The 118,183-nt window shown below is 39.4% G+C and overlaps 1 protein-coding gene and 1 non-coding gene across 2 annotated transcripts; both read left to right on the top strand.

Annotated features, from left to right (window-relative positions):
* The first annotated feature begins 40,637 nt into the window (after nt 1-40,637).
* On the top strand, nt 40,638-83,010 carry EIF4E3 (eukaryotic translation initiation factor 4E family member 3). The gene is given in 9 exon segments (XM_028518057.2): nt 40,638-40,831; nt 54,790-54,862; nt 65,764-65,818; nt 65,821-65,860; nt 67,619-67,679; nt 70,340-70,406; nt 73,750-73,841; nt 73,843-73,906; nt 77,970-83,010. Coding segments are annotated over 9 exon segments (621 nt in total). The 5' UTR covers nt 40,638-40,709; the 3' UTR covers nt 78,017-83,010.
* On the top strand, nt 50,025-50,132 carry LOC114502157. The gene has a single exon (XR_003685012.1). It is a non-coding gene; the product is annotated as a U6 spliceosomal RNA (small nuclear RNA).
* Nucleotides 83,011-118,183: the final 35,173 nt, after the last annotated feature.

Below are 118,183 nucleotides of genomic sequence, written 5' to 3'. Positions count from 1 at the left end.
TGTTCTGGGAGTTTTATCAGCGTCGACTTGCTCAATGTTCATCGTAACTACAAAGTTAGTTCTAATCTTAACCCCACTTTGTACGGAGGAAGCAGAAGCTTGGAGGTCAAGGGAGTCGAGAACCAGTGAGCGCCGGAGCTAGGATTAATTCATTAGATCTCATTTCCAGGGCTGGACTCACAATGACTGCAGTAGGCCAAGATTTCTGCCTCACCTGTGGTCCCAGTGAAGACGTAAGTCAGGGGGAAAAATTCAGCCTTTTCTCCTGACTTGGAAAGTGAACCTCATGACAACTTCCACCCAAAGTATGTTTTCTGGGTAAGCCTGAAAGGGCAGCCCTTATTCTGGGCCTCAGACAAACCAAGTGCTCTTAAGTCTCTGCAGGTGTGGCTCCCTCTGCCTGGTCCAGCCCCAGAGCTCCCATCCTATGGGCTATTCTGACCAGAATGTAGCATTGCCCGTTCATTTTCTTCATAGCATTTATAATTTATCATGACACATTTTTATTTCTTTTAAAACTTATTCTTTCATCTAGTCTCTAGGCTCCATGAAGGCAAGGGACCATGTCTTTTTTTTTTTTTTTTTTTTTTGTACCATTATATCCCAAATTCCTAGCATAGTAAAGCCAGAATTAAGGACTAGAACATGATTTGTTGTCTGCCTACTTTCCAGAGGGCAGCACTTTGATGGGCATTTCCAGGACAACACTAGATCATAGAAGGCCTGGGTCATCAGTCTTAAGGAATCTAAACTTTAGGCTGTAAATAGGAGCCCTGAATGTTTTTTGAGGAGAGTGATGTGACTAGCATTGTGCTACAGTAAGATCATCTTGGGAGTACTCTTCAAGAAGAATGACAGCAGAGTCTGAAAGTGTAGCCTAGAGCTGCCAGCTTCAAAGTGCACAGAAATCACTACCTGGAAATGCAGATTCTGGTTCCGTAGCTGTGGAATGGGGACAGAGATTTCAGCATTTCTAACAAGTTCCTCAGTGACACTAATGTTGCTGATCCACAGGACATACTTTGAATAGCAAGAACCTCAAGGGCAGAGTGGACATTTTGCAGAAATGTAGGTGACAGCTAATAGCAATCTGACTTAGCACCCCTAAGTGACTAGGGGCAGTAGTCACTGATCAGGCAGATCTGTAAATATTTATTGACAGAAAAGAGAAATCCATTTGGGGAGTATTTTAGTTAGGATAGCACTTGGATAATAGTAGCTAAAAAATGTACATCAGTTTATTTTCTCATTAAATAGAAATCTGGAGGTCAGTGATTGCTGGCTTTGAACTGTTGGATCAAGGACCGAGTCTCTGAAAATCTGTAGCTCTTCCCACATGATAAGTAGACTGCTGGCACCCCAGCCATTGCTTCTGTATTCCAGGCAGAAAGAAGGAAAAGAAGGGAAGAGCAAAAGTGTTCCTGCCATCCACATAGGCATCCTCTGGAGAGCTTTTGAGAAGTCTTACATTATAATAAACACTTACATGACATTGGCTACCACTCAGAAAGGGAGGTTGGGAAATGGTTTGTTTCTTTTTTAAAAGGAAAGACACATAGTCATAGAGTATGAGATTCTGCCTTGATGTGGACCTTAGCACTTGGGTTGCTCCTGCCCAAAGGAAGGGATACCTTCTTATAATCCACACAAAGACACTGACTCTGGTTCCTTTATGATAATATTAATGGCAGTCTCCATTTACTGAGCACTTCTTATGTGCTATGCACTGTGCTGAATCCTTGACATGTGTTATTTCATTTAATCACTGTAAGGGCATGTGTAGTGGGTAGGTACAATCTCCATTTTGCAGATGAGGCAATTAGGTTAAGTACTTTATTCAGACTTTCACCACAAGTAAATGAGAACTGGGATTACAAGGCAGACATCTGGCCTCAGAGCTCACATTCATAACTCCCTATATGTTGCTTCTTTATCATAACTGAAAGAAAGTTATTAAGTGTCGAAAAACAAACAAAAACTACTAATCTCCATGTTCACAGCATTATAGTCCCTTCAGATAGGGAAGGATTTTCAAAAACCACCTAACACTTCCATTTTATAAACAGAGTGACTCATTAATGACTGAGTGGAAAGTATAAGCTAGTTCTTGTCACTCCTAGGTCAGTACCTTTCCTATGTAGTTGAAATAATATTATTTCTTCTAGTGAACACATGACAACAAACAAGTCACTTAACTTCTTGGAATCTCATTTGCAAAATGGGACATTGGACTAACTTATTTCCTCAGCTCTGAAGTCCAGTTTGTATATGGGGAAATGCAGGTTAAATGGTTGTCTCGGATCCCAGCTCCTGGGGTCCACGGGATTATGGATGAGACAAGACAAATTCACATGGACTATCGAGTTCTGAGGAGGAAAAAGGACAGTGTGGCTTCTCTCTCAAGAGGAGAGCACCCGGAGCCTTGCCTTGAGAAGCTTTTATTGGGTTCAATTTGCATAGGAATACAAGGTGTAAAGCTCATCAGCCATTGTCAGGCAGAAATGATTGAACAATAGATAACATTCAGAGAACTCTGAGGGCTCATTCTGAATCAGGGTCAGATAGTTAAATGGCCATAAAACTTTGGGGAACAAACTCACTTCCTCCTTGAACCCTTATCATTTAAATTGAGGATATTAGCAAAGTAGGTTTCAGAGGATTTTATGTATTCTTTCTTAGGCCTGATTGCCCTGGGGAACCTGCCCTTTCCAGTACAGGACTACACCCACCTCCAGCATTGTTTCAGGCTTAAGTCAGGCAGGGGAAGTAAGGCAGCCAGGAGATTAGGAGACTTCTTGCAGACGGAATGAGGACTCAGGCTATGTCACTGCCGAGGTATGAGGGTCCATTATTCCCTTTTTCTGTAGCCCCTCAAGTCCTTCCCTGAGGGCCCCTTGTCAACCATGCCTGTCTTGGGTCGTCCCTCTTTTGAGGAATGTTACCCATCATTGGCTAACCAGTCATCCACCTGGGGCCAAGCAGGGTGAAGAGAAAGGGGGCAGAGGTGGTGCCCCTACAAGGAAGATAAGCTGTTTCCTAAGTGGCTTATGGTCCCAAGGTCCTTTACTCAGCCTTAACCACGAGGGAATTACAGCTTCTGAAACCAGGCAAGGCAGTTGCCAACAAATGGTTATACAATCCCAAATGAGAGATTTATTTCTTAGACAAGGATACAAAAGAATAGACAGTAGTATGTTAGGCTTCTCTGTGCTTTTTACTTCTGTCTGTGGTTCAGTATGTTTCTTTTTGAGATTTGAGATTTGGTTTAGTCATTTATCCAGGGTCAAATAGCAGAAGCAGCAGTAAAAAAATGCATAAATTATGACTCTCACAACATCTATGTGCCTGTTCTTTCATGCTCAACATTTGTTCGGTAGATTAATACTTAAGGAAGAACTATTAATATTTTATTGCCAGAATCAAATTATTTTCCTTTTGTTGTATCTAGGAAGCTTCAGATAAGAATTTTAACTAGTTGCTTAGGTGCCCAGTTAAGTGCCTGCACCTGAAAGCAAAACAACTTAATAAGATTTTTTTCCCTATAAGAGAAATTTCCATTTTGCATATATAACCAGATTTTTCCTTTGGCACATAAATAGAAAAGTTGAGATCTTTTCCCCAAGCCAGATATGACACTTCTTTGTTGGACATAAAGATGATGTGAATGGTAATAAAAATTCCGGCTGTTCAGAGGAACTAGTTGACATACCTTGATAGAGAAAGACCATGAGCCCCAACATCGTGGTAGCCAATTTGGCCAATGTCTCCTGCTCAGCCTCAACTTCCTGTCCAGTCATCTGCCAATGGATGCATTGTATACCAACTTAGAGAAGATTGGTTTGACTTAAGCCCATCCCAACTCAGAAAAATGAATCAAAGTCTAGGTCCAGTGGATTCTGGGTTACCAAAGGATAGCACTCAAATTGGCCTCTCCATGGAAGGGAGTCATTACTTCAGGAATGAAAATGGGCTTGGAGCTAGGTATACCTTGGTGCATATCTGAGTCCTACCAATTACTAGTGTGCATCCTTAGCCAAGTCCCTTGCCTTCTCTGAGTGTCAGAGGCCTGTTGAAAAAAAGATCCATTAAATGTGAACCAGAGGGTAGCATAAGCTGTGTAATCAAATGGTGTGTGTTTCATGGCAGCTACCATCATTCACATTTGCTCTCATCAGACTGTAAATACCTTGGCTAATCATGACTGTTATATTTCCCACTCCAAATTAGCCTGGCAGGATGTCCTGTACATAGTGGGCTCTTAATATTTGTGTGGCAGGTATGAATGTCAGTCCGTAAATCAAGCATGCAAAAAGTATAACTGCTCCTTAGAAACCTAATTTCTCATTCTGAGATGACATTTCATCTTTCTGGTGGGGAAAAAAATACAGCCTTAGTGGTTCTTTGGTTTCATCATGGCCCCTTGCTTCTTTAGAATATGACATAAATCCAGGGTAGTGCCTAAACTACATAATACACAGATATTTGGGATATGCCATTGTAGAGGTAGGAGAAGGGATCCCATCTGATGTTTTGTCAGTTGTTACTTGTATTGTTCCTGTCCTTATAAGCTATTATGGTTTAGTGAGTCTTAGCTGCCTCATACCAGACTTAGGGTTGGGAATCTGGGCCGAGGTGCCTATGCTTAGCTATACCCAGAGCCTTTCCTCTCAGCAGTATATCTGGGAAATTGGGTGCAGATCCCCTCTTTCTCAGGACATTTTTTTCTGTCTCCCACTACCTCCATTTCTGGGGGCTCCATATCTATTCTGGGAGAGAGGAAACCACTTCTTCCTTGTTTTTCTGGACAATATAATTGGCCAATTCCTCTGAGAATCTGTGGTCCTATAATTTAGGTGTTTGAGAAAACTAAAATCAGGAATCTCCCTTGCCATAAACTTCCCCTAGGCAAGGAAGACCGGTGCCTGCTATGTGCTTGAATGTTGGGAAGGAAAGGGGGAAATAGAGACAGAAAAATTCTCAGTTCATATCTCAGAATATTGTTTTTCCTGCATATATTTGTTGAATGACTACTTTATGTATGTATGCATGTCATATTGTAACTAGTGAAAATTCTTTCAACAGTTGATTTTCTCCATATGCAAAAGAATGAAGATGGACCCCTCCTACATACCATATACACAAATTAACTGAAAATGAATCATAGACTGAAGAGTAAGAACTAAAAACTATAGAACTCTTAAACGAAAACATAGGAGTAAATCTTCATGACTTGAGATTAGGCAGTGGTTTCTTAAGTATAACACCAAAAGAACAAGTAACAAAAGAAAAATAGATAAATTGGACTTTATTAAAAATTTAAAAAGTTTGAGCTTCATATAATTTTATTAACCAATGTCATTCCAATAAATTCAATTAAAATTATGTTAAAAGTTTGTATTTCAAAGAACACCTTCAAGAAAGTGAAAATACAGTCTACAGAATGGGTGAAATATTTTCAGGTTATAGATCTGATGAGGAATTTCTATCCAGGATATATAAAGATGTAACAATGTAAAGACAAATAACCCAATTAAATATGGGCTAAGAATTTGAATAGGCATTTCTCTGAAAAGAGTTACAAATGGCCAATAAACTCAAAGATGCTTAACATCATTGGTCATTAGGAAAATGTGAATCAAAACTAAATTGAGATACCACTTTACACCTACCAGGATGGTTGTTATCTAAAAGACAGACAATAACAAATATTGGTGATTTTGTGGAAAAATTGGAACCTTCATACAATGCAATGTTTTGCAAAATAGTTTGGCAGTTCCTCAAAAAGTTAAATATAAAGTTACTTTATCACCCTGCAGTTTCCACTCCTAGATATATACCCAAGAGAAATGAAAACATGTCCACATAAAAATTTGAACACAAATGTTCATAGCATCATTTTTCATAATAGCCAAAAGGAGGAAACAATACAAATGTCCATCAATGGATGAATGGATAAACAAAACGTGATATAATAATGCAATGGAATATTACTCAAAAAAAGGCATGAAGTACTGGTACATGCTACAACGTGGATGAACCTTTAAAACATGCTAAGTGAAAGCGCCTAACCACAAAAAGCCACGTATTATATGATCCCTTTGTATTAAATGCCCAGAAGTGGTGAATCCATACAGACAAAAATATTAGTAGTTGCTAGGGGCTCAAGGGTAGAGAAGATTGGAGAGCAACTGCCAATGGGTACTAGATTTGTTTTGCAGGTGATGAAAATGGTCTAAAATTGGGTAATGGTGATAGTTGTTCACCTCTGTGACTTTTGAATAATATCCTTATTAAAAGATGAATAGGGGCCTGGAAAGTAATGTGGACTCCTTGCTATTGCTTTCTAAGTGAATTCTTGTGCCCTTCCCTAAGGCTGGCTGCAGAAATAAGTCATGACTTGCCATTTGGTTATGTGTTTTCCCTTTGATTTGCTTCAATATTTGCATGCTGTGATGTTGAAATAAACTTGGGAGAAAGAGTTTAAAAATTCGTAGTCTGTAGCTTTATACATGTATTGCAATGTCTATCTGCTAGGAAAGCTATTTTTTATTTTTAGGTCCAGTAGTGTACCAAGTTGTTTTGCATCCATGACCTAACTTACTCCTTCAGAATCCTGTACTCCCATTCAACAGATGAGGAACTTAGAGTCTCATATTTATTAGAACAGTGATATTACACAGTCTGTGGTCACACAGCACAAAGTGGCAAAGCAAAGTTAAAAATCTAGTCTGTCTGACCTGAAAATCTGGATTCTTCGTAAGCACATACAAGGCTGGGTTGTGTTGACCAATATGTAATTGAGAGAAAACTATCAATGAGTTGTATCACCTGATACAGAATGGAGAAAACAATTATGTTCTAGGCAATTTTTTAATCACCTGAAAATGAACACTTACAATATTGAAAAGAAACAAAAATCATCACTAGCATGTATTACCATTTACAATCTCATTTTTATATAATAGATTTTAACTGCAGTAAGTGTTTTCAAGAAGTTATAGCCATGGCTCTAAGTGCGGAGGTAGGGAAACCTTGTTTTAGGTGACACCTCTCTTTTCCATTATATTTAATAGCTGTTTCAAGTGCCTCTAGTGGTTAAGTCCTGTTGTGATTCTAAATTTTGCATTTAAAGATTGAATGCTACCACTGGGATAAGGGTGCTACCATGCATTAGAAGATAATAGGATCATACCTGTTCCTTACAAGTTCTCTTCCTATGGGTGGAAAAACGGTGTGTGTGTTACATGTCAAATCTTATACTGCTATAATCCTCTTTTCACCTCTCTTACTCAGGTTATACTGTGCATTGACTATAGTTACTTTCTATTCTAGAGAATTACAGAGGCTATATTTTCTAATATATAGCTTTTTCAGGCATGCTCTAAGCTGTGAAACTGAGGCCCAAAAGACACATCTTTAGATATGTACCTACTATTTCTTGACTCTCTATGCTACCGATTATCCAATGACCTTTTTGTAATGAAAAATGAAAGTTTAATTCTAAAATACCCATCCTCTATATACCTACATGCCACACACACATAAATTCTTCCTCTCCCCCAACCACCAAACTTTGCATTGGGTTTTGATTTAAATGAGGTAGAGACTCTTTCATTGGGCATAATTTATTACCATTGTCAGGGAGAGTATCTGCAAAAATAAAATGTATTATCTTAGAGAGAAGCCAGACAGATGTTTAAGGTGAAACAAGTCACATAAAAGGCACAACCATGGCAATTTCTTTGTAGACTTCCATGTTACCTTGAGGCAGTCCAAATATGGTGTCATGAACATTGTGGTGAAACAGCTTTATTTCTGACACACCCTGCTGCCACCCTTCATCACTTCTTAAAGGGCAGAGACCTAGTTTAATGAGTTCAAGTTTAGAGTCTGCTCAGCATCAGTTGGTCGTGGAATTGTAAAATTCCATACCGTATAGTGTAGTTCACAGCTGAATCATTTATTACAAATACATTTTGTAAATCACACTTTTTTATTTTCCTTAGAAATAATGATTCTTTTCTTCCCTTAAAATGACGTGTCTATAACTCACTTGACTTCATTTTGGCAGAACCATAAAATTTCACTAAATAGAGCCAAATTCATCATCTATTCTACTGGTTGTGTTTTTGTCCTTGGAAATGTTTTTCCTGGAACCTTTAGCCTCTTACTTCAATCTGATTTGCACAGCTGCTGCCCTGGCACTTTCCTTCACCATCATATTGGTCTCGTCTCTCTTTCAATGTCAGATCTCTTGTGTCCTGAAGCACATTTTTCTTTTTCTTGGCATATTTTTTTATCTTATCTGCAGGTGATGTACTTGTATCGGTAGCTTCATGAGAAAAGCACATCGGAGCTAAATGTTTTTCAAGATTTTACATAGCTGGCAATGCCCTTATTTTACCTTCATATTTAATTGATAGTTTGGGAATGGAATTTCTACTATGTTGGGAATAAAGACTAGTGATGTTGAGTATCTTTTCATGTGCTTATTTTCCATATCTTTTGCCATATTTGCTGATGCAAATCTGTTCAAATTTTTGTCCATATTTTTTCATTAGGTCATTTATTTTCTTACTGACTTTTAGGAGTTCTTTATACTTTTAAGAGTTCATATATTCTGGAAACCAGATCTTTTTCAGATCTATGAGTTGAAAATATTTTCTCCTAGTTTGTAGCATGTCTTTATTTTTTTTAATAGTGTCTTTTTGAAGAGCAGAACATTGTAATTTTGCAGTCTGGTTTATCAATTTGGATAATTTCATGAATGATGTCACATCTAAAAAGTCTTTACCTAAACCTATGTTTTCTTCTAAAAGTTTTATTGTTTTAGGTCTTACATACAGTTTTGTATTACATGTTGAGTTTATTCTTACAAATGATGTGAAGTGTAGATTGAGTACATACTTGTGTGACTTGAATGCTGTTAAACATGACACTTGCTGTATGGGCCAGAATATGGTGTGTGCTGCTAAATGTTCCATGTGCGCTTCAGAACGCTGTGTTAGTTTCATTGTTGGGTAAAATGTTTAACAAATGTCAGTCAGGTCAAGTTGATTGATAGTGGTGTTATTTTATAGTCTTACTGATTTTCTGTCTACATGTTCTATCATTTAGTGAGACAAGAGTGTTGAAATCTCAGACTATAATTATGGATTTGTTTATTTCTCCTTGTACTTCTAATAGTTACGTTACCAGGAGCAAAAATGATTACAATTGTTATATCCTCTTGATGAATTTATATTATTAATTAACCGTCTTCATTCGTGGTAATATTCTTTGCTTTGAAATTTACTTAGTGTGATATCATTGTAGCCAATTGAGCTTTCTTTTCATTAGGAGAAGCACAGTTTATATCTTTTTCTACTTTTTTATATTTAAAAGTTATTTTATGGTAATATATGCTTATAAATTATAATCGAGGTAAGGATCAATATAAATGGAAATTTTGCTCACAACCTAAACTTTGGATTTCACGTGTGTGTGTGAATATATATTTGCACATGTACACCAGTATGTGGTTTTGAATGAATTCTCACAATTCTTTTGTTCTCTTAACAGTTTTTCTCACATATTCCTGGTTCATAGTAATGTGCTCAGTAAATATTTGCTAAGTTAAAACTTTTTGTATACTACCTGCAGAAAGACAAGCAGACATTCTATCCTTTTCCTTTTAACATATTTCTGCTTTATATTTAAAGTGTATTTCTGGTAGGCAGCAATATTGTTGGATCTTGCTATTTTATCCAGTCTGATAAGTCCTCTAACTTTTTGTGTGTTTCTTTTAGTATTTATTATTTTTTAAAGTTTTCAATTAACAGTTGTCATTCAATATCATTTATATTAGACTTAGTGTACAGTGCAGTGGTTAGACAGTCATATACTTTACAAAGTGATCCTCAGTATTTCTTGTACCCACCTTGTACTGTAAACAATTATTACAATATTATTGACTATATTCCCTATGCTATACTTTACATACTCATGACTATTTTGTAACTACCAATTTGTACTTCTTAATTACTTCACCATCTTCACCCAATCCCCAAACCCCCTCCCCTCTGATTACCATCAGTCTGTTCTCTGTATCTGTGAATCTGTTTCTGTTTTGTTTATGTTGTTCCTTAGATTTTGCATATAAGTGAAATCATATGGTGTTTGTCTTTCTCTGTCTGACTTATTTCACTTAACATAATACCCTCTAGGATGATTCATGCTGTTGCAAATGGTAAGATTTCCTTCTTTCTAAGGCCATTGTATATATGAACCACAGCTTTTTATCCACTTATCTATCTACTGATGGTCACTTGGCTGTTTCCAGATATTGGCTATTGTAAATAGCGCTGCTATGAACATTGGGGTGTATAAGTTCTTTTAAATTGGTGTTTTGTGATTCTTAAGGTATATTTTCAGAAGTGGGAATGCTGAGTCGAAAGGCAGTTCCATTTTTTGTTTTTTAAGGAAACTCCATGCTGTTTTCCACAGTGGTTGCACCAGTCTGCATTCCCACCAGCAGTGCACTCGAGTTCCCTTTTCTCGGCATCCTTGCCAACACTTACTGTTTGTTAATTTATTGGCGATAGCCATTCTGGCAGTTATGAGGTGATATCTCATTGTGGTTTTGATTTTCAACTCTCTGATGATTAGTGACATTGAGCATTTTTTCAGATGTCTATTGGCTATCTGTATGTCATCTTTGGAGAAATGTCTATTTATGTCCTCAGCCCATTTTTTAGTTAGATTGTTGGGGGTTTTGTTTTTTGGGTTGGTTTGTGTGTGTGTTGAGTTGTATGAGTTTGTTTTAATAAATTTTGGATATTAACCCCTTATTGGATGTATCATTAGTAAATATCTTCTTTTGTTCAGTGGGTTGTCAGTTGTTTTTTCATTTTGTTGATGGTTTCCTTTGCTTTAAAGGACTTACTAATTTGATGTAGTTCCATTCTCTTATTTTTCTTTCCTTTCCCTTGTCCTGGGACATATATCAGAAAAAGACATCACTAACAGAAATGTTACAGACTTTACTGCCTGTTTTCTTCTAGGAGCTTTATGGTTTCAAGTCTTACATTTAAGTTTTTTGTCCATTTTGAGTTTATTCTTGTTTATGATGTAAGACGGGGGTCTGGTTTCATTTTTTTTTTTTTTGCAAGTATCTAATTTTCCCAGCCCCATTTATTGAATAGACTTTCTTTACCCAGTTGTATGTTCCTTCCTCCTTTGTCATATACTAATTGGCCTGATAGGCATGGGCTTATTTCTGGGTTCTCTAGTCTGTTCCATTGATCTGTGCGTCTGTTTTTATGCCAGTACCATTCTTTTTTGATTACTGTAGCCTTGTAGTATAGTTTGATATTAGATAATGTGATGCCTCCAACTTTGTTCTTCTTTCTCAAGATTGTTCTGTCTATTCAGGGTCTTTTGTGTTCCATATAAAGTTTTGGATTACTGGTTCTAATTCTGTGAAAAATGCCATTGGTATTTTGATAGGGACTGAGTTGAATATATAGAATAATTTGGGTAATACGGACATTTTAACAATGTTCTTCCCATCCATGATCACAGTATATGTTTCCATTTATTTGTATCTTCTTTAGATTTTCTCTTCAATGTCTTATAATTTTCCAAGTACAGGTCTTCATCTCCTTGGTTAAATTTATTTCTAGGTATTTTATTTTTTGATGCAGCTGTAAACGAGATTGTTTTCTTAGTTTCTCTTTCTGATAGTTTACATTATTGGTGTATAGCAGTGCAGGAATTTGTGAATATCTGTGTCCTGCTACTTTGCTGAATTCATTTGCCAGTTCTAGTAGTTTTTTGATGGAATATTTAGGGTTCTCTCTATATAGGATCATGCCATCTGCAAATAATGACAGTTTTACCTCTTCCTTTACAATTTAGATTTCTCTTATTTCTTCTTGTTTGATTGCCATGGCTAGGACTTCCAATATTATGTTGAATAACAGTGGTGAAAGTGGCCATCCCTGTCTTGTTCATAATCTTAAGAAAAGTACTTTTAGTTTTTCCCTATTGAGTATGATGTTAGCTGTGGTTTTGTCACATATGGTCTTTATTATCTTGGGTTATGTTTCCTCTATTCCCATTTTAATGAAAGATTTTATCATAAGTAGGCAATGGATTTTGTCAAATGTTTTCCCTCCATTCATTTGTATCATCATATGATTCTTATCTTTCATTTTGTTTATGTGGTGTATCACATTAATTGATTTGTGAATATTGAATCAACCTTGCATCCCAAGAATAAACGTCACTTGATCATGGTGTATGATCTTTTTTAATGTATTGCTGAATTCCGTTTGCTAACTAATATATTGTTGAGGATGTTTGGATCTATGTTCATCAGGAATATTGACCTATAATTTTCTTTCTTTGCAGTGTTTTTATCTTGGAATCAGAACAATGCTGGCCTCATAAAATGAACTTAGGAGACGACTTTTCTTGAATTTTTTGGAATAGTTTGAGAAGGTAGGTGTTATTTCTTCAAATGTTTGGTAAAATTCACCTGTGAAGCCATCTAGTTCAGGACTTTTTACTGGGAGTTTTTTTATTACTTAACCAATTTTATTGGTTGTAACTGGTCTGTTTAGACTTTCCCTAACTTCTTGATTCAGTCTTGGACTTTGTATGTTTCTTGGAATAAATTCACTTCTTTTTATATTGTCCAATTCGCTGTATATAATTGTTCAAGGTATTTTCTTACAGTCCCTTGTATTTCTGTAGTGTCAGTTATCACTTTTCTTTAATTTCTAATTTCTTTTTACTTGGGTCTTTTCTTTTTTTTTTTCATGAGATTGGTTAAAGGTTTATCAATCTTGTTTATAGTTTCAAGACTAGCTTTTAGTTTCATTAACCTTTTATATTTTTAGGCTCTATTTCATTTATTCCCACTATGATCTTTATTATTTCCTTTCTTCTGTTCACTTCAGGCTTTATTTATTGTTCTTTTTCTAGTTCCTTTAGGTGAAAGTTTAGATTATGTATTTAAGGCTTTCTTGTTTCTTGAAATAGGCCTGTATTGCTATGAAGTTTCCTCTTAGGGCTGCTTTTGCTGTGTCCTATAGATTTTGGGTTGTTTTGTTTTCATTTTCATTTTTCTCAGTATCTTTTAATTTCTTCCTTGATCTTGTTCTTAACCCAGTCATTGTTTTGTAATATGTTATTTAGCCTCCATGTGTTTGTGTGTCCTTCATTTTTTTTCTCATAATTAATTTCTAGTTTCATACTATAGTGGTTAGAGAAAATGCTTGTTGTGATTCCACTTTCTTAAATTTATTGAGACTTGTTTTGTAGCATACCATGTGGTCTATCCTGAAAAATGGGTTCATGTGCAGTTGAAAAGAATGTATATACTGGAGTATCCAAGAAGGCTGCAGAGTAGCTGGAAGCTCTGTCACTTGTTCCCAGGCCCAGACCAGTCTTGCAGCCCTACCATAGAGCAATCAATTTGAAAATCCAGTGGAGAATGAGTGAAAGCGTGTGTGAATGAGTATGTACACAGATGAGAGTTGAGCAGTGTGTGAGATTGGACAAGAGACTGCGCTGCCTGCAGGGCACTTGTGAGTGGATGGCCCAGCCTCTCCTAGCAGACTAACTGCAGAGCTGCATTGCCCAACCCAGTACTCTGGCTGCACAGATTTGGAGCAGCTGCAGATTGGCTCAAAAGTCATGAGCTCCAGGGGCAGAGAGATGGTCAAAGAGGCGCTGGCTGCAGAAACAGTATGGCAGGAGCAGGCCCCTCAAGGCTGAGAATCACTGAGGGAGCAGGGAGAGCACCCTGCCACTACCCCGTGTTATAGTATTGCTGCAGGACTCTTCCTAGAGCCATCCAGGAGAGATGCAGAGAGAAACTTTATCTAAAACTACTGGGGGCTCTAGCAGGCTGTGGCCAGCCCTGACCAAGAGAGACTTTGTGATTTGTGGAGCGGGGGAGTATGTGGAAAACAGGTCCCCCAGAGCTTAGTACTGCAGTGTGGGGGCCACACAGAAACCATTAAAAGAGAAGCTGGGGCGAGACTCGAGACTTGGCAGGGACCTGGCCCAGTCCTTCCATGTACGTGTACACAGCAGTTCTGACAACAAAGAACTCAGAAGGATAGAATCATGCTGATGGGACTGTGGGACCTAACCCAGCATGGCTGGTATGCAGGGGACTGTACAGAGGGGAGGATTCAGGCCCGAGTCTCCTGCAAGATTGTGACAGGCTGGGGATGGGATGGCCAGGAGCTGAACACCTGAGATTCACTGCAGCCAGGAAGGTCCCCTCACAGACAGGGGAACCCTAACTTTACCCACAGGATTACAGGCTCTACAGATCAGTGAAGCCAGGCTGAGGAGCCCCCTGCTGGGTGCATATCTGGAGGGGAAAGTAGAAAAACCTCTGAAAGGGCACTTTTTACCAGACACTATGAACTATACTCTTCCTGGGACCCTGATCCACTGAATCCAGCAGAGCAGAGAGATTAGAGATGGATGCAACAAGGGGTGTTCAGGGCTCTGCCAAGCCTTGGTGCATAGACAGAGCTGCTAACTGCTCTAAGCAGGAAAGAGTGGCTGCCCCTTTTACACAGATTGGCCCACCACAGGAAACAGACAGCTAATTGGCAGAAACCATACATTGTTGCAGGGGTGTTAAACTCATTCTCACCAAGGACCACATCAGCCTTGCAGTTGCCTTCAAAGGGCTGAAATAATTTTAGGACTGTGTAAATGTAACTACTCCCTAACTCTTACAGAGTTGAAATTACATTCGGCCCCTCAAAGGCAACCACGAGACTGATGTGGCCCCTGGTGAAAATGAGTTTGACAATCCTGCACTATTGGAAAGAATCTGGGACAGACCAAGACAAGTGGCGAGAGGGTGGGGAAACACTCCCACCATCTTCCCTGAAGACTGAGTGGGGTAACTGAGGGTTCCCACCCTCCTGATTTTACCAGCCAAGTCTGAAGGAGACAGCCACAGACTGTGGGTCACTTGTGGTCTCTAATAGGCTGCTTAAGGCAAGACTAGGACACCATCTGATATTATATTACCAGAGGCAGATCCAGAAAGAGAAGACAGTGGTAAACACTGGAGGTCTTCCACTGAGGTCTTCTTCATTATTTGTGTTATTATTTTCTGTAGCATAGATTTTTAATCTTTTTTCTTTTCGTTCAAGTTTGTGCATATTATTTCACTAGTTTTTATATTTTAGTTTATTTCAAATCTCATAATTTGTTCCTCCCTGCTCTTACTCCATTTTAGCTTCTTCATTCCTCTTATTTTTGTTTTAAATTTTATTTTTTCTCTTGCTACTATGACTTATTTCTATTCCACACTCTTACTATTTCTTCAGCCTCTCAAAACCATTTTTCTTGTGATTAGTCATCTCACATTCTTTTTCCTGGTCTTAAAATACCCTTATTCTCTCTCCACCTTTACTAATGTTTGCTCCTTTGTTGTTGATATGGCAGTGGTTGTTGGATTTCTGTATCTTCAGTATTTTTTTTATTTCAAGTCTCAAATTTTACTGTTCCCTTTTCCTACTCCATTTTTCCTTTCTCCTGCCCTTTCTTATGTTTTAAATTTTAATTTTTCCCTATTCTAGCCTGGTTTTAATTCCTCACTCTTAATGGTTCTTCTCCTTCTATCCTCTCAAAATCACTTTTCTTCCCTCTAGACATCTCTTAAGCTTTTCTTTCTTTCTTCTTTCCTTCTTATGCCCGTTCCACCCCTATTAATCTTTCCTCATCTGTCATTGATATTGCTATGGTAGATCTTTTTCTCCGGTTTTGTTCCTTTTGTTCACTATATTTAAAAAAAATTGTTTAAACCTTATACTATACTTTTCCCTTTTCTTACTCTATTTTTCCTTGTACCCTCCCTTTTTTATATACAATGTAAATTTTCTATCCTTCCTTTCTTTGCTTTGTTTCTATTCCCTACTCTTATATTTCTCCTCCCTCTACCCTCTCAAAATAATTTTTCCTTCATTTAGTCATCTCATATTCATTTTTCCTTTCTTATGATAGTCTTAACCTCTTTACAGTTCTATTAATATTTGGTAATTGGTTGTCGATAGTGTGTTTCTGATTGGTGGTTATTTTTGTGGGTATTTTTGTGGGTATTTGATTCCTGAGTCAAACCCATACCCATTTGATTTTGTTCTAGCAGCACCTGTACAACAGCATGCAAGACATGGTGGGCAGTGTGACTCTCAGTCAGACAGAGAGAAGGACCCACCAAAACATGACCCAACAACAACCAAAACCCAGTCATATCCAGAGAGACCACATAAATGGCATAAAGGGCATCCTAAGAGCACCCAGCTTAGGAGATCAAGGAGACTGCACCTCTGAGTTCTACAAGTCTCCTTCCACAGAAAGTCATACCACAAAGACAGGGAATAAAAACAGATCAATCTAATATGCAGAAAAAAACAAGAAGAGTCACCTAAAATGGGAGACAAAGAAAAAAAACTCAATTGAAGGGACAGGAGGTATCCCCAGAAAGAGTGCTAAATGAAATTGAGGCAAGTACATTATTGACATTGAGTTGAAAATAATGGTTATAAGGAAGCTCAATGAGAGCTACAATGAACTTTGTGGAAGCTACAATGAACTTGCTGGGAACTACACTGTCAATAAAGGACATAGAAACTATCAATAAGAGCCAGGAGGAAATGAAGAATACAATATCTGAAATGAAGAATAGATTAGAAAGACTTAAAAGCAGGCTAGATGAAGCAGAGGATCAAATACGCAAGCTAAAGGACAAGGAAAAAACTCCCCAAATAGAGCAACAAAACAAAAAAGACTCAAAAGGAATAGAGAGGGTTTAAGGGAGCTGCAGGACAACATGAAATGTAATGATATTTTTATCATAGGGACACCAGAAAGAGAAGAGGAGAAGCAAGGGATTAAAAACTTGTTTGGAGAAAGTAATGACAGAAAACTTCCCTAACTTGATGAGGGAAAAAGTCATGTATGTCCAGGAAGCACAGAGGGTCCCTATCCAAGATGAACCAAAAAAGGCACAACATAATTAAAATGGCAAAATTTAAAGACAAAGAGGGAATCTTAAAGTCAGCAAAGGAGAAACAGCTTGTAATATTCAAGGGAGCTCCAATAAGGCAATCAAGTGATTTCTCAACAGAAACACTACAGGCCAGAAGAGAATGGCAGTAAGTATTCCAAGTAATGAAAAGCAAAGCCCTGCAACAAAGACTACTCTACACGGCAAGTCTCTCCTTTAAAATGGAAGGTGAAATAAGAAGTTTCCCAGAGCACCCTCCCCCACAAAAAAGGCTAAAAGAATGCATCCACAAAACCAGCATTGCAAGAGATGTTAAAGGGACTGCTTTAAGATGATGAAGGAAGAGAAAGAAAGAAAGATAGAGGAACACAAATAAAAAGGCAAAAAAAAAATGGCAATGAATAAGTACCTAACAATAATAATCTTAAATGTAAGTGGATTAATTGCTCTAACCAAAAGACATTGAGTAGTTGAATGGATAAGAAAACATGACTTGCATATGTACTGCTTACAAGATACCCACCGTAAAACAAAAGACCTACACAGATTGAAAGTGAAAGGTTGGGAAAAAAAATGTTCAAAACAAATGGACAGGAAAAAAAGCTGAGGTAGCAATACTTATATCAGACAAAATAGATCTCAAAACAAAGGCCATAAAAAGAGACAAAGAGGGACACTACCTAATACTTAAGGGAGTCATTCATCAAAAAGATATAACCCTTATGAACATATATCAAACATAGGAGCGTATGTATATATATACTTACATACATACACATATGTAGCATGTATGTATATGTGTAAACACATATATTTACATGTGTGTTGGAGGACTATATGTCTATGTATATTTACATATATGTATAGTATATGTCTTGGAGGACTTCAAGAAAGATCGACAGCAACTCACTCACAGTAGGGGATTTTAACATACCACTGTCAATAATGGATAGATCTTCCAAGCAAAGAAGCAACAAGGATATTGTGGCACTGAACAACACTCTAGATCAAATGTATTTAATTGATATATACAGAACCAGTCACCCCAAAGAAGCAAAATATACATTCTTTTCAAGTGCACATGGAATGTTTTCAAAGATAGACCACATGGTAGAACACAAAACAAGCCTTAACAAAGTCAAGAAAATCAAAATCTTATCAAGCTTCTCTGATCACAATGGCTTGAAACTAGAAACCAACCTCAAGGTAAAAACTAAAAAATATTCAAATTCATGAAGACTGAATAACATGCTGTTAAATATAATGCATGGGATAACAATGAGATAAAGGAAAAAATCAGAAAGTTTATGGAAACAAACATGCAACAACCCAAAACCTGTGGGAGACAATGAAGGCAGTCCTGAAAGGGAAGTTCAGAGCAATACAGGCCTAGTTAAAAAAAGATAGAAAAATCTCAAATAAACAGCCTAACCCTACACCTACAAGAAGTAGAGGAAAGACAACAAACAATAAAGCCCAGAGTGAGTAGAAGGAGGGAAATAACCAAGATCAGAGCAGAATTAAATGACGTAGAGACTAAAAGAACAATTCAAAGGATTAGTGAATCCGAGAGCTGATTCTTTGGGAAGATAAACAAAATTGACAAGTCTTTAACCAGCCTCATCAAGAAAAAAAGAGAGAGGACCCAAATAAATTAAATCAGAAAAGAAGAGAAGTTACAACCAATACCATACAAATACAAAGGATTGTGAGAAATTACTACAAACAACTATATGCCAAGTAATTGGACAACCTAGATGAAATGGACAAATTTTTAGAAACATATCATCTTCAAAACAGAATCAAAAAGAAGCAGAAAGCATGAACAGACTGATAGCAACTAGTGAAATTGAAGCAGTAATCTAAAAACTCCCAGCACACCATAGCACTGGACTGGATGGCTTCACAGGTAAAATTTACCAATATTTACAGAAAGCTAATCCTGTTCTCAAACTATTCCAAAAAATTCAAGAAGAGACTCCCAAACTCTTTTTACAAGCCCAGTATTATCCTAATTCCAAAATCAGATAAAGACACAACATAGAGAGAAAACTACAGGCCAATGTCTCTGATGAACACAGATGCTAAAATCTTCCTCAATATATTGGCAATCTGGACCCGGCAATACATTAAAAAGATCATATGCCATGACCAAGTGGAATTCATCCCAGGGATGCAAGGATGGTACAATATGTACAAATCAATAAATGTAATACACCACATAAACAAAATGAAAGAGAAAAATCACATGATCATATCAATAGATGCAGGAAAAGCATTTGATAAAGTACAGCACCTACTTATGATGAAAACACTCAGCAAAGTGGGAATAGAGGAAGCATTCCTCAACATAATAAAGGCCATATGTGAGAGACCTATAATCATTGTCATATTCAACGGGCAGAAACTGAAAGCTTTCTCATTAAGATCAGGAACAAGACAAGAGTGTCTGTTTTTACCACTTCTTTTCAACATAGTTTTGGAAGTTCTAGCCACAGCAATCAGACAAGAAAAAGAAATACAAGGCATCCAAATTGGAAAGGGGGAGGTAAAACTGTCAATATTTGCAGATGACATGAGAGTATACATAGAAAACTCTTTAGTTTCCATAAACAAAACTATTCAACCTAATAAATGAATTTGGCTAAATAGCAGGATACAAAGTAAATATTCAGAAATTGAAGGCATTTTTGTACACAAACAATGGAATTATCATAACAGAAAGTAGAAATAATATCCTATTTACTAGAACAACAAGAAAAATAAATTACCTAGGAATAAACCTAACCAAGGAGGTAAAAGACCTGTACTCAAAAAACTATACAACACTGAAGAAAGAAATTAAGACACAAACAAGTGGAAGCATATACCCTGTTCATGGATTGGAAGAATTAACATCATCAAACTATCCATTCTACCCAAAGCAATCTACAGATTCAACACAATCCCTATTAAAATTCCAATGTCATATTTCATAGATCTGGAACAAATATTTCAAAAATTTGTATGGAGCCAGAAATGACCCCCATAACCTAACAATCTTGAGAAAGAAAAAGTAGGAGGGGTCACAATACCTGTTATCAAAGTATACTACAAGGCCACTGTAATCAAACCAGCATAGTACTGACATAAGAATAGACACATAGATCAATGAAACAGCATAGAGATCCCAAAAATAAACCCATGTCTGTGTTAATTAATACTTCACCAAAGGGGCAGGCTCATAAAATGGAGTAAAACATCCTATTCAATAAATGATGTTGGGAGATCTGGGACAGGTATATGCAAAAAAAAAAAAAATTAAACTAGACCACCAACTTATACCACACACCTGAATAAACTCAAGTTGGGTAAATGATTTAAATATAAGTCATGGCGCCATAAAAGTCCTAGAGGAAAACATAATCAGTAAAACTTCAGATATCCACTGCAGCCAATAAAGGAAAAATCAACAAATGGGACTATGTCAAATTAAAAGGCTTTTGCATGGCTAAAGAAAACATCAAAATGAAAAGGCAACCAACTGTATAGGAAAACATATTTGCCAATGATATCTCAGACAAGGGTTGGTCTCCATATCTATAAAGAACTCATATGACTCAACACCAGGAAGACAAACAATCCAATTAAAAAATGGGCAAAGGACCTGAACAGATACATCTCAAGGAGGACTTACAGAGGGCCCAGAGACACATGAAAGGATGCTCATCAACACTAGCCATCAGAGAGATGCAAATTAAAACCACAATAAGATACCACTTCACACCAGTCAAAATGGCCATCATGAACAAATCAACAAACAACAAGTGTTGACAAGGTTGTGAAGAAAAGGGAACCCTAGTACAATGTTGGTGGGAATGCAGACTGGTGTAGTCACTGTGGAAAACAGAATGGAATTTCCTCAAAAAACTGAGAATGAAACTGCCTTTTGACCCAGAGATTCCATTGCTGGGACTATACCCTAAGAATCCTGAAACACCAATTCAAAAGAATCTGTGCACCTCTATTGTTCATAGCAGCGTTATTTACAATAGCCAAGTGCTGGAAACAGCCTAAGTGCCCTTCGGTATATGAGTGGATCAAAAAACTGTGGTACATTTATACAATAGAATACCGTACAACAGAAAGAAAGAAGAAACTCCTACCATTTGTGACAGCCTGGATGGAAGTGGAGAATATTGTGCTAAGTGAAATAAGCCAGGTGGTGAAGGACAAATACCATATGATCTCACCTATAAGAGGAATCTAATGAACAAAACAAGCAAGTGAGGAAATAGAACCGGAGGCGTGGAAACAAGGAACAGACTGACAGCTGTTAGAGGGGTGGGGGAAGGAGGATAAGGGTGGAAATAAGGGGAAGGGTCTAGTCAAGGAACATGTATGAATGACTCATGGACATGGACAACAGGGTGGGCACTGACTATGGGAGGGGGCTGTGGGATGGGTGGAGGATAGCAATGGGGAAAAAATTGGGACAATTGTAATAGAACAATAGTAAAATATTTAAGTTAAAAATGTACATTCTGTTGCTAGTGGTCAAATGCTTTAAAAATATCAATTATATCTTTCTGGTCCTAGTGTGTGATTTAAGGCTGCTGTTTCCTTGTTGGTTTTCTGTCTGGTAGATCTATTCAGTGATGTCAATGGGGTGTTAAAGTCCCCTACCTGACCTCTTCCTTTATGTCCATCAATCTTTGCTTTATATATTTAAGTGTTAATTTATTGGGTATGTAAATGTTTATAGGGTTATACTCCAGTGTTCGATTGAACCCTTTATTATAATATAATGTCCTCCTTTGTCTATTATAATTGCCTTTGTTTTCAAGTCCATTTTTTCTGATACAGGTATTGCCATTCTAGCTTTTTTGTTTGTTTGTTTGCATTTGCATGAAGATCTTTTTCCATCCTTTTACTTTGTGTGTGTCTTTCATTCTGAAGTTGGTCTCTTATAGATGGCATATGGGTTTTTTTCTTATCTATTCAGCTATGCTATATATTTTGAGTGGAGTATTTAATCAATTTACATTTCATGTGTCAATAGAGCATTTAATCAAGTTATATTTCAAGTGACATTGATAGGCTCTTAGTTATTGCCATTTTATTATTATGTTTCTTTTTTTTTTCCTAAAAGAAGTCCTTTTAACATTTTTTATACTACTGGTTTGGTGGTGATAGACACCTTTAACTTTTTCTTGTATGGGAAGCTTTTTATTTCTCTTTCAATTGTAAATGATAGCATTGCTGGGTAGAGTAGTCTTAGTTGTATGTTCTTGCTTTTCATCAATTTGAATATTTTGTGCCAATCCATTCTGGTTTAAAAAGTGTCTGTAGAGAGATTAGCTAACAGTGTTATGGGGACTCTCTTGTAGGTAACTAACTGTCTTACTCTTCCTGCTTTTGAGATTCTCTCTTTCTCTTTAACTTTTGTCATTTTTATATGATGTGTATTAGTGTGGACCTCTTTGGGTTCATCTTGTTTGGCAGTCTCTGCACTACCTGGGTTTGTCTGTTTATTTCGTTCACCAGAAAGTTAAGGAAGTTTTCAGCCATTATTTTCTCAAATAGGTTCTCAATCCCTTACTCTCTCTTCTTCTGATACCCCTATGATATGGATGTTGTTATACTTGATATTTCCCCAGATGTGCATTAACCTATCCTCATTTTTTTAAATTCTTTTTTCTTTTTACTCTCTAACTGGGTGTTTTCTGCTACCCTGTCTTCCAAATTGCTGATTCAATTCTATGCTACATCTAATCTGCTGTTGATTCTTCTAATGTAGTCTTCGTTTTTGACTAGTTCTTTTTATGGTTTCTGTGTCCTTTTTTATGCTATTGAATTTCTCACTAAGTTCCTTGAGCATCATTATAGCTATTGTTTTGAATTCTGTATCAGGTAGATTGACTGCATTTCATTTAGTTCATTTTTTTTTTGAGATTTCTGATTTTTTTTTTCATGTGGTATATGTTTCTTTGTCTCCTCATTTGGCTGTCACTCTGTGTTTGTTTCTATGTATTAGGTAGAGCTGCAATGACTCCTAGTCTTGGCAGCATGGTTTTATGTAGTAGGTGTTCTGTGGATTCCAGTGGCATTGTCTTCTTGATCACCTGAATTGGGTGCTCTAGGCATGTCCCTTGTGTGGGTTATGTGTGTTCTTTTGTAGTTGAGCCTTGATTGCTATTGGCATATCCATAGGTGGGGTTGACCCTTAGGCTAGCTGGCTGTGGGGATGGACTGGCCACAACTACAGTGTATGAGCTGCTGTGTGGGAGGATAATGCCACAAAGCAGAATTTTCCCAAGCTGTATCTCTTTGGGTATGTCACTTGTGTAGCTAATCGTGACATGCTCTGTTAAGTTCTGAAGCCAGCCACTGGGTTTGTTGTTTATGGGTCCTCTTGGGAGGGCTTCTGGTCCATGTCATGGTCAGATCTTGCCTGTGACCAGCCCCGAGCTATCTGTTAGGAGTTAAAAAACAAGCTATTATGGGTAGCTGTCTGTACTGGGACTGGGTGCACATGGGAGGGGCTAAGTTATGTACGAAGGCTGGCTGTCACCAGTACCAAGCCTGGAGCAGATCAGCAAAAGGCTCAATGTACCCCAAGACCTGCTGCTGCTTACCAGCTGCTCATTGGGCTCAGCCACTGAAAGAACCTCAGGTGGTATGTGAATTGCATGAGGCCAGTGTGCAGAGGGTCACCAGGTAGGGGTGAGTAGTGTTTACCATGTTAATATAGATTCAAACTCGGCACCTGTGCTGGGGTGACACCATTTACCAAAAGTTTCAGTTTACACCATGGCCAGCTACAACCTGCCTGATGCCTGTGGAGCCTTTGCAGTGTGGCAGGGGTCTCAGGGAGTCTTTGGGGTAAAGCCAATAGACATTATCAGATTAAATCAGATTAAGATTTGGCTGTGTGGAGGAAGGGCCCAGCTCAGCAATTGTGCTATCTATCAGGTGCATGAAAGATGGTCCTTGCCCTACAGCCATACTACTCCGTGTCTTCCCACGTGTGTATGTAGCACTTCCTCAGCTTGTCTGGACCTATGTGAGTTTTTTAAGAAAGACTGCAACACAGCCCAGGCTGGCTGCTGCTGCCAGAGCCCACAACCATGAGCAAGTTGGATAGGGCAGGGTCTCGGGATTTCAGTCATCATTGTAGTACTAGTATAGCTTCCCTGGCCCATGCTGTGTGGAGGGAGTACTCACCCAGGAAAGATGCATCTGTGGAAGGTGTGGGACAGGGACTCCACCCAGGGACACTGGTGGCTGTCCCTCCAGCCCTCTCTCTGGAGCCATACAATTCAGAGTCTTCCCCACCTTTCTGTATATCTCTGGCACCCTCTGAGTCACCATCCTTTTGCTGCTGCCCAGGGTAAGGCATTCTTCCTTGGGCAGATGGAATCATCATGGATTTTCACAGCTAGGTGTTATGTAGGCTCTTCTTCCCAACACTGGTGCTCCAGGCTAGGGAGCCCTGAGAGGTCCTGAGGGGGAACCTCTGCAGCTGAGATATTTCTTCTGATTCTCAGCCACCACATATGGGTATGGGGCCAGTTGGTTTTGCATCCCCACCCTTTCTACCAGTCTTGATGTGGCTTGTTCTGTAGATCCTTGGTTATAGGACTTCTGTTCAGCTAGTCTGCAGGTGGTTATCCAGATTGATTGTTCTATAATTAAGTTGTAATTTTGATGTGGTCATGGAAGTAGATGAGTATAGCTTCCACCCACTCTGCCATCTTTGAAACAAGTCAACAATCCCTAACTTTTAATTAGGGTATTTAGGACTTGGTGATCTGGTCGAGAGACAAAGTAGTTGTGGGGGCATCGTGGCAAGAACTCATTCCTTTCGGTGGCTGGAATATTACTCAGTCATGAAAAAGAATGAAATCCTGCTATTTGTGACAATATGAATAGACCCAGAAGGTATACTAAGTGAAATGAACCAGAAGAAGACAAATAATGTGTCATTTTACTTACATGTGAAATCTAAAAAAGTAAACAAATGAACAAAACAGACTGATAGATAGAGAAAAACTGATAGTTGCCAGAGGGGTGGGGGGATGGGCAAGATGGTGAAGGGATTAAGAGGTACAAATTTATAGTTATAATATAAATAAGCCACTGGGATGTAAAGTACAGAAGAAGAGATACCATCAATAATATCACAATAACATTGTACTTTGACAGATGGATACTGGCCTTTTCATGATGATCACTTTGTAAGGTGTGTAAGTATCAAATCACTATGTTGTACAACTGAGACTAATACAATATTGTATATCAGCTATGCTTTAATTAAAAAGAGCTTTACCTTCTAGAATGAAAAAAAAATAGGGTTATTTAGACTGTTTACTTTTAATTTGAATATTAATGTGGTAAGATTTAAATCTACCATCTTGTTCTTTTTTACTTGTTATACCTGGTCTTTGTTCCCTTTTCCCTATTTTTATGTCTACTTTTGGATTAAGTGTTTCTTATGATTTCTTTTAATCTCCTTTGTTAGATTATTAGTTATAGTTTTTGCTGTGTTATTTTAGAGCTTTAAATAGGGTTTATAGAATAATTTTTAACTCATCATGGTCTACCTTCAATGGATATTATGCCTTTTCACATAAAAACTTAAAACGGCTTACTTTCATTTCTCCCTCCCAAACTTTGTGGTATTATTGTCACATATTTTTATTTTATTTATGTTAAAAACTCCACACTGCATTGTTATTGTTTTTATCTAATCAGCCCATTGTGGCCTGTTAAAGAGAATATTTTAAATATTTTTTTAAAATCCTCATATTTTTACCCATATACTTTACCATTTCCACTACTCTTTATTCCTTTTTATAGATTTTAATTCCCCTCCAGTATAATTTTCTTTCTTCTTGAAGGACTTCATGTGACATTTCATGTTCCAAGGGTATGCCAGTGATGGATATGTTCAGCTTTGCATGTCTCAGGCTGTCTTTATTTATTTTCTTTTGTTTGTTTTATTTTTTTTTATCCTCACCTGAGGATATGTTTATTAATTTTAGAAAGAGAGAGAAACATGGATGTGAGAGAGAAACATTGATCGGTTGGCTTCCATGCACGACCCCCACTGGGGATCCAACCTGCAACCTAGGTATGTGCCCTGATCAGGAATCAAACCCTCAACTGGTGCATGAGATGATGCCTCAACCAACGGAGCCACCCAGCCAAGGCCTTTTTTTGTTTTATTGATTTTTCTCTAATGTTTGTTTTCAATTTTATTTATTTATGCTTTTATCTTTATGTTTCCCTTCCCTTTTCTTGCTTTGGGTTTACTTTATCTTATTAGTGTATTAATATGGGATTTAGATTTTTGATTTGAAACCTTTTTTCTAATGTAAACATTTAGTGCTAAAATTTTCCTTTGTAATGTATGTTTGCTGCATCTGATATATTTTGATAGGTTGTATTTTAATTTTTATTCAGTTCCATGTGTATTTAAATTTTTCATGAGATTTCTCTTTAGCCTGTGGATTATTTGTATGTATAATATTCAATTTTCAAGTGTTTAGAAATTTTCCTGTTGTCTTTCTGTTACTGATTTCTTTGAAATTTAAGGTTTGGTGTATGTCCAAGATGTAATTCACCAAGATCTGTATTAGTAAATGTTCCAGAAGCATTTGAAAAAAAAAAAGTATGTTCTGCTAAAGTCTTACATATGTCAGTTACATGCTATTGGTAGATTTTGTTAATTTCTTCTATAGCTTTGCTGATCTTTTGTCTAGTACTTCTATCAGTTGCTGTGAGTGGGGTGTTGAAGTTCCCAACTATCTATAATGTGGATTGCCTATCTCCCTTTCACTGCATCAGGGGTTGCTTTTGTATATTTTGAGGCTCTGTTGTTTACTGCACACGTATTTGGGTTCATTATATCTTCTGGTGGATTGATCTTTCATCATTATGTAATGTCTTTCTTTGTCTCTAGTGATCTTTGCTCTAAAGTGTACTTTATCTGATATTATTTTTAGCTACTCTTGGTTTTTAGATTATTGTTTACATGGTATTTCTCTCTACCTGTGTTCTTTCTACCTACCCATGTTGTATTTGAAGTTAGTTTTTTTGTAGAGATCATATTGTTGGACCATGGGGTTCATTGTTCTTGTAATTGTTTTTTTAATCCAGTCTGCTTGATGAAGGTAGAAGTCTAAGCTTCCCACTTGGCCTTGCTATCTTAGGTAGAGCTAGGGGTCACAGTTTATTCCATGGTGTTTGACTGGCATAGAGAAGTTATTGTCTGAAAGTTTTCTGTCTTGGTAGACTGCTCCTTTTCTTGTTCTTTGGCTAGAGAAAACAGAATTTTCATTGCCTTTTTTTTTTGCTGCCTCTGCTCATTGGCTTTTTCAAGTTGCCAACTTCTGTAGCTCCAAGCCTGGGATAAACGGGTCAAAAAGGGAAAGCCAGGGAACTCATCACCATGTCATTTCTTGGGTTTCTAGCTGGTATGGCACCTTCTTGTTACCTTTAAGTCATCTTATGTTTGTTATGTGTATAATGGTTAGGGTTTGGGGGCGTGCAGTTTGTATTTAGTGGGAAGAATTAGGAAAAGCATCTGTACTCAATCTTTCTGGAAGCAGAGTTGTTCTCCATTATTTCGGAAGACATTTCACTGGGTATCGAATTCAAAGGTTACAGTTTTTTATTTCTTTGAGGAGTTTAAAGAGATTGATCCAATATTTCTGGCTTGTTTTATTCTTATGAAAAGTCATCTCTTATTCTTATTTTTGTTTCTCTCTTTGTAAAGTGTCTTTTTTTTTTTTTGGTATTGAGCAACTTGATTATGCTCTGCCTTGGTGTGATTTTCTTCATGTTTTTTTGTGTTTGGAGTTCATTGTGTCTTGAATCTATGAATTCATATCTCTTAAATAAACCCTCTCCAAAAACAGATGACTGAACCAGACTTAAGGCACATGCTAAACTTTTGTGAATTTGTAGTTGAACTCTGATGTTTACTAGATACCATATTGTTTACTCAATAGATATACACACTCTTTGTACACCAGATACGCAAGCACTATTTCCACAGTGTTGTGTTTTGAACATTTGGGAACATAATTTGAAGACTTCTCTAGGTCAAAGGTTCATTTCATATTTTATGTGGTATAAAGATGCCCTCATTGAGAAGAAACTTGTCTTCAAAAGAGAGTTTGTAAATGTTAGGAGCACAGGGTTGGAAACAGACAAGCCTGAGTTTGGACCCCATAGCATTTGCTGTGTAATTATGGGGATGTTATTTAACCTTTTTCAGCCCTTAATGTATAAAATTGGGATGACGGTGATACCTACCCCATAAATTTGACATATGGAGCACTGACATAACTAACTATAGAACATTGTTAAATATTCATGAAGTGGTAACTATTATTACTGTTGGTTTATTTTTTTAATAATCTTATTTTTTTTAGAATAGTTTTAGGTGACAGCAAACTTGAGCTAGAAGGACAGAGATTTATTTCCCTTTTACCCTATCCTCACATATGCACAGTTTCTGCTATTACCAATATCTCCACCAGAGTGGTCCATTTATTACAATCAGTAACCTACATTGACACATCATTATCACCCAAAGTTCACAGTCTATTACATGAGGTTCATTCTTGGTGTTGTACATTCAGTGGGTTTGGACAAATGTATAATGACATGTATCTATAATTATAGTCTCATACAGAACAGTTTCATTTCCCTAAAAATCCTCTTTGCTAAGTCTATTTATCTCTCCCTACCCTAACCGCTAGTAACCACTGATCCTTTTGCTGTGTCCATAGGTTTGCCTTTTCTACAGTGTTTTTGGAATAAAGGATACATTCCCACAATGTATCTTTTTTGTATTGGCTTCTTTCATTTTATTAATATGCATTTAAGCTTCTTATGTCTTTTCATGGCTTCATAGCTCATTTCTTTTTATCACTGAATAATATTCCATTGTCTAGACGTATTGCAGTTTATCCATTCATCTACTGAAGGACATTTTATTAGCTTCCACGTTTTGTGTGGAACTGCTATAAGCATTTGTGTGGAGATTTTTGTGTGAATATGTTTCCAGCTTCTTTGGGTAAGTACCAAAGGCACAATTCCTAGATCTCATGGTAAGACTATATTTAGTTGCCTTCCTAAGTAGTTGCACTATTTTGCATTCCTACCAGCAGTGAGTGAGAGTTCCTGTTGCTCCATATCCTCACCAGTATTTGGTGTTGTCAGTGTTTTGGAGTTTGACCATTCTAATCTCTGTAGTGGTATCTTATTATTGCTTTAACTTGCAATTCTGTGATTCCATAGGATGTAGAATATCTTTTCATATGCTTGCTTGCCATCTGTTTATTTGCTTTGGTGAGGTGTCTGTCTGTTCAGAGTTTTTGACTGCTTTGAAATCAGGTTTTTCATTTTTTAATGTTTATTTTAATAGTTTTAAAAAATACTTTGGAACTGTTGTCATTTTCATTTGACTCGTTATTATCTTATGTGTTAGATAAAGAGGGTCATCATTCTAGGCTGCAGAACGTAAAAAATTATTTTCTTTGGAGGTAGGTAAAGAAATTATCGTCATGTGAAAAAGACAAAAAAGTCCCTAGGGTTACCTTGATCCAAAAATATTTTAAGCTGCCTCCTGGATACAAAAGCCCTCCAAGCTATAAATCCCACCCCACAATATTAGCTTATGCCATGTGTTTCTTAATGGTTGACTTCTTAAGTAGTGGGGAAAACTTCTTCAACACAACATTGCCTTTTTTCTATGTCTTCCTTGGAAGTCTGTTGGTTACCAAGTAATGGCAATAATACACCTGTTGGCAAGTCACCACAACTTCCTGAGAACTGTTCTGGCATAGATCATTCTGTAAAAAATAGTCACTATTGTCACTGAAAGAAAATAGATCCCAGGAGGTATTATATTCTCTGATTTCCATTTTCCTACCCCTTCACTATGCATCAGTAGATTTATATCATGGGGTTTATTTTCATTTTACGTCTTTATTTATGCACCAATTCTTTTGCAAGTCATTTTAATTCCTCCTTTTATGAGAGTGAGGCTCTGTGACTATGTATTCCTATATAAAATATAGGAAATTATTGTTTTAATGTAGATCTGGAAATAAATATAAGGATTTCAGATACAATTTCTCCCTATATAGAGGAAATGAACACCCAGTTAGATGAGAAACATCATTCCTCATATAATTTGAAAACATCCTGTTTCCATGACAACTGGTACTTACCAGCTTACTTGGTAAAAGAAATGTTTAAATTCTTTCTATGATAGAAGATTTGACAAAACACAAGAGTTTCAGTATTTTTTTTATTTCAATAATTTAATTATAGTTTTGGGTTAATTCTCTTTTTAGCATGGCTGCTTTTGAGGGAAAGACACAATTTGGGGGGTAAATTTACCTTAAAAATAAAAGGAGAGGATTCACAGGCCAAATGCTAATAAGCATAGGAAATGAAACTATTTTTTGCTGGTTGTAATCATTTTCTGATGTTTTCCAGCTGGGTTAAATCAACAGGTGGCACAACAATGTATTAAAATATTATTTGATTTGACAAGGAATGATTCAGTTATTCATTTCCATCTGGACATTATAATCATTAGGATTGTTTCCTTACTGCTAATCTTGCCTTTTTGTGTGGCTTATGCCCACTTACTCTGAATTTTGATTCTTGCAAGAAGTATGGCTTTGTTAATGGTATTTCTTCAGAATGGAATATAGGAAATTATTTGCATCATTAACTATGCTTTTGCATAATATGAAAAAGATTGTATTTTGCTGACTAAATTATATGTCATGTAATATAAAATTTTTAGTCCAGTTAAGACAAGAAAACATGCCTTTGGGCATTTTAGGAATGATAGAGAATCTATTCAAAGTTAGAATAACTCAGAGTTCAGATCTGAGGGACCTGGGAGCTTTTGAAAGGACAAAGATGATTCTTAGCTATCTCCAAGGTCATTATCAATGGCAGTAAACATTTGAAACACAAAACCCATGTGCAAAATGACCTGTGAGTACCATATTTATCATAATCCCCATTAGAGACCACATTTTCTAACACATCAAATATGATGGATATGTGCATGCTCTTCACTTCCCAGAAAAAAGATACTATCTTACCAAAGAAACTAAGAAACTTTTAAAGAAATATAAGTTACATAACAGGCAAGTTAACATTATGTGCATTATATATAACAAATGAAAATGAACAGGAAAGGGGGTTTAAAGTTGATAGCATCATTCTGTTTTGGAATATGCAATTCCTGTTGATGGTAAAAGGAAAGAGATTAAGTAACTGCTTAGGTTTCCTTGGCCTAAAATGCAGTTTGAAAGTATCTTCATGATTCTTACGTAGCACTTAGCATAGTAGTTATGGTTCTGAAAATTGTATGCAATTACAATTTTTTAAAACAAATAATATGTCTCCATTTCAAAAATTGCCTTATTTTCCTTTTATAATTGCCTATCAATTAATAATTGCTTCTCAAGTTTTAGAGTATGCAGTCCTTAAGAGGTAAAATGACATATCTCAATATACACTTGAATAATGTTTTTTTTTGTTTTGATTTTTTTTAAATTTATTTTTAGAGAAGGAAGGGAGGGAGGGGGGGAGAGAGAGAGAGAGACAGAGACAGAGACATTGATGTGCGGTTGCTGGGGGTTATGGCTTGCAACCCAGGAATGTACCCTGGCTGGGAATCGAACCTGGGACACTTTGGTTCCCAGTCCGCGCTCAATCCACTGAGCTACACCAGCCAGGGCTAAATAATGAATGTTTTAATTATAGAAGGATTCATTATTCTATACTTACTGAGTATCCACTACATGAACAATCTCTGTGATATTCAGTTAGGACTGTAAGGCGAGCCCCTCACCTCCAGAGAGCTGATGTAGGAAATGAGTGCAGGAGGTAATTTTGTACACAACTTACCACCTCCTAGTATTTTGCTGTGTAAGTTGGTATTTTCTGTATCAGGATTGCTTATTTGTGATACTGTATTTTACTGATGTGGTTGTTTATATGAGGTGATTATTTAAACTTAGAAAGCACAGTGCCCTTCCTCAAAGTCTTGGCTTGCAAAATGTTCCCCTAAATGATGTCTGAGTGATAATTGAAAGCGCAAAACACAATCTTACTGCTAAAGCAGCTTCTTAGCTGTAAAGAGATAACCAGCGCAATTCTGACTTGCTACTATGTGAGCCCTTGTCAGCTGCCAGAGGGGAAGGAGGGCCCCACAATGGATGCAGAAAACCAGGTGGAACAGGCAGCGTTCCGTGGGCACACCAGGACTGAGGAAGGGTTTTCGGAGACTTAGTGCTCAAATTCTGACAGGAAACAGCAACACATACTGTGTAACATCATACGGTGTATGGAAGACCTCCCTACCAGACAGCCCTGTGAAGCAGGTATTGTTAGCACACTCATTGTTCAGTTAAGAAAAAGGTAGACACAGAGACACGGAAATTGAGAACAGGCTGACAGTGACCAGAGGGGAGAGGGGAAGGGATTAAAAGGGAAAAGGGTGAAGGGTTTGCAGGAACAAGTATAAAGGACACATGGACAATAACAAGGCGGGGTGGAAACAGGGGAGAGAGGTGGGGAAGACTGGAGTGGTAGGGAGGGGTGGGGGGACCAGGCAGAAAACTGTACTTGAACAGCAATAAAAATATTAAAAATAAATAAATAAAATAAAGTGAAAATGAAAATGAAAAGAAAAAAGGAGAGTCAAAGAGGTTAAATGTTTGGTCCCAAATCACATAGCTGTTAAGGGTGGACTCAGACTCACAGTTTGGACTTTATTCTGCTCACATTGTCTTTTACTGTCCATATTTTCCTCTCCTTTAAAAACTGCTGAAGGCCAAATTGATGCCTACCAGCTTTCCTGTTCAGTTCCACCTTCTGATCTGATCAGTCCTCATATCTTTGGTAGAATAGCCTGGGGGAGCATTAATAACTACCCTTTGATAAGGAACCAGTAGTTTATAGAGCATATTATCACAGGGGTGCATTGTGGATACAAACCTTGGTAACAATCTAAATGCTCAACGCTAGGAATTGGTTATGGGAATCATTGGTCTTGCAATCAGTAAACAATCCTATGCAGCCACAAAAAAGGCCCATTCATCTGAATTCTTAGGCTGGTCATGGAGCCAATGTTTCTGAAATCATCTCTTCTTAACCAAGGAAAAACATGGTTATGCTCCAGTTTCCCCTTTACTACAGCAAGAGATTCCTAAGGAAAGTAGTTTGGACACTTGCTCTGGAGCTCTGGATCTCCTGCCCCCTTCAGAGTTGTATTTAGTGACTGATCTCTAATATAACTTGACCTGGTCCTTGAAGGGTGGTTGGAGAATTTTGGTGGGCAGAAAAGAAAAGAATGGTGTCAGAAAAAAGCATGGAGGTGTGAGAGCATGTATTTACTGAGTGGGGATTAGGTGGATCACTGATTCGATAAAGTTGAATTTCCATGTACCAGATACTGCTCTGGGAACTGGAAAAACAATCATGGAGCGGAGGGTCACAGACCAGCCCTCACTAGCTCATGTCATTGCACACCTGAAGATGCACCAAGGGGAAGAGAATGCACCTGTGCGTGTGTGTGTGTGTGTACACATATATTTTATAAATATATATTATAAATATGAAAATTTATATTTAAAATATTTAAATACATTTTAAAAGTATATTTTAAATGTTTTAAATATACATTTACAAATATACATATTTTATATGTGTGTGTATGTTTCCAAGTATATGTAAATATTGGTAAATATATGTAACCAAAGTATAAGGAATGTACTTGCAAATGCGTTTAGACAGGTGGATTATATGGGGAAGATTACAAATACTGGACATTTCAGAACTCAGCCTATGAGACACAGTAGGCCATTTTTGGGCTTTTGAGCAAAGAAGTAACAGGGGGAAGTGCACTCTAGGAAATTAATCTGCCATCCATGAAAAGGATAAAGTGGCAGAAGAGAAAGACTATAAATTGAGAGGTGAATTCACAGACTATTCCTTTCAATCAATAGCTAATGTACAACCAGTTTATCTTAACAGATTTTAGTGGTGTACAATCAATGTGGCAGGCCCTATGCTAGTCACCAGGGCAGAGAGGTTCACAAGAGGGCCTAGTCCTTTGGAACAGACAGTGGAGCAGTACAGCTTGTGACATAGAGGGGAGGAACTGCTCTGGAGCTAGAGGGTGAGGGAGGTCTCCTAGGAGGCTTATGTGGGAGAAGAGGCCAGCCATGCAGAGCAGAAGGATTGGAGGTTTAAGGGTGACTTAAGAGGGGGAGGTTTAGCCTGTAGAGATGCTTCAAGGCTGCTGAGAAGCTTTGAGAAAGGGGGAAGAGCACAGCCATGGGGTTGGAAAGGCAGGAAGAATCCAGAAGATGCCAAGCCTGCTTTGTCCTCAGAATGGCAAGAAGCAGGCAAAGCACTTTAGGCACAATCAGATCAAGTTATTGTTTGAGGACAGTTGTTCAGGCTGCTGTCTGCCTTGGATTGGAGGAGAAAGTGCTGGCAGTAGGAAGACCAGAGTGTTGTGCTTAGCTGAAACTTAAGATGTGAGAACTGAGACTGGGTGGAACCACTGGGGAAAAGAATGAAGACCAGTGCAAAGGGTCCAGAGAACAAGAGACGGAGTCTGGTGGACAGGTGGAATTGGATATGAAGGGTGGACAACCAAATCTTAATGTCACATTTTACAGGATTGGTGACTAGCAGTACCTTAGTCTCCTCATTGCAAATGCTTGACAAGTGCTATCTCCTTCACCCTTTTTCCTTCCACTTGTTATTCTGAACCAACTCTTCAGGGATCTTTTAGATTCTAGATGAGTAACATTAGGTGAGCTTTTTCTGTAACATTTGTTGAGCTTGCAAGGTGCATTAAACATATTTTCTTGCACATGCCTCAAAGAAGCCCCTTCAGGTACCTCCTGTCATTTTCTCCATGTTCCAGATGAGGAATCTAGAGCCCAGAAAGGTCAATGACTTCCTGAAGTCACACAGCTTACCCCTGGCAGGATCTTGGTTAAAGTGGGAAGCAGCGTCAGGAAAGCAATCACTCTTAAACCATGCTACAGCCTCCTCCGTGCCTGCAGTGTCCTATGGGATTCTCAAGTTTTCCCTATCCCTTGAAGACACCACCCTAGGACCGACCAACTGTAGCACTTGCCTTTGCTGGAAGTGTGCCTAGAGTGTGCTTCTCATCTGTGCTCTGTATCTAGGGAGGCCGAGGTCTGCCATCTAGTGGCCACTGCCTTCCTGTTTCTCCTGAGCTTTTAAAAGAAAGAAAAAAGACGTTCGGACTTAAAAGACAGCTGTGCATATTTATAGCATCACTCCCTGTAAACAGGAAACTTCTCAGACTTTGAGAAGGAGCCCAGTAACATAGGATATTGCCAATAAGTTCCTTCACCCATTCAAAAATTATTTAAAAAGTTAAACACACATACACACACTAGTAATTCCACTGGAAAGTGAGCTCCTTGAGAAAGGGATTTCTTTTTCTGCATTGCTTACTAATGAATCTCAAGAGCCCTGGACAAGGAACTTGCATAGCAGACATGCAGCAAATACTTACTGAGTGTAGGATAAATGAATACCTAACATTTACTGCATCATACATTGGGGTGGCCAAAAAATTTGTTTAGTTTTTTCTGTGCCATGGCTTTAATAGTGCTTAGTTGTCTTTAACTACATTAAAACAATTTTGTTAGATTGTATTGTGACAGCTGTCATATAAGTGTGCATTTTAAAAGAACTTATCAAAATTGATGAATTTTTGTTCAGCTATTTTAATATTGAAGGTGGAAGAAGATACATAACACTTTCAGCATGTTATGCTTTATTATTTCAACAAAGGTAAAAATGCGACTGAAATGCAAAAAAAGTGTTGTGACTGATTGAACATGTCAAAAGTAGTTTGCGAAGTTTCTTGGTACTATTGATATTTTGGCCAAATAATTCTTTGCTGTGGTGCTATCTCATGCCTTGGAAGATATTTAGCAGCACCCCTGGTCTGTACCCACTAGAAGCCAATAGCGGGAGGTAGCTGACCTTCTCAAAATATCCAAATCAATAAAGTTATTGGTTAAAATGAAAAATGTGTCTTTTATTTACAGAAAAAACTTAACGGACTTTTTGGCCAACTGGATATATACCAGTTACTTGCTGTCCTTTTTCTCATTTAAATCATAGTGCTCATTTAATCTTAATGCTCATTTTCTCATTTAATCTTTATGCTCATTGAGAGGTAGGTACTGTCAGGATACCCATTTCTCAGATGTGGAGGCTGTGGCACAGAGGGATAAGAAACTTGCCAGATTTGGGGAGAGCTGGCTTTGACTGAGGTTTTCTGGCTCTAGAGACCCTGGATTTTTACAACTGTGCATAGTGCTGTATGCCAGGCCTTGTGTGTGGCATAGCCACATTTAGACAAGTGGTAGAAATACCTTCAGGGAACCACCAGACATTCTCTTAAATGTTTTCACTTTGAGTGAAGCTTCCTTTCCCACGGTGCTGTGACAGAGACAATAAATGGAGGGGGTTCAGGAAAGGCTGGCCGGCCAAGAATGAGTCCCTGTCATTAGCTAGCTGTATGGCTGTGTGACCTTGTGCAGTGTCCCCAAACCCTTAGTTTATTTATTGATCAAAGAAAGAGACTTAGTTAGGATCTCTGCCTTCCCTTCCAACTCCAACATTCTGCTGTTCCTGTGACTCCCAGGGAGCCTGATGTGAGTGGAAGAGAGAGGACCACTTGTTACTAGGCAACCAGCACCCACCTCACCCATGTTGCCATGGTGATGATGAAAGTTGGGCTGATGGGATTACCAGTTAATTGCATATGAGAGCTCAAGGCCTATGTGTCTTTCTTGCTTGCTGCCTGAGTCATTTATTTATTCTCTGTGGAACTGTGAAGAGATGTTTCTCCCCACAGCCCATCACCTGTAGGGTTCCCAAGGCAGCCCTAGTGCAATGGAAAGCAACTGGAAATAGAGAGCCCGGCTGTGTCTCTGAATAGCTGTGTGACTTTGCACAGGTTGCTTAGCTTCTCTGGGCCTCCATTTCCCCATTTGGAAAATGAATGATCCCTGTCTAAGGTTCTTCCTTGCTCTCAAGTCCTTTGATGCTTAGGGAGCATGTCAGGGGAGACAACCGCACTGTTACTAGGCAACCAGCAGGCACCCTGCCCAAGTTGCCTTGGTGACTGCATGCTGGAGGGGAGGAGAATAGCTGCTGCAGCTAATTGCTTAATTATTTATGAGTGCCTCAATTCCTTTTTGTTGTTTTGTTGCTAGGGGCTGTATGGTTATCTTCTCTTCCTCTCTCCTGCCATCCCAAGTCATCTGAGTTGCGTGTTACTCAAGCACGTTGGCCTGGATCTCAAGCTACCCATGCTCTAGTCCTTTCCTGTCATGTCCTAGAGTGGTGGCCTCAGGTAAGTCATCTCACTTCTCTGGGCCTCAGTTTCCTCATTTGTAAAATGATAGGTTTGCTTAGATAATCTTTTATTTTATTTAATCTTAAATAAATTTCTTTTCTACACTGAAATTCTAATTCCTGCTGTCCAGTTACAAAGGGGGAAGGAGAAGAATTTTCCCAATTTGTTATCTTCTGAGGATGATTCTGAAGAGCAATAACACATTTCAAACAGTAAGGGAATGAAAGTTATACTCATTGTTCTCTCCTTGCCTCTCACCTTAGTGACATTACCTGACCTCTTATTAATCTAAAGGTCATTAAAATTTTTTCTGTATATGACCTACTTCCAAAAGAGGTTTGAGAGGTTGTATAAGATGCATATGTGTAAGATGCACGTGTGAAATTAGGTCACTACAATAAAATAGAAATAAAGTAATATAAAAATAGTGATGCTTCTTCATTGGTTAATATCGATGTTGTGATTAAGCATCAGATGTAGTATTGAGCATCCTGGAAGCCAAAGCAAAAAAGAGAGGGAGGTGCATAATTGTTACTCAATAAAGAAAAATTGCCAGACTGTTCTTCTAACTTCTGAAAGTAATTTATCATGTGGTATATATTGTCTTTTAGAAACTGCATATAATACTTTAAATTAACCCTTTCTTGCTGAGGGTGTAGTAAAGGATATAAGGAAGAGTTAAACTTGACACTTTGACTAGTTTTAATCAGTAGAAAGCAAAAACCCCCTTATCCACCAATGTCTTAGAATTTGATAAACAAATGTCACTTGGTAAATATAAGTTTTCAGAATCAGCTGTTATTTACAAATTAATAATGTATAAATTCATGTATCTACTGTGCACAACAATTTGGCAAAATATATCAAATTTTTAAACATAGACAAAAATTCTACTTTTCCAAACTTGCTCTGAAATAAATTTGCACATATGAGGAAAGATATCAAATACAAATTTGCTTATTATTTATAAAAGGGAAATTACTACAACTACATAAATCTTGAGGGCTAATGATTAAATTATATTATTCTTTAGAATGGATTACTTTGCAGCCCTTAAAATGAAGTAGATCTGTATGTTTTCATATGGAAAAAAAATCTTCCAGTATATAGTGTTCAGTAAGATAAGGATGTGCAGCAATGGTATAAATTGCTTCTATTTCTTTCTTTTTTTTTAAGATTTTATTGATTTTATTTTTTAGGGAGAGAAGGAAGGGAGAGAGAATGTGCAGTTGCTGGGTGTTATGGCCTGCAACCCAGGAATGTACCCTGGCTGGGAATCGAACCTGGGATACTTTGGTTCCCAGCCCGCGCTCAACCCACTGAGCTACGCCAGCCAGGGTTTCTATTTCTGTTATAAAAGATGTAGACAGGTATAAAACTTATATGTCTAGATGCATGCTTTTATGTGCATACTTGCTTTTTTCCTGGAAGGAACTTAACAGTGGTTTCCTCTGGGCAGAAAGACTGATAGTCTCAGAATGGAGGAAGACTTACTTTCCTTATTTTACTATGGGGAACAGGTTAGGTTTTTTAGTGTAGAGAGGGAGTAGAGCTTGGAATTTAAAAGCCTAGACTCTGTTCAAATCCTGGCTCTATCACTTACTAGGCGTGTGACCTGGGGGCTAATTTAACTTCCTCCATTTCTCATACAATAAAATAGGCCAATAATAGGAACTTCCTCACTGGATTATTGTGAGGATTAACATGAATTAAGTTTAAAGTGCTGAGGAACAGCCTAAAACAATGCTGTATTTGCATTTTCTTGAAAAAAAAAAATCAAAAGGAGAAATTTTAAAGTGCATCTAACCTAAAGGACCCCCAGTATCGCAGAGTTTGAAAGATTTTATAAACGTCACTGCCTCCAGCATCATACGTTGTAGAGAAATATGTTTGAAGCAGGGATCAAAAAACAGTCATCTTGTTTTCATTGTCATTTTATCTAGACTTAAATATCTTCTAGGGAAGGTACGTACCCTGGGATTCCTAGTAAGCATTTACCATGCGTGTGATGGCCCTGAGTGCATCTGGATTTGCAGCTTCTTTTTTTAAAGGGTCCATCACAGTGAATGCTCAAGCAAAGAGCAGAACGTATTAGGCCAGGTGGAAAATCTAGGAGGAGCTGGAACCTTTAGAGCCAAAAGGTTAAAGAGAGAATCCATGCCTATGCCAGTTATGACGTATGTGTTTACATGCCCTCATGCTTCCACTTTTCTTTTGAGAGAGTGACAAAGACCTGGCAAGGGGGCTATGCTAGGAGGATCCCTGAGGAATCTTGTGATGGTAGGGACTTCCTCCTTATTCAGAGGTGCAGAAAGCAGAGGGCTCTGTGTTCAGGATTGCCTGGTTTCCTCCTCCATCCTTGCAGGTGCTTTGGGGCAAGCTGGAGAACTTCAGCTGACTTTGGGAATCTTCCTTTGAAGTTAGCCACACTGTAGGCCAGGCTTCACCACTATGGGTAGATGGTGGTCCCAAGAGAGGGTGGGTTGGGGGCTCTAATCTCTTCAAATCATTTCAGTTCGGGAAGTGCAATCACCATGAGGAATTCAGGGCTGACCTGTTACAGTTTCAGGTCTGAGTCAGTGGTTCCTGGCTTCTGCACGTCTGGCCCTTTCTATCTGTGCTCTTGGGCATTCCAGTCTCTTTATCCAGTCTCTTTATCTTTTTATATTTGGCCAGAGGTTCCCATTGCATCAGTCAAACCCAACTGTGCTTCCATCTGCCCTTTCATTCCTCCATCCCTACTCCTGTCACCTGCCAACTTTCCTTCCCACTCCTCCTTTCCTATCACCATGGAGTTGTTTCTCCCATCTTCTTTCCGGAACCGTCCATTCATTCAACTGCCGACCACTAGTCTGGCTGCCGAATCAGCCGCTTGACCGGTATTGTTCCCTAACTGCCATAACCTGCCTAGACCTCCGGGACGCAGTTCGTCCTCTCCGCCCAGGGTCTGGGCGTGTGCAGAAAGGTACCACCTCGCCCTCAGGCCCGCTAGCTTTTCTCCGGCGGGCGGGGATTACGGGGTTGTAGGCGGGTGCTTGGCGCGAGGGCGGGCGGGAGTGGGAGGGAGCTTGGCGCAGGAGGGCGGGGACGAGGGTGGGGACTCGGAGCTAGGTGGTGGGGAAGTGGGCTGGGGATTGGCGCGGGGGCCGACGGGGGCTGGGCAGGGTTGACTGTCCGCGCTCGCCTGGCAGAACGCTCGTCCGCCGTTCCAGCAGGCGGGGCGGAGAAATGGCGGGGCCCTGGGCTGCCCCCGCCCCCGCGCCGCCGACCGGTCTGCAGCTGCTGTCGGCTCAGCGGCCTGAGCCGGGCGGGGTTCCGCTGCACTCATCCTGGACCTTCTGGCTGGACCGGTGAGGACCCCGCTGTGCGTCCGCTGGCCAGCGCCACCGCCTTGTCTTGGGCGCCCAGACCGCGTCTCCGCCCCGGGGCCTGGCGCAGAGCAGGTTTGGGCCGGGGCGAGCGTCTGGGAGAGAAGAGGCTCAGCTCCAGAAGTTTCGGCCGCACTTTCCCTTTTTTTCCCCCCTCCCTTTTAAAGGAGGACTGCGGGCGAACGTCGGGTTGGGAGTTGGAGGGCTGGTCACCCCTCATGGTTTCTGGGGAGCTCGCGACATGACCTTGGCAGTGACAGCGCTGGGAAAGTTGACCCGCCTTTGGGAGTGTGCGGTGTTAGTACTAGGGTAGCACCGAGGTCCCCGCACCCGCGCCCCCACCGGAGCGGGAGCGGCCGTACTTATCTTCTTGAGTTCTTATCCATTTGGCACGGGGTGGGGGTTGTTTTTTGTTTTGTTTTCTTAGCACTTACCGTGGAGTCACACACCTACTAGGCGCTGGGGATTGAACGGGGAGCAGTACCTCTCCTTGTCGGTCCAGTAGTGACAATTATAGCTTTCTCAAGGGACAGCTCAAGTGCCCTGTTCTCAGAAATGCCTCCCTGACTACCGAGTCTAATTTAGCGCACCCCACCCTCCAACCATTCCGTTTTCTACCCTTGTTTTTGTTATGATGCTTAATGCTACCGCAGGAATCTGTCTCAATCCCTCAACACTTCCCTTCTGTTGAGGGCCAAAAAGTAGTGACTTTGTTTTTGACACTTGCTATATCCAAACACCTAGAACTGTGCCTGGCGCACAGGAGGAGCAAAAGGAAATTTTGACAAATTGATGAATACAAAGTCCCTTTTAGTATCTGTCATATAGTGGGTGCCCAACTTGACATCTTAGGGATGTCCCAAGAACTCATGGAAATTTTGCTAGCACTGTCTCTACTATGGTTTAAGTATTTGGAGGAAATGTATGTGACAGCTTTCTGTGAAGTTTACTTAAACACATGTCTTCAAAGGCCTGGTATAAATGCTTGCAGACTTTTTAAAAGTGATAGCCATCTCTTTAAGGAAAATGGGCTCATTCTTCCTTTCCTGTTGGAATTAGCACCCATCTATAAGAACTGACACTTGGAGCCTTTGTGTTTTCCTTGACCCAAAGAAGAAGTTGGGGGTGGGGGAGATATAGTGAGTGTCATCTTTCAAAATACTTTCACTTTTGTTAAGAGAGGAATTTTAGTGTCATAATGAGAGTGTTTTTGGCAAAACTATCAAAATGAAATCATGTGTGTCTTGTTTTCAAGGGTATGCTGAAACTGTGGTTATTAACTGTTGTCTGTTTTGAAGGAGTTTAAACCTGGATCTGTGGAATAAATTGTGAATATTGTTGACTGGTGGAAACAGTATCAAAAGTTTCTTTTTAAAACAGATCAAAAATTAGCCTACTTAGAGGGGTAACATTTTAAGAATGGTCTAAGTTATTAAAACTATATACACCATAAACTTTTTAAGAACATTTGGTATTTTTAAGATAAGAACATGGTAACTTCAGTAAAGACAGCCATAGCTTTCATATTATGTAATTTGCACATTTTTGTTCTCTGAAAGCCAGAAAGCAAGTGAAATATCTATTATTGTCACAGTGTCCAAAATCTTTAGTAGAAATTCTTTTAATTTAGAAATTATAATTAGTTCTAGCATTGCACGCATGAATTATTTCCTGATTAGTCATCCCATACCTTCAGTTGAACTTTCTTCACTTCTTTGGGAGTCCTACATTTATTTAGGCTGTCCCCTTCCTCTTGGGTGTATGAACACATTGAGTTCTAGAGGTTCATTTTTAAATTTTTCCCCTAGAAAGGCAAGATTCTAGAGAGGGTGTACAGCTTTAGCTGATACCTGCCACCAGCGACATTGGGTTTTTAGCAACATATCATCCAAAGGCCTCCCACTACTTAAAATTCCCCTTTGGCACCTATTTCCTAGCCTTTCCTACCATCCAGCCCACTGTGTGGTGAGGGAAAAGTAATCTAGCCTTCCTAATCCTTGCTTTCATTGTTTGTAAAGGGTGATAATCATAGATATAGCTCAGAGGGCTGTTTTGAGGCTTAAATGAGAGCATCAATGTGAAACACCAATGCATAAATGTTTATAAAATGCTCACTTTCCAACAATGGTATTTTATGCTCCCAAATTACAGACCCCTCCCTCCCCAGCAACCGTCTCCCACACATATACCACCCGTGCTGCCCCCACACACAGCCCCTGAAGCAGCTTATCTGACCTCAGTGTGAGGGAAGCCAAAACCTCATTCATTCCCCTCATGAATGAATTGAGAATCCTTCAATTATTTGCATTTTCAATAGTAAACTCCAATATGATTTCTTTTTTAAGTAAATGGCTTTATGGCTAAGGATTTAAACATTCGGGGAGTAATTTTAGTTGACAGTATAGAATGAAGAATTTGCCTTCCATTTTCTGGATATTTAAAACCCTGCCCTGTCTTGATTCTTGGAGGCCACTCTTGGTTATGTGTCTCTGGCTTTGTTTCATCTCATGGTACCCCCTTTCCTCTGATTTCCTCTGCAGGACTCAGTCCTTAGCCCCCTTCTATCTCCATCCACACCAGTGATCTCATCTAGTCACAAGACTTTCAGTCCATCTGTGTACCGGTTTATTCCCCAAAACTTGACACTATGCATTCAGCTCCTCTTCCTGTCTTGTGTGAATGTCTAATACACATCCAAATTCAGTGCGTGGCAGATCACCTCAACTTCCCTACATGACTCTCTCCATCTGTCCATCTCAGATAAAAGCACGTAATAGCAACTCCTTCCTTCCATCTGTTCAGCCCAGAAATCTTGGAGTTATCTGTGACGCTCCTCCTAACCTTCCCCCTTGTCTTCTCTATCTTGTCCTCCTCCCTCCCCTGCTACATCCATTATCAACAAAAGCTATTCACTCTATCACTAAAGTGTATCCAGAATCCAGTTCATTGGCACTATCTGCATCCTAGACCTTGGACCACATGTTTGTCACCTGATGAATGCAAGAACATCCTAACTGCTTTCCATGCATCTATCTTGTCCCTATAGCCCATTTCCACCACAGAAGCTGGTTGGTCCCGTAATACCTAAACTATAAGTGTGTCACTTTTCTGCTTTCTGTTTCACTCAGTGCAAAGACAAAGTGCTTATAACAGCCCATAAGACTCCGCAGCATTTCCGTCCTCATCCAGGACACCTTTTTCCTTCTATTTTCCCGTTTACTCTCCCTCCTCCCACACCCTTCTAGCTCAGTCTCCCTTGTTCTTTCTCCATTATCCTAAGGATGGTCCTTGTCATTGAGTTCCTTCTGCATGGGAAACTGTTCTCTCAATCATCTGCTAGGTGCCTGTGCTTTTTTCTTTTTCTGGTTTCTGCTCAAATGTCATCTCAGGGAGGCCATCTCTGAGATAGATACAAAATAGCATGTACATCCAGACACATTCCCCATGTCCCTGACCCTGCTTTATTTTCTCTATAGGATTAGCCCCATTTGTCTATCTTCTCTCACTAGAATGTAAGCTTCACAGGGTTCTTTCCCTATTGCTCTGTCTGCAGCTCCTAGTTCAGAGCCTAGCATAAGTTGGCCCACACTAAATATTTAGGGCATTATTGAATACTACCTAGAGTGACTTTCCCTCCTCCCATGGTAGTTCATACTATTCTGAATATCATTTGCAAGTCTGCATCTCTAGCCCTGAACTCTCTCCTGAGTTCTGGACACATACTACCTACCATGTTCTGTGTAAACATACCACCACCCTACCAGTTTTTCAAGTTGGAATTTCATTATCCCTTGAATCTTCTCTCAAGTACCCTATTTTCATCCAGTTCTGTAGTTCTTCCAATTGTTGACTCATTGTTGGAAAACTTACTCCAAGCCTCAGCTGTCCCCCCATCTCTATGTTCCTTCCCTCTAGAGACCTAGTTCTCTCTGGCCCCACATTCTCACTAGTTTACCCGAACTCAGCTTTCCCTTCTCCAAGCATCTGCCCCCTCACTAGCCTGGGTTGGCAGGGTCAGCTTCCTAAACACCTGATCTTGTCATTCCCAAACCCCCTACCCCTCTTTGCCACAGCAGCAGGTTTTGACTGTTTGTCTCCCACCACCTAAGGGTGCTTCTGCTGTAGGATTATATGTACCAGACAGGTAGGATTCTGGATCTCCACCCCTACTTTTACCAGAGCATCTCTGGTTGATTTTGTTGTCTGTGTTTTTAGAAATGGACTGCTTGAATTTGAAAAAGCACTCCCTAGCTTTAAAAAAGTGAAAACTGTAGACTTCCAATTATGGTATAAAGTTCTATGTTGCTGTGTTTAATATGAAGCCCACTTCCTTTTTAGCCTCATCACCTACCTCTCCCCAGCTCCATAGTACCACTCAGTCTGTGCATTCTCTCTGGTAACAACAGACTACTGGCCATCTTCATGGATAAACCATGGTCTTGCCAGCCTCTGAGATTGGTCTCACAATGCTTCTTGTGCCTAGGATGCCCTCTTCCCTTTGTCTACCTGCAAAGCTGCCATGCACCCTTCCAGGCCTCACTAAGATGCTGCATTTATAATTGTCTTTCGTCAGTTTTTGGCTCAGGAACAATTAAGCCTTGTGTTTCCACAGCATTTTTTTATAGGCCAGTATTTAAGGATCATTGATTCCTCTTCTGTCCCTTCTTCTTGATCATGAGGGTCTAATTGCCTCTTGTCTGATTCCCAGGAGTGCATATTACAGCACATTAGTAGGTGCTTAGTGAGTATTTGTGTTCTTGTTTTGTTTTTAAACCTTCACCCAAGGATGTGTTTATTGACTTGAGAAAGACAGAAAGAGAAACATTGATGTGAGAAGAAACAGATTGGTTACCTCCTGTACATACCCTGACTGGTGATTGAACTCTCAACCTAGGTATGTGCCCTGACCAGGGATCAAACCCACAACTTTTTGTTGTACAGGACGACAGTCCAACAAACTGAGCCACCTGGCCAGAGCTGTGTTCTTGTGTTTTTAGTCATAGAGACGAGTCATGATAAACATCTCCCATGAACCCACCCGATCAAGGTTTAGGTCCACCCAGCCATTGTTTCTTCAAGTGTAATTCCTTATCGCACACCTCCTAATCACTTGACTGTGCTTGTTAAAGTTTAGTCTCCTGACCCTGCCCAGCCTTACTCAGTGAGACCTATGGGGTGGAATGTGCATTTTTAACAAATGCTGTAGGCTTCAAAACCTGAGAATTACTGCTTTGTTTATTAATGAGGTTTAATTGAGCATATAGTTGCTAGTCACTTTTCTGGGTGCTGAGAATGAAAAGATGATGACAACATTGGACCTGGGCCTCCCAGAAGGGTTTGTGTTACATGCTGTATGTTTCAGTAGCACTAATGAGTTCAACAAGGTGGTGAGTTCTAGAGGGACCCACCTTTCAGGGTGTGATGCTTTCACATGTATTCCAATTGTGTGTTCTACAATAACAAATCTGACATGTGGAAGTGGTGCAAGGCTTGACAAGAGGATCCCCAAATTATCCTTTCTCATAGAATGGTCCTTGGAGGCTAGGTAAGGGCAGGAGGTTACACAGAAGGCCATAGTTGACAGAGAGTGGCCAGCATCTCAGCTATTCCTATTCTTTCTTTCCCCCATTTTTTTCTTTCTGAACCTCTCTTAAAGGCCCAGGATTTATTTCATGTAAGGGTTAATGATCTCTGGGTTGATCAGACAGGGAAAGGCCCTGACTAGGGGTTTACAGCCTGTCCAACTATGAGTCATTGGTGCTTTTGGCAGATAGACTGTGGTCCCTAAACATCCTCACTCAGAAAAGTTACTAGTTCTTACCTGGTACTAACTGTTCAAAAATATATTTTCTCCTTCTAATTTTAGAATTGCCATTCTCTATTTCCAAACCTAAGACAACTGGCATACTTTAGTGATCTTGCCAGTTGATCACTAAATCATCCTGGCCATGATTACAGGTTGCAACATGGTCTTGCTTAGTTCTATTGTCAACTCTAACACAGTTATACCTCTCTTTGACACAAACTACATGTACTGAAGGATTAATTATGTATCAAGATTAAAGAGTCCTAGTTGCTACTGGCAAGGAGCTCTTAGGCTAGGAATGACAATAGATGGAAGCAGGGAGAAATCAAAATACAATAAAAATGCAAAAGTAAAGCATTTAAATTATGTAGTTTTAGTGGATGCATTATTTAGTGTTAATAATAGGCCTTGAACCATTTTTTATGTGACTCTCAAACAACAAGCTGCTGTAAGCACAAGCCACAAATCTGTCTAAAAGTAATTGAAATGAAATCTGTCTAAAAGTGATTTAAAGGAGTGAGTGATCTATAAGGGATATCATTCGTCATGTAACTGAGCCTGGGTATATTTTCCCTCTGACTACTGAGCCTGATGTTAGTAAATTCAACAAGAAAGTTGGCCTTTAGGAGACATATTCCTGGCTTTATAGTTTTCCTCTTTAAAGCAGTCCTCATCACTGAAATAACATGATCTCTCAAATTAGGTAGAGTATTATCTTTCATATTTTCATCACCATTGTTTGTGCATATGCACTGGACATGTGTCTCCATTAGTTGGATATACTGTACCTTGTATAAAGTTTTAAACATCCCTTTCCATTTGAACCTGTTACTAGTAACTACCATTTTCCTCAGTGTGGTAGGTAGACACCTGACTGGGTGCTGTATGTAATTACCCACAAAATCCTCATAATGTTGAAGTGGGACATATCAGGAACACTTTATAAATGAGAACATTAAGCCCTGGAGAAGTCACTTCTTGATGTCACACAGCTAATATTGAACAGAAACAGGATTTGAATGAAGTATTGTGTAGCCCCAAGCTCTAGGGTTTCTATCCCCACTGAATACTGCATCCCTTTGAATATGGACAATGAACGGACGCAATTCTCCCATATTTCATATCTGAAATACAAAAGCTGGACAGGACATGAGAGAGGTAATCTAGGTCTACCACTTAATTCTACAAAGAAGGAAACCAAGGGCCAGTGTCATCAAAGGTAATTAAGCCAAGGACTTCCTGCTTCAAAATTTGCAGGGAACCCTGCCTAAAGAGGAGAACCCTGCCTAAAACCTCTACTTAAGTGCCTTTATAGAATTGTCCTTCACTTTAATGATAACACTGTCTTGATCTGTTTGAGTGATGAAAAATGCATGTGTTATAGTGGTGATGTTTACATGTTCATTACCTCTTCCTGAGATGTTAGCATTTCTTTCATTCTTTTTTTAATCCTCACTCAAGGATATGTTTATTAGAAAGAGACAGAAACAGAGAGAGACACACACACACACATCCATGTGAGAGAGAAACATGGATTGGTTGCCTCCCATATGCACAATGGCCAGGGATCAAACCTGCACCCTGGGTATGTGCTCTGACAGAGAATCGAACCCATAACCTTTTAGTGTGTGGGACAGTGCTCCAGCCAACTGAGTCATCCAGCTAGGGTGATGTTAGCAGTTCTTATGATGACATGATTTAGATGACATAGGCCAACATACCTCAAACTTTAATGTATATATTAATTACCTGGGATTCAGCAGGTGTCAAAAGATGCCTGGAGACTCTGCATCTCCAATAAGCTCTCAGGTGATGTCAGCCAAAAATATATCCAGGTATTGCTAAATGTCCCCTGGGGGCCACAGCCTCCACAGATGAGCATCCTTGGCTTGCAGAAACAGGGCTCAGTTAGGGTTCTCTTGGGAGGTTTGTGTTTGTAATATGAATGAAGTAAAAAGACATTCAAATAATAAAAGTACTGAGGAACTCCATACTGTTTTCTGTAGTGGCTGCACTAATCTGCATTCCCCTCAATAGTGTTACTAGGGTTCCCTTTTCTCCACAACTTAGCCAGCACGTGATGTTTGTTGATTTGTTTACAATGGCCATTCTGACAGGTGTGAAGTGGTATCTCATTGGGGTTTTAATTTGCATCTCTCTGATGACTAGTGATGCTGAGCATCTTTTCATAGGGTCCTCTGTATGTCCTCCTTGGGTCAGTGTCTGTTCAGGTTCTTTGCCCATTTTTTTAGTTGGGTGGTTTGTGTTCCTGGAGTGTAGTCACATGAGTTCTTTATATATTTTGGAGATCAAACCCTTGTCCAAGTTATCATTTGCAAATATATTTTCCTATACGGTTGGTTCCCTTTTCATTTTGTTAATGTTTTCTTTAGCCATGCAGGAGCTTTTTATTTTGGTGAAGTCCCATTTGTTTATTCTTGCCTTTATGTCCCTTGCTCTAGGAGACATATTGGTGAAAATGTTGCTGCATGGAACATCTGAGATTTTTCTGCCTGTGTTCTCCTCTAGGACTTTTATGGTGTTGCAACTTATATTTCAGTTTTGTCCATCTTGAGTTTACTTTTCTGTATGGTATAAGTTGGTGGTCTAGTTTCATTTTTTTGCATGTAGCTGTCCAGATCTCCCAACATCATTTGTTGAAGAGGCTATTTGTATTCCATTTTATGTACCCCAATGTTCATAGCAGCTTAATTTACAATAGCCAAATGCTGGAAGCAACCTAAGTGCCCATCAGTAAATGAGTGGATCAAAAAACTATGGCACATTACACAATGGAATACTATACAGCAGAAAGAAGGAAATCCTACCCTTTACAACAGCATGGGTGGATCTGGAGAACATTATTCTAAGTGAAATAAGCTAGCTAGGCGGTGAAGGACAAATACCATATGATTTCACCTATAAGTGGAACCTAATCAACAAAACAAGCAAGCAAGCAAGCAAAATATAATCAGAGACATTGAAATAAAGAGCAAACTGACAGTAGCCAGATGGTAGCAGGGAGGGGTTAATGGCGGGGGGCGGGGGGAAGGATCATCAAAGAACATGGACAAAGCAAAAGGGGGATAGGATTAAGGGTGAGAGGTGGGGGTGGCTGGTGTGGAGGGGAGTGATAGGGGGGAAATGGAGATAACTGTGCTTGAACAACAATAAAACAAAAAAATAAAAGATACTCTACATGTGATACCATAAAAATGTTTCTTTCAATGAAATTCACTACTGACATTTATCTTCTAGTTGCTACAACTATCTGTTAGCATAACAGGGAAGAGAAGGTGTGGGCTGTCACCACTGAGGCTCCTGTTTTGCCATTAACAGCCTGTACTGCTGCTTTAAGAAACGGGAACAGTGCTCGCTTTGGCAGCACATATACTAAAATTGAAATGATACAGAGAAGATTAGTATGGCCCCAGTGCAAGGATGGCATGCAAATTCTTGAAGTGTTTATATATATATATATATTTATTTATTTATTTATTTTTTAAGAAAGAAACAGGAACAGTACATGGTACAGCTTCTAGATCAATGTTGAACCAGCAAGTCCAGCACACAGTGTCCTGTTTATAAGTCAGGCTATTTAAAAATCTCAGCTTGTTTGCCTATTTTAAAATTGATTCTCCAGATATGGCCCAGTTTTGCTTATTGAAGATGTCCAAGCTTCAGACATGAGAGTTAGTTGTACTGGCATTTTTCAGTGACTGCGAGAATCAGATTTGGCTCGCAGAATAATGCCATGCCTTGCACTGGCCAATCCAACTATTTACTACCATGAGAAGTTCTGACAACTCCATTTTGTTACTTTGAAATCTGGATATCATGAAACTGCAACACCTGGAAGGAGCCTTTCAGATCACAGAATCCAACTTCTTCCAGTAAGAAATTAGAAAAATCAATTTCCATTGAACCTGACATATTTCCTTTCAAACAGCGATATGTCAGCATTGTACGATGTTAACCAGAATAGAGCTATTGTTGACATGATCCTGTTGGTTTTAGTGAGAACCTTCTGTACCTCGTTCCACTGAAAAAAAAGACTATTCTAAGAAAGTTATATGGACATAATCTAGTATTAAAAAATGGTATTCAGCAAAAACTGATGTGGATAGAAACTCACTAAGTGGGCACTACTGGGAGCTGGCCTTAATTCACAGGTTGGCCTCTCCCAAGCACCTCCAAACCCAGCACTAGTAGCAGCTGTCTGCAGATCATTTTGCAGCCCATGCTGGGTGGCCCTGAGCAGAACATAGGTGGTGGCTAACCTTGGTCTGCATCTCCCAGAAGGCTCCAGAGCCAGTGCACCCAGTGGACAGCTTCAAATCATGTTGAAGCTCCACCACCCAACCATCTCCACAGGCAACACACTTAAGGCTTAGACTTAGCAGGCACCAGAGTGTGTCCCTGAAGTATGTTCTGCTCTATGGGATGGGCACAGCTGATCCTTCATGGTGGTCAGAGGTCAGTGGTCATTGGTTGCAGCCAGTCCTTGCAGCTGATCAGCCTGGGGGTAAATCCCTCCCATTGACATGCCAACAGCAATCAAGGCTCAACTACAAAAGAAAGGTGTACACAGCCCACATGGGGGTGCACCTTGAGTGCCCAGTTCAGGTGAATGGAGAGACCATGCCACTGGACTCTACAGAACTCCTACTATATTAGGCCACTCTACCAAGCCCAGTAGACATAGCAGTTCTACCCAATACATAGACACAAACACAGGGAGGCTGCCAAAATGAGGAGACAAACCTGTTCCAAATTAAAGAACAGAACAAAACTCCAGAAAAAGAACTAAGCAGAATGGAGACAAGCAGTCTACTAGGTACAGAGTTCACAACACTGGTTATAAGGATGCCCAAGGAACTTAGTGAAAACCTCAACAGCATTAAAAAAGGACCAGTCAGAAATGATGGATACATTAAATGAAAGAAAGAATAATTTACATGAAATCAACAGTAGAGTAGATGAAGCCCAGACTAAGATTAGTGATTTGGAATATAAAGAAGTAAAAAGCATCCACTTAGAAGAGCAAAAAGAAGAAAGAATCCCCCAAAATGAGGATAGTGTAAGGAGTCTCTGGTATAATTTCAAGCATGCCAACATTCATATCATAGGGATACCAGAAGAAGAAGAGAGAGAAAGCAAGGTATTGAAAATCCATTTGAAGAAATAATGAAGATAAAATGAAATCTTCCCAAACCTGGTGAAGGAATTAGACATACAAGTCCAGGAAGCACAGAGAGTCCCAAACAGATGAAGCCAAAGAGGCCTACACCAAAACACATCATAATTAAAATGCCAAAGGTTAAAGATAAAGAGAAACTCTTAAAAGCAGCAAGAGAAAAGCAGTTAGTTACCTATAAGGGAGCTCCTATAACACTGTCAGCTGATTTCTCAACAGGAACATTGCAGGCCAGAAGGGATTGACAAGAAATATTTAAAGTGATGAAAAGCAAGGACTTACAATGAAGATTACTCTACCCAGCAAAGCTATCATTTAGAATGAAAGATAAGACAGATACAGAGCTTCCCAGACAAAAAGCTAAAGGAGTTCATTACCACAAAACCAGTATTATATAAAATGTTAAAGGGTCTTCCTTAAAGAAGGAGAGGAAAAAACACAAACAATAAAATGTCAATAAATACATATCTATCAACAATTGAATCTAAAAACAAAATAAATGAACAAGCAGAACAGAAACTGACTCAGATATAAAGAACATTTTGACAGTTGCCAGATGGGAGGAAGGTTGAGGAGATGAGTGAAAAAAAAGTGAATGTATTAAGAAGTACAAATTGCTTGTTACAGAATATTCACAGAGGTGTAGATTACAGCATAGGGAACATAGTCAATAATATATTAATAATTCTGTATGGTGTCAGATGGGTGCAGGATTTATCGGGATCACTTAGTAAGTTATGTAATGTGTAATCACTGGGATATACACCTAAAACTAATATAATAATGTGTGTCAACTGTGACCGAAATTTTAAAATGATTTTAAAAACATGAAACTGAATGGACATAAATGACTTTGTTTAGTGGCCTCTTTTACTAGGTATGAGTAAAAGACCAGAAGCATTTAACAAGTTCATCAATGACCTTCCTTTTGGGTTGAAATGGTCATGTCCTCACACTGGATTTGCTTTAGGTGATAGAATCCTGTATGAGGGGAACAAATTATTCTCATTCTGGACCATCGTAAATTGAAGTGTAACTTTAAAACTAGTAAAAATTGAAATATGTAGTTTTAAAATGAAAAAATACAAGTTCATACTCCCTTTGGACCCCAGCACCCCCTATAGGGAGTGCCTTGTATCCATTATCCTGTGTGCTTTGAATGAGCTGGGGTATCTGTACTGGACATGCTCATTTGGGAGGTCAGCTAGACTTTTCAAAGGAAGAAAAGTCAGTACCAGAATAAATACCAGTACATTTTCATATAATAGCAATAGATTTTTCATGTGAATATCTCTTCAGAAAAAGTTGTTTTTAAAAACTATACACCAATGTTTTCATAATTTTAGCCAAAAATAGCATAAAAGCCTTCATTAAACAACAGATCAATGTTTATCGAAGTCAGACCTGTAGCACCCCCATGTCCAGACAGTCCCGATAAACTGATGGATAAATCACAGGCAGGTACTGTCATAGCAAGGTACTAAATTAGTATCTCACTCTTCACCACGCTCTTCAGCGTAGTCATATGACGCATCGAGTCTGGCAACAAAAAACAGTCATGGTCATTACTGTGGATTTCCTTTTTATTTTTTAAAAAAATGTCCAGCTTATTTATAAACAACTAGAAATGAGTTTTAAACCAAGTGCTTCAGGTAGATTTATCAGACTTTACCTGCTCAACAGAGGTCCTTTGTTTGCCTTCAAACTAATCCGTAATTGTGCTTACTTAGTAACCACCAGCCTAAGGAACTCATTTCAGAAATGCATTTATGGTACTCAGGCTTGACACCCAGGTAACATTCATTGGTCCATAATTTGAGGAATGTCATCTGTGCCTCATGTTCCCCCTCCCCGCAAGTACCAAGATCTCTTGGCCTGGCCCTTTGCTTTGCCGTCCCCTCTACCTCTGAGCTATGTGAGCTTGTGTACTTATCCAGTGTGCATAAAAACTATCCAGGAAGTTCAACATCTTGAGGTTCCCTGAGACCTGTGTCTCTAAAGGTCAGTAATGAGTAAAGAGCATCTCTTTTACAGATTCCAGATTCGAAAGAATCAGCTATAACAGTACATTCTCTTCTCACACCAAGCCTCTTATTTCTTACTGGTAGACAGACATGACACTCTCAACATTTTTGAGAAAAAACTTCTCATTCAGTATATGGAGAAAGAAAAGGTGTCTATAACTAAGTCTTCTAAGGATTGATAAGGATCATGTCTTAGGAACCAGTGCTGAGTAAAGCTAGTCATATAGTTAATGGGTTTTTTTGGTGAATAAACCTGTAGTATGTTGCCATCTAGTGGAACATAGGCAAACTAAAGCTTGCATGTATTCTGACCCCAGAGTTCAGCAGAGCTAATTAAATCAGCCAGGGAAAATGACAAAAAGTATTTTCTAAAGGCAAGTGTTTTGGAAACACATGCAAATTTAGTGAAACTAAAGTTGACTTTTAGTAGTCGTGTTTTCTTAAAGTTGGCAAAAGTCCCTCTGTTTCTCAAGAGTTTGTGAATGTTTAACCACTAGGGAGCTAAGGAGTTTGTCAAACATAACCAGGTCAGGAACCTGGCATTTTCATTGTCACCTGTGCAGTCAGCACAGTTTCTCATCCAAAGTCCTAAGCAAAGGCTTATTTATTATAGGGTTATTTTAGTAGTATTTTGAAATGTGATTTTAAGGTTTCTAATACCTTTCTTACATACATTTCTGGTTTTGGTACTAACTTTCCACAGAATAAATAAGTTTATTTTTTAGGAGAAGCAAACCCATGACTTCACAAAGTAGGAATTTCACATTTCAAATTCTAACAGATCCCAGAAATGTCCAGTTCTGTAATTGTAGACTGGGTTTGCATGAACATCTGCAGACTCTATTATGGAATAATTCATGAACATTGACTATTTGTCTTACTGTTTCTTTGTCTTTTTGCTATGTTTGCTTAGATCCCTCCCTGGAGCCACTGCAGCTGAGTGTGCATCAAATCTGAAGAAAATCTACACCGTACAAACAGTACAGGTAAGACCCAAAAAGGGGCACACCCAATTAACATGGTATATGCTAGACGTTCAATTTTCTACCCTGAAAACTGCCACTGTGCTGGAAGCCCCCACCCAGGTCTTTGCTCTGGTGACAGCTCTGCAGTCCATTTTGGTGCAGCTGCCCTTGACTAAGACAACCCCAGAGGTCTGCTGAGCACGCCCCCACAGGGCCTGCTCTTTTCTTGGTGACCTGCTAAAACTTACCTACTGCCTAAACCTTTCACAGACCCTCATGAGCAGCAGACTGTGCTTTGTTAGGACATGAACCTGTGTCCCCATTCCAACACCAGCTCCTTGTCTGAACTCTTATTTACCCTCTGTGAGAGGCACTGGCAGCACCTGCAGCATCACATAGGAGCAGGGGAATGCTTAACATGGAAGTGGAAAGTCTAAGACCAAGTTCCGTACTTTGTGTTCAAATTCCATTGTCCTCAACTGAGCAAGTTTCAACCCTTTTAATTTCTGTAAAATTAGTATACCAATAGTACCTACTTCATTGTTGTTATGAGGATTGGGTAGTATAATGTTTATACCTCACTTAGCTGAATACCTGATAGGTTCTCAACAAATATAAGCTTAATTCTGTTACTTCTTTCTGTCTCCATCTCTTAGGATAAGCATTTCTTTTCTTTTTTTGTTTTTTAAAGATTTTATTTATTTATTTTTAGAGAGGGAAGGGAGGGACGGGGCGGGGGGGGGGAGAGAGAGAGAGAGAGAGAGAGAGAGAGAGAAACACATCAATGTGCGGTTGCTGGAGGTTATGGCCTGCAACCCAGGAATGTACCCTGGCTGGTGATCAAACCTGGGACACTTTGGTTCCCAGCCCGTGCTCAATCCACTGAGCTACACCAGCCAGGGCAGGATAAGCATTTCTTTAAAAAATTGGTTCTTTAGTTGATCACATTTCTGTTTTATTCAAAAGCAAATTCTATCAAGTTTCTCCTCCTTTTCTAGTTTAAAACACTGCAGAGAAAATAATGCTTTTAAGTCTGTTTCATAATTGCATTGACCAAGTCCTGAAGTGTTTAGAAGACCATATTTAAATAGTTTTCCTTTTGTTTGTGCCACTAAATCTTTTAATGTCTTAGGAATTCTATTAGATTGGCACTAGATTGCAACTCTTAGGCAGCCTCTCACATGCAGAAGTAGCACAGAGAGCTTTTTTCAGAGTTTTCCCAATATTTGGCAGAAAATGTGGTATTTGTAGTTATGTGGTTCCAGGGAGGGCAGTAACTTGAGTAGACACAGTCTCAACCTTAGGTTGTTTGTGATCTAGTCAGGAAAGTGACATAAGCATGTAGAAAGGAAAACATCAGTGCTGCTGTGATAACCAATCAAAGACAGTTGTGAGCTTCTTTGCCTCCCTTCTCCCCTGTGGTGAAGCAGCTATTGCTTAAACCTCAGAGCACTTGAATTCAAAGCCTGTCCTTACATGAATGTTCTTAGATCCCATGGATTTTTGAGGGACTCATTAGACTGTCCTTCTTGTTATGACATTGGGTTGTTGGAGCTGTGCCTCCAATTCCAGGGCAGACTGGCCCAACTGGGTGCAGTCAGATAAAGGGGTCATTCAGGTTCCCCCATGCTGCATGATGACATGAAGCAACTGCTGAGCTCTGGCACCTGCAGCAACTTAGACAGGGGCTTCAGGGACCACTTTCAAGTACCCAGTACACACTAGGAAATGTTTTCTTAAAAACTACATTGGGATATAATTTGTATTTAGTTAATGGAGATTTCTTAAGTGCACAGTTTGGTAAATTTTAGTAAAGGTATGCAGGCATGTAACCATCACCCAGATCAAGATAAAAAAGTTTCCATCATGCCAGAAAGTTCCTTTGTGCCCCTTTTCAGCCAGTTCTTCCAAAAACAATCGCTATTCACATTCCCATCACCATATATTCATTTTGGTTTTTTTGAATCTCATATAAATGGGATCACAGAGTACTTATTTTGTATAGTTCCTATTACTCAGTAAATACTGCAGGGTTGGATGAATGAATGAATGAATGAATGAGAAATTAATAAATGAACCAGGTTCCTGAGTCACAACAGGTTGCTCATATAAGGATCCATTAATCTGTAGGCTGTACTTTCTCAAGGGGGGCAAAAATGGATTCTTGATGAACCAAAAAATCCTACTCTTTTTATGCATAAAGCACAAATATACATACAATACATAAATACATAAATAGTCTCTCTGTGGTATTAAAATTTCACAAGGGAGTGATAAGGAAAAAAGGCTCCTTCAGGTTCAGAGGTGATAATGGAACACTGATCTAAGTGGATAGGAAGTTCTGTCATATCTCTAATGTCTCTGTCTCCTCAGTTTCCTCATTGTGAAACTGACATATTGACAGTGCTAACTTCCTCTGGTTGATTGAGGGTTGAGGTTGCATGTAGTTTTCAGCAGTGCTTGGCTAAGTAAGCCCTCAGATTTCATCAACTTTTACTAAAGTGTTGTTGGGTTCCATTCCTCAGCTCCATCAGTTGCTTGGTGAGGATGTGGGCTCTGGTAGAGGGTAGACCGCCTGGGTTTGTATCTCATGTCTGCTACATATAAGCCGGGGCAAGTTGCTTAAGTTCTCTGTACCTGCTTACACATTTTTAAGATGGGAGTAATTGTGACACCATTTGTACCACAAGGTTGTGAGAATGAAGTGGTATAGGAAGTAGAAGGCACTATGTAGGGTCAATCATTATAATAATCAGCTCATTTGCCATCACTTGCCTACTTTTATTGGAACATCTTTTTACTTTCTGAGTTGTTTTATATCAGCAAACTGTGCTACTATTTCTAGATTATTTATTTCAAGTATTTATAACATAGCTAATACCCCTACTTAGGAAAACATACCTAACTTAACAATAACTTTTGGGATTTTAGCCCTTGAGTGAATATCTGTGAATAGTCCTTACTATTTAACTGCTAGTCTAGGTGCCCATCTTAAAGTCATTTGAAGACTCATTTTTGTCCCACTGTCTTTTTATTCTGTGGTTGTAGGTTGATTCTTGAACTTCCTCTGTTTAGCAATGTTAGTACTAAAAAGCTACATCCTACTCATATCTGTTTCTTCCCCATTTATGTTTGAATAAAATGTAAGAATCATGCTTTACATAAAGACCATGTATCTTTTTGTACTTTGAGGTCATTCAACATATCAGAGATTTTTAAAAATATATTTTATTGATTATGCTATTATAGTTGTCCCATTTCCCCCCTTCACTCCCCTCTACCCTGTATACCCTCTCCCACCCACATTCCACCCCTTTAGTTCATGTCCATGTGTCATAAGTTCTTTAGCTTCTACATTTCCCATACTATTCTTGCCCTCCCCCTGTCTATTTTCTACCTACCATCTATGCTACTTATTCTCCATACCTTTTCCCCCTCTTTCCTCCTCTGACTCCCCTTTTGCTAACCCTCCATGTGATCTCCATTTCTGTGGTTCTGTTCCTGTTCTAGTTGTTTGCTTAGTTTCTTTTGTTTTTGTTTTAGGTGTGGTTGTTAATAATTGTGAATTTGCTGTCATTTTACTATGCATGTTTTTTTTATCTTCTTTTTCTTAGATAAGTCCCTTTAACATTTCATAAAATAAAGGCTTGGTGATGATGAACTCCTTTAACTTGACCTTATCTGAGAAGCACTTTATATGCCCTTCCATTCTAAATGAAAGCTTTGCTGGATAGAGCAATCTTGGATATAGGTCCTTGCCTTTCATGACTTGGAATAGTTCTTTCCAGCCCCTTCTTGCCTGTAAGGTCTCTTTTGAGAAATCAGCTGACAGTCTTACGGGAACTCTTTTGTAGGTAATTGTCTCCTTTTTTCTTCCTGCCTCTAAGATTCTCTCCTTCATTTTTACCTTGGCTAATGTAATTATGATGTGCCTTGGTGTGTTTCTTCTTGGGTCCAACTTCTTTGGGACTCTCTGAGCTTCCCGGACTTCCTGGAAGTCCATTTCCTTTGCCAGAATGGGGAAGTTCTCCTTTATTATTTGTTCAAATAACTTTTCCACTTGTTGCTCTTCCTGTTCTCCTTCTGGTACCCCTATAATTCGGATGTTGGAACATTTAAAGATGTCCTGGAGGTTCCTAAGCTTCTCCTCATTTTTTTTGAATTCTTATTTCTCCATTCTTTTTGGTTTGGTTGTTTGTTTCTCCCTTCTGGTCCACTGTATTGTTTTGAGTCCCAGTTTCCTTACCATCACTATTGGTTTCTTGTTCATTTTCCTTCATTTCTCTTATCATAGCCTGCATTTGTTCATCTAATTTGCGACCAAAATCAACCAATTCTGTGAGCTTCCTGATCACCAGTGTTTTGAACTATGCATCTGATAGGTTAGCTATCTCTCGGATGCTTAAAAGGATGGGTTCTGGGGCTTTGATTTGTTCTTCTGTTTGAGCCATCTCTCTTTCTCTTTTTTTTTTTGGTCTGGTCACGCCTGTTATAGTAAGGGGCAGAGCCTTAGGTATTCACCAGGGTGGGACATCTCAGTTGCTGGGTTATGACGTTGTATGTGGGGGCAGGGTCGAGAGGGAACAATGGTGCTTGCTTCATTCTCTGTGGGATCTCAGTCCCTTCTGCTGCTTCCCCGGAGCAAACTGGGCCCCTCTGGTAGCAGTTCCCGTGTGGGTGGGCTTGTGCATGCCATGGGATCCTCCAAGGACCTCTCCTGTGAGGCTGGGTGTCTCTCCGTGCTCCTCAACTCCCACAGGTGTCCTCAATCAGTGTTCTGAGGCTCTGTTTCCCAGCTCTGGGATCCTGGGTTGCATGCACTGCCTTGCTTTACAATCACTGCCTCACTGGGTCTGCCAGCTGCCGCTTGCGCACTCAAGGTCCACCGCTGCAGTCTTGTGCACCCCGATGCCTTGCACACCCCTGGATGCCTTATGTGCCGGGCCCCAACTCTCTCTGCTCTCCACACCTTGACCCTCGCCTGGCTGCCCAACTCCGCCCCTCCTACCTGTCTGGATGAACGGGTGTATTTCAACTTCTTGGTTGTCTGACTTCCATTCAGATCAATTTTCTGTCAGTTCTGGATGTTACTCTGTTTCTAAATTGTTGTTGTCCCTATCTTGGTTGTGCGTGGAGGCACAGTGCGTCCACCTATGCTTCCATCTTGGCCGGAAGTCTTTATCAGAGATCTTGATAGGGTGGGGCAATCATTATGCCTGATCATTAGTGGGGAGGCTGAGGCTAAGAGGTAAGTGACCCAAAACAACCAGTAGAAACAGCCAGCCATGCTGTGTCTGTTTCATCATCCTGCTTCTATTGAGATCAGTTCTCTTTCAATTCCACCCCTGCTGAGGAGGTGGGTGCTTCCAGATGACCTAGTGACCCCTGTTGAGGACACTGTCATTGAGACCAACAATAATTCTATCTGCTTGGACTTAAATTTATTTTCAACTTTCCTGCCTCTCTTGGAAAATTCCATTTTTTCATGTAAATTTGTTTTCAAGGTACTTATTTCTTTTACGCTCTTGTGAACATTTCAAAATATTCTACATTTCCCCTGTGTTTTTATGTCCTAAATGGATGCTCTATAGAATAAGATATAGCTTCTAAAAAAGTCTGATTTTACCAGTGGGAGAATTAAGACGTACCTGCCCAAATGTGATTTGCAAGGGAAGGCTCCCTTATTCCCAGTGTCTTCCAGTTTTGCTGCCACACACCAAAAATTGCACCTTGGAAACTCACCCCTGTGCACCATCTGCCCCTCCTCAAGTTGTTGTGACTTCAAGTTCTGCTACATTGTATCTCACCTGTACCATGGTCTACCCAATATTTCCCATAAGCTCACTGATGTTTTACTTACATTTAAATAAAACAAATACTTCATATTTCTTCTATAAATGGAATCATACACATCACTTATTATAAAGAGAAGGTCAGTCTATTAAAATTAAGTAAATGTTTCTTCTGTAATTGTGACATCAAGACATCATCTCTTATCAGAAATATAGGATTGTGCTGTCACAGGACAACAGAGAGCTTTCCAGATCCCTGGGAAATGAGTCTGTTGCCCCTTTCAGAAGGAGAAGTTTTATAGGTCAGTATTGATAATGGAGAATGATGGGAAGCATGGTTCCAAGTATTCATTGCCATGGACACAGAATGGCAGCTCAGGGTATGTGGTATCCTGCAGTAGAATAATCTGAAGGGAATCATCTCAGTGAATGGGGATGGTGGGCATATAGCAAGAAAAACTCGACACCAAAAAGAAAGAGATAGGGACTTGAAGCAAGGTCTGCTTCATATTTCTGGCAATTGCAGGCTGCTAATAACAAGATTCTTATTATCATTTACTTATTCATTACATGTTATGGGATCAAAATTTTTAGTCATGACCCAGTTGTGCAGAAATAGAACAGAAGTAAGATCACCCATGACTCCCATGTCAGCTGCATGCGGGCCCTGTCACGCATAGGAGGGGGGTGGAGAGATCAAATCTTGCAAAGTAAAAGTAATTTAGTCACTTCAAAGGTAAAACTTAGTCTCTTCTGAAGGAGATGAGAATATACCACTTATCATAAGGATTATTTTGAGCTGAAGGCAATTGAGAAACAGTAGACATAGTTGTTTCTGCCTAAAAGCAGGGCCTAAATTTCCCTGTATAAAGGAGCCCCTCTTTCTCATCCCTCGAGTATACATAACAAACCTTACTAAACAGCCCTTACTGACCATATATTTCCTGGTCACCCTCTAGAAGTCCAACCCCCTGTTATTTTTGTCTAGTCACTTCTTCACAGTGTATCATTCTTTGTTAAATGGAATCTGAATTCAACCAGTTCTTTGGGTTTTCACAGTCCTTCTACTTGCACATGGAGGAAGAGGTTCTAAGGAGCAGTGAAGTGCTGGGTTCCTTCCTTGAGCTCTTCTTCCATCACACAAACCTAATAAGTTGTATGAGGTTCGCAACAAGAAAATAGACCAATTTAATGCCACATGCTTTTAAAATTGAGCTCTTTTCAATGTCATGAGATATTTTATTCCTTGTCATGCATAAATGCGCAACCATGTGCTTTGTAAGTACATTAAGTCAGAGTTAAGTCTGTTGGTGTATCTTCTTGGACTGTAGTTTCCTGCTGTCAAATTTGCCAAGACTAACAAAATAAATGTGTGTTTCTGTTTTCAAGAGAAGCTTGTAAAGCTATAAATTTTAGCATAATCTTTAGGGTGTTTTCTTAGCTTTGGAACAGGAGAAGCCTTCCTGCCCTCCCCACTCCTCTAGGTGCTTATAATAGTAGATAAAAAGTCAGGATTCAAGAATTCTGGCAGGGAGTAGGGCAGGTGCTCTGGTGTGGGATGCCTTTCAGGCAACCTGAAGTTTGCCTTCACCGAAGTCCTTTTGGTTTTACCTGAGGCAGAAATTTCTGGTTTAGCATAGTCTTGTCTATACATTCTACAATTGCCACAGCGTAGTGAGGATTCCAGGCTGGAGCTAAAGCACCACCGTGCTCAGTGCTGGTAAGGGCATCTACTGGTGGGAAAACAGCTTTAAACATTCCTTCATTCTGTGATTCCATGACTTGATCCATGGCTTCCAAGGTGGAAGAAAGATGTGCCCAAAAACACAGAGTAATATCATCAAAGAAAATAGCCTAGAGGTTAAGAACACAGGTTTTGGAATCAAAATGCCTGGCATCAAATTATGTTTCTACCTATTCATGTGTATACCACAAACAGAAGCTGAAATATTGGAGTAATCTCATTCTTTACACTAAGAATAAATCATTTATAGGGTAGAAATTATGAAGGTGGAAAAATAATTTTCCTTCTGTTTTTCTAACTTTGAGCTGGACTAATAAATTGACATGAGACAGATTAATAGGAAAAAATGACCTAATTTACTATGTGTGCACATAATAAATTCTTTCAGGGTTCTAAAAGATTATGACACTCCAGGACCCACTGGGCATTTGAGGATTATAAGTTCTGTCCAGAAGTCATTCAGCCATGTAATGTGAAAAATAGAGACATTTATTGAAGAAGATGCAAGACACAAGAAACTTGTACAAAGGACAGTGATGCCTCAGTACCCTTCAAAGTAGGCACCTTGAGACTTCATACAGTTCTCCTGGTTGCCATCAGCTGCCCCATCATGTTTTCTTGCATCTCATCAATGGTCTGAATTCTCTTCCCTTTCAGACAAGATCAAGCATGTTCATGGTGGTATGGCCATAGACTCTTCCCTTTCAAAGTTGATTTTAATTTTGGCAAAAGCCAGAAGTCACAGGGTGCCAAATCTGGACTGTAGGGGAGCCGAGTCACCTGGGTAATTTGATGTTTCACAAAAAAATTCTGCACAAGACACGATGCATAAGCAAGCACATTGTCGTGATGAAGCTGCTAAACACGAGTTGCCCATAGCTGCAGCCTTCTGAATCATTCCAGTAGTTTCTGCGGAGAAATGTTCAAGCTTAATGCAAAATTTTATACAGACTTGTTGCTCTACTCAATCATTTTGAATGCGATGGCCACACAGTACACATGTTCACTCAATGGCGCCTACTGCCCCCACTGACTTGACTAGCACAGTGAAGTCGTCATTGTTCACACATGTGCATTCCAGTCCACTCAACTTGGCTGCCAGGTTACATCGATACTGCACAAACCATTCCCATTATATTAACAATGGCTGGACTTTTTGCAGACAGACCTTGTATATGCCGTTGTGGACTAAAGAGAGAGAGGCAGGGCTCTGGGACTTCAAAGGGAAAGCAGACAATTTACTGGTAGATGAGAAAGAACAAATGTGGTAACCAAGTTCATGCTGGGTGTCCCAGAAACAATGGGAAATAGAAGGGTGTTTAACAAACAGACTTGTATCCTCCATGTCTGCCACACTTAACTCATATATGCTAAGGCAAAAAGGCTAAGGCTGCCTTTTTGAAGCAGGTTTTCCTATCTGAATTCTTTAGGCAGGAAAGGGGAAGAGTCGGTGGTTCTTTCTGAGTCTTTTGTTCCTTAAAAATAACCAGCATAAAATAATTAGTATCCCAAAGGTCATATTTTTGGGGTAGCAAATGCTGATCCCTTTCCCTAAAGATGGATACTGTTCGAGGAGTTGCTGTTTCTCCAAATCCAGTTTCAGCTATTCCCCACATTAGTGTTGCTGTAGGCAGGGGAATCAAGGCATCCCTAATTAATAAGTCTACAGGCAGGTAGCTTTTTTGCCTTCAGTTTTCTTACTGTTTATTGTTGCTGCCCTTGCAATTAATTCAGCTTTAACTTTTACACAAGGCAGACTCGAACAACCAAACAACCATCAAGGTTCATTAGTCTACATAGATAAAATTTCATTCCACCAATACTACTTTATTCATGACACTGGGACAGGTTGTTCTAATTGTTCTATTGCTTGTGCTGCTCCCTTCAGACCCACTATGAAACATAGACAATCACTCTCTACTTACCTCACTACCTGGAGGATGTTCCTCATTTGTGGTGTAATTCTACTCATGGAATTCATAGCTGAGTGACTCCGTACTCATTCTGAACAACCGGAAAAGGTTTTGTTTCTTCATAAACACAATTCGTACATAAATCCTAATGGTCACACCAAACAGTGATGCTTGGAGAGGTTTAGTCTCTGTGCCTCAATTTTCTTAATCTATAAACAAGTATAATAGTAGCGTCTCCTAATGAGGTTGTCAAATTAGGACAAATTATATAAACATGTAAACCTTAATAGACCAAAGCCGGCGCTATTACTATTATTATTATTACTATTACTCTATTAGTTTTTATACAATGCTCCTGCCTACCAGCCACTCTGTGTCTTCATTAGTTCTCACTGTTGTCATAGAATACCATGTTCTGGGTGGCTTAAACAACAAAAATTGATTTCTCACAGTTCTAGAGGCCGGAAGTCTGAGGACAATGAGGTTGCCAGCATGGTCAGGTTCTGGTGGAGAGCCCCGTTCCTGATTTATAAGCAGAGCCATTTCCTCATTGTGTCTTCACATGTGGAGAGGGATGGGACGAGCTCTCTTCCTATTCTTACAGGTATGCAATGCCATCATGGAGCTTCCATCCATGTGTCTAATTACCTCCCAAGCTCTGCCTTCTATATGAAGTCACCATATGAGTTTGAGAACACAAATATGCAGTCTAATATGCCCTGTATCTTGGGCAACAGAGCTGTTGAGTGTTCCTGCTAGGGGGAACAAAGGAGGACAGGGCACCTCAGGTGACTCTCTTCTCTGCCTCTTCCTTTATACCCCATCACTTAGTCCAAAGGGGTGTAGACTCCTTTTAGGGTCAGAACGAAGCCTGTGTTATAGGAAATATGGTTCAGCACACATACTCAGTACTACAGGCTTTATTAGATGCAGTCTATCTGTCAGAAAAATCATTAGCAAGGTTCCTACCCAGTTTTATGTGTTGATACATGGCATAGAAATGTTTGTTTAATAACCACAGCATTGAGACCCATGGAATTGGCTTGATTTCAGCAAGGAACACTTTTTATTTTATTATTATTACATATTTTGTTTTATTTTTAAGTTCTTTTTAAATATTTTAAAAATTGATTTGAAGGGAGAAAGAGAGAGACAGACATTGATTTGTTGTTCAACTTATTTATGGCAGTTCATTGGTTGATTTCTTGTATGTGCCCTGACTGGGGATCGAATGAACCCACAACCTTGGTGTATCGGGTAGACATTCTAACCTACTGATTTACTCCATCAGGGCTACAAGGAACATTTTAAATATTAACATTAATTTTCTATTGGAAAATGAGAACACTGAGAAAAATCTATTTTGAATGGATAAGACTTAAGGAGATTCTGGTTTGTTCTCTAATTCATGAATTTTATAATCTAGTAAAAATCAATACTGGGTATATTAAACAAAGTGTTTTTCTTTTAAAGATATTCTGGAGTGTGTACAATAATATCCCTCCTGTGACTAGCCTGCCTTTGAGATGTATTATCATTTAATGAGAGGAGAGAGGCGACCACTTGGTAAGTGTCTCACATTAACTGGAGGTTAGGGTGGGAGGGAAATGATTGTAACCTTCATTAAATACATGAAGTCAAGCTGAATAGGAACACCAAAGCACTTCTCTCCAGGTGACGCAGGAAGTAATTTTAGCTTTACTTAGTTATGAAGTAAGCCCCTGCCCACCACACTGTTCACCTTGGGCTCAGGATGGTGAGAAGGTTTCTTGGTGCTCCTCCCCCGAGGGCCCTATTCAGTGTCCCACAAATGGGTTGCTACTAGTGCTCTGAAAGTACAATTGCAGTCCATTGTGTGGGGGTTGCATAATTTGGGCTTCTTTTATTAGTTCTATAGGAGACAACCTGAGCAGTTGAGTGGACGAGCTTATAGACTAGTGGAGAGTTGAGGGGGACAGATGTAGGATCCATGCCTGTTGTATGGTTGAACAAGATCATGTCACCAAAGACATACCTCTCACATGGTTCTCAAAAAGTGTGTGCTACTGACCATGGCCTAGGGCCTGGGTGAGGGGGTGTCCTTTAATAGTTCAGTGCAGTGATGAGGATGGTAGACAGAAAGCCAGTTTGCCTGGGCTAGAGTCCCAGTTAGTAATGAATCCTTATATCATATCCCCCAACTATTCTAAGTTATGGACTCATGAATAAAATGGAAATGTATCGCAGCTCCTTTGGCAGCAAATGACAGGAACTTAATCCAAGCAAAAAAATGAGATTTTTGGCCCCTGTAATTGAGAAGTCCAGTGGTAGGGCTGATTTCTGACAGATATGAGTATTCAGATGCTACTAGAAACATGATGCTCTCCATCAGATTTACTTTGCTTTACTCTGCATTGGTTTAACTTTCAGGCTCTCCCATTTGAGGTGGAAAAATGGTTTATAGTACCTCCAGTCTCGTACTCTAAAAGGTTATCCCTGTCGGCATTCACTAGCCCCAGGAAATACTAGGGTTGGCTCTTACTGGCTCACATGGGTCACCTTTCCATCCTTGGCAGATCACAAACACTAGCAAGAGACAGTATCTGATGGGCAAACCTGGGTCACAAGCCCATGTTTGAAGCTAAGATGTGCCATTACCCCTATCTGAATGGATCTGACATAAGAGTAAGGGACAAGTAGCTCCCTAAAAGGAAATCAGGATGGTCTTACCAGAGGAGGAAGCAAATACTAAACAGGAAAACACAACAGATTCCCACTGAAGTTATTGATTCTCCTAATAGACCTAAGAGGCAAAGTTGATATGAGAGTCAGCCAGGGCACTGCCATTGTTGTGATATTGAAATGTAAGGGGCCTTTACATAGGTGAAGCACTTGTTTTAATTTGTCCATTCCCAGGTAATCCAGGGAACCTCTCATTACCACCTTCTTGGGAGTGAGCACCTCGTGTCCCATCATCTTCCCTGCCCTTGTCACTGAATTCACTTGTTTCTAATAAAAGGACTGGGGAGAGTTTTTTTGAATGCTGGTTTTCTTTTTTTTAAGATTTCATTAATTTATTTTCAGAGAGAGGAGAAGGGAGGAAGAGAAACACCGATTAGTTACCTCTCACACATCCCTAACTGGGGACCTGACCCACAACCTAAGCACATGCCCTGATGGGGAATCGAAATAGCACCCACCTAGTTCGCAAGCCAGCACTCAATCCACTGAACCACACCAGCCAGGGTTTTTTGTTTGTTTGTTTTTTTATGTCATCTGTTGTTAAAGTAAATGTATGTACAAGCAGTTAATCCTTGAGTGTAACTTCAGACCTTGGTCTTTGATCCAGGGAAGAGGAGAGTAATGCAAAGGGTGGCGTATGGAAGATGAAAATTCCCAAGGACAGCACGGTAGGTTTGTTCTGATCCTTTTCAGGAATTGACTAAGCTTGGGGTTGTTGATTGCAAGTGATGGCATTTTGTACTTTTAAGACAGCCTACCTGGCCATCTCAGAACAGAACTGGGGGTGACAAATGCTATTCTGACTTTGGTGATTTTCGTCTTACACTGTCACCTTGAAAATATGTTAAGGCACTTCACTATAGAAATGGTGTATTAGTTTTACTTTGTGAAAGAGCTAAATGCCTATAACTTTGACGGAAAGCTTATTATCTTTATGGTACTCATTTCTTTATCAAGCAATACCTAATGTGTGGATGTTGGTTTTACAAAGCAACAAGCAGTCTCCTCCTACCAAAGATATGTTCCTCCTCCAGTGGGGGCAACGTGGCTCTGAGAATGACCATGGCATTGAGAATAGGGTGCTGGGGAGGCCTGGATCTCACCATTCTTTGGAGTTTCACGTGAGGTTGATGAGAACCTGGTTAGAGGAACAGCATGGTGGGATGCTAGTTTGCTATGACCAAGCTTCAGACACCTCAGTTTTCCAGGGGTGGGCATGCTCAAATTTATCGTGCTGACTGAAAATGAGTGCTCAGATCTATTCATAAGCCCTTGGAAACCAAAAGGCTTCTTTGAAAATAGACAAAAGGGCAAATGCTACCCATTCTCACCTTTTCATGGTTTGTTTCATGTGGATAAGCTCAAAGAATTGAACCATCTCCAGAGACCCCTACGGTTGAGCTGGAGTCATTTTCCTATAAGCACACACCCAAAGATTCGGCCAGATTTATCTGTTAAAGATGCAAGCTGTTAGTCAAGATGTATAACTCCAAGACTTGGCTCTTATTTGACATACATAATAGAAAATGTCAGGGGAGCCAGCAGCCAATCAGGTAATTAAGGCCTAGGAATCCACTCTGTCCCCCTTAAAAAGGAGAGGAAGCAGTGTTAGAGGAGAGAAAGCAGTGTAAGAGGAGAAAACAAAGAGAAAGCCATGTAAGTTTTTAAAAATTTCAGTAAGAATAAGTTTTCCTTTTCATGTTATTTTTTGACACTAGACTGAATTCGATTTGAAACAATCTGGATGCCAACTTTCAGTGAAAAGAGGCTGAAAGGCATGTTTGTCCTTTCCTTGTTGGCCCAGTTGGCCACATTCAGTCACAAATAATAACACTTCACATCTGCCACAAGCATTGCATCCTGAGAAGTTTGGTGCACACAGCTGTCAACAAGTGAGAATCTGGTGGTCTAACCTTGCCTGAATCCAGAACAGGACAGGAAACTTTCTGTTCCATAACTTCCTCCCTCCCCCTCAGCTTCATTGCTAACAGTATAAGAAACTGATAGTTGGGACAGATAGGAAAGAGAAGGATGATTTCTAGATGGCAGACACATAGACCAGAAGGGAGGGTCTAGGAAAGAGAAAAGAAAACCCTCCTTGAGAGTAAGAGGTCACAATGTTTAACTGCTGCCATCTGGGTTCAGCCAGGCTGCTTTCAGCTCATTAGAATGTAATGATAAACACTATTGTTGTGGTTAAAATGTATTGAGCCTCTGGCATGTAGCAAACATACAGCTATATATGGAGTGGTTGAGTCCTTTGGCTGCAGCCACAGTGCTAATTCTTTTGAACACATTTGTTGACTAATGTGTTCAGCACATTAGTCTCATGGACGAATGTCTCACTCAAGTCTCATGGACTTGAGATTCCTGGGAGGTCAGGCCCTCTTATTATTCCCTGTTCGCCTATGAAAACCTGTGCAGAGAGATTGATAACTTGCTTAGGTCACAGATACAAGGCAGCCTGTCAGGATTCAAACCCAATTCTGGGTGAGTTCAGAGCCTGTGGACCAGGGCAAGGAAGGTAAATGGGACCAAGAACTATTCAAGAGGGAATAACTAGAAGAACTTTTAGGACTTCAATAACTTATTTGTTGGATGGCATCATTAGATCTTAAATAGAAAAACTCCATTTCTTCTCACTGGAGGTAGACCAGACCATATACTGATTCTTCTGGGGAAATGCACACATACACTCATAAATTCTGTCACTTAACATAAACAGTCTATCTCGAGTGAACAGAAATTTGCACATCTCTAGTATTAGCCAATAAACCAGAAATTTCCTTAAGTGCTCTTTACTTGTGTAACCTTTTAAGTACCTTATAAACTGCAAGAAAAACAGGGAAAAGGGTTTTGAAGACAAGGATTTTACTAAATAGCATTCAACTATAACCAGTTAATATGTTTTGAATCAGGGAGAGGTAAAGAAATCAGAAAATTATGTCATTTGAATGCATTTTTTCCACAATTATTTGAATTTGATCAGGGGTTTCACTACAAATTAGCTTTGAGATTTAGTTTTAGGACACCAAGGTTTTTGGACACAAAGTTTGTGATTTGGATCACTGTATCTATCTGTGTAAAGTTATTTGTCGAACAGTACAACACACACTACTGTTGTGAGTGTTTACATCTGTAATTTGGAGATGGCCTTGGGCTCTACACATGGGCATGGAAAGTGCACAGAAGTTGTGGAAAATGGGACTTGTTAAGCTCCTGGATATAATTGTCTAAAAAAATAAATATATATATATACATATACATATATATATGTATGTTGTGTTTTTTTGGTTTTGTTTTTTGTTTTTATTCTTTTTCACACCAGTCTACAGTTTGGAAAGAGTTGTTGTTAGCGACTATCGGGGAACAGTTCACAGACTGTGCTGCAGCAGGTAAAGAGCTACGGCTCGTGGGCCCGCTCGGGTGTGCTTGGCTTGTGCTTGTCACAGAAGTTTGTGTGTTTTTTACTTTTTTTTTCATGTTTGAAGTTGTTTATTTTACAACTATGAAGTTACTTTGATTTATTCATGTGATTGTGGCATTTAGTGTTCTATGTATATGTACACATGCATATTTACATGTGTGTGTACTATATGTAGGTACATCTGTGTATAGGCATATGTATGTTCCCTTATAACTCACCTTAATAGTATCTATGACCATCTGTCCAAAATAAATAGGCAAAAAGAAAAAATGTGGTATTAATTGGACTCTTAACACAACTTTTGGTTGGTTTTCTTTTCCAATTCTTCTTGAGGGGAAAATGCCTTTGGTGTCTAGTGAAGTTTGTAGTTAGATAGGCACAATTCTTTCTGTCCCTCTCAGTCCCTTTCCCCTTCCTCCTGTTCTTGTCTTGGTCCCCTGCTCAAAGGGAGCAATATGTACTTAATGTTATTAGCTGTGACCCCACAATTAAGGCTAAAATATGAAGTCTTCAGGACTTGACTTTGGAGGCGATTTTCAAATACTGAGTGAATTTCTGAAAGCCTTTGTGAGTACATTTTTACTTTGCCTCGTTTTTATCATGAAACCACTTAAAGATGGGAATTGAATTACTCGTTTAAAGTTTTGTTTTTCTTGGGCAAGTCTTTCTGGGTGGATGTTTCAGAGGTAACATTTAGAATCACATCTTTTCTGTTCAGCTTTCAGATATTTATTTAGTTTTTATGGAATCAGTATTGACCAATTTGTCCTCAGATATCTTGGCTGGTCATGACCTTCAGAGCCCCTGCATACCTAGCCAATGCTAGGCAAGTTTCAAATCCATCCCACTATCAGTTTTGATAATTCTGCTTTTGTTTTACTTTCTTTTTATACTACTTTTTTCTTTACTTAAGACAAAACTGAGTTAAGGTAAAATTGCCTTAAAAATACAGATTCTTTCTATTTTGGTAGGGAGTGGTTAGCAACTTCACAATCTGCAGCCAAAATTCAACCTAGGTATAATTATATACAAATACCGAAATCCCTGGGAAAGGAGGTTTTCTGTATAAATTATATCTATTTCTGGAACCAGGGAGAATTATCTAAGTAGAACTATTCCTGTTTCCAGAACCAGGGAAAATTATCTAAGTAATAATAAATTGCCAGGATTCAGTAAAGAGGACCTATTGTTCTATGGTTGACTCAGGAAAGGAGAGCACCATTAACTATTAACCATTAGCCTTCCATGAACCTGGCTCTTCCACCTGAAGCAAGTCAGTTCATCCCCCATCTTTAACCAGTGGCTCTTCCTGGCTCTAACATCTTATGCTGCCAGTACCCTAAAATAATCACAGTTTTGCTGTTTGACTCTCTTATAACTATTACATGTTTGTTGATAGATCTGCCCTTGCAGAAGAGTTGCAACCTTTTTACCATGCAGTTTCTGAAAGCACTGTACTAGTAGGCTATGTCTAGTTACTAAAAGCCAAACACTGAAATGTTGACAGTTTGGCATATTCAGCACCCTTGACCAAAAGTGTAGAGATGGGCAGTATCAAAAGACTAGAAAATGCTGATATTTTACTAAAAGACTGATCTAATGACTTTATGACCATTCTTGAAAGTAGGAAACTGCAAGGCTTCCCTCCTGATAACTTTATGTTCACATAAAACTTAACATAACTGAGCTCTAGCAAGTATATTTTAAAGGTGTAAATAAAACAAATGTTTTGATGGAATAAGTTCCTGTTGAATGGTCATGGTCAGGTACTATTTAATTTTTTGTGAGTTTTTGTTTAAATGTGACATATATACAAAAAGTGTACAAGTTATGTGTATAGCTTGATAAATATTCATAAAGTAAACAGATCCCTAAAGCAAGCCACCATATCAATGAGCAGAACATTATCAACCCTCAGAACCCCTCTTTATCCTCCCACCCCCCAAATAGTTGCTGACAGTCTACTTATAACATATAGGGCTCATTTTGCCTGTTTTCAACATTGTTATAAATGGAACCATTTAGTGCCAAATCATGTAAGTTTAGCTGGACCAAATTCACTTAAGAAGGAAAGAAGGAAGCGAGGGAATGAAGAAGAGAAGGAAGGAGGAAAGAAAATAATTATTTTACTAAAGGTGAATTCCTTTAGTAAATTGGACATGTGCTTACTTAAATTGCATCTAAATAATAGAATGTTTTAATTTGCAGAAGATAATTGGAAGAACTGATGACATAAATTATTTTGAATTACAGATTTATAGAAATTTAGGCAAAGCATATTTATTAAAGCAGCATTTTCTAATTATTATGCTTACCTTTTTCATTTTACTTCTTGGTGCTGGATATGCAGGTTCAGAGAGCTGACCCTATTTCATTAATATGTCATAAACATGTAAACCAGGAGTCAAAAGTCTTTACTTCTATCATTTTGCTGCAAATTAACACACACAAAGTGTCTGCAAAGACAGTACAAAAAAAACTACTGATCTGGCCACCATTCTCAAATATCTACAAGGTAGCCCTAAATGCAGAATTTAGTTGAGTTTACTTTTGTTTTGTTTTAAAAGACATCTCTTCATTAATATAGGTAAATGCTTTAGTGTCCAACTACTGCAGTGCCGTGATAGCAGAGCCACACTTGAAAAGTATTTACTCTTTCTTTATAAATAGTGCTAACAGATGGTCATTGATTCTCTAGCTCACAGTTAAAAAAGAAGCACTAGAGAGCAGGAGGCATCAATAGGAAAGGAGACAAGCAAAGCCCCAAAAAGCAGAAAGAGCAGCTTGGAATACACAGTCCAGGCCTAGCTAGTGTTGGGGCAGATAGTACTGACCACCCCAAGGTATGTGAACGCTTGGCAGGAAGTCAGGAGAAAATACTCGCTGTTCTTAACAAAGACAGTCAAGCATCGAGGAAAAGTTCATTTGAGTTCACTTGGCTTTCAGAGGGCAGAGTTATGCAACTCATTTTAGAAATAGTCTCATCAAGACAGAGTAAAAAAAAAGTCAAAAACCTTTGGTAACATGTTTAAAGGGGTAAATTACTTACCTGGAAAATTTGTTTGGCTAGAACACTTTGTATATCTATGTCCCTGCTTAAATGTGATGTAATTGCTGCAGCTTTCACCCAATAACTTGCTTTTTGTCCAACAATTTTCCTTAGAAACAAGTATTTATTATGGGTTCTCTTGTGCCACATTCTTTTTATCATCTTATTTATAACTTACAGATGAAATAATAAGTGCTTAAAAAACAGTGCAGGTAGACTTGAAATTATCACTCATTTCTCTTTTTTTCTGCCTTCCCCTTAGATGACGAAGTAATAGGAGTCAGTGTCAGCGTTCGGGATCGAGACGACGTAGTCCAAGTCTGGAATGTAAATGCCTCCTCAGTGGGTGAAGCAAACCGTTTTAGAAAAGATTTATGAACTTCTGCCCCACATATCTTTTAAAGCAGTATTTTATAAACGTAAGTGCTTCATTTCCAGTTATTACTTTCTAGATAATTCTATAATACTTTTAAAAATAGAAACTGTGTTGCAAATGAGGTAAAGGCAGAATCACTTGAAACTCTATAATCCAGGAAATACTTCAATAAAATACATTTAAGTGTTTAAAAAAAGTTTGGTCTCAGAAATTAAAATGAGATTTAATTGTTGCCTGAGTGCAGGGACTGGAAAATTAGATACATGTTGAATTTATCATTTCAGAAATTTAAAACTGATCTTAAATTTGTCATTCTCAGAAAAAAATTACCTGTATTCGAAGCAACAATAACAAAAATGTTACTATATGAGCGGGAACATAGATATTCAATCATGCCTTCACAAACAGGACTTTATAATATGCTTATATAACATCTGTATTTGTGGAGGAACTCTTCTGAGCACAGTGGTGATTGAATGTTCTGCTGAAATGCCAATGCTTCCTCATTATGGATGACTGTGACACAGAACTGAAGGAGAATTCATGCACAGTGGTGGCCTGTTAAAAGTATGAATAGGTGTGTGGACCTATTGTTTCCATCATGATTCATGTCCATTGCTTTTGTGTGCTCTTTTGAAAAAGTCATTTTTGTCATAATGAAAACAGCTTAGTGTTATTAAATTAATGTTTGGTAGATCAAACTTTAGGCTGTACTTTCAACAGTGAAATAGAGAGGAGCTTTGGGAGGCCTATACATACATGACAAATTTCCTGTCTCCCAAACTGGTCTAAGAGTCAGTAATGCAATTTCCTTTAATTACTGTATTTTATTGAATCTAAAATGCCCTTGATAATAAGTATTATTTTAGTAATAATACTAAAAGAGAAAACTAAAAGGTTCCCAGTTAAACTATGTTATGTTGACTTCAGGGATGCCAGTGTGGGGAGTGTATCTTAGAATTGCTGAAATAGATTTCGTTTACTATTTCACTTTTCTCAGCCCCTTGACTAAAGTGAGAGGGAAAAAATCAAATTTTATTCCATGATTGTCTTAGCACAATGGAGAATATTATAATTAAGTCCTCCCTCTAAGAAATCACACAGTCACACCAAGTGATTAAGATTTTAGCAGTGAGACTGAACTGGTACTGCAGATATTACAGGAGATCCTTAAGGTTCTAAATTTTAGATGGCAATTTAAATAATAGAGACAAAGATGGCATGGCAGAAGTTGCTTATTGGCTCTTAGCGTGGAAATTGCACATTTGTAGATAGAATTTTCATTCCTTAGGGAACATAAATGGCATTTTTAACCCAGATATTAATTTCTTCCTTCTATTCCACAAGACTAACCATAGCTGAAACTCTCTGGAAGGAAATGTGTTTTGTTGCCATTTATGAACAGGGCTGAAACATTCTTTACCACCTTTGAACCAGCTCCACATTTCACTCAAAAGAGGAGAAAAACAGTTTGGAATTATTAAGTCAGACATTCTGGATTTTTGTCCCACTTCAATAGTAAGACCTTGAGAAACTCACAACTTCTTATCCTTTTACTTTCTCATCTACATAGTGAGGAGGTTGGTCTTAAATGATCTCCAGGGTCCCTTCTGCTTCAAAATTATATGATTCCATTTCTCAGTAACATGTTGGTTAGCAGCAGATTTGATGTGATATTAGTGTTTCATTAGGCCATTAGCACACAGAGTGGTTAGGCTGGTTTTTAGGACATAAGGCAAGATTAAACAAGGATGAGCCTCTGCTCAGCTTTTGTGATGGGCAGGGGGTTTGGGGGAGCCAAACAGGAGGAAAGTTGTAGCTTAGCCAGCTGAATAGAACTTGAATGAAGCTACCCTAAGACAAATTTCATCATGAAGTTCGTGGGTAATACAGGACTGGCTACGAGTCTTAGTAGAAATCCATATTTTAATGGCATAAATTAACATTTAAAAACTCAAAGATTATTCAAATAAAAATTTTAATTGGATGAAAAGAAACAATTCTCTTTATTTTATAATAAAGCAGGCAGTCCTTTACTCAGTAGGGCTATATACCACATGCTGCAGAACCAATTTGGAAAACTGGGGTTTGGGCAGGAACGGTTATAGGGTGAGGTAAGTTAGAAATGGCCAATTGCATGCTTTCACTCTGTCTTGTTCCTAGGACTCTGGTCTAAGTATTCATTCACAGAGTGCAGAGCCAAGAGGCACAGTAGGCTCTCCAGCAGGGTGGATGAGGATTGGGCTGTTGACAGGATTTGGATAAAGACTGGTTATTTGACCAAAAAATTCCCAATGTACAGAAACCCCTCTTCCCAAATTCTGTTAGGTGATTCAGAGCAGCTGAATGACAAACATCTTTCTGATGTGAGACTTGTTCAGAGCAGAGGTTGACAAACTATGAACCGCAAGGCAAATGTGCCCCCTCTTTGCCTGTTCTGTATGGACTACAGCTAGAATGGTTTTTCACATATGCGTGTAAGGTGAATGGACACCTAGCAATGTCCATTTGTGTACATATCATCTATGGCTGCTTCATGTTACAGTGGCACAGTTAGTAATGGGCACAGAGACTCTGTGGCCCACAATGTGAAATATTTATTTTCTGCCCCTTTCCATAATAAGTTTGCCAAGTCCTGGATTAGAGCCTTTCTATATTCCCTCTCTGCCAAGGCTCACCTGGGAACAGAGTTCCTTCCACTTCCTAGACTCTCGATCCTGAGTGCTCTCTTCTGCTATCTCCATGACCCATCTGCCATAGCACTTCAGTGTCCCTCACACTCAGGAGTAATGCAATCTTTGGCTAGTTCGTATCTATTAACTTTTTTACTGTTTGGAGGGGAGCGTTTCTGTGAGGTCATGGCTTCTCCATCTGACCAGCAGCACTGTATATTTTATTGTAGAGCAGGCCAGGTTTTCTTTGGTGTCTGCCCTGAAAATCTTTCTTTAAAAAACATTTTTTAAAAAGCATATAAAAAGTGAAATATTTATAAAGTTCCCCTTGTGAAAAATGTTCAATTAAATTAATTTGGATTACTGGCCACTCTTAGGGTACTTAGGGGTGCTTCTTCCAATGTTTTATCCAAGTGAAGAGAAGGTGGGATGAACAGCCAGAATGATTCTGAAGGGAAGATGGCTCCATTCCCCCCACCCACTAGTCTGAAGAGTTTAGTCCATATTAAAACCTAAGAGAATTGGGAGGGGTTTCAGAGGTGAAATGGGCCAGTCCACCTGTGCCCTAGGACATCTCTGTTGATGGTGTATAGAACAGAGGACAAAGTTCAGGGGATCTTGAGTTGCCTCTGGTTTTACCAGACCCAAGCCACAGAGACTTTTCCATTTGAGAGAAGAGAATCTGCCTTGTTTCATGGTGATGGTTAACCATATCCAGAAAGTAGATCTTCAATCTTGGCCCTTTGCCTTGGAGGAAATACTATGCATTTCATAGGTCTCCCATTTCCCACAAAATTTTAAAAAATTTTAAGCCTTTGAAAATGTTTTTTTGGTAATTTTTTATTCTAGAGTTTTTAAATTATAATTAGTAATTTTGCAAGCCAGACAGTAGAGATGGAGGAGGGAAAACATGCTTGGGAAAGATAAAAGACCTACCAATTTTATTGAAACTTCATTTCCTACTGAGGGTGTTCAGAGATGGGGAGACAGAATTGCTACCACCCTTGTGTTGTTCTTTGTTTTGTTTTATTTTTGTTCTATTTTATTTTTAAAAATAGGCTTGTGAATGGCCCTGTCTTGGGTAACATGAGGTCCGTCCCTCCCTACTCATGCATTCCATGGGGTGCGTTTTCCCCACAGCATTTGTTCAGAGCCCAACGCATTCTCTTCATCAGCTTGTCGGGTTACTCATCCTCTCCGGCACAGCAAAAGGAATAGGCAGCATGCACATTGCTTGTTTATTCCTTGTTTTAATTTTCATTATTACATTTCTCAGGAAATGCACACCTTAGCTAACAGTTACTGGCACAAAAAGTTATTTGAGTTTTTGCCAACATTTGGGGAAACTGAATGAGATACCTTAGAGAAAGGTTGCCCCATCCTTTGCTTAAAGTTTTCTTCCTTTTTTCTTTTTTGTTTTTTTCTGTTCTTTAGCCCATGAAGAGCATCATGCTTTTGAAGGTGGACGTGGAAAACACTAATTGCACTCTGTAAAGAATTCTTTGTCCTTTGCTGATTGGTTTTGGAAACGGTCTTAACAGGAGGGAGAGTGAAGAGAAGACTTGCCGAAGTTCGATGCTGGTCAATTTAGCGTGGGTTTCTGTCCTTGCAGATTGGGCAATTAGGACTCAAAGTGGCAGGTGGGGTGGTGGGAGATTGTGGGTTTCTACGGTCATGTTGCTTGCCTTTTTTTTTTTTTTGCTTTCTAATTTCTGTGTTCTTTTTACTCTGATTTTTCCCTCTGAAATTCTTTATTTTGTGTAATTATTGTTTTGTACACTCTCCTTTCATTGAGGCACAGATGTCAGTTTTCTTTTAAGTAGCTGTACTGTACCTAGTTAATGAGAATATGCATAATTGTGACAGGACTGCTTTTGAAAACCATGCTGCACTTGCAGGAATACCAGCTGGCAAAACCTGTCTTGATTATTTGTCATGACACACTCCTGTATACTATGCACTGGGCATTGCTTTTTCTGTCCTAGGAGAAAAAAAAACATACTTAATCAGATTTTACACTGACAGCACACATATCTTTTATTTTTCCTTTTTAAAACTTATTTTTTTAGTTATAAAAGAAAAATAATAGTTGGGTTGCCTAACATGAAAACTATAATCAGAGTTGAGTATCAGGATACAAATCAAACTCTAGATTTGGATTCTGTGAACATATTTCTAACCAGAATTTCAGTTTGGCTTTTTCAAAGGAAGGTTTAGAATGATAACAAGGGATTTCTCCAAATAAGAAACCTTATACTTCTGATTTAAAGAGAAGGGAATACTTTAATTATTTGAATTAAGCTCCTTCCAAATTTTGGATATGTGTACCTACTTAGGGCTTTCCATATCAATTTGACACATTTTGTTAAATGACCCCCTTTCCTGCTCATATTGTGTGGTCATATCCAATAATCAGTAGCCCTCCAAAATGGGCAGCCTTTTTCATTTAGGGGCAGGAAGTTAAATCTCCATTTCCAGGACGAATGTGAACATTCACCAAGTTGAACTTGGAGTGCATTCTGTTAACATTAGTTTTTGGAATTGTTAATAAAAATTGTATTATGTTACCAAAGAAATACTGGTTTTAGTATAAGGAACTGGCCACTCTTGGGAACACTGGGACTTGCTCCTTGACCCTGCTGTTTTTCCTGCTTCTCCCACCTAGAAGAGATGGGGTCCTGTGAAGACACCACCTCCTGCTGGTGTTTTTGGAGTCAGGTTTGCTCATGCATGAGTATACATTTTACAGAAGGGCCAAGTGCTCAGAACTACACTGAACTCAGAATTTTAATTCCTCTTGTACAGGGATGTCAAACTTCATTTTCACTGGGGGCCACATCCTCCTTGAGGTTGCCTTCAAAGGGCTGAAATAATTTTAGGACTGTATAGATGTTACTACTCCTTAACTGTTAAGGAGTTGAAATTACATTCGGCTCTTTGCAGGCAACTGTGAGACTGATGTGGCCCCAGGTAAAAATGAATTTGATACCCCTGTGTCTGGTAGTATTGACCAGCAGAGAGACACAGAGGTACTTCAAGCCACGAACCTGTGTTTGTAAATAAAATTCTTCAAACATTTGAAAGCACTTTCAAAATATCTATTTATAAAAGTTGTGCCCTTCACTTGCATTACTAACTGCATTAGCCATAATAACAGTGATCATAGTTTTTTACAAAAATACTTTGTTTCTAAACTTGAGTTTCTTCAGTGATTTTAAAATGAGGTATAAGGATATCAGACCCATTTTTCAAAAGCCTGGACCTTGTTTCTTTAAACATTTTACTAACATCAAATTTGTTTTTTTTTTTATTCATGAAAGAGTTAACAATTATTCTGTACTTGAATTAAAATTCTTATAATATTTTTCTGATAGATTAGAAAAGGCATGTAATTATCTTCATTGTAATTGTCGTATATACTTCCATAAGTAGATGGATTTGAGGTATTTTATTTTTGAACTTTATTTAAAAGCATTGTGATGACATGTTCAACTTTTGCATGTATGTAGCTTTTGAAGTAAAATAAAATAATAGGAATGTTAGGCTCACATTAATGTTTTCTAATTTATATTGTTTATGATCTTGAAACATGGCTTAACACACAAAGTAGATTTTTATCCCAGAGGACTTGTGCCACTATTTCTGACCCTGTGGAAAATACCAACTGTGAAAAGGATTTAATTTGTCTAAGTTAAGAACCTAACATCTAAATTACTTTAAGAGAGGATTTTGTCAGATTCTGCTTTTGAAATTGCTTTAATTGAAAATGTAGTTCATAGAGATGTTGTATGAGCTAAATTAATTTAATCCATTTTATAACTTCTTAGTACCTACCTGGATTAAATAATCCAGTACTCTTCTGAGATACAAGGACTATTTGTGGGGGCATGTGACTGTCATGGTAGGGTGGTATACCCATCTCAGCTGATGCTGGGGAGAGTGGAGACCTTTCAGTAGAATCCTGGGTGTTTTTTTTTTTCCAGCCAACCACTTGCAGGTGCAGCCTGAACTCTCCACACAAATACAGAAGTCAAAGAGCTCACTTTCTTGCCTTTGTAATTCCTCAGGGGCTGGGAGGGACTGTGAGGCCAATATGTGTTTCACCTCAGGGGCTGGGAGGGACTGTGAGACCAATATGTGTTTCAGTTCCGTTATTCCCTAGATTGTGAGAGCTGGAGGCTTAACTGTTTATGTTAAGAAAGTACACCTGTAAATAAGGTCAGCTAATACTCATTGAAGGTAACTTGTCTATATTTGGAATTTTCTTTTGGAAGTACTCCCGAAGTGCTGACTCAGTTAAATATTGCATTTCCTTAAATGCCTGCCACTTTTCTACATTTCTGAAATGAGGGGAGAGTTTACAGCAAACATATATATTTAATATAATGTGGCTGTTAAATTTATGGTACAACTGATGGAGGAAAAAAACCTAAAAAAACTTTAAAGGAGTTTAACTTGACTCTAACCTTCTCAACTTTCTTCTTTATATTAGCTTGTCTGCATCATGTACATAGGCACAAGACCTATAGTTGAAAGAAGCTTTGAATAAAATTGGCTCCACTAGGCACAAATGTACAATCTACCCACAGAACCTTTACTAAATCTGTCCTTTGTGAAAGGACATTGGGCTAACAAGTGACAGAGCTGGACACTGAAATCTGCAAGCTACATCCAGTCTATGATTCCTTAAACCAAAGATACACAAAGTCTGGCAACACAACCCCACAACGAGCCACCCTGTCAAACACTAAGTATCTGATCCAGTCTGGCCACTGATAAGACTAAATGCATAATTGGATTTCCTCGTTACAGGCAGTCCTCATTTGTCCCTCTCACTCTGCAGCAGTATTAACTGTGTGGTGTTTGAAAGTAGCTTGATTGTGACAGGACACAGGTGTTGTGAGAGCCCCACCTGTGGACTTACACAAAGTTGACAACATTTGGAGCCATCAACATGGTGGCGCTGCCTTCTAGCCAAGTGTCTGGTTCAGCATACCTAATTTATTTAGCTATGTTTGTGTAATTATTTTAAAAGTCTGTTGTATTTTGCTCTTAATGATTTTATAAAAGTACATATTACAAATAGAAGTTTAGCCCTCCTACACCAAATAAAATACATCAAGATAAAATTCTCCAGATGTGCTTTAAAATATCTCAAATCTTAGGCTCTCATTGAGCCTTTAAGCAGCTATGAAGAGAAAGAAATGAAATAAAGTAAACATATAGGAAATACTTCCTCAAATATTGTGCTCAAAGGGAGAAGTAAAATTGCAGTTTGATTTTTTTAGCTTTCTGAATATGGAACTCTGTTTTTTAAAATATGCCTATTGTTTACTTTTCCTATATTCTGTATTACTATAAGATTTCATTTATTACAAATGAAAGTAGAGGACTGCCTGTGGTAGTTTATTTCTTAAAAGAATATATTCAGACCAATTAAAAATTACCTAAGAGTTTGGTGACTCAGGACTTAGAAAGCCTGGGTTTTTTTAACAGCTGAGAGGAGTCAAGTCAGAAGGTGAAGAGGAAAAAGATAGGAAGCAAGGTGCAGGAAAAGCCCCTGGTAACCTATGCTCCAGTGTAGTAATTAGAGTGGGTTCTTTCTCAACTTCTCCCATGAAGGAAAAAAAAAAACAAGTAGATTTCTTACACATCTAACTGTACTGTTCTCTTTGTACTTTCATTATTTTATGTCACATGAAAATCTAAGAAAACTTATGATTTAGGCTGCAAGTGCCCTCTGCTGTTGTATGGGACACTTTCATTTTGCTGGCGGGATACCATTTTTAAAAGAAAACTCACAGACTCTTAAAATTTTAGAGTGGAAGGGACCTTCGAGATCATCTGTCAGTGCTTCTCTCACCCCTTCACATGCAGAATAATCACTGGGTACTGACTTAATATGCAGATTTCTCAGCCTCATCCTAAGAACATGATTATTCAGTGTTGGGGGGGTTGCATGTGGACCTGCCTTTTCAGCCAGCTCCCTAGTGATTCTGTTGTGGATGGTCGGTCCTCAGACCTCACTTTGAGATCCCTGACTATATCCAGCCCCCACACTGACAAATGAGGGAAATCCTCCATGCCTCCAGTTCTCTCCTGTGACCTGATTAGAATGTATGATGCCAGCAGCATTAGGAAGGCCAGAGAAAGCCATTCTTACTGAGACTTGAGCTGATATTCCTAACTAGGCACTTTAAATACCACACTTTACAGCTAGGGCCTCAAGCAGTAACAGGTAGCCCATCTCTGCAAGTCCATAGCATAAAACCTTTCATACAGAGTGGTGGCTTTTCTCAGCCTGTTAAGAGGACAGAAATTAATGTGCAGAAAAAGTAGTTACTCCATATGTGCAGTAGATGCTTTCCTGTAATGTCTTATGGCATCTTGGGTTCAGCATCATTGAACAAGATTAAATGAACATTACAGAGCTATAAAATTGCATGTAAAATAATGCAAAACTGTTCAAATGACATCAAAGTAGCCTGGGAGTGAATTTCAACTAAAATTAATTGTCACTCCTAGATGGTAGCTTAGCAAAGCTCTTACTAAACTGGAAGGATTCTTTAATGCATGGAAGTGTCAAAAAAAAAAAAGTATTCCCTAAACTGTGTGAATGATAAGCTAAGTCATTGTGCGTCAATATTTTCTTGTTCATCATTGCTACTGAAATTTCGATTGCCATAGTATATATGTGTGTTGAATGTCCCTTACTAGAATATCCAATAAAAATAGCCTTCTGGATATTCTATATTCTTGTGTCCTTCAGAAGTCATGAGGTTGAAGGAATCTGTGTTAAATGTTTTGGTTGCTGACAGAAAAAAGTTATCAACTTACTTATGAAATGCAAGATTTTGTTATGAAAATTTCAACTGGTAATGTTCAAGTCAGAGACTTTTTCTTCAGCTTGTATGTTGGAACAAGTGTTTATTTGGGAATTATTAAACTAGCAACTTTGTGTTGTAGAAATTGGCATGAAGTAAATGAGTGCTTCTGAGTTTTCTAAAGAAAATTAGTACCTCTCGTCTTTTTTACATATGAAAAGGCAACTTGTATTAAAGGAGGTTTAAGGTGAAAATTTAATTTTAGCATTTTACATTTTATGATGAATGTAGAATATTAAGGAACTTTAGGCATTTTAATAAACTTACAGGAGTTCTGTCTTCAAATAGAGCTATTAATTTTGTGAGTCTACATTAAATTTCTCCCAAATTTCTCAGACTTTAATCAGGTAATATGGCTAACAATCACTTTATGGTATTACGAGAAGTTTTAACTATTTTTTTCAGTAACTGTTTAATAACATGTCACTATCCCTTTGCATGTACCCTTACTGAGATTTCAGTTTCATTTAAATTATGACAAAAAGGAATTTCAGAGCTTAAACTTGTGAGCACATTTTAGTTTGCGCCATTTGTCTCACATTTTAAATCTTATTAGTTGCATTCAAAATTATTCATTGTTCTGAACTGTCTTACCTGTGTAATTTGAAGCCAGTTTATTGGCCTTATGTTTGGATCTGCTGTGGTCCCCTCCCCCAGTTGTATACCATCTGTGCCCTATGCAGTGGGGCCCTTGCGCATATGGCTCCAAGCTGGTGGAATGCCCCCTTTGATCTGGCTTCATCCAGTGATTTGCTCAGGATTTTTAAGGTCAGAATGAAAACTTCTCTGTTCTAGTTATTTTTTGTTTTATATTGTGTATTGTGTTGATGTTCAGATACATGTGAAAGTTGCTTCTATAAGTCAGTAATTTTTATTCCAGCCTTTTTGCAGCTATAAGGTAAGACTAGGCTATACTTTTCTTACTTGAGAATGTAGTGATTTATGTGTTTCATGCAAATGTTTAGATTTTTCATGTTAAAGTTCTTGCACTTTTCTAATTTGGGACTACCAATATATTGCTATGAATTTGTGCTCCTTTTTTGAAGTTAAAAACTTTGCAGAGTTTAAGTGTTCATGAATTCGTAGAATTTAATCTTTTCTAATCTAGCACTAGTAATTCTCAATCTGTAACTGGGTTTTATCGTATAAAAATGTCATTCTCCTTTCTTGGGTTTAAAATTTCATGCACTTTTATTACCACATTGCTTCATCTCAGTTAAATCTTAAGTATACATGTGGTTGTCACAGGCCTGTTTATCCCAGCACACATAGAAACTTCCTGTTCTACTGCTCTAACGTGTGATGCTCTGTGCATGGTGGTGTCTGTGGTGCTCGGACAGGAAGCAACTATTTCTGTTTATTACTTTCTTCTACTGAAGACATTTGGTGATAGGGCTCATTTGGTCTATTAGAAAATACACGTCACTTAGTTTAATTCTTTTGCTTTACCCTTTACTAAGAATGGTTTCATTTAGAATAAGTTGATTACCCGTGCTTCTCTTTTGTGACCTGCAATTTGCCCTGCAATCAATAAGATTCACTTGTTGCCATTTATCTAAACAAAGTGAATTTACTGTTCTTTTCTGGGGCCTAAGAATACCCTTTAAAAAACAAACAAAAAATACAGCAAATTCTTGTTCTTTCCCGTTAATTTGGACATCCCTATTTAACATTGTAGAAACAAGCAGTTCTAGATTATGTATATGATGCTCAATTAAGTTGAACACAGTGAATTTCTTGAAAACACTGAGGGGCAGGGCATAACACTCTGGAGATTTTAAGATTTCTCAGCATCTCCTCATTTTGAGGGTGACCACTGCTGACACTAATGTGTGGACTTCACATCTTGTGGTTTCCATGCACTTTTTGGAATGTGTTCTTGGTGGTTTTGTAAGCATAGGCTCTGTCTTCCTACAGAGATGCAGCTTTCTAGAGGCCAACACCAGTGATTCCTTTAGTGTAGTAATTGCTGTTAAAGAACTTTTAACTGCTTTCATTAATGAATATGTTTTTTCTTTAACCTCTGGAATCCTACGGGAGTATAGGTATTTGTCACAAGAAGAAAAGAAAGCAGTAGTGTTTACAAGTTTCAGCAAGTTAAAATGTATATCATTGAAATATTTACTTATTTCCCATCATCTGGCTAGGCTATATGCTGACTAGCTTATTTCTTGCCAGAGAAAATAACTTTAAATCATAGGCATATTTAACTAGCAAGCATAAATCCTAAACCCTTCTAATCACAAGCATGTTGAACTCTGGTACCATTTGTACAGATGGTCTGGTTACATGTGTGCTCTTCCCAGCCTCAGAGATGTGGACAAGCTCTTACTGCCCATTTTCCTCCCTCACTCAGGAAACTTAAATCATTTGTTTTCACACATAGAGAATTCTAGAAAGCACAGACCTAGAGGAAGGTTTCAGGTCTTAGGAAAATATTGGGTTTGGTGACTCACTCTTACTAGAGAATGATGGAAATGAAGGTTAAACACTAAAACAATGTTCCATTTCTTAGGCAAAAAATAATTGGTGTTTCATGAAGATAGCAAGTTATAAGGGACAAGAATTTGATATTCAAAATGTATCTTTAAAAATCATGAACTCATACATAAAATTTTAACAGAAGTCTTCGACTTTCAAAGAGTGTTCTCCAGGTGGTTGGTTCCACAGAAATACTTTTAGATACTGCAAACAAAGCTCCTATTGTAAAAGATATGTATTTAAAATGTACTAAAACAATAACAAGTTCATACTAACGTGTATTATGTGTATTATGACAAGATGTTAACATTTTGGAAACCAGTAAGCATAACTTAGGTACTCATGCATTTTGTTTTATGAAACATCATTTTTAAACCTTCTTATTGTAAAAATAAAACAGAGATATGGAAAAACTACCCAAAACAAATGTGTAACTTATAAGGAGTAAACTGGTATAAGGAGAACATTTTTAAAACAGCACATAGGTCGAGAAATAGAACTTTGCCAGCCTCTAAGGAGCACCGTTCTAGAGTCCCTCCCAATCACAGCCCCAACTTCCGTGCTAAAATAACTATTTCCCTAACCTACAGTAAGCACTTCTTTGCATTTCTTTCTGCTTTTCTCAAGGAATAAACATTACTTTTATCTTTTTATATAGATGCTTCTCTGCTAAAGAAAGTTGGATATACAAAAGCTATATTTAAGCCTTTTAAACAGGTGCAGAATGACAGTCTGTAAGCCTTTGCTACCTCCTGAAAGTTAGTGGTTTGGCATTTTGACATGTTCCTGATGTGGTTTGGCTCTGTTCATAGCTATCATATCAATAATTACAGCTAACGTGGACTTCCATGCCATCTAAGGAGATTAATTAATTTACTTCTCCCCAAATTTCTATGAGATAGATACAATTATTGTTGCCCCCATTTTCTTCATGTGGAAACTGAAGTTCAGAGAGTAAAATAACTTGCCCATGGTCACACAACGTGTCACAGAGCCAAGACATGTAAGGTGGTATAGCTCCAGCCTGTTTTTCCCAACACTAGGCTGAATTGATAGAAAGTAAAGATTCCAATGTACAGTAATTTGAAGATTTCTTGTAAGAGTTTGTTTCTAAAAGAAAGGATCTACAAATTTAAGGAAAAAAATGGAAAACATCTGTGGTCTAGTTCAACCTTTTCATTTTACAAATGAAGAAATGACCTAGACAGTAGAGAGACTTTGCTTAAGCAGTTGGTGGCAAAGTTGCAGCCAGATTCCCAAATCTGACTGTTAAAATCAGTAATCTTTCCTTCATTCCATACCTTATGTAGAAAAAATACACATTTTCTAATCTGCTTTTTTGTATCAGTTCCACAAAAACAGATTTAACTTGAAATCAATTTATAACTAGGACACACCATCCACTTGCTTACTTTCTCAAGGATTTAACTGGAAATTTAAAAATTTATTTTGAAATTTGCTTTTCTGTCTCACTCATTGAGTTACCCAATCTGTAGATGCACATGCCTAACACTCTTCTCTAAAGAATGTACAAAAATAACACATTTGACTGCTGTGGATGGCAGGTGAAGAAGAATTACTGGTGTAGTGTAGGCCCTTCAGCATATTCACAGCCAATTCTGGATTATCCCAGCACAGATGGATCATGCAAAATCCATTTTTTGCTTCTTACCAGTGACCTTTAACTATTTGTTTGCAAATGCGTCTACCAGGGATTGGAAAGGAGAAGAGCAGAGAAGATGGAATTTGATTTCTTGAGCAGGATGTTACATGTCCTGGTAAAAGGTTTGGAGGTTTTGGTGGGAGACTGGGATTCTTTCTGGGTTGAAACCCTGTGGGGTGCCCAGTTTAGCATTGGGTGTTGGTAAACAAAAAAAGAAAACTGCAGTGATGCAAAGAGCTTTGTTTGGAATTTGTTTTATTGGGTTGAAATCCCATTAGCTTGTGCCTTGAGTAAGTCACTCACGTTCTCTGAGCTCCAGCTCTCTTATCTTTAGACAGAAATATATAGAGCTGCTTCAAAGCAGATAACATATTTAGGCATCCAGTTCAATACTTTGCTCATATACAGTTAGTAAATGATACTTCCACTGGTCGATTGTATCCATTCATCCATATGGTAAAGAGAATGAAGTGATCTACCGTTGGCATTTTCCTCTTGAGCTATTGGTCCAGCTAAAGTTGTTTGAGGTTCTGCAAGTTGTTGGTATTAACACTGTCCAAACTTACTAGTTTCCTGCTTGTCTGCTGACCTTCCTTCCTTGTCACATTACATTGGGGAAAACAAATCTGCCTTCTTCACTTGATCTCTGTTTATCTGACAGATAAATAGAGTCCGTTTGCCAGAACCAACTTAAAACCTGAATGAACTTCTCTCTTTTTTTTTGAATGTTATATACATTTTATTTTAACCCTCAAACAGTGAAAGACAAATATCATGTGATCTCACCATTAACAGGAAACTAATCAACAAAGCAAACAAACAAGCAAAATATAACCAAAGACACAGAAATTGAGAACAAGCTGACAGTGACCAGAGGGGAGAGGGGAGGGAATTTTAGGGGAAAACAATAAAGGGTTTGCAGTAGCAATTACAGAGGACACATGAACTTTTCGATTATTTTCTAAGGATGTTCTTGCTCAGGAATATAAGTAGGAAGTTCAGGTAATAAAAATGTTTTCCAAGCTGAACAAATTTATGTTGAAGCATAAGTCCCATGTTGCCCTCTGTGGGTTATAAGCACTCAAAGTTATCATTGGGGGAGGATTGGAAGATGCTCCCAAGAGTTCCCCATATTTCATGCATATTCTTTTAATCCTAGATACCTGGAAAGAAAGTTAATAGGCATTAATATAGCTGAGGTAAGGACTGTTTGGGATATTGAATTATTCACTTAGTATTTATTGAACAATTATGACATGCTAGGCACTGGGGATACAAAAATAAGCAAGACAGGATATTGTGCCTTTTTCATGGAGTTTACAACTTAGTCAATTGGTAAATAGCATTAAGACTTTCCAAACTACTAGACCATAAAAAAGGCAAGAAGTATATATTAAACATTTTGGAGCTCAAAATACTCTGAACTTTATGCTTGTTTGAATGAAGGAATGTTTAAATATCATAAACAGGTTTGGTTTTTTAAGTCAAAATAATGTTCGATTTCTAAAGCTGAGTGTTTCATTAATCTCATTATTGTTTTAAAATTCTCTAATAATAGTTTTGACATTGAATTCTGTAACCACAAAAACTGTTTACAGTTTGTTGGTGCTCTTCAAACACCTTTAAAAACCAAACAAGTCCTTGACTTCTGCTCAGTAATTCACTGTGTCATGTATATACCTTAGGGGTAACCATCATAAAAAGGCCTGTGCACCAACATGTTAAATATGAGGATTCTTTTACTGTGGAATGCCTACAGATTGCTTACTCTGTAATTTTTAAAAGCTCTGTAGTTCTCTATAAAGTATATATAGCATCTGAACAAGAAATATGACACTAAGTCTAGGATTAAATAATATCTTGGGGCCACTACCTTATGCATTTTCAGCAGTTTGAAACTCCTTTAAGTGCAGGTTAACAAGACCAGAACATCGTAAATGAGCATCTGTCCCCTGACCCAACTGGGGACCCCTTCCGATTATTCATTCCAGAAGCACATGCTGACACCGAGCTCCACCTTCCCCACTCCCCCAACTCACAGTCTTCTAAGATTGGCAGGAGGTCAAGCTTTTCCACCCCCATGCTTGGTGTCATGGCTAAGCGTTTTCTGGGTCTTGCTTTGTAGTCTTTATTTTCAAAATTAAAGTAAACAAAAGGAGACCCTGGACAGGGGGCCCTCCAACTCTGCACACGTGTGGAAAAGGTGGTTGTTTGTGTTTTTTTGAAGTGTTGTAAATGAGACCAGACAGCTCTGCTGTTTCGCCTGCTGACCCAGCTTTTGCAGCCCAGGCTTATCCTTCCACTTCAAAGGCCCTGTTCTGGAAGGGTCACACGTTTTCCTTGATGACAAATTAATCAAACTTGATTTTCTTGGATGAGATGGATATAAAACCTATAACTCCCGAAGGCCCGAAAGTCAATACAACCCTACTGGCTCTGATTAGAGTAACAAAAGGATATCTTAGAGCCATCTTCCTCCTCCTGCCTGAAGTTGGAGCTGAAAACCAGCCGGGCTTGTAAAGGAGAAAGGCCTTATTAAAACACGTTTCAGCTGCAACTGAGTGCATGGCGAGCCCTCCTGACAGAGAAAATTACTTTTTAGTGGATGCTCACCTTTTCTCAAGAGCAGAGTTTCCGCTTAGAAGAACCTAAAGGAAGTAGTATATTATGAATCTGAAATGTTTATAGATCTCCCTTTTATGTTTCTGCTGTGAAGATGAGGTTTAAAAAAGAAAAGAAATTGGCCTGTGATATCTGGCAAACGTTAGAGATAGCCCGAGTTTGGATAAGGAAATTTACTTCTACCTGATTAAACATCAAATGCCCTGAGTGTGGGGGGTGGGAAGGGGAGTTATGTGCCTATTAGGGTGGCAGAGGACAAAGTGAAATCACTGCAAAATGCATGGACTGTGGCTCTGCTCCACACCCAGTGCTGTGAGGAGGGAGTGGGGCTTCTGCTGGATCTGGAAGCCCAGGATTCCAGTGCAAGGCCCTCTGAGCAGCTTGGTCTCAGCCTTGTCTGTGGAGCATCCAAAGACACAGCTCCCATCCTTCTTCTGATCACTCTCTGTCCTATATTTAGAAGAATTGCTGTTGCACAAAATATGGTCCCCTGACTGTCCTTGGTTGTCCCTCATGCCTTTCCCAAAAAGACTTCCAAAAATGAAATGTTCATACCTTTTTCACAATTTCAGGAAAAAGGCCGAGGTGGCTTTCCCCTTTAATATGTAAGCAAAACATGCAACCATCCATACAGTGGTTTCCCATTTTATGAGTCTGTAGGGCCCATTTCCACAAGGCCACACCCCACCATCAGTAACTGATGCTTGATTAACCGGTGCCAAGTGAAGTAGGATCACCTGGGCCACCTCTCATTTCTGACCCTGGGTTTGAAGGTTCTTCCTCCAGGTGTCTTTCTGATCCTGACGGGAAGTTTTCAAAATGTTTGTGGCATTCCAAGACCCTTAATCATTTAAAGCTATATTTTAGATTCCAGCAATGAGCAAAATAAGGAGGACTCGACCTCCCCTGTGAGCCGGCTCCAGGTCTGTCTTCTCCACCTTGTGACATTCCCTTGTGACACTTCGGTGCCAAGTTGCTAGCAGCTAAGCAAACTCCTTGTATCACCAGGCCTCCAGGTTCACCCCTTTCCAGGGCTCTGAGGGTGAGCCAGAGTCCCCTCCACCACAGAGTCTGTTCTGAGCTTTCAAGCTTTCAAGGAGCTATCCTTTCTTGCCATCTGCCATCTAGGAGATACTTGAATGTCCTCGTAGCCCTGAGGTGGCCCTGGCTCATTCTAGTTTGTGTGCTTGTATTGGTCAGTGCAGCACTAACTTGAGAGTTCCATGGCCTTTTCACACCCTCTCACAGCAGGGGCTCTGCTGTTTGTTGAGTGGAGGAGGGACATTGCTGAAGCCTGTCAGTGATCTCCCCCTTAAGAAACCCATCCTCCATCCCTGGGGATTGTGTTTGCTTGAAAAGAGCACCAATTTAAGTGAGAAGCAGGAGAAGCTCCTGCCTCCCTGCCCTCCACCTGCTAGTTTTGTGATTTCAGTGAACTGACTTTTCTGAGCCTCAGTTTGGTCATCTGGGTAACAAGAAGAATGAATGTCCCCAACACTGGGTGGGAAGATTAAATGAAAAAATATGATGAAGGCCCTATACAAGCCATGAAGTGCTATTCTTGTGTAAGTTTTGATGTTAAATGCTTCATATTACTACAGTGTTCTGGTCAAGGTAGGCCTGTTTTTGTTTTTTTAGAGATTTGGCCAGTTGTTTTAAAAAGTACATTTGAGAGTTCAGAAACCATTTATTCTTACAAACACAGTATTTTAGAATAAAAGTAGTACATGATCATTTTAACAAATGCAAACAATAATGGTAGATAACCTCCCCAAATTTTTATTCCTAAATAACATTAGTAGTAAAACAGTGTTTGTTGATTTCTGAAGATATACAAGAAAATTGGGCTACTCAGGCCAGGGTTTGGGTAAGAGGAGTATGGCAAAGGAGATGGAAAAGAAGTAAGGAACAATAAATAGGAAAAAGGAGGGACCAAGGAAATATTGTGAGTCTTGCGAAGAAGCACCTGCCTGACCTCAGGTGATAACTTATTTACAACACCTGTCTCCTCCCCATGTTTAGGAAATTCTTTAAAGGAACCATAGCCATTAAACTTTATTTGTATGAATCCAGCACCTGTTGGACATTCTGAACTCTGCACCTGGAGGTGAAGTTTGAAGGCAGATACGACCTGCAAGAGCCCCCCTGACTTTCTAGAATTCAGAAACCCTACTGTAGGTAATTAAGTCCTCACTCATCTTGATCAACAAATATGCATTATCTTCATTCCAAGAAGGAGAAATTATTGGCCCTAAAGAAATTTCAGTAGAATTTGAAGGTTTAAATCTAATTATTTTTCTTGTCAGTGTTGTTTCTTGTCCTCAAGAATGGCTTATGCCTTTTGTGTTTATGTCACCTGAATTATAGTCATTGTGACGAGAGTTGTATACTGTTAATAGTTTCCACTGAACATTTTGCTAGAATTTGAGTGCATGTCAAATTCAAAGAGTCAAATATTGGGAGTTACTTTGATGTTCTTTTTATTTTGGTAAGCAGTCTGTTAGGTATCTTTGCTCACTTAGAGCCCCCAGACAGAGCATCCCTAGAATGTCATTCACATGAGAGGGAAAAGGTCAAAATCTGATTAGAACTTTACCTGGACTTAAAGCGGGTGGCAACCTGGTGTTATCTGAGCTGAGACCATGGATTTCTGCCTGTGAAAAGGTGTCAGGGCGACAAGTGTGGAAAAAAGGGGAAAGGACTAGTCAAAGAACATGTATGAATGACCCACGGACATGGACAACAGGAATGTCTGTGGGAGTCAGGGGGTGGGCGGGGCAGCGGAGGGGAAAAGGGGGAAAATTAGGACAAATGTAATAGAATAACAATAAAATATTTTTTAAAAACTATTTAAACAAGAAAAGGTGTCAGTGACTTTTGATTATAACATACCCTGTTCTAACAAATCTCAGTAGCCATTTCATATACAATTTGCATATTTATTTTTTACATAGAAAATTAAAAAGTTTATGTTGCAAATGAAAGCACCTAATTAGTTCATGGATTGAACTCTTGGAGAACAAAATGTATTTATCTGACAAAATACAAGGTTTAAAAGTGGATTGCATTAAAGCTTATTACAGTGACAGACTTCTTACCTCCCAGTTCTTACACTTTCTTCATTGTATTCAGTTCTGATTATGTGAAAAATGTCTATCTTTAAAAGTTGTAGAAAGTCTAAGGTTAATTTTTAGCAGAGTAGGTAAATAAAGTACTTAACCCACTAGATCCTTTCAAAGTCACTGGCTGGCATTGAGAGATGCCTTGGGAATTCATCAGAAGGCTTTGTCACAAAGAGATTCTGTAATGGTGGAGAGTGAATTGGGAAAGTCCTCCCTTGGCTGGCTAGGTGATGGGGTGTTGTGTCTTGGGCACAGCAGGGCTCAAGTCAGGCTGGAGACCTTCTCCCAGGATTGCCATTTGAGATTCCTAAGATCTGGTACAAGTTAGGTCTTTGGTGTTTGTCATTTACATGATTATATTCCCATGGCACAAGCCCAGTGATGGGTCTCTCTCAGCTGCACTTGCCAGATGCAAATAGGTATGGACTTCTTGGAAGGAAGATAAGTCTCAATTTACCTTTAGCTATACATGGGCTTCCTAAATCAGTATTAGTCAACTTTTGATGATTCAAAAGCAGCCTAGGAAGCAGTCCCCAGCCAGAGTCAGGGCCCATCTAGTGACACTCCCTTATTTCATACTTGAGGGTATTGAAGCTTACAGAAGAAAGGTCCCTTGCCCAAGGTCACAAACTAGTGAGCCCCAGAGCAGAGTCTGTTGGTATCTCAGTTCAATTACTCCACATCTAGTTCCCTTTTCCTAATCAACTGTAAATTTACAATTGTTCAACATATCCCCCTGCATTCTATTCTGCCTTTATTTGATTTATTATGCTTCAATTTATTTTGTACTTGAAAATTGCATTACTTTTAAGTATAAGAATTTAAGACACATCAAGTCAATGTCAGTAGCTTAATGACATTAGGTGTACAGTAAGAGAGGATCACTATAAGCACCATTGGTTTAGGGCTACTCAGGAAGTCACCACACCTGACTCATAGCAGGTGTGTTCATAGGATCTTCAATGTATAAAAACAACCAGGGTTGAATACCAGGCAAGCAGGCAGGGTATCTTCAGCTGAGGGGCTGTGTGACCATGTGGGTTTGGTTTCCCAGGGGATAAGGGGGCTTCACTCTGACCTGCAGCTGCAGTTATCACCCCCAGATCTAGGCCACTTCCTTGCAAAGCGTCCTCCTATGCCCCAGGAGAGTGTGCCGGGCCCAGAGTTGGGTGCCCCTCTGGATTCCTATCCCCCTTGTGGGTCTTGGCAGATGCAGTCACCTTGCCAACTGCACAGACTCTTAACACTCCTTGTCTAGGTTTGTAGACAACACTGTAGATTTTTCATAAATTACAGTTTTAAAAGGATGAGCTGCTTCTTGATTCAAAAGCAGATTTTAATCCACCAAAGAAAGTAAAGATTTACTTTCTGTGTTAGAGCTTTAGAGCTGCTCAAGGTAAAAGTGTCCCTGACTACATGTCAAGGGAAATGTGCTTTGGGAGGAGAATAAAAAACATAGAAGAAACATAAATTTGAAAATAACACAACTGGTGACTAGACCTAATCTCTGCCTACCCTTCCTCTTCCTCCTCAAGTAGGAGAGTCCACTATTGTCTCCAAAGGGGGAAGAACACCTACAGGGAGGGTCTTGGTAGAAATGAAATATTAATATAATTCTTCCAAGTTCAGCTTGTACTATTTACCACCTAGAACCCAAGCAATACTGCCTTGCTGTGCCAGAGGTGAGCTGAAGTCCTAGCTGCCTGCAGCAAATGTATGCTGTCCATCCAAGAAATGAGTATGAGGCAGCTGTGCACACTGAGCCTGGCTTGCCAGCTGTCTTCCCTTTTTTTCTGCCCCTAAATTTCCTCTGGTGGAGCTAGTGTCTCTTATTGGAGTATTTTCCATGTGCTTGCTAGAGGGATGTCACCAGCAAGACATCTGCAAAGTCTCCAGGTTTTGAAGTCCCCACAGAAGATGTGGCAAAGAGAAATCCAAGTAACTTTGAGTTTCTTGGGTGTGTGGACATGCTTTTGTTTGTTTTTATTGCAGCCGGAGTGAAGACAAACCCAAGGTGCTGCCACCACCAGAAATTAAAATGTCTTCGTTCTTCTACCTGAGACAAGAGCTTTAATTTTTTTGTTGTTGAAAGAAATGAAAAAGAAGAATATACATAGAAGTGTTTAGTTTCCCCTTGTTCAAATGAAAATTCAGATATTTGTGTGTTCTTGAAGTATAAATGTATGTTTCTGAATTCATAATCATTTAAATGTATTTAGTATTTAAAGTTCATGGAGTGCATTTGTATATATTAGCTCGTCACCTTTCTAACAAATCAAGGTGGTGAGCATGTTACCACTGTTTTACAGACATCTTGATTGAGAGGAAGACAGAAAGACTTGCCCAGCATCACTTAGCTAGTGAATGACAGATTGTATGTAGCCTGTCTGACCTCAGAAAGAATGTTTTCCACCTAAGAGACACTTCTCCCAGGGTAAGAGTGGCCTGATACTGAGCCATTTCCACCTTACCATCACGTCTTTCTTTGGGGGTGGAGGCCAGTGCTCATGGCCCCACAGACGGAATAGAAACAAGACATTAAGAAGCAATTATTTGATTAACAATAACACTTATCAAGTATGGACTCTGGCCCAGTTCTGTTGTGAATCACATATATGAACTTGCTTAATCCTCACAGGAGCCTTCCTCATCCATGAGGTGAGAAGACCTGCTTAAGGTCACAGAGCTGGAAAGTGGTGAGCCAGGGTTCAAATGCAGGCAGTCTAATAGCAGCCTCCTCATCTTATAACCACTGTACTCACTGAATGTACTCACTGAATGTCCTAATCCTAAACCTGTTATCTGCCCTATCTAATTTAGTCTTCACCATCCCTATTTTACAGATGAGGAAGCAGATATTTATCATGGTTAGTTGAACTGTCCAAATTCCTAAGACTTAGGAAATACTGGAGTGAAGATCTTAGTCTGTGCATCTCCCAAGCCAGATCTTAGACTCCCCTGCTCCATTCCACCCCCAAATATGCCACCTGCATTGCATTGCATAAAACTGCAAAAGAGCCACAGGGGCTTAGACTCCAGAGGCTGTGCTACTCAATACAGAAAGTGTCTGTGCAACTGCTTAGAACTTTGCCCAAGCAGCCCAGCAGTCCTTCCCATACCACGTGTCATCAAGTATCTCATTGAGACATTTGAAAGATGGGGGAGTGGCAGCCTAGGGAGGCTTAGTGACTGGTACAAATCCACATATCTTACTGAGGAGTGAATCCAGGGTATGAATACAAGTGTTTGTACTTAAGGCCCTGGCCTCCACAGCTTTACACCTTGGAGGACTGTGAACTTGAGAGGACTTTTTGGGAGTCTAGTTTCCATTTCTGCACCATACCCATGGTACTCCAGGCCTGTACCTTCCTCTGTTTTTCTCATCTCCAGAAATGCAAAGAAACTGCCATCCACCTTCACAGAAATTTTGCAAAGATTAATTGGATAATTTCAGATAGTTCTTTGAGCTGTGTGAAGGAAACAAGTCATCTAGAAGTACAAGGTAAAATAATAATTATTAAAAATTATAATATTTAAATGTTTTTATGAAAATCCCTGTAGGGGCAATTAAAAGGAGACCAGCTTGTACTTGTGGAAAATTCACAAGTTGTCAAAATATCCATTCCCTGCCTGTCCCCCACAATCCTGCTGGGTTGCTGGTGGAGTGGCCATGTCCTGTACCAGGTCTGAAGTATGGCCATAAGGGGTGAGAGCTTCCGAGCCAAAGCCAGCCATTCTTCTGTATGAAAATAACTGGACACCCATCCCAGGCCTGCAGGAGATGGCACTTGTCGTGGTCACAGGCTGGTGAATGCGAAGTGTGCCCACTTCTCTTTCCTAAAACTACACTCCCTTGTTATCCCCCAAAGAGAACTTCCTTTCTGGGCTCCAGCATCAGTCCTATAATTAATGACTGCCCATATACCACAGGGACAGAAAATTCCTGCTGCCTCAGCTGGGTGCCACAAAGGACTTTCCCATCTTCTTATAGAATCTGTGTTTGTATTTAGTGGTGAGTCTGGCAGGTAATGAGGTTTTGATGCCACAGAACTATTTTGGAGAGTTTACCCTAGGCTCTCAGCGTCCCTTGGCTGCTAACATCTGGTCTGTTCAGATGTTGCCCTTTCTCCATTCAGAGGGCCTGGGTTTGGTGGGTAAGATGTTCTCTTTTACAATCGACTTGCCTTTGATCTTCAGGACTGCCTTTCCCCTTAAACACCTGGCCGTGCTTAGCCTCTGCCGCAGTTCTGCACCCCTGCACAGTGTTTCTTTTCTGTAATACGCAGATGGCCACCATGCTGTGTGCAACTGCACCGTGGCCTGCTTGTCAGTCAGCTGAGAGCAGACTTTTCCTGCAGCCAATCCAGACAGGATGACCTATGAGCAAACGTTGGGGTATCTTCCTATCTCTCACAACTTCATCATCTGCTCTAGGCCAGCCCCAACCAGTTTAACTCCACAAAGTCAGAGCATAGGCTGAATCCCCTAGAACAGAGCTTCTCAAAGAGCCATGTGCATGTGAACCAGTTGGGCATTGGACTAAAATACAGACTATAATCGGTTGCACAGAGCTGGGCCTCAGTTTCTGATTTCTGATGGGCTCCCAGGTGAAGCTGATGCTGTTGATCCAGGGCCCACATATTGAGTGGCAAAGTCTTAGATTGCTTCTGGAATTATTTCCACTCTGACTTTCCCCTATAATGTTCCTATCTCTTTTAAGTTTTCTCTTAAAGCTTAACTACCTTATGTTCTATTCCCATAGAAGCACCTTCTTGTCCCCAGGCAACCATTTCATACCCCAGTGCTAATAGTTGGTAAAGAACCAGGAGATAGAATCAGAAGACTGTGTTACAGAGCAAAATGTAGGATATGTGTTGTAACCACTATACAGAATTTCATTTCCAGTGGATGAACTATTATTGTTTTCCATGCATCCTGACAGTATCCTGCCTTGATAAAAGTTTTCAAGTGATCTTATTGACAGTATGAAATTAGGTATTGAATCTTACACATATTCTTCTCCCACCCTCAGAGAACACAGAGAACCAAAGAGGTGCAACTCAGTGCCCACTTAGAGTGCCTAAACATAAAACTAGCATCACATCAACTTGTGATTGAGAAGACTAGCTACGTGCCTGTCAAACTCCAATCCTAAACTCAGACCAAATGATTTTATTCAGTCTTGAGAAAAGCCATTTCCATATAATAAGTCTATTAAAACATTGTCATCACAACTGGATCCATGCTTGCATTTTATGGAATAAGCCCTTGCCTTTTATGGAATACTCAGGGTTGACATTCAAGATGAGCATAGCCATCTGAAGGGACATCTTTTATGCTGTCATTTGATGGGCTTTTCTGATTCTCCCATTGAAAGATCATGGTTGATAGACATCAAGTTGAGAAACTCTGTCAACTAGATTCATATCCTGGTTCCATAGCACAGTTTTCACCCTGTTATTTAACCTTGTTTAGCCCAGATTTCCCCAGCTGTATAATAGACATAATTACCATTACTTATTTGGGGCTTAGCATATGATAAGCTCTATAGAATCTATCCTGCTTTCTCCAGGATAGCCCTAGAAAACCATTTAGCAACTTGTATTCTATGAGTACCAACCAATGACAGCAAACCAACCCCTGCTGCTAGACAGGCCTCAGAGACTCTCCTGTGCCCTCATCTCCCTTTAGTTCCTGGATTGCAAAGTGACCCTTGATGGGTCGGGTAATTCCCAGAGAGGAGCTGGTTCAGCCAGGATAATGGAGGGTGTGTGCTTTGGGGATTTAAGGCAACTGCTTCTGACTGCCTGGCAATAAGGATTTCAGCATTTGGCTGGTACATCCCTAGTTGGCTGATGAAAATACTGAGAATTAGAGAGATTATGCAAATTTCCCAAGACTACACAGCCAGTGAGTGGTAGCCCAGGGGTGTCTGACTCTAGACCAGAGCCTTACCCACTGAGCAGCCGTGAAAGTGCCTGCTAAGTATCAGGCATATGCTTGGCGGGTGCTCAGGAAATCATTGTCTTCTTTGGTTTTTGTATACACTTGATTCCTGCAAGTTTCTCTACTAAATTCAGTGCTACTTTCATACTGGGGCCTGGGGTGGGGTGGATAAAGCTTAAACCTTTGACCTTCTCATTACACAGCAGGGCCTGGTTGGTGCTGTGACTCATGGTTTCCAGTTCTCCCAGCCACACGCTGTGCACACAGGAGTTTTCTAGCTGCAGGTTGGTGAAGTGTTCCAGGGCAGGATGTTTACATCCCTGGGGGAACAGGCCCAGAGTCAAGCCAGCCCTGTCTTGGCAACCCCTGGCTGTTCTTTCAGCCCAAGGCACCCTGCCAAACCAACTCAGGAAAAGAAAACAGACAACTGCTGATGTGCTTCCATTTTACATAGAACATAATGAAAGTTTTCAGGATGATTTATTTTTCCTAAACAGAAAATGCAGTGGATACCATCCATTGTTCAACATGCTAATGATAACCTTTCCTCTCTTGTTGAGCACAATCAATCCTATGGTACTCTCATGACAGTGGGAAAATTATTTGTGGAACATTGGGATTTAAACCTAAGAAGACAGATATATTCCTACATTTGTAACTTTCTGAGCATCATAAAATCAGGGACTTCTTTAATTTCAGGTGATTGACTGAAATGTCCCCCATACAAACTGAGTGTTTATAGTTCAATTCATGCTTATTGTAATTTAATAAAGTATATTTAATTCAACTGACATCATTCAAGCTACATGGAGCACAGGGCCTGGAATTACACTACAGTATTTCTCAAGACCTTTGTTGGTGGCCTAGTTGACACCTGTGTGTGGGGGTAGGGGTGGAGGTGAAGATTACATGGGATACTACTGTTCTTTTTTTCACCTGAGACACTTTCCCTTTTCAGCTGAGTACTTTCCCTCTGAGAATTACAGTTAACTACGAAATGTAAAAGTTTGTTTTGATTCCAAGCAAGTTTGATTAAGAGAGGCAGCATCTTCACTTTTGGATGAATGAGGACTTTTTCTAAGTAAATGTTAATTAAAATGATTAATTTCTCACATGTGAGTGATGTTATAAATGTTCAAATGGATATCAATAAAATTAAATCAATACAATACCATATTTTAGAATTAGCATCATAATGAGGTGTTGATATCACAGATACAAGTTTAGATCTATGTTTTCCTTTGGTTTTAAGCTTTTTAGGTAGTTTCTGGACTAAATGCATCTGCTAATAGGAGAGCCTAGAGAAAGCAACTCAGAGCTAGACATATGACCCCTATTCATGTCTTCCAAGACTCTTTAGTAAAGAGATTTTAAAAATAAAGAAAAGCAAAAGCTTTTGCTGATTCCCTTAAGGTTTTTTTGGCTATGAGAATATAATTCTCAGCATTCCTAAAAAATTTTAATGGACTCAGCTATTCTCCAAGATGTCTTCCATCTTGATTTTTAGACTTGTGGCTAATAACAGAAAGCAGCATTTCGTAATTCTGAGTCACAGCACAACAGGCCATGTTTGGGAGCAGCTGGGACTTAGGCTCTGAAATTGGTTGGCTGAGTGACCCTGGACAAGCTCGTGCCCCTCAGCCAAGTTATCATGTCGATGTCAAGTGTGAAAGATTGTAGGTTGTTGTGAGGTTGAAATAAAACAACACAGTTGAAGTATTTAGTAGAGTACCTAGCACAGAAAAATTTTTCAAGAAATGTCCTCCCCCAACCATAAGAGAAAAAAGTAATTACATATATGTCAAAATTAAAAAAATAAAATGGAGAACTGAAGGAAACTTTTAAATAGTCATATACTTAGTATTAATAAAAAAGTTTCGTTTTTATTCTTTCATTCTTTCAGTAAATATCAATTGAGTACTATCATGTGTAAGGCACAATGGACAATTTCCGTCTTCTCCGGAGATGGTGACACTGAGCTATGCAAGCAGTCATGTCTGATTTTAAAGATTTCTCTAGCAAGAAAAAAAGTGGCTAGGGGCAATGCTACTAAAACCAACAGGATGTGAAGTTGAACCACTGGGTCTCATTCTGGAGATTTCCAAAGATTGCTCTAAACTACACTCTTCTTTATGAAAGGGCTTCTAAAATCCTTTAGGCTTAACTCTACCATTCCCTACTTGCAATATCATGTTTAGGATTATTCTAAATGATTCTGAGACTTTCCACAATCATGTCTATTTCTAGTCTGTGCTGGGAAGATGGGACTTCACAGAAGGCAGTTCACGTGATTTTTTAGTCCAAATCTATAAATAATTGGTGTAACCATTTTAGCCACCAAAACTCCCATCTGGTTCTCTGTTCACACGACACTAGGCCAAAAGCTTGGAAGGGTAATAATATCCTACAGCATGTGAACACTGTGGGGTAATTGTGAGTGTAGCAGGTGCTCCTCACTTCCGGTTTTCTGAGGACTGTAACTTCGGCTTCCCCAAGGGAATTTGCACAGGATCAGCAGGCTGGATGGCAAAAAATCAGCTGCAGGAAGATATTATTTCCTCTCTTGTGTTCACCTGTCCTGCATGTTTTCAGGCATTAAGACTCTCATCTCATGGTTCAGGATCAAGAAGGCCTGAACCTGACCCCATCCCTGCTCCTAGTGCAGACATTTTATAATTCATGCCTGTGAGAAGCAGAGGAGTACAGCTTGTCTGGGGGATCCCAGATGGAGTTTGCAGGATGGATATTAGAAAAATCATCTTTTTTGAATGGTAAGCTGAGAAATTTAAATTGGAACAGCAATAAAAAACCATACATGTTGGGAGGTGGGGTAGTGGTGAGGCAACCCATGATGTTGCTTCTGCATGTGTAAAGTCGTTTTGCAGAGCGGACTGTACTTTAAGAATTCCTGATGAGTACAGTCAGTTCAGACTCTCAGATGAATGTGTTGGAGTTCTGATTGAAGGGGGAAAAAAGACAATAACAGACACACAAACACACATTCAACAAAAGATGGGGGAGAAAATGGCACTGAGTTTGTCCCTGCTGTTTTAGGGATGACAGCTGAAGAGAGAACATTTCAAGTGTAGGACTGGGCAAGAACTGGCCTGAAACAGGACAGGGAGGAGGGTCAGCATAGATAAGTCTGTAGCAACAGAGGCTGGGGAGGGTAGGGCCAAAGGGGACTCAGGAGAGAATGTGGGAAGCAGACAGCAAGCAAGCAAAACTCACCATGATGTTTTAGCAATGTTCAAGTACTGAATTTGTTCAATGTTGAAACTGGGATCCCTACAATTATTGAAAACAAAGCAGTTAAAAAAGAAATCGGTTGAATTTTGACAGGGCAGGGAGAACTTGAGAAATAGTTGACATTCACATGTGTTTTTTAAAATTGCCTTTGTTCCAAAGTTCTTATTTTGCACCTGGCTCTATGCATATTACTTTTCCTTTCTTTTTAATGAGTTACTGTGTGTTATATATCTTCTTTATGGAAAGAAAAGAAGTGTCCACAGATGGAAAACGAATGGTGCCCTCCCTGCCTTAGACCATGAACTCAAACTTCATCTTGATCCCATAGGACGGATGAGAGAATCAATGGGGCAACCTGGAAGGGAGATGGCATGTGAACAAAGAGTTACAAGTAGATCACTGTGCTAGCTGTCAGAGCATCTGTCATTAGAGAAGACAGGTGGGGCTGAGGCAAACCTTGCTACCACCCAGACCCCCAGAATCCCCATTTCATGAACTCATTTCACTTCCCCATTACTGTCCCCCCACAAAAAAGTCCTGGAATTGAAACCATCTTTTTCCTTGTGCCTCCCTGAGAGTGACTGGCAGAGAAGCCACAGAACTGTCAAGTTCTTATTAAGGAATTAAATTCAGGCCCGTTCACCATGTACATTAACTTTGTGAGTGGAAATAAACCTGGAGAAGAGAGAGGGAACAAGCCTTAAGCCTCTAAATTTGGCAGGCAGACTTCCTGAATGAGGCTTCTCCAAGGAATCCTCTGCTGGAATTAAACCTGGGACTGAAATACATTTGCAAATAATCAGGCTTAAAAGTGGAGTTGGGTTTCCTTGTGTCATGCTGTGAGGTTCTGTGGGGTTTTTTGCAGATGAAGAGGGAGAATGATGCCCCATGAGAATGCAGAGCTGAAAATTCTGGGCCACAAATCACTTACTTAGACCAGATTCTCCCTCTGATGGTCTTCCCAAATACATTCGTGAAGAAGGCTGCTTCTTAAGTGTCAGATTATGCAGGCAGTAATAATCGTTGAATGCGAGTAGAAATGCCTTTAAAGTATTCTGTTGTCTTTAAGGTTTGTGTGGCTGCTCAAATGTTGTGCATAGTTTTTGGCCTTCAGCATGCTCCAATGAAAAATCCTTTTTATTTACAGACCACTGTTTTCAACACATATATCCGGTGTGGTTAATTAAAGATGATTTTTAAACCCATATATTTCTTTAAAATGCTGAAGAGACAGCCCCAAATTTTCCCATTCATAAATGGTGGTCATAAACTACCATAAGATGGCACTGTAACATAAATTATGGCCAGAGTCAGCTATATGGTATAAGGACTGAAAGAATTAAAATTAAATGTCCAGATTTGCAGGTGAACATTACAGGACCTAGTCCCGTGGAGATACATTAATTAGGAAGCACTCTGAGAGTGTGTGATATCCGCACTGGACTTCAATCAGTGAGACACTATCCAGGAATTCAGTGAGGACAGTCCCTTCTCCATTTCCAGAGAAAATGAATTCAAATAGAACCTGAAGTAAAATATTTTTTTAAATGATGAGAGAAATCAGACCAAACCATAAGTGCAAAAATGGAAAGATGTTTCCATTCTTGGTTCTGTCTCAGGAACATGATAACTAAGGCCCAAGTGAAAAACTTGTTGGCTATTTTCCCATTCTTTGCTGCCCTGTCATCCCAAGTGCTGGGGACATGGACGGTCTCAGTACAGTGGTCAACCCCACAGAGCCTGGCTATGGGGTCTGCACAGCGCCAGCACACTTCTCCCTGCTGCTCAGAAAGAAGCATTACCTTTTAGATAGGCAGTGGGGAACACGATGTATTCTGGAATATTGATGCAGCAGGCACTTTTGTTGTTTTTTGTGTGTGTGCTTAGGAGGTTTGGTTTTGGTTATGTTTGTTTGTTTGTTTGTTTGTTTTTCTATGCCTTGTTTGAGAAGGGAAAGTGGCCCTTGTTTAGAGGCAATCCCTTGGGGTTAGAAGCAATACCTTAGAGATTAAAGAGGAAGTAGAGCAAAACCTTATCCACAGTCCTTTGTAGAGGTTGAAAACAGCAACATTGCCAGTATGGTGTTTTCTGGCTTCATAGAGACCCTATTTTTTTTTTAAAAAATCACGGCTTCTTAGAGATCTTAGACTATTGTGATACCAAGCAGGTACTCTCTTAGACTTGGCGTAACATCAGGTACATACTTCTTTCTGCCTAGCAAGCAGGTATCCAGGCCCTTTTCAATACCATATACTCAGGGGAGAGGTACCAGATACTGTTGGAACATCCAGGAGATGGTTTTCTGAGTGTCTCATATCCCTGCAAACAGCATGACTACGCTTGGCTAACAGTAGTCCACTGGGGAGCCTGGCTTCATGTGGAAACATCAGGCTCTCTTCTTAATGACTTGCCTCTTCACCTCCCTAGCCAAGAAAATGGATGGAACACCAGGCAACTGACCATAATGGTCAAAGTCCAGTGAGAAATGTGTGGGGGTACTGTCATCTAGAGGCCAAGCACAGTAATGTGGTCTTGGAAGCCCACAGAGCCTGACACCTAGCTGACATAAAAGCTGATGGGTTTTCTCTCAAGTGGCTGAAGCCTCCATTTGGGGATAGACAGGCCAGTGCCTCTAGCAAGAGAGCCAGAGGGTCTGTGGGACAGCAATGCAGTGATGACCAGTCTTACTCTATTGAGGGTGATTGCAGCTTCTCATCACTCTTGTAAAATCATTGTAGTTTGAAGATGTCTGTTTCCTCAGAATATGAAGTACATAAAGTGGAGGTTTGCCTAAGGATGGAGGGAAGAGAAAGGATTAACTTTTAATAAACTTGTGTCCTCTGCTTTCTGCTGGGAAAAATCTGTTGTGAAATCTTGCACATGCTTTGATTTTTTAATTTCCTACTTATCTGAGAACACTGCATTATTCCTCCCAATTCTTGCTAATTGTCTTCAAAAATGTTATTTTGAAGATACTATTTTAGACACTCCCCCTTTTTTCCCAACAGAGTACGTTTTTCCTCAAGTGGAGAAAGTTATATCTCAGTTCACAGGTGTATGAAAATTGATATGAGTCCCAATCCCTTACCTGAAACCCTGGGTGCCAGAATATATAATTTGGGGGATTTTATAAAGGTACTGTGATCCATTGTGCATCCAATTACTGAAACATAGTATTTCTGCAATGAAATGTGTAAATGTTCACATTAATGGCATAAGTAAACTCCATAAAGATCATATATCAGGTCAGGTATTGCCAACATTGAGTTAATTTTAAGAAAATGAGTAAGACTTTGAATTTCAGAATTGTGAATAAGAGAATGTGGATCTATATTTAAATTGTATATGTGAGTTTATATTTTAGAAGAAATACAGAAGCTTCAGTAAAAAATACAAAGATTATAAAAACAGTAACCTTTGAGATCTGGCTCTGACTTTGCCTCTAGTCATACCTTTGCAAATTCATTGCTTTGTACTTTTTCCTTCCCACTGACTAATTAGAACTTGAGCTCAGGGGTTGCAAACTCATGTACACAAGAAGACCAGAAATAATATAAACAGAGTAGTTTGGGGTAGACAACAAGGAGTAGTGAGGATCAGGGCATAAGAGAGTCCCTGCATTGTCCGAAGAGGCATTCACCACTGGAGAGCTCCTGACAATTTCTGCCAAGTAGGAGCATGTCCCAGATTATGCCTTTTAGCAAGTAAAATAAGAAAAAGGTTTTTTTTTTTTTAAAGATTTTATTTATTTATTTTTAGAGTGGGAAGGGAGGGAGATAGATATAGAGAGAGAAACATCAATGTGCGGTTGCTGAGGGTTATAGCCTGCAACCCAGGCATGTACCCTGGCTGGGAATCGAACCTGCGACACTTTGGTTCGCAGCCCGAGCTCAATCCACTGAGCTATGCCAGCCAGGGTAGAAAAAGTTTTAATTTGAAATATCCTAAAAATTTATTTGAAATATTCTTCAATTTTTTTAAAAAAGTCCATGCAAAATGTTTCTATGTGATATTTTCACTAGCACTCAAAGCCATGTATACACCAAAAAAAAAAGGAAACAAAAACCATATGTATATAGGTATGTCCAGAAAAAGTCCAGCCATTGTTAATATAATGAGAACAGTTTGTGTGATAGTGATGTAACCTGGCAGCCAAGGAGAGTGAACTGGAATGTGCATGTGTGAATAATGATGACTCTACTGTACTAGTCAGTGGAGGCAATAGATGGCATTGAGTGAGCATGTGTACTGTGTGGCTGTCACATTCAAAAAGACCGAGTGAGCAGAGCAATGAATCTGCATCAAATTTTGTGTTAAGCTTGAACATTCCTCTGCAGAAACTATTTGGATGTTTTGAAGGCTACAGCTATGGACAACTGATGATTGGCAGCTTCCTCAGGACAACGTGCCTGCTCATGCATCATGTCCAGTGCAGAGTTTTTTGGTGAAACATCTGATCACCCCCGGTGATCACCCGGGTGATCACTCAGTCTCCCTACAGCCCAGATTTGGCATCCTGCAACTTCTGGCCTTTTCCAAAACTAAAATCACCTTTGAAAGGGAAAAGATTTCAGACTGTGGGTGAGATTCAAGAAACTATGATGGGGCAGCTGATGGTGAGTGGGACAACTGTGTGAGGTCCCAATGTGCCTACTTTGAAGGGGACTGAGGTGTCATTGTCCTATGTACAATGTTTCTTGTATCTTGTATCTTGTTCAATAAATGTCTCTATTTTTCAGATTAGATACCTTCTAGACAGACCTCATATACACAATGGAATATTATTCAGCCATTTAAAAAAAATGAAATCTTGCCACTTGCTACAACACAGATGGACCTTGAAGGTATTATGTTAAGTGAAATAAGTCAGATAGGGAAAGGAAAAAAAACCTGATCTCACTTATATGTGGAGTCTTTTTTAAAAACTGAACTCATAGATACAGGGAGCAATTTGGTAGTTTTCAGAAGTGGGGCAGAGGGCATGGGCACAAAGGGTAAAAGGGTCAAAAGGTACAAACTTCCAGTTACTAAAGTAAATAAATCATGGGATGTAATATACACTGTGGTGAGTTTACAGCAAAGAAAACCATCAACAAAATGAAAACGCAATCTACTGAACAGGAGAAAATATTTGCAAGTGATATATCTGATAAAGGGCTAATAGAGTTACTAATACTCTATTGCATATTTGAAAATTGCCAAGAGATTAAATCTTAAAAGTTCTCATCAGAAGAAAAATAAATTTTGTAAGTGTAGAATAACAAATGCTAACTAGACTTATTGTGGTAATCACTTTGCAATATGCACAAATATTGAATCTTTATATTGTACACCTGAAACTAATATGTCAATTATACTTCCATTTAAAAAAGTAAAAAAAAAAAACAGGGGACAATATTCAGAAGCATAATTTGTGTGGCTCTTTGAGAAACGGGTAAGTGAAGGAAAGGCAAAGATAGGAGCAGAGCAGGAGGATGTTCCGAGACTGAAGCCTTCAACCAGTGATGAGCGGAGAAATGGGAATAATGCCAGGTATAGGTGAAGGAGGTGATTTTGTTCTATTCAGTGCATAGAAAAATACCTGCCCATGGCTGTCAAGGCTAAGTAGGGAGGCATCAAAGCCAGAATAAAAATGATAGCAACCACTTGAAACCAGGAAGAAACTGCTTGGGGTGGATGACAAGGATAAGTATGAAGTCTGTCCAGAAATTATCCAGCCACATACTCTGAAATATAGAGACATTTATTGAACAAGATATAAGAAACATTGTACATAGGACAATGACACCTCAGTCCCCTTCAAAGTAGGCACATTGGGACCTCACACAGTTGTCCCACTCACCATCAGCTGCCCCATCATAGTTTCTTGAATCTCACCCACAGTCTGAAATCTTTTCCCTTTCAAAGGTGATTTTAGTTTTGGAAAAGGCCAGAAGTTGCAGGATGCCAAATCTGGGCTGTAGGGAGACTGAGTGATCACCCGGGTGATCACCGGGGTGATCAGATGTTTCACCAAAAAACTCTGCACTGGACATGATGCATGAGCAGGCACGTTGTCCTGAGGAAGCTGCCAATCATCAGTTGTCCATAGCTGTAGCCTTCAAAACATCCAAATAGTTTCTGCAGAGGAATGTTCAAGCTTAACACAAAATTTGATGCAGATTCATTGCTCTGCTCACTCGGTCTTTTTGAATGTGACAGCCACACAGTACACATGCTCACTCAATGCCATCTATTGCCTCCACTGACTAGTACAGTAGAGTCATCATTATTCACACATGCACATTCCAGTTCACTCTCCTTGGCTGCCAGGTTACATCACTATCACACAAACTGTTCTCGTTATTTAACAGTGGCTGCACTTTTTCTAGACATACCTCATTGTATATACCATCTCCTTTATACAATCATCTAAGGAAGGATGAACACTTTGTTGTTTTGATGCTGTGGCTATTGTAAATGATGCTGCAATGAACATAGGGGTGTGTATATCTTGCTGAATTAGCACTTTTATTTTTTTCAGATAAATACTCAGAAATAGGATTGCTGGATTATAAAGTAGTTCTATTTTAATTTTTGGAGGTAACTCTCTACTGATTTTCACAGTGGCTGTACCCATTTACAGTCCTGCCATCAGTGTGCAAGGGTTCTCTTCTCTTCACAGTCTCACCAACACTTGTGTTTGTTGATTTATTGATGATAGTCCTTCTGACAGGTGTGAGGTGGTATCTCACTGTGGCTTTGATTTGCATTTCCATGATTGTGAGGTTGAAGATCTTTTTATACACCTATTGGCCATCTGTATGTGCTCTCCAAAACAGTCAGTTCTGCCCATTAGTTGGATTTTTTGTTGTTGAATTATATGAGTTCTTATATATTTGGGATGCTAGCCCTTTATCAGATATATAACTTGCAAATATTCTCTCCTGTCCAGTAGATTGTTTTTTCATTTTTTTGATAGCTTTCTTTGCTGTACAGAATCTTCTTCACTTCTAATTTGATGCAGCAGAAATAAAGCCCTTAATTAACAAATACTATGGGTTTTTCTTGGTTCACCTTCTTTTTTTAGTATATTTTATTGACCATACTATTACAGTTGTCCCATCATTTCTCCCCTTTGTCCTTCTCCACCCTGCACCATCCTCCCTCTAGCATTCTACCACCCCTTATATTCATGTCCATGGGTCATACATGTATGTTCTTTGGCTTCTCTGTTTCCTATACTATTCTTAATCTCCCCCTGTCTATTTTTGCCTACCAATTATGCTTCTTATTCCCTGTACCTTTTCCTCCCCAATCCCCCCAATCCCAGCCCCCACTGATAACCCTCCATGTGATCTCCATTTCTGTGATTCTGTTCCTGTTCCAGTTGTTTGCTTAGTTTACTTTTGTTTTTCTACTTTTTTTAGGTTCAGTTGTTAATAGCTGTGTTTGTTGTCATTTACTGTTCATAGTTTTTGATCTTCTATTTCTTAGATAAGTCCCTTTAACATTTCATATAATAAAGGCTGGGTGATGATGAACTCCTTTAACTTGACTTTATCTGGGAAGCACTTTATCTGCCCTTCCATTCTTAATGATAGCTTTGCTGGATAGAGCAATCTTGGATGTAGGTTCTTGCCTTTCATGGCTTTGAATATTTCTTTCCAGCACCTTCTTGCCTGCAAGGTTTCTTTTGAGAAGTCCACTGATAGTCTAAGGGGAACTCCTTTGTAGGTAACTGTCTCCTTTTCTCTTGCTGCTTTTAAGATTCTCTCCTTATCTTGAATATTAAGTTAATGTAACTTTGATGTGCCTTGGTGTGTTCCTCCTTGGGTCCAAATTCTTTGGGACTCTCTGAACTTCCTGGACTTCCTGAAGGTCTATTTCCTTTGCCAGATTGGGGAAGTTCTCCTTTATTATTTGTTCAAATCAGTTTTCAATTGCTTGCTCTTCTTTTTCTGTTCTGGCCCCTCCCCTCTATGATTCAGATGCTGGGACATTTAATGTTGTCCTAGAGGTTCCTATGCTTCTCATTTTTTTTTGAATTCTTGTTTCTTTATTCTCTTCTGGTTGAATGTTTATTTCTTCCTTCGGTTCTAAATCATTGATTTGAGTCCCAGTTTTCTTCCGTTCACTATTGGTTCCCTGTATATTTTGCTTTATTCCTCTTTGCATAGTCTTCACTTATGCTTTTATTTCTGGCCATACTCAGTAATTTCTGTGAGCATCCTGATTACCAGTGTTTTGAAGTCTGCATCTGATAGGTTAGCTATCTCCTCATCACTTAGCTTTTTCTGAGTTTTGATCTGTTCTTTCATTTGGGACATATTTCTTTGTCTCAATGCACCTGTTATGTTGTAAGGGGTGGAGCCTTAGGTATTTGCCAGAGCATGGCAACCCTCTTTGCTGCATTTGGTGCTGTCTGTGGGAGAGGGGGTCAGAGAGGGAACAATGCCACTGGCTCACACCACTCTAGCCCCACTTTCCAACAAACTCTCCTATGAGACTGGGAGTTCCTCCTGCCTTCACAACCCCCACCATATATTATAGCCAGAAGTTTTGATTTTTTAGTTTCCTGATCAGCCACCCCAGCCTTGATTGTATGGTCCACCATCTCGCTATGGGTCCTCTCCTCCTGGCTGCTGGTATCCACCCCTCCTACCAGTCTGGATGAATGTTTCTTTAACTTCTTGGTTGTCAAAGTTCCATACAGTTTGATTTTCTGGCAGTTCTGTTTGTTTATTGGTTTTGAATTCGTTGTTATCCTTCTCTTGTTTGTGCGAGGAAGGGAAGGGTTTCTATCTATGCCTCCATCTTGGCCAGGACTCCTCTTTAAGTTTCTTTTTAAGTGAAACACCTTGATTTAATTTAAAAAGTCAGTGAATAATGCAGTGAATAATGACTTACTTGGTTGTTGTCCCCACCCTTGAGCTAGTTTGAACCACATTGAATTCCGCCTCCATTCAGTTCTCCTGTTTCCTTTTGCCTAAGCTCTACAACCAGATTTTTCAGCCCTGCCATTGAACTAAGTGCCCAGGCCATTGGAGACTGTAAGAGCATTTACTTTGGCTTCAGAAAGACATGATTTCCAGTCCTGACTATGCCACTCACTGTATTATATTCTTGGGAGAGTTACTTACCCTTCTCAAGCCTTAATTTCCTCATCTGCAAAGTGGGCATAATGCTGTCATCATCAGTGTATTGTAATTACTGAAAAGAAAAATCCACAGAAAAGACCTATTGTAGCTCCAGGCTCACAGAATCACCCTGTGAGTAATGTCTGCTGAATGAGTGAAGGCTCCATGTCAAGGGCTGTGCCTAACTTAGGTCCTGGACTTGCAGTGCTGCTCAGCGTCTGTGTAAAGTTTCTGTGTTTGCTACATTGTGAATGGCATAGATATGCCAATTATAATATAGGGCAATTTGGTTGCTGGCAATACACACCAACTCTGGTGCCATTGAGCAAAAAGGGAATTTATTTGTGGGGTAAGGGGTATCTCAGAGAACTAAAGAAGAAACTGAACATCTGAACCTGCAATGTATAGGAATAGGGGTCAGTTCCAGGACAGAGGTAGCAGTCCCTCCAGGGTACCATGGTCAGGATGAATCAGCTCCAGAAAACTTCTATCCATATGTCATTCAATTCACATCTCAGGAGAGCTACTGATTGGTCTAAGTAAACACAAGTTTGACCAATCAGGACATTCCTAACCAAACAGTCATAGAGAACATTACACTGATATATTATACATTGCATGCTGTGTTTGCTTGTTTGTTCTTAAACTATTTATTGTGTCTAAATTGTGCCCTGTGCTAGAGTCTAAGATGAAAAAGACAGTGCCTGCCTCATGTAGTTCATGGTTCAATAGGGACTGAATTAAAGAGAAACTTATGATCCTAGAGTTTCCAAAGTTAGAAACTTTGTCCCACAAAAAGTAACATGCAGAAGAGAAGAGTGGTTCTCCAAAGGAAACTGAGTCACTGTTAGCAGAAGAGGAAGAATGGATGTTGGCAGGAAAACACAACAGCTGTCCCACAACATCTAATCAGTATTTGCCTCTCTGGCTGGGGAGCTCAGCTGGTTAGAGCATAGTCCTAATGTGTCAAGGTTGTGGGTTCAATTCCTGATCAGGGCACATACAAGAATCAACTAATGAATGCATAAATAAGTAGAACAAGTCTCTCTCTCTCTCTCTCTTTCTCTCAAAATCAATAAATAAATGTTTTAAAAAATCTTTCTGAGCCTTAGTTTCCTTTTTGTAAAATAGAGTAATAATGATACCCTCCTCATAGGGTTATTTTGAAGATTAAATGGGTTAACACATGTAAGGTGCAGAGAATAGTGCCTAGAACATAAAATGTGCTCCAGCATCATTACCACCACCACCACCACCACCACCATCATCATCATCATCTTATTCAGCATCATTATGCCAAGCTCTTGATTTGTTATTCCTTCTTACATATAAACAACATAATTGTGGTAGATTTCTGGCTGTGTCCCTATCCTCCTAACAATAGACTTTTTGAGTAGTAATAAAAAGAGAGGGAGATGTGGCAACTTCTTCTGCAAGCACATAGCTGGTGTCTTCTCTGATTTTTCCTCTGACTGGGGCTATATAGCCTGTAAGTGTGCATTTAAAGTGAACTGTCTAAATGGCAACCTGTGCTGGAGCCTCAGGCTATGCAGACAAAGCTCTTCTCTGCAGAAGTTTCCAGGCCAGTGGCCTCAATCCAGCCTTAACCCTGCATATACTCACAACCACAAACTGACTGAAAGTGATTGAAATGCAAGTTTTTGTTGCACTGAGATGCTAAATTCAGGATTGGGAGCATATGGATCACTCCATATTTGTTTTCTGCATATCTGATGTTAGCAATTTAGAACATCACTGGGATGCTCCCTAGAGAATTTTAGTTCTGTAAATGAAACAATTATTTGGCAGTTTGGGAAAGACATATTCATAACTTTCATGGTATTTAAAGGGGAAATACACCTTCCTGAGTCCCTTGCCAGGTATGAAAAATGAAATTAGAGTACTGAGGGAATAAATATCACAAATAGAAAAATTGACAGTCACTGTGTTGCATTCACAATCAGGAAGTAAAAAGGGTTTCTCCAAATCTGGGCGTGGAGAAATTGTACAGAACACAGTGCCTGAGGCATTATGTTCATTCATTGAAGTATCAACTATCTAACAAGTGCCTTCCATGTGTTATTAATAAAGTGTGAGATGAAAATGACCAGTGTTTGCCCAGTAACTGTTTATAGTCTATAATACTTTATAGTAGGATTCTGTGGTTGCAAGTAACAGAAAGCAACTTAAAACAAGCTTAAGTGAAAAACAGAAAATTATAGTGATGAAGGGGTACCTTGTGGAACCCAAGTGAGGGAAACCCTAGAGGTATGAATAGGCCCTGGATCTAGGGATTTAAAAGCAGTCCCCGTGTCTCTCATCTTGCATACTTGTCAGTTCTTGCCATGGTTTTCTTTTTTGCTCAGTCCATATAGCAGAAAATGGCCGTCCTGCACTGCAGCTTCTGAGTTTTTAGTTCCCTCCACATTTGAAAGACCATCCCAGAGAGGAGAATCTTCTTTATCCCAAGTGTAAATGTTTGGGAAGGGAATTAATTGGCTCAATTTTGTCAGGTGTTAACTAAAGGTCCAATCAGCCGTGGCCTGGGATGGGGTTATATACAACCTGTCACTCAAAGTGTGGGAGCTTGTTAGAGCTGTGGCCTCTTGGTTCACCCAGACCTACTGAAGTAGAAGCTCTATGTTTTTAAGTTTCCAGGTCACAGGACTGAGGTTTGAGGAGCTCTGCTGTAGAACCTGTTGGCTGCCTGTCCTTTGCTCTGTGTGGAAGGTGGGAAGATAGGAGGTTTTTCTGTGAGCTGAGCAGATAACTCAGAACCTTTCTATGACAATCACATATAAAAATCCTCAGCTTCAAATGCTACTTCCTAAGAGAAACATTAGCTCTTAAGATATGTAGAGCTCTGGCTGGGTGGTTCAGTTGTTTGGAATGTCATATCATACACCAAAATTTTATGGGCTCAATTCCCTGTCAGGGCACATACCTAGATTGCAGGTTCAAGGCCTATGGGAGTCAACAATCAATGTTTCTCTCACACTATGTTTCTTTTTCTCTCTTCCCTCCCTTCTTTTCTTTCTAAAATCAATAAACATATCCTTGGGTAAGGAGAGTGACTTAGATATTTATCATAATATAAATATGTTTTATTCTATGTATGTTTCTCAATAATTCCCCCCTATGGATGTGACAGGCTCCTAATAGGGCTTTTTTGGTTTCACATTCAGAGTGGACTTTTCACATACCCCAAGCTGGACATGGGGTTGGTTGGTGAATGTTTCACAAGAAACAGTCCAAATGTGGGAATTCCATAGAACACTTGGGGGCACTGTATGGGCACTGTATGGGGATGATGGTCTTAGAGGAAATGCCCTTGTACATGGTCACAAAGATCTGGACTCCTGGCCTGGGATTTTCACAGGATGAGGCGTGGCAGGGGAGAAAGGTGAGCTTTTGTTTTGCATCCCAGGGTGCTAATAGAAAAGAACACCATTCTGTCTTTGCTGGTGTCTCCTTTCCCTGTATATTTTCCTCTCATGTGGATCCTCTATCGGGATCCTTGGGTGTGAGATTTGCAGCAAAGTTTTTAGTAATAGCTTCTCACAATATGTTGTTGCTTAGGACCATAGACCTCATCTTGTATATTTTCTTATCCCTATGGCACATGGTATGTGCTCACTTCATGTTTGAGAACACTCAGAGTAAAACATCTTGAATGAAAATGGAGACTGCATTGGTTCTCTCAGCTGCTTCCACTGAGGTCTAAGACAAGTTTAGGTGCTGAGCACTCTGAGCCCAACACATGAGGAGAATCAAGGGTTTAATTTCACTCACACTCACTATTCACATTCCCACTTTATATCCATCACAGAGTTGTTTGCACACCTTAAAGCAAAGTATATTGGCACACAGTACATGTATGCATGAAGTATACACACATGGGCATTGTGTGTTCAGAATTTCTTTCTGATAAGGATGTATGGTCAAAAAAGTTTAGAGCTATACTTTTGAAGCTTTTTAAAACACTGTTCTGAGTGTGTAAGTATTAATGTACTTAGTCTTCCTAGATGTTCCATTAGAGTTGGCACTTTTGATGATTTCATTTGTGGAAACTGAAGCCCAGATAGCTGAGGTAACTTGCCCAAGGTCACCCAGCTAGAGAGTGAGAGCTGGGATACATACCTAGGAAGCCTGGCTGCAGTGCTCAGACTCGAACACACTAATCAGGCTGCTCCTTCAAACAAAATCTTATATAAAGTCAAATGCACAAAGCAAAGTTAACTAAGCAGAGCTGTTCTTGTTTATATGGAGTGAGGACCCTTGGCCTTCCCCTCAGTCATTCCCTCCTTCACTCTTCCACCCTTTTGCCCCTTTTTCTGAAGTGTAAAACACTCCAGGGAACACAAATTTGGAAACCATCTGCCTACATCAACCTGCATATATCATGAATTGGGACACATGTTTCCAGTGGTGAGGTCATGCTGAGTCTACCTTGGGGTGCCAGCTTGTAAACGGCAGAACAGGGAGGATCTCACTTGCAATTCAGAGGTCTTTCTGCCTCCCTGAAGAAGACGTGTGGAGATGACTTAAATAAGCCTTTCTCCAGAGTCTGTGCCTTCAAGCTCCCCACCCACCCCTAGTTTTAAAAAAGTACACTTACAATATGTGGGTACGCTCCTCTGGGCTATAGTTCTTTCCTTCTTTAGGATTGTTCAGTTTTACATGATTTACCTTCCAGATTCTTGTTTTTGCTCAATTATTTGATTTCACCAGGTTTGAAATTTGGAATGATTTCAAGCAGGTACATTTTGAAGAAGACAGAGTGGGATGTGATGGGTCACAGCAGCTCTTGCTGACAGCACGGGGAAGGAAGCCATGACCCATCAATGGCTCACCTGGAAGTACACGGGACAGCTTTGGACCTGTTGGATTTGCCTGCACACACTGTGACAGCCCACTTCTGAAAATTATTTGTGATTTGTACCCGCCTACCAATCAAAATTGAGAGTATTGATTCCAACTGATTGCTGAGGACCAAAATAAAGTGAAAGGGTAATTGACTGTGGTGTCCCCCATTGATCAAATGCCACAGTTCATCACCACTGAAATTATTTTCAAGTACTTTGGCTTATCATTCCTAATAAATACAGAAATTGAGTAATCAAAATGACTTACATTCATGTTGAACAAAAGCTCTTAAGGAAGTGTCCATGTTTAAGTGAGTACATATTCTATGCTTGTTTTCAAATCAAGCAAGCCCCCAGGGCCTATTCTGACCCAGGGCCTATTCTGACAGCATAGGCTAAAGCCTGACTTAAGAAAAAAAGAATAAAGTGCTGTCTTTCAGAAGCAGAATCCCAGGCCCCAGAACTTTCCCAGTGGCACCATAGTAAGAGTAGCCTCTGAGATTTTAAGAGCCTTCCTAAATAGTCACACTGTCCATACGACAAACACATCTTCCTTGAAGCAACAAGACCTGTTATTTATTTCACTTTTCCTAGCACTACTCATGAAAGCACAACAGTTGTTTTTGGGTTTACAGTGATGTTAGCACTAATGTTATTAAATCAAAACAATCATCAGGCGCACATGTATAGGTTATGTGGTGATTGGCCCTATAGTATCTCTGAAATGGTGCTTTGAATTATTATTAAGTTTGTTTTAAGGGAAGGTCCTGCATCCTATTAAGCAGTTGGGCGAAGAATAGGACTAGTATGCTAGAACTTGCTTTGGGAACTAAGGCTCAATAGCACAGCACTATCCAATAGAAATACAGCCATAAGCTTTGCTGAAAAACACCATGAGCATAATCTCACAGTAAAAACCACAGGACTTAGGGAGAAAGTGGTGTTAGGAACACAACACTCAAAAAATGTTGCCAGTGACACATTAAAAAAAAAGATAGGAACTTAGTAAAAACACTAGCCCAGTTTTGCATATATTACATGATTGATAATACATAAATCCTATACTATATATTGCACTTAACCTTGGAAAAGGCCTGGCATTTACTTGCCAGTGGGTTGTTGCTTACACATTTCTGGGATGTGGAGAGAGGAGGTGCTTCTGAGATGGGACAGAAAGCTGTAGCCCAAAATGTGGATAGTGTGGTGCTTAATTCCTGTGGTGAACTGAAGTAGCTGGCAGATGTTTGAGGTCTCTGCATGTCTGAACATTTTGTGTGTTCCCACGTGGCTCAGCTCAGCTGGGTGCAGTTTTCTGAGATCACCAGGTGTTCCTTGCAGACATAAGCGAACACAAATCATTCCCCAATATATCAGCCACACTGGAACAAATCCACATTTCCAAATTAAGCATTATAGTAAAACTGACTGTATAAGATGAGCCACAAATGTGAGCCATATATGTAATTTTGTTTCCTAATAGCTACATTTTTAAAAATAATTTTGTTTTAGAGTTTATTTATTTGATCTTTAGAGAGAGGGGAAGGGAAGGAGAAGGAAAGAGAGAGAAACATCAGTGTGTGAGAGAAACATCCATCTACTGCCTCTCACATATCCCCAATTGGGGACCTGGTCTGCAACCCAGGCAGATGCCCTGACCAGGAATCAAGCCGGTGACCCCTTGGTTTGCAGGCCAGCAC

Source organism: Phyllostomus discolor, chromosome 7, assembly GCF_004126475.2.
Source record: "Phyllostomus discolor isolate MPI-MPIP mPhyDis1 chromosome 7, mPhyDis1.pri.v3, whole genome shotgun sequence".
In the NCBI taxonomy this organism is placed as follows: domain Eukaryota; kingdom Metazoa; phylum Chordata; class Mammalia; order Chiroptera; family Phyllostomidae; genus Phyllostomus; species Phyllostomus discolor.
Note: the sequence above shows the minus strand (reverse complement) of the source record. Positions and strands in the feature narration are given on the sequence as shown.